This window comes from Pocillopora verrucosa, chromosome 1, assembly GCF_036669915.1.
Source record: "Pocillopora verrucosa isolate sample1 chromosome 1, ASM3666991v2, whole genome shotgun sequence".
NCBI classification, from domain to species: domain Eukaryota; kingdom Metazoa; phylum Cnidaria; class Anthozoa; order Scleractinia; family Pocilloporidae; genus Pocillopora; species Pocillopora verrucosa.
The window spans coordinates 2,012,150-2,145,300 of NC_089312.1; the positions used below are offsets into that span (position 1 = coordinate 2,012,150).

The 133,151-nt window shown below is 37.7% G+C and overlaps 16 protein-coding genes and 4 pseudogenes across 25 annotated transcripts; 12 read left to right on the plus strand and 8 right to left on the minus strand.

Moving 5' to 3' along the window:
* The first annotated feature begins 1,836 nt into the window (after positions 1-1,836).
* LOC131781909 (histamine H2 receptor-like) lies at positions 1,837-3,773 on the plus strand (annotated as a pseudogene).
* A 3,062-nt stretch (positions 3,774-6,835) lies between these two features.
* LOC131781814 (adenosine receptor A2b-like) lies at positions 6,836-9,021 on the plus strand. Its single transcript, XM_059098535.2, has one exon. The coding sequence runs from the start codon at positions 6,839-6,841 to the stop codon at positions 7,745-7,747; it is 909 nt and encodes a 302-aa protein (XP_058954518.1). The 5' UTR covers positions 6,836-6,838; the 3' UTR covers positions 7,748-9,021.
* A 3,273-nt stretch (positions 9,022-12,294) lies between these two features.
* LOC131781804 (histamine H2 receptor-like) lies at positions 12,295-15,175 on the plus strand. 2 transcript variants are annotated; one of them, XM_066168297.1, is made up of 2 exons: positions 12,295-12,614; positions 13,110-15,175. In XM_066168297.1, the coding sequence occupies exon 2, from the start codon at positions 13,164-13,166 to the stop codon at positions 14,169-14,171; it is 1,008 nt and encodes a 335-aa protein (XP_066024394.1). In that variant the 5' UTR covers positions 12,295-12,614; positions 13,110-13,163; the 3' UTR covers positions 14,172-15,175. The 2 variants fall into 2 exon arrangements, with proteins under 2 accessions (XP_066024394.1, XP_058954508.2); XM_059098525.2 differs by lacking the exon at positions 12,295-12,614 and adding an exon at positions 12,736-12,764.
* A 56-nt stretch (positions 15,176-15,231) lies between these two features.
* Positions 15,232-20,128, minus strand: LOC131781227 (uncharacterized). The gene is made up of 7 exons (XM_059097880.2): positions 19,924-20,128; positions 18,663-18,752; positions 17,927-18,016; positions 16,985-17,107; positions 16,312-16,443; positions 15,977-16,093; positions 15,232-15,559 (listed from the first exon to the last, which is right to left on the minus strand). Exons 1-7 carry the CDS (start codon positions 20,059-20,061, stop codon positions 15,446-15,448), a joined length of 804 nt encoding a protein of 267 aa, XP_058953863.2. The 5' UTR covers positions 20,062-20,128; the 3' UTR covers positions 15,232-15,445.
* A 1,962-nt stretch (positions 20,129-22,090) lies between these two features.
* Positions 22,091-26,650, minus strand: LOC131781247 (uncharacterized). Its single transcript, XM_059097898.2, has 7 exons — positions 26,398-26,650; positions 25,723-25,812; positions 25,337-25,426; positions 24,522-24,644; positions 24,048-24,179; positions 22,802-22,918; positions 22,091-22,417 (listed from the first exon to the last, which is right to left on the minus strand). The coding sequence occupies exons 1-7, from the start codon at positions 26,533-26,535 to the stop codon at positions 22,304-22,306; spliced, it is 804 nt and encodes a 267-aa protein (XP_058953881.2). The 5' UTR covers positions 26,536-26,650; the 3' UTR covers positions 22,091-22,303.
* A 26-nt stretch (positions 26,651-26,676) lies between these two features.
* LOC131781237 (kelch-like protein 20) lies at positions 26,677-29,865 on the plus strand. The gene is made up of 2 exons (XM_059097888.2): positions 26,677-28,181; positions 28,973-29,865. Exons 1-2 carry the CDS (start codon positions 26,816-26,818, stop codon positions 29,287-29,289), a joined length of 1,683 nt encoding a protein of 560 aa, XP_058953871.2. The 5' UTR covers positions 26,677-26,815; the 3' UTR covers positions 29,290-29,865.
* A 1,144-nt stretch (positions 29,866-31,009) lies between these two features.
* Positions 31,010-54,548, plus strand: LOC131781634 (histamine H2 receptor-like). 7 transcript variants are annotated; one of them, XM_059098360.2, is made up of 3 exons: positions 31,010-31,025; positions 41,265-41,384; positions 50,933-54,548. In XM_059098360.2, exon 3 carries the CDS (start codon positions 51,009-51,011, stop codon positions 52,512-52,514), a length of 1,506 nt encoding a protein of 501 aa, XP_058954343.2. In that variant the 5' UTR covers positions 31,010-31,025; positions 41,265-41,384; positions 50,933-51,008; the 3' UTR covers positions 52,515-54,548. The 7 variants fall into 7 exon arrangements, with proteins under 7 accessions (XP_058954343.2, XP_058954318.2, XP_058954325.2 ...); XM_059098335.2 differs by lacking the exon at positions 31,010-31,025 and adding an exon at positions 32,716-32,855; XM_059098342.2 differs by lacking the exon at positions 31,010-31,025 and adding an exon at positions 36,547-36,679.
* Positions 54,523-65,441, minus strand: LOC131781389 (glycerol-3-phosphate acyltransferase 3-like). Of its 2 annotated transcripts, none has more exons than XM_059098047.2 (15): positions 65,346-65,441; positions 64,703-64,748; positions 63,139-63,260; positions 62,472-62,514; positions 61,810-61,864; positions 60,828-60,893; positions 60,172-60,246; positions 59,585-59,674; positions 59,000-59,093; positions 58,358-58,473; positions 57,689-57,744; positions 57,030-57,115; positions 56,525-56,653; positions 56,303-56,382; positions 54,523-55,857 (listed from the first exon to the last, which is right to left on the minus strand). In XM_059098047.2, exons 3-15 carry the CDS (start codon positions 63,175-63,177, stop codon positions 55,770-55,772), a joined length of 1,017 nt encoding a protein of 338 aa, XP_058954030.1. In that variant the 5' UTR covers positions 63,178-63,260; positions 64,703-64,748; positions 65,346-65,441; the 3' UTR covers positions 54,523-55,769. The 2 variants fall into 2 exon arrangements, with proteins under 2 accessions (XP_058954030.1, XP_058954021.1); XM_059098038.2 differs by lacking the exon at positions 65,346-65,441 and adding an exon at positions 65,074-65,209.
* Positions 65,442-76,155: 10,714 nt separating this feature from the next.
* On the minus strand, positions 76,156-78,513 carry LOC131781577 (hematopoietically-expressed homeobox protein hhex-like). Its single transcript, XM_059098272.2, has 2 exons — positions 77,879-78,513; positions 76,156-77,203 (listed from the first exon to the last, which is right to left on the minus strand). Exons 1-2 carry the CDS (start codon positions 78,168-78,170, stop codon positions 76,914-76,916), a joined length of 582 nt encoding a protein of 193 aa, XP_058954255.1. The 5' UTR covers positions 78,171-78,513; the 3' UTR covers positions 76,156-76,913.
* A 9,877-nt stretch (positions 78,514-88,390) lies between these two features.
* LOC131786817 (uncharacterized) lies at positions 88,391-94,787 on the minus strand. Of its 2 annotated transcripts, none has more exons than XM_066167681.1 (9): positions 94,063-94,787; positions 93,750-93,899; positions 92,921-93,095; positions 92,062-92,219; positions 91,756-91,929; positions 91,169-91,538; positions 90,748-91,003; positions 89,830-90,023; positions 88,391-89,549 (listed from the first exon to the last, which is right to left on the minus strand). In XM_066167681.1, exons 1-9 carry the CDS (start codon positions 94,648-94,650, stop codon positions 89,128-89,130), a joined length of 2,487 nt encoding a protein of 828 aa, XP_066023778.1. In that variant the 5' UTR covers positions 94,651-94,787; the 3' UTR covers positions 88,391-89,127. The 2 variants fall into 2 exon arrangements, with proteins under 2 accessions (XP_066023778.1, XP_066023771.1); XM_066167674.1 differs by having other exon boundaries at positions 90,748-91,006.
* Positions 94,788-95,062: 275 nt separating this feature from the next.
* LOC131798302 (sterile alpha motif domain-containing protein 3-like) lies at positions 95,063-102,594 on the plus strand. Its single transcript, XM_066167685.1, has 8 exons — positions 95,063-95,200; positions 95,787-96,009; positions 97,736-97,954; positions 98,158-98,248; positions 99,044-99,403; positions 99,724-99,931; positions 100,537-100,631; positions 101,367-102,594. The coding sequence occupies exons 1-8, from the start codon at positions 95,116-95,118 to the stop codon at positions 101,688-101,690; spliced, it is 1,605 nt and encodes a 534-aa protein (XP_066023782.1). The 5' UTR covers positions 95,063-95,115; the 3' UTR covers positions 101,691-102,594.
* A 1,012-nt stretch (positions 102,595-103,606) lies between these two features.
* Positions 103,607-105,841, plus strand: LOC131773449 (uncharacterized). Its single transcript, XM_059089420.2, has one exon. It carries the CDS (start codon positions 103,760-103,762, stop codon positions 104,825-104,827), a length of 1,068 nt encoding a protein of 355 aa, XP_058945403.2. The 5' UTR covers positions 103,607-103,759; the 3' UTR covers positions 104,828-105,841.
* Positions 105,842-106,272: 431 nt separating this feature from the next.
* LOC131773450 (uncharacterized) lies at positions 106,273-107,689 on the minus strand (annotated as a pseudogene).
* An 8,764-nt stretch (positions 107,690-116,453) lies between these two features.
* LOC136277114 (uncharacterized) lies at positions 116,454-123,573 on the plus strand. Its single transcript, XM_066158797.1, has 2 exons — positions 116,454-117,341; positions 123,241-123,573. Exons 1-2 carry the CDS (start codon positions 117,228-117,230, stop codon positions 123,571-123,573), a joined length of 447 nt encoding a protein of 148 aa, XP_066014894.1. The 5' UTR covers positions 116,454-117,227.
* LOC131781103 (uncharacterized) lies at positions 117,475-119,332 on the plus strand. Its single transcript, XM_059097759.2, has 3 exons — positions 117,475-117,671; positions 117,782-118,047; positions 118,243-119,332. The coding sequence occupies exons 1-3, from the start codon at positions 117,497-117,499 to the stop codon at positions 119,317-119,319; spliced, it is 1,518 nt and encodes a 505-aa protein (XP_058953742.1). The 5' UTR covers positions 117,475-117,496; the 3' UTR covers positions 119,320-119,332.
* Positions 120,259-122,043, minus strand: LOC131773452 (uncharacterized). The gene is made up of 3 exons (XM_059089423.2): positions 121,828-122,043; positions 121,514-121,736; positions 120,259-121,436 (listed from the first exon to the last, which is right to left on the minus strand). Exons 1-3 carry the CDS (start codon positions 122,041-122,043, stop codon positions 120,259-120,261), a joined length of 1,617 nt encoding a protein of 538 aa, XP_058945406.2.
* A 683-nt stretch (positions 123,574-124,256) lies between the features above and the next one.
* Positions 124,257-127,189, plus strand: LOC136277557 (uncharacterized). The gene has a single exon (XM_066159936.1). It carries the CDS (start codon positions 124,534-124,536, stop codon positions 126,970-126,972), a length of 2,439 nt encoding a protein of 812 aa, XP_066016033.1. The 5' UTR covers positions 124,257-124,533; the 3' UTR covers positions 126,973-127,189.
* On the minus strand, positions 127,044-128,392 carry LOC131774381 (uncharacterized). The gene is made up of 3 exons (XM_059090393.2): positions 128,131-128,392; positions 127,955-128,040; positions 127,044-127,608 (listed from the first exon to the last, which is right to left on the minus strand). Exons 1-3 carry the CDS (start codon positions 128,281-128,283, stop codon positions 127,185-127,187), a joined length of 663 nt encoding a protein of 220 aa, XP_058946376.1. The 5' UTR covers positions 128,284-128,392; the 3' UTR covers positions 127,044-127,184.
* Positions 128,393-130,501: 2,109 nt separating this feature from the next.
* Positions 130,502-132,035, plus strand: LOC131773453 (uncharacterized; annotated as a pseudogene).
* A 121-nt stretch (positions 132,036-132,156) lies between these two features.
* LOC131773454 (uncharacterized) overlaps positions 132,157-133,151 on the plus strand; it is a 1,692-nt pseudogene continuing 697 nt past the window's right edge.

Here is a 133,151-nt window from a genome sequence, read left to right on the forward strand (position 1 = left end):
CTCAGAAAGTAGTACCTAGTGTCGAATAATTAGTGTTAGCCGCCCAAAAGTTAGCCGGAAAAGTCAGTTGGCTCTGCATCCGAAGGGTAAGGAATTTTTTCAAAACTTCGCCCGACGGTGAACCTTGGTATGCTGATAAAAATTCAGGTAATTTATTGTTAACAACTGAGTTGAAAACGTAAATTGGCCACCGTAAAGGGTGAAAAAAGCTAACGTTTTGAGCGTTAGCCCTTCGTCAGAGCGATTGGCGAAGGGCTAACGCTCGAAACGTCAGCTTTTTTTTAGTTTTCAACTCAGTTGTTAACACTAAATTACCTGCTATACTCTCCCACCGACGCTCTCTCTCTCTCTCTCTCTCTCTCTCTCTCTCTCTCTCTCTCTCTCTCTCTCCCACTAGGTCTTTGATACCAGGGCAGGAAGTAACTATGGATAAGACGAGTTCGGGATACACTGTGTTTGATTTAGCTTCTTATATTAGCGCTGAGATTGCATCCACGTTCATTTACAAAGCATTCGTTGATTCAAGCAGCGTTTACCTAACTCGTTTTCTGTGCGTTAGCACCTCAACGTTTTGTTACATAAAAATATATACGTAGGACTTCGCCAACATCCTTCGCGGTAAGACAAAGAAATTCATATAAGAATAGTTTTATTAATATCCTTTAAGATCTGATTTTACTAGAAAACTCCTTTATGCTAAGTTTTAATAAGATACATTTATGTTGAGTTCTTGTCATACATAATTCAGCCACAGGGCTGTAAAGTATTATCATAAAACACCTGTATCTATCTATCTATCTATCTATCTATCTAATCTGAGAAGGCCGAGGCGAAAATCCAAGATTACATTTAATTTAAAATGTCTCCTCTTTGGCATGTGACTCCACTATTTAACAAACGTTCTTCATCTCGCTCAGGGAAACAACACTCTCTTTGTTTCCTTTCACCGCTGGTCTTGCTTCACTGACTTTCAACAGTTAAGGAAATTTTAAGGAATCACAGCTGAGTTTAAGAAAACCCAATTGCTATCTTCAAATCCCAGAGAAAGTAAAAAATGGCAAAGTAACCTCTGTGAAAAACATATACAGCCTGGATCATCGCTTGTGGCACGTAACAGGCTATCAGTTTAATTTTTCATTACCCTCTCTAATACTGTCACTGTCTTTTTGCGTCACGCAATGTTGAAGGCCTTGCCTGAGGGAACTTGCTCTGACACGTGCATCTGCTTTTTTCTATGCTGGCGAAGTCTCTTGCAGATTTTCAGAAACAGAAAGTAGAAAAGGCAACACAGAGGAGTACAGTTGTAAAAATGCTCACTGATATTGGTCAGGATTTAGTTGTGGATGAGCATCGGTGCAATTATTATAGAGCTAACAAGGCGTACTCGTCTCGTAGTCACTTCCTGTAGGTATCTAAGCCGCAATAACAGAGACAAAAGTCTCTGGAGATACAAAAAAAATGGTTCTGGTGTCATATATTCTTCGAAGTTCCTGTAAATGCATAGGAGGCCAGCAATTGTTTAGTCCCAAGACTGGTATTTGAAAGGACTAGTCAAAATACATTTTATGAAGATAAAAGAAAGATTATACAACCTGGCCAAATTAGAAAAATAAGTTGGCGTTGATGTTTGAAACGTCACAGTGAACAGGTGCCATGAGAGTAAGAATTTCGCTTTTATTTATCTACCGATGAGAAATGTCAGAAATTTAAATAAAGCCATTTTCAGTTGCATAACTAAGCAGTTACAAAACTTCACAATTACCAGAATACGCTTTCAAAGTGACAACCCCACATTTCATAAGTGAGGAAAGTAATTGAAGAAAGCAAATGAAAAAAAAATTAAATCCACCCACAAACTAAGATAAGATCGAAATACGTCGAGACGCCTTGTCGACGTCAGCAACAGAACCGTGTCAGCTGGATCGTCAGGGCAGAAACAGTAAAATACTGTCTCATTCTCATTTTGCATCACCGGAGAACATCAAAAACTTGACAACTTCGTTCCTAAAACAAGGATATTTTGCAAACCATCTTACTATGTAAAGGAGACAAGGTAATGACTAGTTCTATTAATAGCGAATAGTCAAAGAAACTCCACAGCATCGCATACGTGGATATATTTCCCAATACATCCTTGTACATCCACCTAAAATAAAACAATCCGGGACGTATGGCTGTCTTGTGACTACTGGCTTTGAATTGTTATTGGTGGCTTCATGAAATGGAGGCAAGAAACACTCAAGTGGTGAAGCAGGGATAAGAATAGAATCTTACGTCTTATTAGGCGAAACTTTAAAAACTAAACTGAACGCTATCAGTCAGCTTGACGAAAAAAAGGATGGCAAACTCAACACCTGATAGGTACTACATGACGAAAGGTCTAGACGTGTTCTGCCCTATTCGTAAATATGGATTGCCGCTAAAATTTTTATTATGGTATTAAATATTCTTATGTCCATGTCTACAATTATGGGCAACAAAATTATAATTGCTGCGCTTCAAAGAGTATATTCCCTCCATCCCCCGTCCAAACTTCTCCTTCAATTTCTTATGGGCACAAATCTTTCTCTTGGTCTTCTTTCACAGCCTCTCTTTGTTAGCTTTCTTATGTCTCAGGAGCACTCAGTAACTTGTATTTATCTGAAGACCCTTTTTTATGGTACTGCTGCATTACTTGGGTCAGGGCTTATTTTGACACTGACAGCAATTAGTGTAGACCGACTTCTCTCTCTTCGGCTGGGTCTGAGATACCGGCAGGAAGTAACTATAAGACGAGTGAGGATTACATTGTGTTTCATTTGGCTTCTTAGCGCTGTGATGACATCAACATTCATTTACAATCCATTCGTTACTACGAGCATCGCTTACATAACTGGTTTCCTGTGCGTTATCACTTCGACGTTCTGTTACATAAAAATATACTTGAGCCTTCGCCAACATCACGCGCAGGTAAACGTGCTGGGCCAACTTCGTCAGGGTGATGTCTTCAACATCGTGCGCTTCAGAAAGATGGTGACAGGCGTAGTTTGGGTCCATATTTCACTTGCGGTTTGTTATTTACCACACACGATAGTTCAAGCCGTCTTTGCTTTCACTGGAATGTACACTGCTTCTTTCGACTTTATTTGGGATGTGACAACTTCTATGGCTTTCTTGACCTCAACTCTGAATCCTTTCCTTTACTGTAGGAAGGTTTGCGAAGTACGACAAGCAGTGAAAGACAGTATCAAGCCCTTCTTTTGTTGAAGTAAGATAAAGAACATTTTGGAACATTGTGGAATGAACAGTTTCCCAAAAATCATACACATGCATGAATTTGGCGATACAAAGCTTCGGCGTGGGAAGGAAATCGCGCAAGCGTAGTCCCCATACAGTATTTCACTCGAAATTTGAGGCAGCTTACCGTAAGGATATTGGACAAGAATATCTTAAGTTCTATAACTTCTTCATCAGCTATTCCCTTTGAACTTGCATTAATTAAAGGTCATCGGGGAAGTATCATGATCACCATCACAGCCTTTACTTTAATTCAGATTATTATACAGATTATTAGTATTAGCTAATATTGGATGAATATTCTCAGATTAAAAAGAGCCACCTTATATTATTGATAAAGGGAGTTGGGTCTACATCAACTTAACGGATTTTTTAAAAGCTTTTATGCGTCTTGGTGTTCGGATAAAATTCAGTGATAAATCATGGGAAACTTTTTCATCAGGCGTTCTTTGCATTGATAATTAGCAGGAAGCTTTCCTGCACTTAGGCCAAGTGATTTTTGTGCCATATTCGTTTCTGGGAAATATTTCACGGGTGTCGTTCCTCGAACGGACCGGTAAAGGCTCAGGAGGCCAGCAATGGCTTATTCTGGATGCTGGCCCATCAAAAGGACCTTTTAAAATAATTTCAAGCAGAAATGAAAGACTTTAAAACTTGGCTAATTTAGGAAAATAAACAAGGAAAAACTGAAATGAATTAACACGTTTGAGTCGATGTTTATCACATTACAACGAACAGCTGTTTTAAAAGTGAGTATTTCCATTCTACATGTCCGCCAATGAGTGACAGAAATTTGATAGAACCACGTTCGGTTTACACTGATTAGGAGTTTTCTGATGTCATAGAGACTAGAGGTAAAAAAAATTCAGTTGAACTAAAAGACTTCAATTTTATTAGATTTAGTTTTCCACTGAGAAGACGAAAGTGTTCACAGAACTATGTCAACAATACCATCAATGCAAAATGCAAAAAGAGAGGATTAAACAATAAAATAAAAATTTAACAAAATTAAAATTCTGTCACTGCCACGTTGTATAATGACCGTAGAGCGTCAACAACTTGACAACTCCGTTTCAAAAGCCTACTCAAGGCTTCATTTATCAAGATAAACAGATCTTATTCGTGGAATTAATCGCAATTGTGAAAGAAAAATAAAAAACCCGCTGATGTGTCTGTTATCGGCAGTAAGGCAGTAAGGCATAAATTTGCTTTTCCGTCGGGGTCTTCTGCGAAAGTGCCGCAGTTTTTTAATTTTACAAAAAAGTGAGTGTTTTTGTATCCCAGAGAACGGCCTTTGGTGAAATTCAGTGTTGTACAGAACATATATGCAAAATCGATTATTTCATATGAAGATTAATATCTGGAATCAAGTTAAGCGGGAACCCCAGGAAAGCGATTTCTGAAGTCTGGCTAAAAGATAACTCCTGCCTTATACTCCTGACCTCGACGTTACGCTTTCAGGTGTGGTTTCTTACTAATATGTTTTGCAAATCAGCTTATGTAAAGGGAATGCATAGCGAAAAGTAAATTAAAACTCTCAGTGTTACATATCAACAAGCGACCGCCATGTTTTTGTAAAACACGCGTTTTATTTGATGCCGTGCCTAAAAGTGGTCAGCGGTATACATAATAATCAGTGTCACTGCCCCTGGAGTAAACTATTAAATATAATTTATAGAGAATAATTCATGGGCGTACGTAGATATAGAATTTCCCTTGAGTGCGTTCAACACGATATCTCACGAAAAGGCGCAGCGAACGAGTGAGATAATGAGTTGAACACGAGCAACCATGTACTATTTTGTTTATTATATAAACACCTGACAAGAAAAATCAGCCTCCTTGGTAAATGAGGAAAAAGTGACATAGTGGCGCGAAAGACGAGTGACGTATCAGCATCAGATTGGCGATCTCAAACACAACGGCTACGGCTACGGCTTTTCTCAGGGCTGGATATCCTTGTAAAACACCGGATTTTATCTAATAAACTTCCCTATCATAAGTCCTTATTTAAAATCAATCCATTAGTATATTTGAAAAGTTTTGAAGGGGAAGTGGTATTCTCTGGTGGCCTTTTTTTGTTGCTGTAAATTTCAAAATGAAAAAAACAGCAGTCGGAGGGAATTATGTAGTGAAGCGAATATGTTGCGAGAAAATTAATGTTTGTAAACAGCAGAGTATTTACACAAGCCAGAGAGGTGGAAACTCGGAGTTACAAAGATCCCTTAACTTTAAAACTACAATCGGCCAAACTTTTTAACAGCAATATCAGGTCCTTTCATTTGTTTAGTTTTTTTTTCCATGTTATCAGCCAAGAAAGTATCATGTGATCTGTACGTGCTCATTTATCGTGCTCCGTGCTCATTTATCAAGCTGTCAAACTGTGTTTTGCTACAAATAATGTTCTCAAGAGGTCACATGGACTTGACTGACTTGACTTTACTCGGTTATCGCAAATTATAACCTATCCATTACTTTTAACGCAATTCTATTGGCTACTTTGAGTCACGTGGTTCAGAATAAGCGCAGAAACCCCTGTTCATGTTGACCGAAGTTTGTCCTCCGATTATTTCTGTTGAAAATAAACAAAACCAGCGTAAAAAAGCCAGCTCAAGAGTTACACATTTTCATCTTTATTACTTAATATGGAAGGAAATCGAATTCGTTTTGTTGAGCTTCCGAAAGCATAAAAAAGTCAACAAAATTATCTGTCAAAACACGACACGGAAATTAATGGGAGGTACACAAGATGAATAAATTCCCGACTGGTTTGGCCGATCAAGAGACTGCCCTCATTCATTTTCATATTCATGTTCATTTTTTAGGCAATATCTCAGACTTGAACATTATCAGCCGTCTTGTCAGTCGCCTGAAGGGGTTTATCAACTAAATAACATAGGTTTTCAATATCTCGAACATCAATTATTTACCTCAGCCTTCAGTTTCACCATAAAGGTGATATCCACGTCACTAACAAATTACGATAATTTGCTCATTCTTGTAAACTTATTGTTGACCTGTGGTATGAAGATAATGGCCTATTTCAGTACTTCTAAAGCGATTTTAAATTAATTTTCATTTGATAAATGCAGACAGATGAATAAAAATAGAATTAGCAAAGAACTCAGGGAAATCATTCTTCACTATTTGTTCAGCTAAGTAATCATTATATTAAGTGCGCACGTATTTCAGAGCATGAAGAAGAAAATGAAATGTGAAATTGACATGAGTTTTTAATTTTTATGTTCTATTTCAGGGAAGGGGATATCTGTTCGAGAGGAATATATCTTGGACAAGTCAGAAGGAATTATCTTCAATTCTGTTGCAATTGCAGAGAGCAGGTATTCTTCCATTGCGAGGTAATTTATTCGTATCTAGTCCTGATCTAAATCGAATCCGGATTTCGTGACTGCGGCTTTAATTTGTCATCGGTGGCTCTAATACTGAGGCAAAAAGAGATTCAAGTGACTATATGTATATATATACATATATTTAGATTATTTGGTCATTAGAGACTTTTAAAGAAAAGTGGAGCTTATACTATCAGCTGTAAAAAAAGCGGATGGCGAACTCAACACCAGATGGGAACCACACAGCGAAAGGTCAAGCCTTGTTTTGCTCGACTCGTCATTATGGATTGCCGCAAAAGATTTTCATTTTGACGTTAAATGTTCCTATGTCTATAACTACAATACTAGGGAACGTACTGATCATTGCTGCACTTCAGAGAGTACATTCTATCCATCCGCCGTCAAAAGTTCTCCTCCGATGGCTTATGGGTACTGATCTTGTCATGGGTCTTCTTTCACAGCCTCTCTTTGTTAGCTTTTTAACGTCTCAGGAGCACTCAGTAACTTGTAATCATCTGAAGACCCTTTTTTATACCACTGCTACATTACTTGGGTTAGGGTTGATTTTGACACTGACAGCAATAAGCGTGGACCGACTCTTTTCTCTTTTACTTGGTCTGAGATACCGGCAGCTGGTAACTAAGAAAAGAGTGCGGGTCACAATGAGTTTGCTTTGGCTTCTTAGCGCTGTGATTGCATCGACGTTCATTTATCAGCCATTCGTTACAACGAGCAGCGTTTACACGACTGGTTTCCTGTGCGTGATCGCCTCGACGTTTTGTTACTTAAAAATCTACTTGAGACTTCGCCAGCTTCAAACACAAGTAAACGTGCAAGGGCAATTTGGTCGGGGAGAAACCTTCAACATCGCACGCTACAAAAAGACGGTGACGGGCGTAGTCTGGGTGCAGATAACACTGGTGATTTGTTATGTACCACACGGGATAGCCCAAGCTATATTTGCTTTCACTGAATCGAATACGCCATCTTTCAACTTCGTTTGGGATGTAACAATTTCTATGGCTTTCTTGACCTCAACTCTGAATCCTTTCTTATATTGCTGGAAGGTTCGCGAGGTAACACGTGCATTGAAGGACACAGTCAGACCATTGTTTTGCTGATTAAGGGGAAAAATGTGTGACACATTGGAATGAGCGGTCCGCTGTAAGAAAAGTATGCATTTGGAAAAACAAAGCTTCAGGGCGTGAGGCGCGCAAGCACAGCCCTATACGTAAGAAATTATAGTACCCATCAAGTTTGGTTACTATGTAATAACAGAACAGGAAAATTTAAAAGTTTCATTTTATGACTTACACAATAACTTAAAGGGATACTCTGCCGAGAACGACCTCTATATAAGTTATACATCATGTACGTCGATATACATCATGTACGTCGATATTGCAGAATTGAAAATATCACCTGTTGAAGGCTATCATCAAACGCTGAGGAAAATGACCAGTCTAAGAGATTTACAACCCGATCTGTCAGTTGTATAGACATTTACACCCAAAAAAACCATCGCTATGACTTCAGCAATAATGATAAGACAATAAGAACGTCAATCAATCTATTTGAAGCGAAGAAAATCGTCCGATGCGGCTTGAGATTCAGAGACTCTCTGAAAATGATGGTCGTAAAAGACCACATGGAATTTGCTAATTGGTTCGGATATTGGGCCTTGGAGGCGTAAGGTGACTAATTGACTCCACCACTAGGGCACAATGGGGATGACGAGAACTTAGGGAACGTAAATCTCTTTGTTGTGGTCTGGCGTTGTTTCCCGGAAATTCCAAAATTTTGGGCATCTGCAAAAATTGTTTTTCAAAACTTAAACTGCTCAATGTAGTCAGGCCTCAGTCCCCCACAAAGTGTTTTAAAGTACATCACAGCATATCAATAAGGAGAATGTGCTATATAAATGGACCATTATCATCTTCGTATACTGTTTGCTTGTTAACTGCCGGTTTTTCTTTTCATTTTGTGTTATCTGACTTCAATATGATCATAAGCTAGATGTGAAGTAAGTGATTTTCCTTTTACCTTTGGTTCTGCCGGTGGCAATGTGCCATTTGTCACTTCAAAATATTTTCCTTAGAGGCGACAAACACACTCTTTAAAATTGAGATTTTTGCATCAATTTGAATGACACTGGATTAACACTGACACTGAAATGATCATGAATCTTAATTTTCGATATGACAAAGCCTCTTGAAAATTTTTGTCAGTAATGTACATTGATGACGTAGGCACTGAACTAATGAATAGAGAGGTCAAATCATGCAAACCAAAGACAAGACGTTAGGAAAAGCATCTGAAATTTTCTGAAATGTAACTGTTTTTATTCTCTTCACAAAAGAAACTTCCAAATCAAGACGCTTTTGGAAATAGTGTAGGTGAGAATTTTTTTTCAGAGAGTCATCCGATGTTATTGATCTGAAAGATATCACCTCTGATTGTTTTTATATCAGTAGTTTAATGACTTTTAATGGGAAAGTTTATGTTTGGGGTCCAGCTGATAAAACAAAACTAATTGCTAGTTGCTTAAAAAAAAAATTAACCGACTCCCTGAAGAAACGAAGCACTCTAGCATAAAAAAGACTTAATGATAAATAAATAAATAACGGCCATTTTATTTCTAGTAATTCACAGCAGATTAAAAAAACGAAATAAAAGGGGGTGAAGTATACTTTTAATTATGAGAAGGAAGAGTACCGCCATAGCATAAATCCAGTAAATACTATGAAAAGCTAGTAAAAGGATTTTATCACCCACGAGGCTTTTCTTAATGGGCTCAAAAGGGATATCCATTATTTAGTTTTTAACTCTAAGTCTTTGATGATTTGACGCATAAATAGCTTTTTGGGTGTTTCCAGATTGAAAATTACTGAAAAATTAAAAGCTCTTTTTTTGCTCGACAAGTTACGACCTAATTATTTTGTTGTTTCGCCTACAAATCGTTTTTTTTTATTTTATCATGACGTTTATGCGATCTCGAAATAATTCATAGAGTCATTTGACGTCAGTATCTTTTAACAGCTCCGGCTGCTAAAACGACACTGATCACCTGGTCAGCGTTTGTCGCTGAAGGTCGTCTTCTCAGTTTTGGTGCCGTATTAACGCGAGGAGTGACTTACCTTCAGGAAAAGGAATGAGGATTGTAAAATTTATGTCCATCTGGCGAACTGAGAAACTATTATTAAAAACATTATTAAAAATTCTCATTCCTCCCCGATATGGATTAATACCAGTTTCTTTTCCTACAATTTGCTCCAGGCTACATCTCTTCCATGAGATGAGTAGAAGGACTTTGTTGTTTTCGTATGTCTTTAAAATAGTATGATGAAAATACTGTGTATGCTGCAAATGTACTTCACACGTGCTGCACGTTATTGAATCGTAGAACACCATTTAAAACACAAAATTCTAAGGCCACTAGAATCTTGAGATTGCCAAAGAGCACCATTTCAAACACCCTGCGTGAGCCCCCTTTGGCTTCGCAGCTGTATAACCTAATGTGATTTGGTTTGAAGGCAACAAACAAAAGTGTTATAATTTTTGAAATCACAGCCCATTCGTCTTTGAAGATTTGACACCGATTTCCTCGCTTCGCAGAAAATTAGACAGGTATCTTGGCATGGATAATGCTCTCACCAATATCAAGCGTTAAGATTTAAGCTTATGCCGCTGTTGTATTTCTTGTCTAACTGTCATTTGCAATCATATCGATGACAAGTGAAGAAAAAACGTCAACGTCGATCTTAGAAAAAAAAGTGAGAAGAAGGGTAAGTGAAAATATGTTTTTTCTGATAGTTTTTATAATCTGGTGAAATCTAACGGCTCATAAATATAGCGAGGGAAATGTTGATTGAGAAATCATTTGCGCAATGTAGTTCTGTTAACCGCTTAATAGCACAATATATGACGCCATGAAGTAAAGGAAAAAATTGGATCAAAATCATTGATTTCCCTCGTTCTCAGCTGTAAAAACAATGCGAGAGAGGTGGTTATGAGCCTTCCTGTTTGCCGATTGATAGAAGCTGGTTTTGTTGAATCCATAATAACAGAGCGGAGAATTTCAAAGTGATTATTTCGTTCGAGGAAAACAGCAAAATGAACAAAAATTTCATTTATCACGAAAATAACAAATAAAGCGAAAAATTGTAACAAACATTTCCTCTGTCATCTTGTTCAATTCTTTTCAATTAGTTTTAATTTCCGCTTTAACCACAGTTATTATATTTTTGGTGTTTATTCGAAGGAACAGAAACTTGAGTGATAACCGTTAATATCTCTGAAGATGAAAAAGGTTCGCTTTCCACGTTATTATTGTTATTATTATCATTATTATTATTATTTTGGTATCACCATTGTTATTATTTAACAATACTAAAATCGGGACGATTAACAGTCTTTCCAATAATGACAATATACCTGATGGGTTTTTGTCAATCAAATATATAAAGTAAGATTGCAAAAACTGAAAATTTATTTCTTTTTTTTCATTTTTATTTTAAGAAGAGGTTGACTGAACAGTCATATAATCCTGAACTAGAAGAGGCCAATTATTTAGCAAGATTAATATTACAATAGGAAAATGAAACGAGGTAATCTACATTCATTCTCTCATGTTTTTAACTAAAAAAATATATGTTCTTGTTTCTAATGTAAATGTTGGTAGATTTTGGTGGGTTCTATCTTCAGTAGATACTATCCCATTTTGATTGATATAATGCCTGGGGGTCAGGGACTTTAAGTTGTCAGGACGGCAACGCCGGGCGCGAGGAAGAAGTCGATTAAAAAATATAAGGACCCACAACGGCGACGGCAAAAGAAAGTGGTAAAACCAAAAGATCATATTATCGGGAAAAAGCTCTGCAAACGCGTTATAAGCTTTGTACATTTCTGAGCCATTCTCTGCAAAACAGCAACGTAAAATTACCAAAATTTGTGTGGTCTGAGAACGGAAATCTCGACAGCAAATAATTTTAGTTTCCCTTTGGAACTTAAAGCTGCTCACGCACGTTATGTTGAAGTTAAGGTTTGGCTCCTGAAGAGACGGTAAACACATACAACCATTCGCGAAGTTCTAACTAAAAATATGAATTCACTTTTAAACAGCATCCTCGTCGGCGTTGCTTCCCCTGCTGCCCAAGGTCCCCTTTGAATTTTTTTTTTTAGTTAGAATTCTGCCAATTAGTTATCTAGTTGGCACTCGGCTCCTTGACAGGGATGATTAAAAAGAGGATAAATTAAAACTACGAAATGTATCACCTAAAATGAGAACAGGTGCTTCTGTAAATCGAACCAAATGATGAATATTTACACATTATTTGCTTGTTATCGCATGAAGAATTTGAAGGCACCAAAAGGCGCTAAGTACATGAATTCGTTTATTTGTCGCTTCATATGGCACGAAACTACCACAATCATTTCAAAACCGTTTGACGCGGCTCTGGATAAAGGAAACCTAACAAAAAAATTCCTTTTTTTTCTATATGGGTAATTTAAAATTCTGTTGCCTCAAGCAAAATACATATACGTCAGTACTTATTAGGAGGGAGAAATTGAAAATTAGAGACAAACCTGTTATTAAAATGCGTTAAAGTTTCTGGCAAGATATTGGTGAAGATCCAACATCACTTTGTGTGTGTACGTTAGCGTTAAAACTGGAAGCAATTTTAAGTCATCTTGCCCATAACATCCGACGTACAACTCATCGTGTTACCGTAAGGCAAACAAGCAAAGAGACGCCATCCTGTCTGGTTTGATAACTCAAACACCATCTGTTGACACAAACTGAACGTTCATAAACTTTTTTTTTGAACTTGATGATACTATCCTTGCCAATAGATTAAGAAACGGCTAGATTGATTCTTAAGTTTGAAGTTTTTCGAGCAACACATACCCGCCTAGTTTTACATCTTTTTTTCATTTCTTGCCAGTAATAACGTCGGAAATATAGGGACGTGGGTACATGCGCCTGAGGTTTGTATTCAAGTCTTGTTTCCTTTTTCATCATTATTCAGATTTTGATAGAACCCAAGTTTAATATAACCTTCACGGCAAGCGTCGAAAGGAAAGAACTGCACTTCTTACCGTTGATTAACGTGATTCAAGATCAGAGCTCGAGTTTAGGTCGTTTTTTGTTGTCGTTAACTTCCCGTCTTGAAACTAGCAATATCTTGATATCACCGAACGAACCATTAAGTTCGCTTTTAGTTCGGAAAAAGAATTCATTTGTAAAAGTTGATTCAGTGAAAGAGGAAAAACCAACAAAGTGACGAAAGTTAACAAGAATGGTTCTTCAGTTATCCGAAATAAGTGGCTAACCATTGAAATCACAGGATGGCATGTAGATATAAGATGTTGGTGAATCAGCTAATCATGCAAGTTGAAGATTTTCTGTGTTTTGCGAGAAAAAATTGCAGATCCACCATTAACTTAAATTAATGATGTATTTTTGCATGTTTAACTTGCCAGAAAAGACATTCAAACGACGTCGAAGAGACAACGCTCTTGGCTCCCTTTCAACTCATGAGAAAAGGAGAGAGAAGCTTAGAAACATACCTGTTGAACCTCAACCTTTGTTATGACCAGCAAGAAATAGGTCTACACGGAATCAATATAACAATGACGAACTCAACCAAAGGCGGGAACTACGAATTTTACTGCCCACTCAGTCTTTACGGATTGCATCTCAGGATAATCATGTCAACGCTAAATATACCATTATCATTCACCGCTGTAATGGGAAATATTTTGATCATTGCTGCCCTTCGAAAGATACCAACATCGTCCCTTCATCCACCATCGAAATTCCTCTTCAGCTGTCTCGCATGTACCGATCTGGGCGTAGGGTTAATCACTCAGCCTTTATTCCTCAGCTTTTCATGGTCTACCGAACACTCCAAGCCTTGTTATTACCTTGTTATCTTGCTGTACACAATAGGGGGGACATTTTGCGGCGTCTCATCTCTAACTGTGACTACTATAAGTGTGGACAGACTTCTCGCCATGTTATTAAGACTTCGATATCGACAAGTGGTTACGTTGAAACGAGTGCGGCTCGCCCTTCTTCTCTTTTGGCTTCTCAGCTCTGGTGTAGCGATGACAATGTTTCACGACTTGCGCCTCTGCACAACATTGATCAGCATCATACTATCTGTGTGTCTAATGATCTCCACTGTGTGTTATGTGATAATTTATCGGACTCTCCGTCAACATCAAAATCAAGTGCAAGACATCGGTTATCATCGAGAGCTTAACAAATGGGACAATCCGTCAAATATAGCACGATACAAGAAAACAGTTTCCAGTGCTTTGTGGGTGCAGTTAGCACTCCTGGCTTGTTATCTCCCATATGGTACGGTGGCAGCTGTATTTGCCATGACTAGATGGCGAACGGCGAGTCTTGATCTCGCTTTAGATGCAACACTAACTCTACTATTCTGCAACTCGGCAGTAAATCCGTTTTTGTACTGCTGGAAGAACAAGGAAATAAGAAACGCAGTGAAACAAAGAACCAGACAGTGCCTTTGTTAGCAAGTTTTCTGGTAAATTTTAACAAAGGTCAACTCGTTTTATTAACGGTCAACGGTCAACTCGTTTTAACAACGTCAGCTGAGAGTACAGGCGCCAGACCGAGGGGGACCGGGTAGGAATGAGTGCAACATCTCCAAAGTCCACAATCGTTTTTCCTTTTTCTTGATTAGCTTGAGAGTTCAAGGGTGTAAACTATGCTGGACAGCGATTCTATTGTTCAGCACTGGAGATATGGCTGGTCCACAGACTTCTAGCACATCACACTTTACTTCGGTTACATGACCAGGTGTTTTAACCTTCATACAATTCCATGACAACATGGTAATAAAGAGCGAAAACGAACGAGTGGTTTTCAGTTTAAGTTGTACAAAACTCTGTAGCGTATACTAAAATAGTGCAGGAATATGATGTTGGTCATGTTCAACTGATTGCGCTTATAGTCTGGCTTTACTTCTATAGCGCAACCTTTAAGAGGAAATTTAATACTTGCGGAACATGAAAATAGCGCGGAGCGTCATTTAGCGTGGTCTTCAATTTCTGAGCTGTGAGAAAATTGACACTGCATGAAGTTCCCCATCCATGTTAAGACGTATCACGGAAGTAAACATGGCGCACAATTTTCACTTTCACCCGCTTCGCATGATGGGAAACTTGCCTTACTTCGCTCTACAATACAAATCCTTCCATCTCGACCAATCAGACGCAAAACAGAAAACTAATTGCGACTTAGTCCCCCACGTTTTCACGCTTTTGATTTGGATATTCTGACTACTGTGATTTTGTTTAATTTTTCTGGTCCACGTCTTGAAACGTGCAGTCAAAATGAACTCTAGAATATTGCACATGGAAAATGGAGGGTCCTGTGCTCACGTCTGATATTTGCGTCTTCCTTACATTTTATTTCATTGCGTGCAAGGCGAACGAATAAGTCACGTGCTCTTCCTCTCTTCCGCATGTCTCAGTCTTCGCGAGCGTCTCGCAATTACCACTGACCGCCTAAACAATGCAAACAAATGGCGCGTGCATATGCCTTAAAGCGAAAGATGACTATAACCAAATGTTAAAAGCAACACCTGATTTATTAACCTTTCTTATTTAATTTTTGGAGGTACAAATAGTTCACGGACAGCGTGAACCTATGTGCTTATCTAATAAATAAAAATAAAGCACCTAAAAGATTTGATTCTTTGACGTTAAAAATTTTGATATGATTCCTACTGCACTTCCGAAAATTAGCTTACGCGCGATGTTCCTCTTTTTGAGCAAAAAGTGAGTTAAGAAGATTTCTTGGCATGGAATAGACCCCATTTTTGGTCTCCACGGCCACAGCGGTCAATCTTTGTCTCCCAGTCTTCAACAAGGTATTCAAAATCATCCTTTTTGAAATCCTGTTTTGAAAAAACAGAAAACAAATAAGCAAGAAGAAAAAAAAAAAGGGGGGGGGGCTTTTAACTCTGAAACCCTACGAGTGACCAGCATCTTATTTCTCCCAAGAGCATCACCCCTGAATCAAACATAAAGGCCATGATAATATAGGAAATGATCATTTAAGAAGCTCTTGATTGTTTAACTAATTCTCTGTGACAGCACAATAGAAAATGTATAGAGGAAGGTTTGGAGAATTTACATACTGATGTTGAGGTGTAAAGATTGAAATGAGAAGATAAGATCAGTTTATTCATGAACTGTGCCTAACCTCACAATTTGACCATTAGAACTTTCCTGTTGTCACTGATTTTTTAATTTACATTTATTAATGATAAAAATGATCTATCTAGTTAAAGTGTAGCTTTAAATATTTTCACCTTCAAGAAAATGTCCCTGTCTGTTTCAAATCTTTTCCTCTCTGACTGAAGAACTTCAACAAATCTCTTGGTGTTGTCTATTGCTTTTACATCAATAAAACCAACCCTCTCAAGAAGCTATTAACGCAAAGAAGAAGACATTTCACAAAACTTGAGAAAGGAGTTTGTTATAACTTTAAAATTCTTATATTTGTGTTTCAAATTTTAACTTGTTCTGACAACAGTCTGGATGTCTTAAATCAAAGCTACATGCCTTGGCAGAAATCTTAACTATCTAATTTTTTTTAAGAACGATGAAAAGCATCCCAGTTTTCCAACAGATTCTCAGTCCTTACCTTTCCATAATCAGCTGGAGTCAGGAGGTGATATTGTCGCTTAGCAACATATGCTTTCATCTGCTCAGACAATTCATTAGCACCACGGCAGTAGTCAGAAATAAGAAGCTCTCCTCCAGGCTTCAACCATTTCTAATCAAGATGAACAGAATTACAAGCAATCACTCAACTGGAACTTATGAAAATGCAATGTACATATACAAGGGGGCATGTACAGTGTAATGTGAGAAATGATTGAATGATGATTTTTTTTCTGGTTTTGACACTGAGCATGAGCCCGCATCTAGCAGAGTTTATTTTGGCAGATTGAAGTTTACATTGAATTAAAAATTCTACGTACTTGGAATAATGCCACAAACAGTTAAAAATTGAATGAACATTTAACATAGCTGAACCTTTCTACACATGAGTGAAAACACACTCTTTCAAGCCCACATGTAGTCCACCTCACACCCATCTTATTACAATCTGTTCAAGAGATTTACAGTCAACACCTCACATATTAACCAAAGATGTGTGTCCCCTTGGAGAGTTTGTATTAACCAACAAATGCACATAGTTTCTCAACAAAATGTTTGACATTCCCTTGGGAAACAGGGCAAAGCAAACATTGGGTCAATATTACATGGGTCTTTACTTTAAGCACTCATTCATTCCAAAAAAAATGGCATACCAAGAAGTTCTTAAACAAGGATTCCTTATCAGCAATGTGGAGAATTGTGTCTCTACTGTAAATAACATCAAATGATTCTGGGGCATAATCTGCTGTTGTTATGTCAGCAACCACAAATTCAACCTAAAAACACAAAGGACAACTTGAAAGTTTAGTGCTTGAGCTACAAAGTTCAGAAACACATTTATTTAACAATACATGTACCACTTTTGAGCCTTTTTCATCTGAAACATTCCCAGTTCACATCACAGTAGTTTCCATTTGGCATATGTTGAGCTTAGAAATTTCCAATGCTGCAAAATTGCAATGACATCTTCACGACAAAAAAACACTATGTTTACATAATATAAATTGTACCATCTCAAGATTACATAAACCCTTTAACTCCCATGAGTGACCAAGACAGAATTTCTCCTTACAATATCAATACAATGTCAACCAGATAAGTGATGAAAATAAAGAAAAATATCAACTCGGGGATGATTAGTTGATCCAATACTAAATTCTCTGAACTAACATTATAAGAATTGTATGGTTGACAGTAAGGAGAATGACAAATTTGATCTGGGAGTTAAAGGGTTAAGATATTTATATGAGCTACAGTAATTTCTAGATGCATGTGGTATAAAACCTGTAAGGGAATTTCTTCTTCATGTATTATCACAACAACTTACATTCATTTAGTTGTAACATTTATTTACTCATAATGTTTACATCATACTTTAAAGTTACTGACTTCTGATTGTTAATTCTCCCTTCTAGCTCCTAAATATTTCCTTAGGAATGAGTTATAAGAATTTGGTGTTCAATCAAGATAACAACTTCTACCTGATAAGTTTGAGTATTCATTATCTGTTTGCTGGATAATGTATGAATATTTTAGGGGGAAATTACATGTTAATCACTTCTTGAAGTTAAAGGTTACATGTAAGCACATTCTACCTTGTCATCCTTAAATTCCTTGGCTCTCTGTATTCCTGTATCAATCATATTTGTTGACAAGTCAACACCCAATACTTCCACTTTAAAATTCTAGGTGAGAAACAAGATAGTCCAATTTAACAAAATATTCCACAAAAGTTGTTAATTAAAAGCTAAAAAATTTTGTTAAAAACATGCTACCATATTGCTTTCATGAATAAAATGATGATATCTGAAAACTCTTTTAAAAAAAGTAATTGCAGTGCTATAAACAAGAAGTAGTCCTACATGTAGCTCTGAAATAGTCTAAAATCTAAAGATTTTTTATTCTTAAAAAGATCCCCAACACCCTCCCCAGCCCACCCCTCTGCATACCAGTATTGGCAAAGCCACATAATGACTCAGAGCATAGGAAAAATAAAGTTGCACCACAAAAGAAAACCAAGTTAAATTATTATAGTCTAATGATTTCCCTTAGCCCATGCCCCTGAATTTGTTGATTACCTCCTTTATCCAAGTCCCCTCACAAACTAAAATTTGATAAAATCGACTCAGTGCATGAGAAATTCAAAAAATAAAGTTGTAAGAAAACTAATTTCAATTAGAATAAAATTGATTTTCCTTATTTCTTTTGCAAAATATCAACATTTCCTTTTAACTAGGAGTTCAAGAGGTTTATCCAAGAGGCGACTGAATAAACCTGAAGAGTAGGCATATATACACTGTACAATAAAAAGGGATTTATCACAAGTCATACCTTCACCATGTAGAAAGCAGAACCTCCTATTCCACAACCAACATCAAGAACTGTTTGACCTGGTCTTAAACTCAGCATTGCTACAATTTCCTACATAAAAAAAGAAAAGAGAATGAAAAAAATGAAAAAATTGCTTTGTTCCCATATTTCACTTCAGGGAGGAAAGGCTTGAAAAATTTTTGGATAGACACTACAGAGAATGAAAGATGACAGGTGTTCTACATAATCCCTGGGATAAACAAAGATACCACATCCCCTTAACTAAATACAGTGATATAAACTTGTGTATCAGGTTAAAATCACAGGGAATGAAAGATCACAATATTACAAAATCCCTGGAACAAAGGAAACAAAGGCCTCATGAAATAACCTGTAGGGGGTTAACACCACAGGAATGGTAGGGGACCTTAGTGCACAATCCCTGAGGTAAGATCTTTGTTACATGTATGTGAAGGGACCTTTTTAAGGTTACTGTCAACAATATCATGTAAAACACCTTGCAAAACATTGAGAAATAATAGTCTTTATCACACCATAAAAAAAGAAAAGATGTAAGAGACCCGAAGCCAAAGAAATCGAAATTGAGTTTTCTTTTACCCTAGCTTACTTTTCCCACTTTTCCTTTTGCTTTTCCCGATTAATTTTGGATTTCCTTTCATTCATATTCCCCATTTAGCGAAATGACCATTACTGCAAAATTTAAAGTACTTTTTTGTCACAAGACTCGCCACAAATATGAGAGAAAAATAAAACACAAACAAAAAGTCACTCCTGAGAATTCCCAATGACAGGAGCAAAAGCTGGGTTTCAACAAGGGCTGCACCACAAATAAAAAATAGAAGTCATTGACGAAAGAAAAGTTTCTCCTTCGATTGCACAATACATGAGGGAGAATTTAGATTTTCATCTGCTGGCAAAAACTTACGAACATATCTAGGATTTACAGATTATAACTCTGTTTTATGGCACTGCATGATATTTTTTGGCTCACTTCAAGCTTAATGATCAAAACTGAATTGATTTCACCGAATTCTTCTAGAAATTATTTCATTAGGGGCTGATCGATTACGAAATATTCCACGTCCGCAGTATAAAAAAATAAAAAAGAAAACTTTATTCGGGAAAGTAAAATTAGCTACTGCAAAGGCTAACTTCGAATAAGCTAAAAATTACGTTTGCAAAATAACTCTAGATTGCAGGAAGAGAGAAAAAGAGATTTTACCTCCCAGTAAAATTACTTGGATCTCCTGATGTACCTTACCTCGGTTGTTTCAAGACCTCCAGTGCTTACAAAACCACGTCCGAAAATTTTCTCGTAACGCAAGATACTGTTGTTGGAATACTGATTCTGGTCCAGAAATTGTTGAAATTGATCGCTCTGTTGGCTTGTGGTCGGCATCTTCGAAAAATTAGGGTAGAACAGTACAGTGCTGGTGTTGCGTAGAGTGTGCAATCGTATTACCGGGAAAAACCCTTCAATTTATATAATCAGTGTCAGCGGTAAACATAATTGAGATAAGCGCAAAACCTTTGTTACTTCCGTTATTAATAGTATTAACTTGGAAAATAATTAACCATGCCCATCAAATATTGTAAAGTTGCAAAGATAAGGGAGGGTAAAATACGAGCAATGAATGGCTCAGTAACTCCTTTTGGAAACAAATCGGTGGACGATGTCTTTTTTCCGATATCTTTCGAGTAAAAATGCTGCTCTTGCTCTCAAAAGCCTGTGCTCGTTAAGAGCACAGGCAGAAAGAAACGAACTTGGAAATGCTGGTAGAAAACGCTCGTTTTCAGCGTAATGCGCAGCCATTTTTGGGCTTTTTGATTTTGCCACGTGTCTTTTGGTTTTTCCACGAGTCTTTTGGTTTTCCGTGAGCTATTTGGTTTTGCCGTGAGCTTTTTGGTTTTGCCGAGAGCTTTTTTGAGCTATTTGGTTTTGCCGTGAGCTATTTGGTTTTGCCGTGCGCTTTTTGATTTTGCCGTGAGCTATTTGGTTTTGTCGTTAGCTTTTTGGTTTTTCCGTGAGCTATTTGGTTCTGCCTTGAGCTTTTTTGTTTTTTTTTGTGAGCTATTTGGTTCTGCCTTGAGCTTTTTGGTTATTTTGTGAGCTATTTGGTTCTGCCTTGAGCTTTTTGGTTTTTTCGTGAGCTATTTGATTTCGCCGTGAGCTATTTGGTTTTGTCGTTAGCTTTTTGGTTTTTCCGTGAGCTTTTTGGTTTTTCCGTGAGCTTTTTGGTTTTTCCGTGAGCTATTTGATTTCGCCGTGAGCTATTTGGTTTTACCATAACAGTTGTGAGCCACCGTACTAATGGACCTCTGGTCATTATGGGCCATGTCACTTTTTTTTTTCAATTAAAAAAAAAACATTTATTTTACTTGTATTTTTCTTTTCTTTCCTTTTTGTTGTTGTTGTTGTTGTTTTTTCGAAATGGAAAAAAATTGAAAGAAAAGAAAACGAAAATATGAAAAAAATAAATAAAAACACAAAATAGTTAGGACAGATATCAAAAAAATCTATGGCCATACATAATGGGCCACCATACACCTGAAAGATTTGATTCTTTGTCATTCATGATACGATTCCTACTGCGCTTCTGAAAAGCAGCTTGAGCGCAAAGTTTTTGCTTGTGTGCAACAACTTTTTATTTCATTGCGTACAAAGCGAACGAAATAGTCAAGGACTCAAGTTCCTCTCGCGCGTGTCTCAGCTCGTATACTAAATTAGTGTAGCAGGAAACTGATCATGTTTGTCATGTTGAAGTGATTACACTTACAGTCTGGCTTTACTTCTATGGCGCAAACTTTAAGGGGAAATTCAATCCTTGCGGAACGTGAAAATAACTCTGAGCGTCATTTAGCGTGGCCCTCAGTTTCGGGACTGTGAGAAAATTGACACTGCATGAAGTTCCCCATCCTAAGACGTATCACGGAAGTAAACAGGACGCGCAATTTTGATTTAAACCCGCTTCGCATGATGGGAACCTTACCTCACTTCGCTCTATAATACTAACCCTTCCCTCTTGACCAATCAGATGCAAAACAGAATGCTAATTGTGACTTGGTCTCCCACGCTTTCACGCTTTTGATTTTAATTCTCATTGGCTCCTTCGGATATTCTGTTCTTTATTGGCCACTAAGATATTGTTTCATTTTTCTGGTCCACGTCTTAAAACGTGCAGCCAAAATGAACTTTAGAATGTTGCACATGGAAAATGGAGGGTCCTGTGCTCACGTCTGATGCTTGCGTCTTCCTTACTTTGTATTTCATTGGGTGCTAGGCGAACGAATTAGTCACGTGCTCTTCCTCTCGCGCATGTCTCAGCCTTCGCGGGCGTTCCGCAATTACTACTGATCGCCTAAACAATACAAACAAATGGCGCGTGTACCTTAGGCTAGGTCAAGCCTTATCCAATGATAACTATAACCAAATGTTAAAAGCACCACCTGATTTATTAACCTTTCTTAAATTAGTTTTTGGAGATACATGCATGTGCTTACAAAAATAGCTAATAAATAAAAATTGAGCACCTAAAAGATTTGATTCCTATAATAGCCGTTAAAAACTTTACATATGATTCCTACGGCGCTTTGGAAAATTCGCTTACACGCGAAGTTCTTCTTTTTGTGCAAAAAGTGATTTAAGAAGATTTCTTGGCATGGAATAGACCCCATTTTTGGTCTCCACGGCCACAGCGGTCAATCTTTGTCTCCCAGTCTTCAACAAGATATTCAAAATCATCCGATTTGAAATCCTGTTTTGAAAGACAGAAAACAAATAAACAAGAAAATCAATGAACTGTTAACTCTAAAACCCTACAAGTAATCAGCATCTCATTTCTTCTAAGAGCATCACCCCTGAATCAAACATTAAGGCCATGATAATATAGGGAAATGATCAAGTAAAGAAGCTCTCGATTGTTTTAACTAATTCTCCTTGTCAGAACCATAACAAATGTATAGAGAACAGTATGGAGAATATGCATACTGATATTAGGGTGTAAAGAATTTAGCGATAAGATCAGTTTTTCATCAAGTGTGCCTAACCTCAGATTTTGACTTCTAAAATGTTTCTTATATGAATTAATGATACAAATGATCCACAGCACAAGTGTAGCTTTTAGTTTAAATATTTTCACCTTCAAGAAGATGTCCCTGTCTGTTTCAAATCTTTTCCTCTCTGACTTAAGAACTTCAATAAATCTCTTGGTGTTGTCTACTGCTTTTACATCAACAAAACCAACCTTCTCAAGAAGCTATTTGAAAAGAAAGAAAAAAATGTTACAAAAGCTTTGAAAAAGGAGTTTCTTATAACTTTAAAATTCTTATATTTGTGTTTCAAATTTTAACTTGTTCTGACAACAGTCTGGACATCTTAAATTTGAGTCTACATGCCTTAGCAGGAATCATATCTAACTAAATGTTGCTGTTGATCTAGTTCCAATTAAATTTTATTGATAAAATTATTACTGAATTCTCTGGTCTTTTGAAGAAGTGAGATTAAATGATCTCTATTATGGGTTGGTCAGACCATTCCAAAGTTTCATGATCAATTTCCCCACACTGGATCAACACTCTGGGTTTTAAAATCATAAAGTAGAATGTGCTGCCTCTGTTATATCATCTACAAATATTGGGACATTCTAGTCTTGTGGAATAAGGAGGAAAACAGAAGGCACTGCCTCCTCCATCTTCTCTGCACAGATTAACAGAAAACATGGTCTGGCCTTGTTGTTGTTTAAACAGGCCCCCATTTTAACCCTTAAACTCCCAAGATTTCATTAGTAATTCTCCTCACTGCCTGCCATACAATTTATGTGATGTTAGTTTGGAGAATTTGGAATTGGATCAACCAATAATCCCCTAACTGATATTTTTCTTTATTCTTATTACTTGTCTGCTACATATCAAACTGATAATGTAAGGAGAAATTCTGTCTAGATCACTAATGGGACTTAAAGGGTTACCAAGCTTTAAAGATGACTGGGCCAGCCAGTCTAAATATCACAAATAATTAAATCAACATTAAATTTCAAAGAAAAGTTAAGAAAGTTACAAAAGAGTAAATTCCAGTTTATCATAATTCAAGGTTCTACATGTAGGCTCCATTTTCTTCAAATTAACTTTGAGGTCATCTAAATTCATAATCCAGTCACTGAAAAAAACTGTTTTCAATATTATATGAAATACTAAACCCCTGACCACATTTTAGAACTAGCTACAGAGTAACAAACACAGAGAAATAAAAATTACAGGTCACAAAATTGGTGACTGCCAATGCAAATGTAGTCCCTGCAATTGTTTATAATTTTTAAGTACTGGTCAATTGTATTTTCAAGAAAGATGAAAAGCAGCCCAGTTTTCCAACTGATTCTCAGTCCTTACCTTTCCATAATCAGCTGGAGTCAGGAGGTGATATTGTCGCTTAGCAACATATGCTTTCATCTGCTCAGACAATTCATTAGCACCACGGCAGTAGTCAGAAATAAGAAGCTCTCCCCCAGGCTTCAACCATTTCTAATCAAGACGAACAGAATTACAACCAATCACTCAACTGGAACTTATGAAAATGCAATGTACATATACAAGGGGGCATGTACAGTGTAATGTGAGAAATGATTGAATGATGAATTTTGTTGACAACAAGCACGAGTCTACATCTTGCAAAGCTTTTTATGGCATATTTAAGTTTGAAAAATTGTAAGAACTTGGTGTGTTCTAATAATCTACTACCCATAGCTTCTTTATAAATAATTTTACATTCTCTTCTGAAACAGAGGGTGAGACAACTGTTGTGTCACAATTCACTTGGATCTTCAATTTAAGCACTCATTCATTCCCAAAAAAAAAATGGCATACCAAGAAGTTCTTAAACAAGGATTCTTTGTCTGCAATGTGAAGAATTGTGTCTCTACTGTAAATAACATCAAATGATTCTGGGGCATAATCTGCTGTTGTTATGTCAGCAACCACAAATTCAACCTGAAAACACAAAGGACAACTTGAAAGTTTAGTGCTTGAGCTATAAAATTTACCGGCAAACACATGAATACTACATGTATTACTGTGTAACTTTTAAGCCATTTTCACCTGAAAATTTCAGTTCACATAACATTTGTTTCCATGCATTTAGCATATGTTGAAGTTACAAATTTCCAATGCAGCAAGATTGCAATGATATCTTCATGACAAGAAAAAAAGAGTTGCAAATTTTCAAGAACCTACCCACAACTAAAAAAAACCTCACTGACACCATGTTTACAGAAACCAACGGAGTGTACATAAATTGTACTATTACAAGATTACATTAAAATATACATTTGACCTAATTTCTAGATGCATGTGGTATGGGAACCCATTAGCAAATTTTTTTTGATTTCATGATCACAAAAACTTGCGTTTATTTAGTTGTAACAAGTATTTTCTAACTGTGTTACATCATGCCTTACACTTACTGACTTCTGATTGTTCATTCCCACCTCTAGCTCCTAAACCTTTCCTTTGTAATGAGTTACAAGAATTTGGTGTTAGATCAAGATAACAACATCTACCTGATAAGTTTGGGTATTCTCATCATCTATTGCTGGATAATGTACAGATATTTTGGGGAGAAATTACATGTTACCATGGTAATCACTTCATGCAGTTAAAGGTTACATGTAAGCACATTCTACCTTGTCATCCTTAAATTCCTTGGCTCGCTGTTTTCCTATGTCAATCATATTTGTTGACAAGTCAACACCCAATACTTCCACTTTAAAATTCTAAGTAAGAAACAGTACAGTCCAATGTAACACAAAATTTTGTTGCAGTAGTTGTTATGACAACATAACATATGGCACTTGGCATGTTCAAAAACCCTTGTTTGGTTCCTCTGTTGCTACTTGCCATCTCACTTGCTCTGAAATTTCACTTTCAATTCACAGAAAAAAGCTAGAGAGAAGTCCTAAAAAAAGGTTGCACACAGTACAATTTGGCAGCTTTGGCTTAGCTCTGTGCTCTGTACTCTGATAGAGCCAGCTTTCTCCACCAGTGACAGAAAAAAAGGGTCAAGTCATACCTTCACCATGTAGAAACCAGATCCTCCGATTCCACAACCAACATCAAGAACTTTTTGACCTGGTTTTAAACTAAGCATTGCTACAATTTCCTGTAGAATAAAATAAGGATGAAAACAATGAAATAATGCCTTGTGTTACTCGCGTTTGGCCACCCTGTAGCAACAAGTTGTAACATGTTGGACTGTGTTGGATCAAGTTTAAAAATGGCCAAAGTTTTGTTGCAACATTTTTTGATGTTATAAGATAATGCGCGCTTTTTGGTCAAAGAAAAGTTTCTCCTTCTATTGCAAGATATGTGAGGGAGAATATAGATTTCCATCTGCCGGCAAAAACTTGCGACACATATCTAGGATTTACAGATGAAAGCCCTGTGTTTTGGCACTGCATGATATTTTTTGGCTCAGTTCACGGCTAATGATCAAAACTGATTGATTTCACCGAATTCTTCTAGAAAAGATTCCATTAGGGGCTGATCGATTTCGAAATATTACACGTCCGAAGTATAAAAAAAAAAAAAAATTTATTCGAGTAAGTCAAATTAGCTTTTGCAAGAGTTAACTGCGACAGCGAATGAGCTAAAAATTACGTTTGTAAAATAACACTAGATTGCAGGAGGAGAGGAAAAGAGATTTTACCTCCCAGTAAAATTACTTGGATCTCCTGATGTACCTTACCTGGGTTGTTTCAAGACCTCCAGTGCTCACAAAACCACGTCCGAAAATTTTCTCATAACGTAAAATACTGTTGCTGGAATACTGATTCTGGTCCAGAAATTGTTGAAATTGATCGCTCTGTTGGTTTGTTGTAGGCATCTTTGAAAAACTGGGGTCGCGCACGATTTACGACGACGTACGATTTGCAAACTACTCGTGGAAAGTAAGATTCCGGGTGAACGCTTCAAGTCTTTATCATCAGTGTCAGCGGTAAACCTAATTGAGATAAGCCCACTAGTCATCTTTGCTGCTTCCTTTGTTATTCGTTACTAATTAACCGTGCTCATCATAATATTATATAACACTGGAAAAGTAAGGAAGAGTAACATACGAGCAACGAATAGCTCAGTAATTTATTTTGGGAACGAATTGGCGGACGATGTCTTCTTTCCGATATCTTTCGAGCAAAAATGCTGCTCTTGTTCTCAAAGGATTGGAATCTTTACTCGATCTGGAAGAGCTTTGTGATGTAATCCTTCGCACAGAAGATGGTTTCTCGATATCGGCACACCGCAATGTTCTCTCCGTCGGCAGCCCATACTTCAGGGCCATGTTCTTGGGACAACTGAAAGAGAGCAGAAGAGAAGAGATCACTTTAAAAGGGGTTACCGGTGAAGCTCTTCGATGTATTGTTCGGTTTGTGTACACCTCTTCAATAGACGTGAATGACGCAAATGTTGATGATGTTCTTAGCGCTTCGGACCTTTTCCAGATGAAAGAAATTACTACCGTTTGTTGCCAGTTTCTTAAAGAGCAACTTCGGCCGTCAAATTGCTTGGGAATAGCAGCTATTGCCGGTGGCTTTTCCTGCGAAGAACTTTGGAGTGAGGCGCGCAAGTTTGCGGTAAAACACTTCAATGAGGTAATAAAATGTGATGAGTTCAAGGATCTGTCGTTAGACGCAGTCAAAGATCTGCTTTCAGACGAAAATGTGTGCATTCGATCGGAGGAAGATGTTTATAATGCAGCTGTTGAATGGTTGACGTGTTTTGGCGATCGCCTGAGATACTCGTCGGAAATACTACGTTGTGTACGGCTACCTGTTTTGTCTCCTACATTTCTCCGTTCACAGGTGATGATTAATGAGTGGGTTATAAATGATCCTGAGTGTAAGCAGATGCTAGATGAAGCCCTTTCCTATGCTTCTTCCCCTTCATCTGAAAAGCGTAAGCACTCTTCAGCAGTAAGAATGAGGCCACGAGTCCACTCGGGGTTTGCTGATGTCATGGTTGCCATTGGTGGTCTCCACCTTGGTAGTCCTGTGGCATCAGGGGAACAATACAACATGTACACTGATGAATGGTCACCTATTGAAGACATGCCTACCCTGCGGTATGGTGTTGCTGTTACTCAGCTTCATGGACAGATATATTGTCTGGGAGGATTTGAAAGTGGGAAGTACTTGAGCACAGTTGAAGCTTATGACCCTGAGGAAAATTCATGGATGATACGCCCACCGATGCTTGTGTCTAGAAAATACTTTGGTGCAACCTCCCTCGGTGGTAAAATTTTTGCTTTTGGAGGCTCCAACAGCCATCATCGGCTCAAAAGTGTGGAATGCTTTGATCCATATGAGAATCAATGGACCTTTGTCTCACCTATGCTGCGTCCAAGAATGTACTTAGCTGTTGGAACACTGGGGGGATTGGTGTATGCTGTGGGAGGACATGATGGCTTATCACGCCTGAGTAGTGTGGAGTGCTATGACCCTCAGAGTGATGAATGGAGCTACGTGGCTCCCCTAGGTATGGCTGTTGATTCTAACTTTTTACAAAAGAGATGCACTGTTATATCATTTTGAATATTGTATATACCAGTGGTGTAAACCTGGGAGTAATATTTAATTGAGCAGTCTGTTGGTCCATATGAAAATAACTACTACAGATGACAGCCATCCTTAGCTCTTTTAGCTCAACAGTTAGACTATGCAATCAAATCTTTTGAATTTGGGTTGGCAGTTGATATATCTTAGGTATTTGTCATGGAGATCTAGCCTCTGCAACCTCCAGTTCTGGGGTCTGGGACTCTCTGGTATGCTGTTCTCTCCCCTCCCCTCAACAAACATTAGGAGTAATAATGCTATAATAATTCCACATGGATGTTCCATAATTATGCTAATAGGTCCCCCCTTAGTAGGGGTTCAATATTTGATAAATCCCCTTTCCTAATGAGCCCCCTCCTTTCTATGCCCCACCCCCCAGCTTTAAAAGAAAACGAATCAGTTTGTTTCAAAAGTTTTTGATCTTTAATTCAGCTTGAAAGCCACCCTCCACTAGACATATACTTAACCAACACTCCCAACCACAAAATTTGTTTATGTCTAAGGCTTGCAGTCAGGCTTTGTCCAAATGCAATAACACATTCTCATTATAGAAGTATTGAATCAATGTCAATACCTACCCCTTCACTAACCCAAAATTGATTCTGTTGTTGGGTCAGGAGAGGGGTATGTCTTCAATTGCTCCGATATTGACATTGATCAAAGTGTGATTATAATATTATCGTGTATAACAATTTCTTCTCCATTGTCTGATAGGTAAGCCAAGATCTGTTGCTGGTGTAGCAGCCCTTGGTGGCCTCTTGTATGTCATTGGTGGATTTGATGGGAACAATTATCTTCGTAATGTTGATGTCTATGATCCTGAGACAAATTCTTGGACTGCAGCATGTCCACTGAATGAACAGCGCTCTGCTACCAGTGTTGCCGTAATGAAAGGAAGGATTTTTGCCATTGGTGGCTTTAATGGACAGTTCTTGTCAAGTGTTGAGGTCTATGACCCTGAAATTAACCAGTGGAGTTACGTAAATAATATGTCAATTCCAAGAGTACATTTTGGTGCCACTGTTGTGTAGTACATGTGATTTATTTTTGTATAAGATAGTTTAAAATTCAGTCTTTGGGGATGTTTCCATCACTGGGAGGAAATGTCTTTAGGCAGTTGGAAGTGTTCTAACCCTTTCACTCTGAAGATCTCATGAGTGCTGGTAATTCTCCTTACTGTCTGTCATACAATTCTTGTGATGTTTGGTGGGAGAATTTGGTATCTCCTTAATTGCTTTTTTCTTCATTATCATCATTTTTCGGTTGATATTGTATTGATATAGTGAGGAGAAATTATTTCTTGGTCGCTCATTGGAGTGACAGGGTTGGATCCAAGGATTTCCTACAAGCAGCAGAGTTAATAAAAATTTAGGAGGAAATAGCCATTGTGATGTTTGAATGCCCCTCTAAGTTTTATTATGGATTATGTTATGCTATATGTTTAATATCAGCAAAAATTAGCTTTTTTGCTCCCATGTTACTAAAGAAATGGTATTGATAATGTTGGAGGAACCAAGAAGAATCTAATTGCCAAATAACTGATGTTTTTTTTTTTTTTCATAATTTTCACACACATCATGCTTACGGCTTCTCATTTTTGCACCAATTAGGCACAATGCTTTCACGCTTAGAACATACATGCGCAATGCTTGCATACTCGAAGATTATGCATTTCAGACAACTAACTCTGGTTCCTTTTTTTTAGGGGGTTAAATTGGGGCGTAAGATAATCCCGAAGTTTAAAACTTCAAGATTGGTTTGGATTTATTTGGTTGTGTTTTCAGTGATCAAAAGTCATAAATAAACACTACCGGGAGCAATTAATACCCTCACATGACAAACACGCAGTTCCCTATGTAGGAAGAGAGGGCAGCCTTCGTGTAGGCTTGTCACACAACGTGTGGCGAGAGAGCAATTGCGTGATCATATTGTGCAATGACTGCGTGACAAGAATCTGTTCTTTCTTCTTTCTGTTCGTCGATAGCGTGCAAACTAAGAAGGAGGAGAAGCCTTAAAACGAGGGCATCAATCATTTCAAAAAAATTTCTTTCGATAAAAGGAAACACACCCCCTTTTTTTTTCAAAACAAAAAAGAAAATGAGAGTTTGATTTTCGTGAAATCATACTTTTATTAAGGTTTCTAACATCATCCATGCTTCATGATTCTCTGAACGATCGAATTCACTGCAGATATACGATTCTTCTAAACTCTTCGAGGTTTTATATAAGCGACTGATATCATCACTCGCTCAATTCTCTCAAAATACAATTGGAAATGTTTGGTAAATTAATTAGGACAGCCGTATTGACCAATCACGTTCAAGTCAAGTCTACGTGTAAAATTTCATCTCCATTGATAGGATGCAGCACAGAAAGCAACTGTCGGAACACCCACGTCTTTCGAAGGGTGGCTGCTTAGACAGAAATCAATTTTCGCGGTTAACTGAAACGGGTCCTATCCAGCTGGCTGATGTAAGTGATCAAAATCTTCGAAAATCTGAAAAAAGCACGCAGTTATTTTGCTCCATGAGAATAAGAAATATTTCAAAGTTAATGTTGAAAATGCATACCTTACGCAGGTGATACTCTGCTCCTGACCTACATATGATGGCAAGAGAGTAGAAACGAGCATACATGCAAAATATCTGGCTGTAAGTTCATAATTCCGCAAGAACCGATGAATTTTGGCGAACGTGCCTGTGACCATCATTTTCGTAGTCTTCCGATATGAAGGGGAAATTTTTCCAAGAAGATCTTTATTCTAGAGGTAAACTCTTTCCAAACATGATAGTTTCTTGCTGCGCCTCCGTGGGGACGCTTCACGGGAGAGTTCAATTACTCTGTCGGCGTGACACACTCGGAACTTTCGAATTAAATTTTTAGCCTTCTCAATTTTAATTGCATTCATCCATAACAAGGCTCCGAAAATATAACTGACTTCCTCAATCCCCCTTTGATATTTTCAGCTACGATTTAACCTGAATATTAACATATCTTCCATTGTTAAAGGATGCTATGACTGAACTTGGAGGGCGTTTACCGAGCTATTTCGGAATCTTTCCCCTGCTGACGGAGACGAATGAACAACGTGATTCGCTAACTTTATTACCTAAAAATGCTGTTTGCCGTTTCCTCAATATTTGGTTAGTTGAACTGTTTTGCTTGTTGGAAGGTTTTTAAATTCGGGCTTCATTTGACTATCGTGTTAGTTTATGCAGGAAACTAAGTCTAAACATACTCCTCCTTGGGTGAGAAATGAAGGACTGGAAAACGGGTGAAATTTAATTTGCAACAGACAGAAACCTCACATTTTCAATAATATGTTCTTTTTTCTGACGCAATGGATATTGATTTCTTCCCAGTTGGGTTCTATTTTCGAAGAATGAGATCGAAAAATAAAACAAAAATTCACAAAGCGTAAATTGTAAAGCCTTTTACACGGAAACTAGTGACGTGGTTTCGGCCTAACAATTTGTTTGTGTGCCTGCTGTTACAACCACTGACAATGTAAATGATTAAAGCACAATTTAGCAGCGTAGACAATTAATTGATTTCAAAAAGTACAATTTACACAGGATGCTGCAGGCAAGAAAACTGGTTATATATCACTTTTTATTGAACGCTTTTTGTCTGTATTTTCCGTTTGCAGTTTGAATAAATAATTTTTCAATTCATCAGACTAAATGAGACATTCGTTCTCCATCACCTACTTTTCAATTTGAAATTTGTGAAATCGATATCAAGTTGTTAGAGAGGTGAAGCACTAATACAGAGCTAAAAGATCTCTAATTGTTGTCAGTCTTTAAACATGCTTAGTTTCTCTCACGAAAGCTACCAGGTTTAAGAAAAAAAACTGTTAATTGATTTCTTGGAATGAAATGACTGTTCGTGCAGATTGGTTGCACTGCAAATCGATTTCATGGCTGCAGTTACAAAAAAAACAAAAACTCCAGGGTCAACTGGTGCTGAACTTTCTAGAAGTCAGAATCTGCATTAATTCCTAAATTAACTTTTGACGTTTATCACTGCACGTCCAAAAAATGCGGAGATGGTTTTGATCTAACCGCTTTATAGAGATGTAATTTCGTTTAACAACTTGATAACTTGATTGTCAGCAAATGCTAATTCTGAAAAGTTTTCACAACGAAATAACTGACATCGACATGTGTCAAACAAATGGGTTCCGGCAATCGTTTTTGTTTATTCCAGACCAATCAAACCCAAAGCTTTTATTTTCATTCTTTCAATACAATAGAGCGTGTCAGAAAAGCACGATCGTTCCCAAACATTTTTGAAGTTCTAAAGTACTCTTAACAGATCATAAATGCAATTATTATATTGGGCAGCTTTGTGAGACGTGCCACTTCGATGGTTTTCCACGAGACAATCAGCGATTAGCAAGATTAAATGAAGAAATAATTGATATTTGTGTTTTATTCATGAGGGTCTTTCAATAACTTTGTTTGCCTCGCAGTTAACTAATTGCGTAGTTGTTGAGGCAGTTTAAGGTATTATATCGGAGCAAAGATTCTTTAATCCTAAAACCCCGACAGAGAAGGCGAGTTTGGACGTCCGGAGCGAATCCACAAATATATTGGTGAGTGCAAATTAAGGATTTTCAAACATCATAGCTGAGGGATGGATATTTTTTTGAGCGACAGTGTAAGTCGAAGATTATCTCAGTGGGGGAGATTTGAGGGACAGTAAAAGTTTGATGATAGTGAGTTCAAGCTTTTGCTTCGGTTTGTTAAACGAATATGTTTGTAAACTACAAAGCCTACTTGTAACTGTACATTTGGTTTCTCGATCTCAATATTGAATAGCCGACCGGTTGAAAAGTCTCTGTTGATGGTAATTTGTAAGTTCCTTTCTGTTGTTTCCCGGCTATTTCAAAAGCAATATCGACCATCCATAAAAGCAGAGCGAAAATTTTTTACAGTTACGTTTCCTAGCATTAAATCTATTGTTCAAATGAACGATATCTGGAACTTTCAGCCTGAGATCGTTTTAGCCAAGGTATTATTTTGCGCTAAATGATTTCCACCCAAGATTCAAATCTTAAGTCGCTTTGGTTTAAAGCGAAATCTTCTTGAATCTCTTGGAGACAAGCAGTTTTCTTTCTAGGTGACCATGGGTCAGCACATTGAATTAATCCCTAAATCTGCAGCGCAAAAAAAAAAAAATCGACTGCAATCAGATGTACTTCTGTACATGTAAAACTGGGATTGTATTTCAGTAAATGGGGAAGTGACTTCTTGAGAAGGAAACCTTGCATTTTTATTTTTGGAACTTGTTGACAAGAGAATCAAATAATCCTTGAATTTTCTTAGCAAAAAGTGCAGTTTATGTTGCTGTATTTTGGGTCCTTAATCATTACTGATGCATGCACTTTAAAGAAACATTAAATTTATTCATGAGGAATACCAACATTTCCGATGATTGTAAAACGCGTTGAAACAAACTCAACAACGTAAAGTAGCAGAATATGAATCTGCGCAAAGGAAGAAGGGTCTTTGTTTTTTAATTTGAAAATATGTATATGCCATGGTCAATACGGAAAGTATATAAGACCCTTATCACCCGGAAACGAAATAATTAGGTGCTTTTGACCCCAAACAAAGGCAAATATCGATAGCTATTCAACCACGACGAAATAGTTGTCTCATTTCACGCGCTACTATAACCACTGCATGATTAGGCAAAATGCCGGGCCTTTTTCCTCATTTCAAAATCAGACAAATCGAATATCTGTGGATATTTCACGAGTGAATGAAGGTAAGAAATTACTTGAAGAAATCATGTTTCGAAGGCCTCCGGTACGGATTTTTTAGCTTGGGTTGTGTCTTGTATTCAATTGCTGTATTTTACAACAAGGTCAATTTTTTGATCACCAGTTCACGGAGGAAAAAAGAAAAAAAAAAAGCCGTTCAAACAGTAAGAATTAAAGATTTTTCTTAATTCAATAACTCTCCATGTTTATAGTTTATTTTCGATTAATTGCACGGTGGAGAACATTCTGTTGAAGATACAAAACATAGAACAAAGTTGTAATCATGCTAAAAGTGAAATGACCTATTAGGTATGTGACAAACGATTTAGGCTTACTTTCGATGTACACTCTGGTCTGAACCAGCTGTGAAAGAAAATTTTCCCCGCTAACCATGGCGTCAAAGAATTCTAACAATAATTTTTGGTTGGCTACGACTTTTGCTATATTGAGACCAGTTTTAAATCAATTTCAAAACTGGGAATTCAAAGATTCTGGTTTTACGTGGGAGAGATTTCCTCGAGCCCAATATCTCATTATCACATCGGGCAAAGTCAGGTTCTCGGCTGAAAACCTCAATGCTTAGTACTTTCGCATGCATATGATTTTCTTAGATGAAATTTTTAGAAACTTAGCTACGACATTTATCTATCGTAATTGCCTTGGTATAAGGTCGGCAATGTTTCGGAAATTTACAATAGCATCATATAATTCAGTTTTTTTGCTATAAATTATAATGCGCATCAAAAAAAAAAAACCAAAAAAAAAAAAATGAAAAGGAACTCGTATTCAAAAAAATTTTTCAGCAGTTTCCAATCTTCCGGTCTGATAAGTCTGAACGGTAAAATTTCGTAGATATAAAATTAGACCGCGAATCTATGGGTTAAAATGGTTTCATTTGCGTCTCGCCAGCGCGAAAACTGACGAATTATATTACCTATCACGATTACAGAGGTAACGACACAAAATCCTTATTTTGGCCTAAAACATATAGGTGAATTATTTCTAAACATAAAAAACTGTACATGTCATTGCTCCCTGTCAGACAAGGAACGTATTCATTCATTTTAAAATCACGTTCATCCGTACCTTCGGAAAAAGAATGCGAGCTAACGAATATAGTGCAGTAAATCAGAATATTAATTTTTTATAGCCACAACTCCCACAAATAGACCTAAAAATAGAAGAATTTCTGCTGTATTCGTGATAAATTCTGCATTTGTTTTTCAAACAGCGGAAGAACTAATTTGGGATTTTGTTACCAAGATATCGGCATCTAAATCGTTATAAATAGATTTTTATTTCCGAGAATATTATATCTGCTGCATGAGATAAGTAATTTACTTGGGTTTCCGACCTCTCGGAAGAGAGCTGAGGCTGCTGATTGAGCGATCAATGATAAATAGGAAAACTCTCTTCGCCGGATTATTTTCTTGAGTTCTTCCTATACTTAGGTTTAAAAATTCGAGTCCTAACACGCTTTCCTTAGATTGGTGTTTTTGATGTCCTCAATAATGCAAAATGCATCGAGGTATATACTCTGACATACAATTTTACACGCAATCGAGACTTCTCTGCCCTCTGATTGGCTTGTACGATTTCCTGCAGGGTTCTTTAGCCAATCAGAACGCTGAGTCTTCTGCCCCAAACATTAACAAGTAACGATCAAAGGCGATTTAGTTAAATTACTTTCCCGAGCTTTTTACATGTCGTTATCTTACAATCCGCTTTAGTTAGGAGAATTCATAAGGCTTAGTTCAGTTTCTATTTGAAAACATGACTTAAAACTGAGTGGTATCTGTGGACTACAAAAATTACTCGGTAGAAATCTTTATCGCGATAATTTTTCTCGTATCCGACAGAAAACAACAAAAACAACGAATTTAGCGTTATGCAAATTTAAGACTCGTTTTTGTTGTTGTTGTTGTTGTTGTTGTTTTGTTTTCATTTCATTTTTCTATTTAAAAAAGCTTCAATTGGATTGTGCTGATAGGATTCCCTTGAAAAGAGAAAATTAACCGAAAGCCTACTTATCTAAGCAAATCTGATCTAAAATTTTAAAATGAAGGTATAAAAACAGTCTAAAAGATATCGCTTCAAAAACGATAAAAACTGGAAACAGATGAATTTCGCTATTCTAATGCATGAATATAATTTTTTCCCTTAATTTCTTCTTTTTCTCGGCTCAATTTACTCCAAGAATCGCCCTCTTAAAGTGCCCACAGGAATGGAATTTATGGCCAAAATATATTTCTGCTTGTTTCTCTGTAGGAATCGAATAACTCTTAGAAATAATTGCAATTATAAGGTCCCCATGAATTTTTTGTCTCAGCCTAGCTAATCTGGCCAAAACAGATACAATTGAGGCTCTCTAAACAGGATGGGAAAAGCCTGGGCTGTTTTCGGCGGCGCAGCAGTCTATCGGCAGGTGAAAACAACTGTCAGCTGGAGCTCTTTTGAAGGATAGAATACGGATTATAATTTCTTTACACTTTCAATACCTCGGACAATCCTTGGGGAGCTGTTACATTGAAAAAAACACTCTCGTTACAGTGGAAATGTTTCAAATTTAATGCACAAGGGGAAAGGTGCCATGGATTTTTCCTAACTCTAGATAATAATCCTTTCAGGTGATCTTACTGAAGAATCTAAAGGTATGATTTTGTTGGAAAACGAATGTCAAATTTTAAAGAGCTTCTTTACTGCGCTGTATTTTGTATAACCTAAGTACTTAGAAATATGTGTTAAATGTGGTACAGTGCCATACAACAGAGTAGATAAAAATTAACAAAATTGATTTATTTCTGAGGATAGATAAAACTTAACGTTTTAACTGGGAATTGTGTAGGTCAGTTCATATAATTACCTCGAAACTATCGGTCAATTCTAAATTTTATTCTCTCTTCTTCGGTCGCCAGTTTGAATTTATAAAAAGAGGAAAAGGACGCCATAAATTTAGATAATAAATCTTTCATTCAAAAACTACAAAACTTCTTAGATTAAAAATTATTTATTGTCGCTCAAAGTCGTCAGCTTCACTGAATAACTCTTACAACGAAACTCACACCTAGAAAAACTAAAAAAAATTGCGGACTTGCAGATGTTTTCAATCAGATGCGGAGCTAAATCAGACAAAAAAAAATTGTGACAAAGTCAAAGTTAGTCGAAATTAAGATTCGGAGGCACTTACCACAAAATAATTAGAAAAGCCGATTAAAATTTGCTTGCCTTGAGAAACACGCTTCGGTATAAGACGGTATAAGTTAAATGAAACACGTCTTTATTTATCTTTTCTTTTGCGCCTTTTCGGTAACTATTATTTACTCTTAAAAGATTTCTTTCTCTGGTGTATAGCAACGGAGGATAAACGAGAAGACGTTATAAGCAGTCAGTAGAGGAACAATTTAACTCAGTCGAGTTTATTTAACCAAATATATTTGATGGCACTCATCGCCTAAACTTACTTTACTATCGACCCTGTTGAATAGTGCGGTAGATGTTTCACTACTAAAATTGTTGGTAACGGGCTGGTTTGTTTGTTATTTTTTTTAGTCCAATTTTTGTTTTAATTGTGGTGTTGTTAGTTTATTATTCATCACGAAACTCTCCTAAGGACACAAGAGGTTGGTTAGCCACAGAAAAAAACAAACAAATTACTACATAGTTTGATTTCCATCGAGAATCGGCACCTGTGGTCGCAAAAATATCATAGATGGTGCCTTCCCATCAGGCAGGCTGGTCTATTTAAAGATTGTAACAGTTTCGGGAGTTAATTTTCATTCTTTCAGTTAAGCAATGCAAGGATTGGTTTTTTTTTCTTTGATATTTTGCCTCACAAACGAAGTAAAATTCTAAAAAAATTTCTTTGTCAGGCAATGCCCAGAAATTTTCTTGCTCTTGATCTCACTAATGAAATTTTTTACAGAACCAAATGAGTTTGAGTGTTTCTACACGCACGCATATCTCCCTAACCATGACAATAATAACAAGTACTTCCACATGAGTAAATAAATGACACAAATTTCCAAAATTAAAATCGCAAAAGGCTCTACGTATTTGGGGTCTTAAGGAAATGTTAATTGTTTTCGAGGTATATGAGGCATTTTCAACAAACGCGCTGTTGTTTTTTAATGAAATCAGTCTTATAAGTTATTTTATGAGACATTTTCCTCGCAACTTGTAGCAACAACAAAATAGCATGATAAACTTGGTGAAGAACAGCGATTTTGCCTTTGGCCAAATGAAAATAGAGGATAGCAAACAAAGAGATAAATTATAAACTATAAATGAGAGAGAACAGATCGTTAATTTCGAGGTGTTACTCTGTAATTTACGAATAATACTTTTAGATTCTTCTGCCTCTTTTGATTTTTAAAAGGAGGACCTTGAGTAAACCACGAGGAAGAGGCAAAACAAAAGATCTAATGAGCAGAACAACAGCTTAGCACGTGCATTTTGAAACTTTGTACGTTTCTTTGCCGTCCTCTGCGAAACAACAACGTGAAATCACTAAAATCTGCGTGGTCTGAGAACAGAACCCAAGTGTTACGGTATAATCTTACCGACAGAAAAACACTACAATCCCACAAACTCAACTTCTTTATTAAATAGCGAGTAATGTTCTTAACAAGAAGCGACTCCCAAAGGCAGTGCAATACTTATCGTTAATTAACTTATTTAAGCCCACCACAGTCTAAATCCTAGCTCACCACTAACACAATCTCACTGCTGTCTCCAAAGTTCCTTGAAATGAGCAATCTTCCGCAGTAATTCTCTCTCGGTATAGCTTTCAACACAGTCGTCGCTCCGACGATAACAACTACTTCTACTACTACATAAGTAAGTCTATACATATATATATATATATATATATATATATATATGTATATATAAATTCACAAAGTGTTCTGGAACATTTCAGGAGCTTACAAGAGAAATTTTTTACTTGTTGAAATGTTCTGGAAAGTTCTATGGTATGCAAGTCAGCATGACTCAGCAGTCTGGAGATTTCGAGAAGATTATATTTACAATAGTTACTCATAACAGAAGGCAAAATATTTAAGTATCCTTGTGAAGAGACGATGAACATGTCCAGCCATTTGAAAAATTCTATTTGAAATGGTAAATTCGTTTTTTATCGAAGTGCTCCGAACAATCCTAGCCAGTAACAAAGGCTTAAAATGAACTGCTGTGGTCAGGAATAATGAGCGGCGACGTTATTTCATACAAAAATACTTTGTTCAAGAATTTCGCAGCGAAGGAAAAACAAAAACTTTCCTCATAATCTTATTAATAAAATGCTCTCCTCCTGTTAAATCTGTTTACTTGTTCAAATTGCCACGAACTGATAAGAAGCGCCAAACCTCTTACTAAGCCGTAAGAGGTTTGGCGCTTAAAACGAAACTTCCCAATTCAGTTTACATAATGGTTATTCAATGAAAATTGTCAAAATTGCGATACATACGTGGGAAGTCGCAAGCTTCTCATTATTAAGCTGTTGTTGCTCATTATTCATTTAGTTTTTTCCCAGTTTACTTCGAATTTGTAAAGAATAACATCGATCAATTCGCTCGATTGCCCTTCGTGAAGGAATTCACATTTTGCTCCGCTTGAGCGGTCGCAAGGAGTATTCCTCAGTAAATCAAAGCAATTTTGAGTTTATTACAACTGAGCTACTCAATTCGGATCAGAGAGAACACACGCTTTACTAAGTAGGAGAAAAACAATCCGCAAGAGGATATAAACTATTTATAATCTCTTGCAAGCCGCTAATCCAAATAAAAAAATCTTTGCTTGGGTCACGTACAAAATAATTCAAATTGCGACGAGCTTACACGAGCTTAGCCCTATGACTCCCATGAGTGACCAAGACAGAATTTCTTCTAACAGCAACTGAATACATATACAATATCAAGCAGAAAAGTGATAGGAATGAAGAAAAACATCTCTTACGGGATTGTTAGTTAATCCAATACCAAATTCTCAAAACTAACATCATACGATTTGCATAGAAGACATTAAAGAGAACTACAAACGGGATCTTAGGAGTGATGAAAACTAATGAGGTTCAAAAAGTACGGACAGAGAGAGATTATGCTGTTTACGTCAAATTTCTTTTTGTCTCTGTCCCTTTGTTGTTCCATTTTAAAAGAAGCAAATCGTATTTAAAGAGTTCTTCCCTCAGATTTATGGCACTTGAAAGTGGTCCAACGGAAAAAAGCACCGCTCTAAAATCAGTTCAACTCATTAAAATTTATTAAGAACGCCGGCGTAATTATTTTAACCGGCTCATCAGAATCCAAAAAACTGATTGCTGTTTCGGTTCAAAGTTCTTAACATCTGCGTTTGAATTCCTTACTTGAAGAATACGTTTAATAATCTGAAAATTTTGTCCCATCCTGCGATACCGCAGAGATCATCTTTAGCCAATAATACAGTTTATAACGAAGGAAATGTACATTGAGTGTTTTATTATTATCATTATCATTATTATTACTATCATTACTGTTATTATTATTATTATTATTATTCAAGCTAAGGGAAACGTTAGTGAAGTCTTCTATCAAAAATAGCCAAAACAAAATGAGATTGCTCCATTTGTGGTAACGTTTTGGCCATGCAAACGAAACGGATAGTTCTGGTCTGTAAGGATTTAACACTTATGTATAGCATAATTCTTCGCTCCGATCTAACTCAGCGCTATCTTTATTTAAAAGGTAATTAGATGGTATGTGATTGTGAACGCCTCGCCAGGCGGCAATAGTTTAACTTATCTTCATTACTCCGCCATCACGGACAAAATGACATGCCAATTGCAGCGCTATCTCATCTCCTTTCCTTTTGATTGGTTGGTGAATGAGATAAACAACAGAACGCACTATCTAAACAGTGCAATCATCACAAGTAAATAATCACGCCAAGCATTTTGTGAACTCGAAAAATGATACCGTGCTCGGAAAATAACAAATCAACTAATCAGACAAGATGCAAAGATATTATTTACCAAGGTAGCATGCAGCTTGGACACATCATTTAAAGGGAGCGAACACGTTTTGTTCATTTTCTTGTGGGCAGGTTGATAATTTTCTATTTTTTATTGGGTCTGTAAGCACTGACAGCAATAATTCAACTGCATTCTGATCGTTAAGGTAGTTAGTCACGTTCTTGGCGAATTCCATTTGTGAGAGAGATCGTCAAGCTTGCCTACAACTACTCATAGTGTTTTGCTTTCTTGTTTAGAGATCAGAGGTAACTAAAACGGAGCTACTATTTTGAGTTCATCTCATCCCATTGAATGCAGCTCTCTTTGTTGCAAAAGAGACGTACTATTTGGTCAGGAATTGCACAAGCAAGTTTGAGGTAAGGAACCGAGTGTACCTTAACAAACCGAGTGTGGTGTATTTGACTTTGAAAGAGTTTTGCATTCATTTAACAGTGAGCAGGGTGTTCAGGAGGTTAGGATAACGTTTTTGGTTTCACTAACTGACTCAACAATGCTTACACGATTTTATGGTTCACATACTTCCACTTCGCATGACTACAGACACTGAAACAAAAGGTTAGAGCAACAGAAGAAACAAAGAAACAATTTAAGGTTAAACTAAGCGTTTACATAAAGAATCGAATTTAAATCTTTAAGAAAAACAATCCTTCGAAGCTGAAAACGAGCGTCACATTTTAGGAGCTGCGCTCGTTAGCGGTCTATTGCGTGGGGTATCCCATCCATCGTATCTCAGACTGGCGGTGTATTATCACTTTAACACCCCGTTCTATCGTAAAGTGAGGCTCTGAAAGTTATTACATGATGTCTCGCTCAGTTCACTGTTAATTTCTAGAGAATTTGAGTGTTGTTCTAACTATTTTCACTGCACTTAATTGTTTTTCCATACCATACATAAAAGCATTTAAGATTACATTGATATCATTGATGACTTGAGCGGGTTGGCGGTTGGTTTATTATGGTTTTCTATGACGGAACGTTCAGTAACGACAGAGAAGAGCAACAGCTGTTTGTGAATTAGTTGAAATTATTTACGATGCAGTTTCTTCGACAGACATTCCAGGCGTCGGATCGGATTAAACTTCGTTAGCTACTTCTCAAAAACCTCAAATTTTATCGTTCAATCTTTCAGGAAGCCGGGAATTTTTTTTTTAAAGTGGTTGAAGTCTAACAAATTAAGTAACTTCGGAAAACACTGTGCCATCGTAGAAACCGCAAGTAAGGAGCGCAATTGTTCGATATCGCATCCAATGCTTTAGCTGCTCCAATTTCAAAACAAGCAATCATAAAATTTTTCTTTCAAAAAATGGTGGAAGCAGTTTATTATATACACTTGTTGACTTTTAAACCGCTTACATCATTTCAAGAGGTTTCAAGTTTCCGCTTTGGATGAGCTCTAAGTTCCGTTCCGAGACGAAATGGTTGGCGACCATGTTCTGTTTGAGGAGATAGCCTTTGTCGAGCCCGCCAGCTGGTAAATCATAGAAACTCGTCTTTCGAGGCTTAAAAACTTAAGGTGGCAGTGACTGTAAAATCCTATTAAAATATTGAAACCGCAAAGAGGTGCTTAACTAATACACTTCACCCTAAATTCTCAATTGCTGTGTTTACCTCGCGCTTGAATGCAAATTATTCAGGCAGTTCAGGTTGACGATGATCTGAAATTCGTGATCTGAAGAGATAATTTGTACAAAACAAAACAAATACTTGATTACAGAATGTAGAATGATCATTTTGCCGGGGAGCAAATCAGTACACATTGAATCTAATCTCTTTATCACATGTGCTCCTTCCCAGACGTAGCCAAATGAAAGACAAGACCGAAATGACGAAGAAAGAAATTTGAAGCAAATCGCGACAGAATTCTATGCGGGTTAACCCAATGCTGACAGATTTATTACGACATTTTCAAAATAAGTATATGCTTTTAGCTGGTTTTTCTACGAGGGCGAAAGAGATCGATTCGAAAGGCTATAAAAATGATCAGAAACTGTCGACCCTAAGAGTGAAAAATTAATTTCAAACCCGGTCAAGATGTCGCTAAGATTAAACTCAGTGAATATACTGCTTTTCTGGTCATCTTCTCAGATCATTTAACCACCTGAAAAATTATTTTTTCGTTTATGCAAGTATTCAGACCTATTTTTGAGAACTGCTATTGACTAAGCGATGTGACGTTCTAGAGATTTCTTAAATTTTGCTGGCACTTGTATGATATATCGATGTTCTTTATCGTTTTGTCCAATCTATTGAAACATGAAAACCCCATAAGTATCCACACATCTGAGATGTAATGAGGAACGTTGACGTACAAACCCAATTAACGCATTTTTTGGAACTTTACATCTTCCAATCGCTACACCATTCTTCTCGTAAAGCACAAAAACTTGTACTTGACGCAACGTTTGCTACCACAACGTTTGATACCGCTGACCTGGATGCCTTCTTCAAACCAAATTATTCAGCTTCACTCAATGCTCTTTGTTACTTCTGCAAGTTTTCGGGTTTCGGTTTAGAGTCATTAATATGCCCCGCTTTCTTCAGATAGCGGAAGAATTTAATCGCAGATACTTACGGCACTCTAGTGTCTCATAAAAGAACATATGACACCCATATGCCAGGACTATAAGGCGGTATATTGGCCATATGAAAAGTTGCACATTAGCATCGTATCGTTCTTGCCGAAAGAGTAAGATGGATGATTTTGGTGAAAAAGTGCTAAAGATAAAAGTATGGATTCTCTTAACACTTTTTTTCTAATCTACAGTCATTAAAGAACAACGATTAAAAATTGGTCTGAAGTTCATGCAAAAGTTTGTTTTTTAAGAGTCAGATCATGAGCATGAACCACAGAAATTGTCCAGTTCCTGTGGTGTAATCTCTTAATAGCTAAACAAACGTCCAGAAAGAACAACAATAACAATAACAACAACAACAACAAGTATCATGGGAGCCTAGAATTTTTATCAGTTAAACTGAATACGCCTTGAGGAGAGGTGCCACAATTGAGATGCTTACCTTCAATTGTGTGTACAGTACGTGATTTAAATGTTGTTGTGTAAACATCTCAACTTAATTCAAAGAATAGTTCTCAAGCTCTTTGACCAAACGACAGATCAGAACCAAAATAAGCATTTGTTTCTAACCCACTGAAAGTTCATGTCGCCTACCTGCCTCAAATACCAGAGAATAATTTCGTTTTTCTAGAAAACCTCAAAAAGGTTATCAGGAAGAGAAGAAATGTCTCGTTGAGCGGATTTGATCTCTCGATTACTTTTGTATTGTGGATAAATCGAATGTTCGTTTCTTGGAATCTTATATTCACGCATTCTTACACGGAACGCACGGAGATACGCTGGGCTGAAAATTTACACGTTTTCATTCATCACACGGATACGTTCAGAACTCAAAATACTGCAAGTTCTAAATTGCTTTGCGGGATATGCACGTGAACGATGCCACGTGATATAAACATATTTCTTCTGAGCCAGGCCACAACCGGAACCCTCGTGAACAAAAATGTGCAATTAGCATACCTGTAAATTTAATTCTTTCGACCGCATTAACATTTCCTGTCTTCATTGTTTCGTTGACATCTATTTCCGAATTGAAGCGTAAGGTTTAAGTCATTTCGGTCTATAAATACCCTCTACGCACAGCATACTATTGTTTGTAACAGAGACTATCGGTCTTCCTTGATAGCCGATACGATTCCTTGAAAATTCGCTCACCGTGCTTTATAAACAACCCCCGCATTGATCGCCTGGTTTGCAATTAACTTTAGATTGTTTGATGGAATTATGGCATTCTTATCTTAACGTAGGCTTTTTCTCAATGGCTATAGCATCCTCCAGCCGACACGACTAAGTCCTCCGCAGCCGTTATGCGAACGGCAAGATTGAGACAAAATTCAAAAATTTTCTGTTCAAACTGAGAGCTGTTGGGCACTTTAAATCAAATTTCTTTACACGTTTGACTGAGCCAGCCTCCTTCTTGAATTACTTTTAGTACAGCACCTGATCTTTCTGGCTGCAAGCAAGCCGAAAGACATTTCCTCCTGTTCATTCGAGTCGAAGTCTTCTCTTTAATTAGGAAACCGTCCAAGCAAATCTTGCTGGCCGACCAAAATAGGCCGCACTGATTAGCCTCATCGAAATGTTTTTTCAACCACGCGTCTTAATTTAATAATTTTGGTATTTCCATCAACAGTGTCTAAATGCTTTGATTGCGCTCCTTGTGTAAGGTTGATTCGTGATAAATTGTGAAAGTGTTTTGTTGGTGACGCAAATTGATGAAATGACTCATGTTTCTGAAAGTCGATTTACCTAACAGCCGTAGCAAACCAGGGAGTGGAGAGGTCATCGTGTCCTCGAGGCTATTTCATTGTTTATCCTGTACAGATGACGTCCGAATTATGAATTTTTCGTTTGGTTATGCTTCTTTCGTCGTGTAACTTGCAGAGAGAGTGTGTTTCGCTGAGCGACTTAAGACAAAGAATAGCATCTTCAAGTAGATACTTGAGCCAATCGAAACGCTGTGAATCAACATGCTGCTGAAAGATATAAGTCAGTTTCTCTATTAAGAGAACAGAAGTGGGTGCAGAAGGGTTCAGACAACAGGACATTATCTCAGCTACCCGGTTTGTTCCCTCAAGTTAGGAGGATCTTTATTTGGTTTAGTTTATGCAATTGTAACTTTTGTCTTTGGAGCTCTTAGTCTGTGGAGCGTTTCACATAGCGACAACTTGGTAATACTTGAGCACGTAGTTCCAGCAAGGTAAGAATTTTCCTATCATTGAAATTCGTTCTCTAATCATCTTTGTTTATATTGCATACAGTGTATTTGTTTAGTATCAAGGAAAACACACATAGCGGTCATTATCTGTATTGAAATCCGCTTTAGGGATTAAGGATGTCTTTAAGCACTTAGGATCTGTGGTTGGTTAGGCGAAATGTTAACCTTCTCATTTAGGAGATCTGTGTCAAGAGACTGTTTATATTATCATAACTACCCACGTAAGCGACCCTAACTGCCCATTCCAAATTCCAACGGCCTTGAAAATAAAAACTCTAACAACTTGTATGAACTGGAGGTCAATCATGAAGAAAGGCTTAACTGGAAAACGTTTCAGTAAACTTGGAATATTAATTTATTTTTGCATAAATAAGGTTGAAGTCACGGTTCTTTGCAGCGTGGCAACACTGAACCATTTCTGGTATGCAACCTTCATGCATAGAATCATTTACTTTTCAAATTTTCCAGATGCGGCCACAATAAGTTCCATATGCAAACTGTTATTGTTCAGCACTGCCAGAATCTAGCGTTTAAAGAAATCGACATTCATATGGGCTGATTGAGCTAACATTGATCGCAAGCGCCCTAGGGGATAACACTCCATACGTACTACCTGCCTGACTTACTTCAGCTAAGTACTGTGTTAAATTGTAAGACGATCGACCCCTGAGTGCTTTATCAAGCTCTACAATCGAAACCTCTGATGTTAGACTCATGAAATGATCTTTGTACATTGTTAAAAAAACTTAAACAATTTTGCAATTTTAATTGCAACAAAAATGTTCGTTTTGGTTAAGTTTTGTTTGCGTCATGTCCCATGAAGACAAAATGCTTCTATTATGGTTTTGTAAATTGGTTACCGCTGTGAAATGGAGCATCGGCTAAAAATATACCGCGGCCTCCCTTTAATAACTTTGATTCACGTACCGTTAGGTGCGAAAAATATCGAACTTATAAATGCTGTTCCAAATAATATAGTTCTCCGTTAAACGCGTAAGTTTCAAATTTAAGAGTATCTTTTCGTAACGCTTCCTTCTTGTAAATCTCATTTGCCAGAAACTATTAAAGAGCTAAGTTTTGTTATCGATTAAGGTATTTTATTTATTCAGCTATAAAACGTGAGGCTGATTTGAAACAAAACATAAGTTTTGAGAGGCATAAACTTTGAAAACGTTTCCCTATTCCTGAGATGATCCTATAGACTTGACACAACTCTAATTTAATTAATTAAATGAAACACTTTCTCGCAGAAAGCGCAGTACATCTGTTGGATGGAGCGAAATGTAGATTGTTTACGTTAGATGAAAAAGATTACCGCTGGATTAAGCGCATCAATCATGATGACAAGAAAGAGGAAGATTTAGCCGAACCTCAAAGTAATAGCTGAAGCGAACTTCCGATTAGATAACCACACTGTATTAGGTCAAGTTGATTTTACAACTTAATGTATCGAAATGCATGTTTTTCGAAATTATTGGCATACTTTTTTATTCATTGCTTTATACTCCGTCACTGCCTGGAAAAATTGGGTACTCGGAAAGCTGCTCGTTTTAGTAAGTTTTGATTTAGTCCTGATAAAGTAATGTATATCTGATAGCTGTGCGGTTTGCTTATGCCTTCACAAACAATGGAGATTTATACTTGATAATGATTATTCTGTACCGTAAACACACAGTTATTGCATCCAATCAACTAAATCTTCCCAAGCAAAGGATTGTGCATGCACTTTAATGCAACTATGTGGCACTTCTTGCGGTGACCAATTACTTTTTCCAGTGACTCGTTGGAGATGTAAAATTTAATTTCCGTTTGATACCTCATTAAAGGGAAAAGTAATAATAGTAGCACAGTGTAGGGTTATCTCTCTGGGTTATCTTCAAGATACCATTCTAAGCAGAAATATCGCAAATCCCGGCTACAATTTCGCGAATGACATGAGCGCTAATTGTAAGTACAAGCCCACGCCTGTCTAAATATTTAACAGAGCTGCTGACCAATACTTGTATCATTTCATGAGTCCTACAGCAAGACTCATGAAAGGATTTTTGCGGTGAAAGAAAACATGGCTTAACCGTCAAAGAATATATATACTTGTTATCGAGATAAAGAAAGTTGAGAAAGGTTTTGTCGGTCGCTATTATCAATGAGCTTATCCTATAAATAGAGCATTAAGATAAAGGTCTGAAAACATCATCCTCGCATGTATGCCAGCTGGTCTTTGGACCACATTCATTCAGGCAAGTTTCTTTCACTTCAAATTTTAATGCTATAGAGAGGGGGTAAAAAAGATTGTCGAAAAACTGAGAAAGAACTTGGCAAAATGCGAAAAATGAAATTAAAGGAAATAACCATGTCTTAGTCAATCAAGAATTTTTCACATTTCGTGGTTTCTAAAGCTTCATTTATTATCTAAAAATTGAATTATAGATGTATCTTTTAATCTAACCAAGCTCTGTAATTATCAGCCTGGCGCGTGTTTTGGTTGATATGATAGTTGTTCGCATACCTTGCCGCTAGGTTAAGCCCATTCAGCACTTACTTCTGGGCCAATATGGATTTTAATTGACTATCACTTATAATCAGTGCCCAATTGTAAAAACACGCCATAAAAATTTTGAAAGCCATAACTTTTCCATCAAAGATTACGTTGAAAAATTTCAGTAATTGTTGAATTTTCTATCACAGGAAATTTACTTAGTGCGGGTAAACTCATTCATGGCCAGTCTGGTCGGAGACTAACGAAAAAAGATCGAAGTCGTTTCGAGCACTTTATCGTGGTAGTTCTTTTATCAATCTTTTTGTCAAAGGTAATTGTGATGTCATAAACTCATAGCGTTCGATTCCGGTAAACTGCGTCTGTGCCTTGCGCTTCATGCTGAGCGCAAACATACACTGACAGAGGACAGGACTGATGACATCCATTATCAGAGCCCCCGCTGTGTTCTTATGCCGTTAAAATGATAACCACAGATGTGAACAAAAAGCTCGGAACTAGGCGTTTACTGTCTATTGTAAGAATAGCAACGCAGGAATCCTGCTTAAGCAAAACCTTATAATACTCCTTAAAAGTGTATATATATATATATATATATATATATATATATATATATATATATATATGATAAGAATGTTTAATAGATTTTGGTTTGAGATAACGAGTGAGTGACACTAATAGGTCATAGAGAGAGAGAGAGAGAGGTACAACACGCCGGGGGAGGGGGAGGGGGGTGGCAAGTGTTTGTGTTGGTCATGTATAACGTGTGTCTGCTCTATATATTTTAATTGCATCAGTTGTTAGTTCTACTGAGTTAGAGGGACTCGTTTGACCGGGTTGAAGGGGGCTTGTTATATCGGGGTTTATAGGGGCCTGTTATATCGGGATATAAAGTCTTGTTTCACCGGGCTATAGGGGCTTTCTATACCGGAATATGAAAGCTAGTCATATCTAGGTACAGAGTTCGTTATATTTAGTGGTTGAGGTTGGTTTTGTTAGGGTACAGGTGTTTCTTAAATAAGGTTATCATGTGTAAAATTTCTTTAAATCATCATTCATAATAACCAGACGAAAACGAATAGAGATTTTTTAACCTTATTTTCCGATAATTTACGTATACAAGCCTTATAATGTTGAAGGTAGATCATTTAAAGCAAATATTCAGACTTTGCAGGTTTTTAACCGCGACTCAACATTTGGAAGAGGTTAAAATTACTTCAGAACTGATATCGAATATCTTTACACCTAACGGCAATAAACACAATTCAGGAATATATATTATACAATTTGAGTTGCAACACCATTTAGAAGTTCTCGGTTATTGTAAATTTTCAAGCATCATTTCGGTCTTCATTTGAGTGGCTTGCTTTCTTATTATCTTGAAATGTGAATATAACAAGCTATGTTTTGAAGTGCGATTGCATTAAGGTCATTAAGGTTCATTAAACATAATTAGGCAACGCTCCAAGCAATGGTCCTTTTTCAAAAACCACCCGGTGGGCTGTTTGAAAAAGCTGTAAACAGCGTTTTTCTTATCCAAAGAACGTCTTATAATAACTTGCAATTGTATCTTTGCATTCATGACACCGCATCAGTTTGCCCATCTCTGTGAAAAACCTATATTAGTTCTGACAAGAACTTAGCGTGTGCACTTATCAAATTATCTCCAAAAATAAAAGTGTCACAGCTCCTTAAACGCATCACTGGTTTGAATCGACAAAAGATAAGACGTTTTTGAATGCATGCTCTCATCTATCTTATCGCTCAGAAACGTAACTTTACAGTTAAAATAATTTGCGACAAATGAAATAAGCATTTCTTGGTAACAGCTGAGAAGATTAAGAGGCGACCTTTGCCATGCACATAAGCATGTATGGTTGAACGATTGCAATACTCCTATGCTAGTCATAACAAAGAGGATTGAATCGCCACTGTTTGACCGGATTCGAGCCCCAGGGATAAATTTTGATTGAATGTGCCGCTCTAAAATCACTGTCTCATAGAAAAAATGAAGGGATTATTCTCAGTGCGCGTTTCTTACTGAAATCGCGTTCCATCATTTTTTACTAAATGTCCCAGTGTTTCCCGTCAGCTAGGCTACACGAGCCACCCAAATTCTGTAGAGTCCCGTCAGAACTTGTCGGGTGGTGCGAAAATGCGACCAACTCACGTTCTCTCCTCAAGAAAAATTCATCCCACACTGAAGTACGTGACCATGTGCGAACTGAACGCAGCTTGAGACAGGTATTCGGCAGAAAATCGAAGTAATTGATAGTTCGGGAAATTGGACTCAGGTGAGGTCACGCAGATATACTATCGATCCACGCGATTGTGCGAAACCAAAAACATGTGAAGAAAACAGTGTTGAGAGACAGACGTCTAGATTAATCCGTATGAAGCCTAACTGTCACGCGCTTAAGCAGCTTAAACGCTCGTAAATCCTAGCAGAAGCATGACAATAGTTTATGCTTTCTTCACTACGATTGCCGAGTTGACCTCTATTGAAAGCCATACTGAAATTTTGTCAGAAATCACTAGGGCCAATTGCTTATTCCACGAAATCATCACGGCTAAAGTAATAGTGTTTGGTTGATCTTCTTTGTTTCTTTCAACTCGTAGACGCAGCAACACCAAACACCAACACCAGATTTGAGCAGGAAACGCCGAGCCTACAACAGGAAATATTTGGTCCATCATGAGCGCCAATAACAGCAGTGCGCCTGTACCCGTACAAGTTGGGTCCTCAGAGAATAGCGTTTCTCACAAAGTCATTTCTTCCATAGCAATTACAATTCTCATCATTCTGACACTCTTTGGCAATGGCCTCGTCATTTCCGCTTTTTATGTGTTCAAAAGGATTCGCAAGAGTGTCACGAACTGGTTTATACTCAGCCTGGCTATAAGTGACATGATGGTAGCATTTATCACCGAGCCTATTTGGTTGGCTGGCGAGATCCTCTCTTGGCAATATCCACCAGAAATCGATGTACCGACCTTCATCATGCTTTGGACCTTGATCGATATAATCTGTGCAATTTCATCAATCTCTAATTTGATGTTCATCTCCGTGGATCGGTTCTTTGCTATCAAACATCCTCTGATCCATCACACGAAGATGACTCCAGGCAAGTGCAAATGGATTATCCTGCTTTCCTGGGTGCATGCGGGAGGTACATCGTGTCTCTATCTAGTGGACCCTATTTGGAAGTACGTGGTGATCTTCCTATTTGGATTCATTATCCCTCTAATTGTCATACTGTTTTGTTACGGTGGGATCCTTCACGTGGTAATCTCAAGGTCTCGACTCACACATCGTCATGGGAAACGCCTTTCCACTGAATACAAAACGGCCAAAAGTCTAGGCGTCGTGACTGGCGCCTTTGTTGCATGCTGGCTTCCATTTTTCATCGCTTCTTTGGCGTTTTGGTATTGTGAATCTTGCAGAAGAGATATCGACACCATTCCAGCAATCACCTCCGCGGTGAAATGGCTGCATTACTTAAACAGCTGTTTAAATCCCATAATTTACGCGTTTTTAAATCCCACTTTCAAGATTGCATTCAGGAATCTAATTAGGAGGATGTGTGGCAAAGAGACTTTAAACTCTTTAGAAACTGAAACTTCGTTTGCATCATTTCGTCGACGAGACACTTATGCCTCCGTGAAGAGCAACGAGAATGGAAAGGAAAAATCAGGCAATGTTCCCAATGGAAATGCATCTTTTTACAAGAGTCCCCTTTTGAAACAAGAGGGTACCAAGATGAATGGCGCAGTTAAGCATAACTCTATCAGCGATGATGGCAGTGTAGAGCGCAGTATTGAAACACCCGAAGACAAATACTTCGGAGGTGACCCATTTTGTTCTAAACCGCCTCCACCATCTTATGAGGAATGGTATCAGTTAAAGAACTGCGAAAGCAATAATGTATCACAAACAAGTAGCAGCTACGTCCCTGTTGCAATAAATAGCGATTGGAAGGAAGCACCGAAGCAAACATATCCCATACAGTACGACAGAACTGTGTCCTTTTCGGATGACGTTAAGATATGTGGCGAAAACTCACCAGAGAAGACAGCAAGCGATATGCCTGCGTTGGAAGGTCACATCTCTACCTACCATGACGAGAAAAGCAATCAGACTTTCTTACTCGTCGATGGAGTACAGATTCCAGACGGTGAAATCCGAACAACCGATGTCTAAAAAAGGAGACATTAAAACTAGGACATGAGCAAGTATATTAGGTTATTTGAGATACAGTGGAACGTTTCTGTACGACGATCAGTTTATAATACAGATCTCTTCAGTATTACCTCAAAAAAGCTTGATAGGCGGTCAGTCTTAAGCCCCGTTCAAACGGTCATGATATTTGATCATAGTTTCAACTATCAAGCGCGTTTGAACACGAACTATCATGCACTTCCATCCTCTATTATCGACTGTACGTAGTTTGGACACGTTAAAATTCGACGTGATAGTTGACGATAGTTTTTGCCGTTTGAACGAGCGAATGATAATGAATGAAAGTTTTTCGTTAAACAGTTTTTCCAAAAACGGACTCAAACCGAAATGGCAAAGGGTGAAATGACTAAAGTAGCTGTCAAAACTTCGCAGAATGTCTCGTAATTCATTCTCATCATTTCCAGGTAGGCTTCAGTATCTTTAACTCGCAACTTTGTGACTAAAATTTCAAATGCCACCGAAATTGCTTAGATCGGCGCGCCTCATATTTATTTTCAATTACACGATCTCGTTGCGTTAATTTTTCAACGGTCATCAACTATCGTGAACCGTTTGATCTAAAACATGAAAATCAATGATGGTGAATGATAGTTGAAACTACCATCGACTGTCATCAACTATCATGACAGTTTGAACGGGGCTTTAGTTCTTCCGACCTATAGCTATTTTCACGCCCAAAAGATTCATAGCTCGAAGGTGGTCGTAAGAACGGGGTTCCATTGTTCTCCCAAAAATTGTAAAGGCTAAACCATTATGGTCTGCCATTCAAGGCAAACCAGCAATTTCCTTTTTGCCATATTCCTTTGTTCAGTGATAAAAACTTAGTTCTCTATGTTTGAGCTGGACAAGGAAACGATGCGAAATTATCTGGGATACTAGTGGTCACACATAGCCTGCCATGTATGTTCAAAATTACCCGCTGTCAGAAATTAACTAGTTTCCACATAATTATCTGATTCATTAACACAGAGAAATTTGAAAGGGCTGAATATTAATTAAATGAAGGGAACATCTCCATCTACGGGACACTAACGATAAATGGAAAAATTTTTCGGTTGTGTCGACAAAAGGGACAAATGCTCTTCAAGAGACGTTTGCCTCTTGGATCAGGAAGGTCGTAATGAAAACAATAAAAAGACAGGAATATCGATTATTTTGTAAAATAACTTCTTGAGAGCCTCTCTCTCTATGAGACGATAGCCTAAGCTAAGAGCGCAATTTAGATTAAAGACAGATTAATGAATTAGTCAAACATCCCCTTCATATGATAAAAATATATACTTTATAGACATTCATCTTCAAGCATTGAGTCATTTTTTATTGAGTGTCGAAAATAATCCTAGATTGCTTTAATTTTACTTTTATTCGCTCTAGAATTGGTCTAGAAAACTCACTCCACTATCTCAACCAATAAACCAATCCCAACTTGGTCACCCGCGTTTTCCCGCACTTCGACTAGATCACTTGTTTTTACTTTGCGTTCTCATTGGCTAATGATGATGTAACCTTTGTTCTGATTAGTAGTTGTAATTACTCTGGTTTTGATGTTCGACACTCAGTTGAAAACTGCTCTAAAGAAGCAAGAGAAGACCATAATCAAACACTGATGCCACTGTATAGGTCTCATAAATAAGTCAATTCAATTTTGAGGTATTATATTTTGATTCACGCCGGGCCTATCGTTCGGTTTGAGCTTGTCTTATCTGTAGGTAACCCAGAATAAAAAAGTCACAGATAAATAAAGGGGGTAAGTTTCTAAAGAAACTGTGGTGCTGCGTCAGTGGGGGGTATAAAGAGATCATTTGATTTTATCAAATGAGTTGACAATGTAAATTGGCCACCGTAAAGAGTGTTTAAAGCTGACGTAACGAGCTTTTGACCCTCGTCAAAGAAACGAATGGCGACACGTTTGAACTCGAGCCTCCGGGTTATTAGTTGTGTGTTATTACCAACTGAACACTTAAAATCCTGATGATTAAAATTCATTTTAATTTGTCTGTGCCGTTAATGTAGGATTTTATTTACATGCACGGCTTTATCAGCAACACCCACCCCCACAAAGTAGCTAAATGATACACAATTAGCAAATTTATGGGTACCATTTACACTACGGCTCGCCACACAACACTTCTCTCACTACAACCTTACATGACGGCCCAAGTAACCAAACATAAGTCTCCTAAGGAGTTTTAAATTCACATGTGCAAGTTCCTACATATTGGCCCTTCATATTACTGCGAGTCTTTCTCACAGTTGTTCCCTACTAATAATCAAAGCCATAAACTGTTCCATATTCAATAACTTAATATTTCTTGGAAAGACTTGGATTAACAAAACAATGGCGAACATAATAATTTTCTCCCTTTACGAATACCATATTTCACTTATTTTAGCGATTCTCCCATTCACATGTGCCAGTTCTTACATCGAGTCTTTCTCACAGTTGTCCCCTACTTATAATCAAAGCCACTGATAAACTGTTTCATATTCAATAACTTAATAATTTTTTGGAAAGATTTGGATCAACAAAACAACGGAAATCATAATAATTTTCTCCCTTTACAAATACCCTATTTACTTATTTAAGCGATTTTCCCTATTTATAATAAGAGAAAATCGCGAAACTTTAACCCTTACGCCAGGAAAACTAAGATCGTTTTCTTGCATAAACCCTCGTTACTCTCTTTACGAAGTATCAAACTGTATCAAAATATTGTTGAGTAAGTACCAGCAAAAATATCAAACGTGTTAAATATATATGCTCTCCTACGCAATAATTCTACCAAACAAAACTATTAACAAATGTTTATGTGACTATCCCTAACACTACCCAAATAAATCCTTTCTGATACGACCATCTGACTGCATTAAAAAAATAACAATTATTCATTAATCAACTTCATAGAGTGTATTTCGATTGGGTGTTGCAAACCAAAACCAAAGTAATCACAACAGCCAATCAGATGAAAGGAAAAGATTACAACAAGCCAATCACATGTCAAAGAAAAAAACAAGTGAACTGTCCAAAGCGCGGGAAAACGCGGGTGACCAAGTCGCGATTGGTTTTAGTTTTGAATCTGATTGGTTAAGAGAGTGACGCAAGTTTTCTGGAAGACAATTCACAAAGATAAACAGAATGGAGGGATTTTTGGATGTTCCGTGCATCTTGCATATCTATGGGACATTCTTCCTTTCTTAAGTAAACCTCTGGCATCTCTAATCAATCTTCAATGTGCTGGCGTAGTCTTCTTGTCTCTGTTGGCGGAATTCTGGCTTCACAGACGTTCGTTTCAGTTGTCCGTCCCTGAAAGTCAAAGGGAAGAAATAAAACTTTACGTCAAAGCTGCTTGAATTGGCAAAATTCATCGGCAAGAGCTACGACGCAAAGCTATGAGAGCCAGCTTTTCACAATTCATCTAACGTTCAGTTAATTTCGTTCAACTTAAACTTCACGCAACAAAAAGCTAAGCAATTCACCTGTCGTCTGATACAAGATACAGCTTCCTTAGTGTACAACTGCCGGGTTAATAGGTTTAGTTTAGCGGCAGCTGAGCGCAACTGGTGGCCGACGTGTTAGTCGGCTAACAGTCGGGCCACGTCGTTGACCAGCGCGTTGGTTGGAATTTAAAAGTTTCAAAACCTGACTGATTATGTACCGTTGATTTTCAACCGGGAAAATTCTGTAGCTCTTCAGAGCCGGAGAGAAAATTTTCATGAACAAAGTTGTCTGTGTCCGAACAAAAACGTACCAGATAAGGTCAACCAGCCCTCCCTGACGAGCAATCTCTGTCTTGACACGATTTGCAAATTGTGCAGCGCTCTCGTCCTCCTGTAGTTCAAGGAAAATTGTTAATTGTGAAACGCCATGAAGTAAGAAGTCTGAAATGGAGCACATCAAAGTTCGCATATAAGCCCGCCACTAAAAAAGCAATAGTAAGCGTATTAAAATTCATCGACACAATTCTTTGTACCTGACGAGTCATTTTCGGAAGATACCACACATCACAGACTAGTGCCCAGTTTGTCAGCAGAAGAAATAGGTACATAGCGAAACCTTCAGAACTGGAATTCCAGAATGCATTTCCAAAAGTAGGATCGTACTAAAGAAATAATATTTATCAAAAAATACAATAAACTCTCAATAACTTGTAGACAACAATATGACGTATAAAAGTTGACACAGTTTTATTCATCTGTCTTTTCGCCCGAAAAAGAAAAAACAGCTCTACCAGTTGGAAAACAAGCCAGTCAGAGCGTACATAAAAACTGTTGCCAGCCACCTTAAAAGGGAATTTTCCACAATCACACTCAACCAATGTTTCGTTTCACTTTGCTGAGATTTTGAAGTTGGCTTTGGCTTAACGACATTCAATTGAAATACACTCTAAGCGCAATTATTTCTGCATCTGATTTCCCCTTCTCACGGAAGGTTCAACAGCACGAACTAAAAACAAATGAACAGTTCCAGGACCTTACCTTTATTGCTACAGGATAAATATCTCCACCAATTTCAAAGCTGCCCTTCTTAAACATCATCACGGATGTGTTGTTGATGCATGTTCCTGTGAAGACAAAAAAATTTTACACCACACTTTACTACTTTTGAGGCAAGGCAAACAATAGGGTCAGCCGAAAAATTGTGGCGAAAGGTAATCGATGGCGAAATACAGAACGGCAATCGACGCCGAACAATAATCGATGCCAAAATACAGAACGGTAATCGACGCCGAACGATAATCCATGCCAAACGGTAATTGATGCTGAATGGTAATCGATACCGAACGGTAATCGATGCCTCCTCACTCCCTCCCTATCTCTCAACACGGTAACCGGTCGTTTCGCTAACAACCAGTTCGCTGACGTTTCAGGTCGTTTCGCCAACGTATTAGGGCAGTTAAATACTTCGAAGAAAACTAAACTAAAAGAAACTTTAGTGAAATGACCTAATACTTTGGCGAAACGACCTATGAGACTTTCGTGAGCTGGTCGACTCGCAGGCGAAACGACCACAATTCCCAACACAACTGACTCATAAAAAGTAAAAAGTATATGTGGGACTTTTTAAGAAAACCATGACGGTGAAGGAAAAAATTTCAAAGGATGACAGATGTGAACCAACAGAGGAATCTGCTCACCTTCAGGAAATATCAACATTGGGTTTTTAGTTGCATCTTGAACATGTTCTCTTAATCTGGGGATAAAGTACCATTCGTAGTTAGTGAATAACTGCACTGAACATTTTCGCGCCGATATTTCTTTCTGCAATCACAATTATATCGCTCTAATTAGAGCACTGCCCGTATTCTACGAGGTTTTTTCAGCGACTAAAATCTCTTGAATCGTACGCATTTGAGAGAAATTGAAATTCCTTGACTAATCACGTAAACTATGTTGTCTTTAACAGAATTTCAGCCTATTCCTGGCGTTCAGTTGGCAAAACGAAGCGCGATAGTAAACAACGCAATAGCTGCAGAGGAGTAAAAAACGAGGACGATTTGGATCGGTTCTCTCGCATTCGCTCCGCCGCTTCTATCGCGCCGTTAACTATTTAGCATTATGCTTTGTTTTAAAAACTGAAATGCCTGGAACAGCTTGGTTGAAATTTAAATTGCACAGGCGTAGTATCCTAGCATCACTCCAATTACTTAATTCGACCTTTTCTTAGCACAATAAGGGCCTTGTTGACGGGGTTCAAACGTAACTTGTGTCATTTAATTTAAAAAAAAATATCATGTAGAAATACTGGATAGGTTTAAGTAATGCTATCACGGAAAACTATCTTTTTACGCGTACATAAACAATACCTTTTTGTTACAATCAATCTGTCCTTCATTTCCGTTCTTTCAAACCAAATGTGATCTTGAGTTTTAGCAAGAGTTCTCTCGAAGAAACCAAACAACCCAGGCTGTCTCTGACCAACCTGCGCGTGCAAACAAGTTTACAGATGAATGGAGGGGGGGGGGGGGGGGGGGGAAGAATTATTTCGATGGAAAGAAAATTTACACCTACATCTGTTATCACTTTAAACAACGAAAACAACGTTTGGCAGGAAAGGCCCTCACGGTTCTGGCCTGTACATTAACTAAACCGAAAGTATAGAAGAGAGGGATAAGCATTGAGGTTCTACTCAACATTTTGCTTTGCTACAATGCTCGTATTAGAACCACGATTGCTTCATTCTTTTGATACGATAAAATACGATAACTTTATTTGTACACGGTATTTCCATAAGTCAATTAAGATACCACACTATCTACCTAACTAAAATAAAATAAATAAAAATATTTAAAACATGAAAAACTACTTTTCATAGAGGCCGTGTCTAAAAATTTACCTAAACTTAAAATATTTTTCAGTTTCAGTGCTTTTAAGCGCCAACCCTCCTCAATCTGCATTTCATCAGACATTGACAAATTCTCAGTTAAGTATTTGACCATTTATCTTACCAGAGAGTAGCACCGGTCACACATTAATATAAGCACATCGAGGGGAGTGGTGTGGTTTGCCACACATATTCCACCTCCATGGGCGATGTTCTCCCTGAAAGTGAAAGCCAAAACGTTTGCACAAACCCTTTGGATTGATGTAACCACTGCTGAAGTTTATCTGCATGTGTGTAATCTAAGAATATCATTAAACATTATACTTACTAAGAAAACTCTGATTGGCCAAGAGCATACAGTCAATATACAATAGTGTGTGAAGTTGACATGATAACCCAATACCAGCAGTGGATATTGCAGTTATCTTGAACAGTTCAAAGTCTGCCTAGTTTCCTAGTTTAATTTTGCAAATTCAGAGAGAGGAGTCTCCATTTGCAGATTATTTAAGAATTTATAATACAAAAATTATTGAAAGCAGGTTCCACACAATACCATAAATTATCAAACCTTGTGTCTATGATATTAATTTTGCCTCAGCCTTCCACTTTGGCAGATAACTCAGACCTTGGCATTGAAAATTCATGATATCATGCTAAAACTAATTCAACAATTGCTTTTAAAACATAAAAAAAAATTCAAAAATCTTACTTGTTGTGAAATGTGATCACAGCCGAAACAGACCTTGCAAAAATTCTAAATGCAACCAGCATGCATTTCGTGTCCAGCCAGTTTCTGAAACTAACGAAAAAAAACCATTGACAATTAGTAAAGGACAGTGTTAAGTAAGAGTTTGATCTTTTGCTGCAAGATACAAGTCAATAAACACCTCCACAGTTGGAACAAATTGTTCTGATATCTCAATTAAATCTTTAAAGCTTAAACTTCTTTGTTTAAATGAAAGGGAAGTAATCAGTTGGAGGGAAAATTTAAACAGATGATAGCTATTTTTAACCTGGTATTTTGCATGCACATTTTGTTGGAAAGACTGAAATTTCGCAGTTTCCAATACTATCAACATAAACCCCTAAGGTGGGGGGGGGGGGGTTCCTAGTCGGCAGCTTGACTTACAGCATCTCCTGTGAGTAGTGTGGTCAAAAGTACAGGGTTGGGGAGGGGGTTAAATTGACAATTAATGATTCTAAGCTGCATTAGGTGATGTTGCGGGTATAGTAAATGTATGATTTTCATATGCAGTTATAAGAAAAACCCATTAATTAGGGAACTTAGCAAATTACCTGGATTTTGGGAGCTGAACAATAAAGATTCTTGATGAAATCAGCAAAGCCATACCAAGAAGAAATAACGTGAATCTACAAATACAACAGGGATCTTATTATCTTACATCATGCTACTGATACAAATTCATAGCTAAATCCTTCAAATTATGCTCCATATAAGGTGGAAGTTGATTGGATGTGAATATATTATATTGCCTAAGAATGAGTCAAAATAGTGGAGTGTACTCAAGGTTTTTTTGACCAAATCACAGGACATGCAGTTCTCAAGTCGTCACTCTTGTCCATAGGAACAGGACTCCCTTCTCTACAACAGGAGTTTCCTCTTCAGATAGGGAGATAATTTACTTTAAATGCTGATGGATGTAATCTAATTTTGTTAACTTAGTTCTCAGTTAATGATGAATGAATCATCTTAAAAAAGAGTAATTTGAGTGTTCCAAACAGGCATCAAATGTAAGACCTTCTGAACGCAAGTTCAGGCTCTCTGTAGCTCAGCTACATTGTATTTGACTTCTTCATGCGAGAAACATGCTACATGCTGATAGGATTTACACTGCCTTGTTGCCTTAAAATGTCTCATTGCTTTGGAACAACTTTTTACCAGCAAAAAAAGACAATGAAGGAGAAGCCATCAATTCCATGTTTTAACTTACCGCATGGGAAATAAGATAACATATCTCACAAAACAGCCCAGCACCCACATGATGGTTAACTTGACACTGGAAAAGGAACAGAGTTAACATGATCATGATCATTATCTACTTAATACTCCTAAATAGTACCATACACTTCACACCAAAGTGGTCTGAGAAAATGAATATCAATCATAGTTGCCATGCATTTTTTCCTTGATTGGTTTTTACCTTGTTCCATGTTATTACTTTAAATACATCAAGGGGCAAATAACCAATACCCTAACAATATTAAAACCTCAAGCCTAATTCCACCCCCTCCTTCCAAACCCAGCTGGAAAGAACTCTATGGTGGTGGAAAATGGGAATTTAGCAATGGACATTCCACTAGGTGGCTCTTCTTATCCACTGTTTCCGGGTCCATTTGGAATTTGGAATATTGGTTTTTGTGGAGGGAGGAAAACTGGAGGATCTGGAGCAAGGAACAAGGATGAACCAACAACAAACTCAACCCATATGCTATGCAAGCTCTAAAAATGGAACCTGGGCCAGAGCAGTGGAATATGAGCCCTCTCACCACTGCGCCATCCCTACTACTCTTTAAAGAGAAACTGACACACACCAGATACTAAGCCATTTATTACATTAATATGAGAGGATTGTCCTGAATATTGCCAGGATCTACAACACTGAAAGATTTAGAAAAGATAAATTAACAAAGGTATCAAAGTGAAGTGAACTTCTTCAACATTTCATTTGCTTGTAGACAACAACACTGACCATGGTATTTTTTTCATGGTATATGGAATTTTTTCCATGTAGCAACATGGAAAAAGGTAAAACAGCAGAAAAAATAAAAAATGTATCAACTAATCTAGGTTGATCCACATGGGAAAATACTTTGCCCTTGGTCTTGAAACTGTGTCCTTTGTTCCTTGGGAAAGGTATGAATTTGGGACATTATATAATGACTGATTTAAAACAAAAAACTACAGCATCTTACCTAATATAGTGATAATTCTCATTTGTCCTGGTGAGGAGATTCCAAGATTCCAACTCTGTAATAAAAAGGAAGAAGAGTAAGAACTGTTCAACAAAGAAGAACCTTAACACTTTAACCCCCTGAAGTGATAAACTTGTAACTTCTCCCTATAATATATTATATAAATTATCCAGCCATCAGGTAATGAGAATACTCCAACTTATCAGGAAGAAGTTGTTATCTTGATCTAACACCAACTTCTCATAACTTATTAACAAGGAATTGTAAGCCAGTTAGAGGAGTGAAATAACAATCAGACCTTGGGAGTGAAAGGGTTAATGTTAGACTCAACATTAAGTTTTAAAACATCTCACTAACTTTAAAGTATTCTTCATTAGTATGCTAGACTTCTCCCCATGAAGTCTATGAGTCACTTTTGCAAATACAACACATTTTTTTATTGTCAACAGGGAAACAAAATGAAACAACTTTGTATGAACCCTAAAAGAAAACCTTCACTTAGATTCTCCCCCAGTACAAAACTGCCATCTCCTATGAAACCTTCTTATAAATCAACTAAATTCATAGCACAATTCTTTTTTTTTTATTTCAGTAATTTAGCTGAGTTGTCAGTCTTCCATTTCTACGTGCTTCAACACTTCCAGATCAATTTTGATACAGACCTTCTGCAGAAAATCGCTTCGTTACTTCATCATCTATAATGGCCTGCATCAAACACAACAAAAATTTCACTTTCAGATTTGATTTTAATCATCTAGCAGGTAAGATTGAGAGGAATGTCTCACACAGAAACTTTAACACACCAAGTACAGGAAGCCAGTGAAATCTGAACAGAATGGTTATATGTTTTATAGACCTTTCCTTTCAGTAGGAAAATGGTTCCTATATTTTCTAAAGTACAATTAGTATGACAGGGAGTAGAGAGCAAAAAAAACTATCCTGCAAATAAAATAACCTTTTTTTTTCTCGTGTCAATGATTACATGAAGCTATTGATTGAGACAAAAGGCCTTGTAAATCAATCCCTAATATTTTCAAAGTGCAGGTCACTGAGTATCAAATGAATAAAGGGGGCAAGTTTCTAAAGAAACTGTGGTGCTGTGTCTGTGGGAGAGTATAACAGGTAATTTAGAGTTAACAACTGAATTGAAAACATAAATTAGCCACTGTAAAGAGTTTAAAGGCTGAGTATAAAGACAATGTGGCAAGTAATCAAAATTTGGTTCTGCTTTAAATTAGAACATTTTTAAAACATCCCTCATCCCCACAATAAATATGATGCACAAATAAATAATCAAAGAGTGCATATAAAATAAACTTCTCTACCCACCTCAACTCCATTAACACAAAACTCTATTGCATCACCCATATGGAATTCTCTTTGAAAGGTGCCAAATGAACGGTTTCTGGGTAAGTTAGCTTTTGTGGGTTTTGCTGGTGTTTTTTCAATAACTAAGACAACAATGAGGAAGCAAAGCATTAGGAATGTACTGTACATGTTCCTGTGCAACCTTATGGTTAGTTAAGCCTTTACACCCTCACATCAGTATCCACATTCTCTATACTGTTCTCAATACATTCCCTATGTTGCTGACAAGGAGAATTTGTTTAACAATCAAGAGTTTTTATTGTCGGTGATCATTCCCTTTTTTTTGGTGACCTTCATGTGTGATCTGGGGGTGATATTGTATGAATGAATTAGATGCTAGTCACTCTCAAGAGTTAACCCTTTAACTCCCATGAGTGACCAAGACAGAATTTCTCCTTACAATATAAATACAATGGCAAGCAGACAAGTGATGAGAATAAAGAAAAAATCTTAATTTGAGGATTATAAGTTGATCCAATATCAAATTCTCCAAACTAACATCACAAGAACTATATTGTAGACAGTAAGGAGAATTACTCATGAGATCTTGGGAGCTAAAGGTTATTGGAATATTTAGAAGCACCAGACATAACATAAATATTGTACACATTCAATGCAGTTGAAGTGTGATGACTGCAGGTGACTGAAAGGGTGAAAAACCGTGTGAAAGCCCTCAACACCAATTGGCTTTCAATCCTTTGACCCCTAAGAGTGACCAGCATCTAATTTCTCCTTACAACACCACTCCTGAATCACAAATTAAGGTCATGAGAATAAAGAAATTAAATGCCAACCAAAGAAGCTCTTGATCATCAAACAAATTCTCCTTGTCAACACCATGGATTTGTATATAGTACAGTATAGAGAATATGTTATAAATGTTTGGGTGTAAAGGGAGGATAACAACGAATGCAAATAAAATTTAAACTTGACCAGAATAACATCACAACTGATACATATTTTCCTCTCCATACCTCTTCATGTGATTATTCAAGGCTTAAGGAACAACATATCTATAGGTAATAGTGTAGTTTGATCGTCCAGGTGAGTGTAGTCCTGAGAAGGACTGTTGTCGGTAGTGATGACTGATGTTTCGACCAAACACGACTGACCTACACCACTTGAGTCTTACAGCCAATAACATCTCCGCAAAACTAACCAATCAGTGTACACAAACCGGACTAAGTACATTCAACTGACAACTACCTTTCACTTGACTCTGATGACTTCTGTTCAGGTTGTCGAAACCTCAGTCACCACTACCAACAACAGTCCTTCTCAGGACTACAATCACCTGGACGATCAAACTACACTATTGCATGTTACCTCCAGGTTCAAACCATTTACTGAATAACATATCTATAGATTTGAGTATTTTTAATCTGTTTTCAATCTGGTCAATTTTCAATCTGTTGCATGAACGTCATATACCAAAGAGGTGATGTCTGGTTCTTTTACAGCCTCACTATACTGGGCATGTGGTGCAAAAGAAATATTTGTCTGCTGGCAGCTACATATACTTTACCATTTGATTTTATTCCATGCTTTGACTGAATAGTTCTCCTACCAATCTATAAAACGAAAAAAAAGAAACAACAATGAAAACTGCTGTTTTGTTTTCACACGTTAACAAACGAGCAGCGCTTTCGAAGCAGCTAAAAGGAACGAAGATACAAAAAAAAAAATTAAAATACTGCGATTGATGTCCGCTCCAACAATAGAAACGTGCAGATTAACATAGCCTCTATTTAAAAATCCTTCGATTTCGAGAAGAAAGGAAGCTTGTGAGTATTCTTTGAATAAAATTTAACAGGTCCTTACAACTCTTTCATATCTGCGCTGTCTGAGATACCGACAACATAACAAGCCATTTACTACAGCACCAGTAGGGCATACCTCAAAAATTTTGAGCAGAGTGCCTAAATATAAATTTCTAATTCCAAAAGAAAATCCCAAAGACGCTGGGATGGCCATAAAAATGACAATGAAAGCCAAATAGCAGAGCAAAATTATCAGCCATGTGTCCGCCATTTTGAATTTCTGCAGGTTTGAATATCCGCTGACAAGCTTCCTTACGTGTGTGTGTGTTCGATTACCCACGATTCTTCTGGCTCTGGGTCAGAGTACGTTCAAGGAGCAAAGGTACTCGGTTACATCAGCTGACTTACATTTGTTAAAACACCGCTATGTAGGGAAACTGTTTGACCCTGTCAACGAGGTGGACACCCTGCAAAAGTCTTATAATTTCATTGCTTCACGCGGAAATATGAGAAGTCCGAGACGCCGGCTGGTTTAATCGTCTTGTAACCTCAACCCTTACGTCGTTTTCAAACTAAGCCACGAGTCAGACGGCATGCATAAAAAGGGTTCCCTTATTTCTAGTCACGAGTCATAACAATGTCCTATGCTTTTTGCATGACCAAACCTGCTGACATGATGTAGTAAAAAATGGAAATAAACCCTGAAACTGAAAAACCTTATAAAGATTGCTCTTCACAGAAGGGTTTATATTCGAAAAATGTATGCTAACAGATGGAAACGTTATTGGAAAAAGAAAAGAAAAAAAAAAGAAGGAGATAGAGAGAACGAAGAAACTTTGCACAAAAGGGGCGTATAAAATTCGTAATTTCTACGCAAAGAGTAAAATTCATGAATTCACTCTACCAAGGAAACACAAGCTCATAGTCTCTTGACGGTTAACCAGCCTGACGGTAAATCAAAATTATTTTGGCCATATAATGAAATTCTTTATTAAGCAAGGTTCTTGAGTCAAGATGCAGTTTTATACTGTATAGTGCAGAAGCATGCCAGGATTCCACCTTGGACCAAGGGATAAGGCCGAGATTACGAGTGCAGTAGAAACAGTGAAAAAACAATTTTGCTCGGATAACAAAACAGGTCTGTGAACAATTTCAACAACGAGGGCCAGTGATAATTGGGAGCTCAGTAACAAAATTACACAAAAAGTCGAAACTGTTCAATCACCAAAATAAATTCTAACACATGCAATTCACCAAAACACGAATTGACTTTATACCAGAAGATCTTAATTATTCAAGGAAACAAGACCAAAGAAATTCACACACATTTGAAAACGAATTGACAACCGATCACTCGGTAAGAATAAGCCTCGAATTCACTTGCTAATTGCCGATGAGGAGGAGATCATGCATAAGAATATTACATAAGAATTATTATTATTATTTATCCGACCCCCTTGCGATAAATAATGAACGGTCCTTAAGCGTGAGGGGAACGTGAAGTTCGCTTCTACTCGCCTGAAAAACGAAAAAAAAAAACAAAAAACTGAAATTAACGCTTGTCTCTCGAGTTTCGTTACAATGAGGTATTTCTCTAAACGCCCACTAATGGAATTTGCTCGTATTGTGATGTTTGCATACTGCAGCGCCGTTGCAGGAGATGTAGATTTTACCTGACTTCCGTAAAAAGTGCATATTTCGAATAATTGAGCGACGAAGTAAGTATTCTTGAATACCTCAACCCCAGAATTTCCTCAGACGTTTACATGTTTTATTTCAAAGAAACCACCAGGGAACTATTTTGGACGACAAAGTGATAACCCAATTATACTGAGCAAATCTAGGTGTGGTTGCCTGTGCGTACCTCAAACAAAACAAAGGGATGCGCTTTAAAATTTAATGTGAAGATTTTTTAGAACTTGAGGAAAAGTGTGAAACAGAAATTGAACTCAACATCCCGGAAAACCCCCCCTGGCACATGATGTTAGAAAATCCAGTTGTGTAAATATTTGTGAAAATCATTTTGACATCGTAATAAATAGTAGATTCGCGTGTCGGCTTTCAACAAAAAAATTAAAGCAATTTATCATTTCTGTCGAAGATTACCGCACCCAAGAATTAGAAGTTTGATAAATAGCAGTCACAGAGCATCACTCCTTCAACAAATAATAAATTACACCGCGGTAATGTAAAATCACAGCGTGATTTCAGCACATCATTACATGATCCGAAAATAAAAACCCAAGCCAGTTATGACGTAACTATGACGCAAATTCACTTCCTGAACGGAAATTGAAAACGATCAATTTAATCAGCGGTGAGCGCGAGCATATTTTAGAGATTGCTTTTAATAGTTATCTGCTTGTAGTTTTATAAATCATTTTTCTGCGCGAAAAGACAATAAAAACACAGGAAATTGTAAAGGATGCTCGTATTTTCTTAAAAACCAATTCTAAAACCTTGCCTGGGTCTTACGAAATATAAGATCTCAATGGGTTAACCGTTAGCCCTAAGGCGTAAAAACTGATAAATTTTAACCGTAAGTCGTAAAAAAAGTTGACCGAAAAAAAAATTTCATGTGGCAACAATAGAAAGATAGTAATCGTTAGCCGTAAGCTGGCCAAAAGTTTAACCGTTGGCAGTAAAATCCATCACCCCATTGAGACCTCCCGGATACATGCGCTGCATCAACTTCTTTCGTTTGCCGGCTCTTCATGTAGATCAAATATTTTAGTCCCAACCAGTTTCATCAAGAGAAGATGCATTGTCTCCAAGCTGTCATTCTGGAATTTTCTTGATGTTTGCGAATACGTGTACAACTTCTGTGTACTAACTTGGCCAAGATAAGTTGTCAGACTTCAAAATGCACATGATCAAGTGCCTCTTCCAACTGCACCGCTTTACAAACAAAGTTTGATAACGATTGAATGTTTTACGAGGCTATGGAACTCTCTGGTTCAGCTCCGGAAAAAACACTGTTAGGGGCTGTTTGTTCATATTTGGAATTTCTTTTGATAACAAAAGTTAGCTAATTTTTTTTTCCGATTGTATCAAAGAATAACTAAAACACACGCACTGATAAAACATACTTTGTTGATATGGTCATATCCATTGATTCAACGAGCGTATTTCCCGAGAAAAATATAACAGCGTCTTTAGTAATAAAATTATCCCCGGATGAACATGATTTTCAGCAGATTAAGATGTTATGATTGATTTCCGCAAATCAAAGGAGCCAACAACTCCTCTGTGAGAGTATATCATCTCTGTCAATTTACTAACATCTTCTATATGGCAAATCCCTTACTTGGTTTATTCGCCTTCACGACTTCAATTAATTTCAAGCAAAACAGCTTTTACTAGAACAAGTTTTTTGACTACTTTGATTTTACTGTTCTGTTTACTGCAAGAAGTTGCACGAAACTGGTCACTTAAGGGAGGACTTACAAGTGACTATGTTGACAATAACGTGGCAAACAAAGAAAAAAAATGCGAGTAGTTTGTATGACCCATTACAGGAATGCTCTTGGGCTGAAAAATACGTCTTTCAGTACCTATATTGTTGCGAAATTTAACACCCTTTGCGTCAAAAATATCTCCAGCTATCGAACTGAAAATCAAATAATCCGCTTAAACGCATTTCCAGAAAAAGCTGTTTGAGTTTCCAGTGCTTCAAAGGCGCAAAAACAAATGGCAAACACGTAGAATTCTGATAGATTCCTTGTTTTGTCTGCTCGCCGACAAGAGGCGTACCCAAAAGATCCATTAAAGCAATTGAATACCGTAGATCCCCCTATCAACTGGCACCAGACGGCAGGAAATAACTCACTGGGCAATATTCCCAAGGTGTTAATTGCTTTCGTAATCTTGCTCAGCGTTGAGATTTTTACTGGTATCGAATGATACGTCTCGAAACAGCCACATGTTCGTTTTAATCAAGAACACCAACCAAGCTGCTGTGAAATAAAAGACGCATTGCACTCAATTTTCCGCGATAAACTGCTTAGATTATTTCGTTCTTGGTAATCAATCGCTAGTATTATTGTGTTGATAGTTATCGAAAGCAAAATACTTATAGCGGGCATAAAGTACATTTGCGGACAGCTCACTAATTGCGGTGTCTAATTGTTTTCATAATTGCTCTGTTACATTCAGAAAGGAGCACTCCCTTCAGCAATGAGACCCCAAGGTTAAGTTATGAAGGCACATCACCAAATAAATACGATGAATTGTCAACCGTGAATAATTTTCCTAACTTTTCCAAAACGTTATTTTTGCTCTTGAAATAAAACAATTAAAGTTGTGATTCTAGGAATGAAGATTGAATTTTTGACCAGATTTCAACAGGAACTGTCGTTTGACCTTGTCTCCCACCAAAAGACAAAACAAAAACTTCCATCTACAAAAAAGGTTGTGCACTTAGGTCTCTTTGCAGACTTTTTCCCCCGAATCAACTACACCTTTCCAGAAAATACTCACTATAAAACCACCAAAAATATATTTACTTCGCTATGATTGTTTAAGAAGTGATGTGTAAACTACCATTATTAAGAAAAAATCTTTGTCTTTCTTTTTTAGCCATCGGCTGATGAAAAAGAACACCTTGAAAGTGGAAATGTTAAATGGACACTCAGTAACAACGAGATTGACATCACATCTTTCCTACAAAAAATGTAGGCAATTAAATACTGCCGCGGATGCTGAACTTTAGTTGACATCTGTGGGTTCCCGTGGAATGAGTTCTGTAAAATTTCGTTTCGAGCAACAATTGGGAGCAATGGGTGATAGCAGTGATTGAGCATCTGCAGGTCACATCTGCGTTCAATCGACTCCTTTACTTTTTATAACGAAGAAATTCTCTCCTTTGTTATTTATAAATATCATATTAAAAAATCTCCCAACCCTTTAATTAAGAGGCAGGCCAAAAGCTCACACAATATCTTTATTTTAGGATGTTTTTGATAAAACCTCGAGGCTCAGAATATCCTTGTCCTCCTGCCTCCGGCAAACGGGTGTAAGTACAAACCAATGCACATCAGTCTTTACCCTACTAGAGAAGATTGATCTGATGTCTGTCAAAGTGCTCCAGTCTTATCACAAGGACGAAACCGCCGATGTTTGAGAGTGGACTTTTTACCAAGTTACTTCTTTCGTTCTCGCACACGGCTTTCAGACCTCATTGGACGACTTTGCAACATGATCTATTAGAGATAATCGTTAGTCTACACATAATATAATAATAATATCTGGTAACAGTAAACTTAAAGACTGTGTCGTAAAACGAAACTAACGGAGGAAAACCATTTTTCGTACCGTAGCAATAATTAAATTGAATGAAAACACAGCGATACACTCTCCGGTTATAAAGAAACACATTTTCCCAGGGATCTGGCACATCGTAAGATAGGAGTTCTACTCTGTACCTCGAACGAGGGTACCAGTCACCGTTTAAACCAACGACCGGAACCAAAAAGGTATTCATCTGAAACGCTACACACAGAGTTTCACCATGGCTCATTGGTGTCTATGCGTTGGCCAATTCATGTGGTTTCGATGAATCCCACGCCCGTGTTTCGAATCTAGCGACAGTGTGTAACTGGATCCATTACTACAATTTGTCAAATTCACAAGTGTCAATTATTATTTCATTTCATTAAAAAATCTCAGCGAACTGTGTTGTTCCCTGTATCACTAACAATAGATATTGACCCACTCGACTTTATTATACAGAAGGTCTCCTAAAATTTTAAACTGAAACACCACATACTTTGCCTCAGTTGCAAAATACTTTTAAACAGGATACACGAAAAACCTTAAATTGCGTAACCTGTTTTATGCATGATCTAAGTGAATGGACTGAATGACTTCTTAACAATTCTCGATAAGGAAGTGAATAAAATACCTCCGTTGTTTGAGCAATTACTGAGCACGCTTATCTATGCTGATCATGCAGATACGACAAAGAACGAATGAATCAAATGCTAAAATTTCCGGTTCTTACTCTACTCCTTTAACAAAAGCGTGTCTACAAGTTCATTTAAACTCTTACTAGCTATGCGCTCCGGAAAAGCGACTCAAGTGGCCGACGAATAGCTAAGTTTCTGTATTGATAATGGACCACCATAGTGTTTCGCGCCCTCGCCTCCACGGCACCTGAGGTAAACACACTAATTGTAAAAATGACATAGTGTGTTTACTAACGCATAGAATAGGCATTTTGGATGATTTAGTGGGCGTGTGATTAAATCAGTGTCAGCCAGTGGATTGTCGTGAATGCTTCGCTTTTCAGGAAAGTTTCACAGGGAGGGTTTGGAATGACGAATGCAATTTTGCTTCCTCTGCTGGGTGTGTCTAAAGGTATGAAGCATGAAAGAGCTCGAGCAGACATATTTCCAACATTTCAGCGAAGGAGAAAAGTTAGCCATCAATTAAAGGAGAAACACTTGTTGCTCGTTACTTTGTTGCAAGTGAGATCAAGCATACCTAGCGGTCTTCATTTAGAGTCACTGTGTGTACCTAGGTCAAGGACTTTACGGCTGCCTTTTGCACGCAATATGTTATGAGCATGTATTCGAAGCCGCTATGTTTTGATCAATAGAATTTTACAAAGAAATGAACGTGAATACTTCCAAGGGATCTATGTGATACTCTTTAAGTAGGACACATTAAAGTAGAACATTACGATGCGTTTTGTCTCAAAAGTGAAATCCAACAGAATACTGAATCTTTTATACAAGTGTTACTTGGTTCGAGACTTTCTGGTCAAACAGTGGGAATCAGCGTTGTTCATTCAATGGTCTGATGTATTTGAATTGCTCGTGATTAGGAATTTAGATTTATGTCTGTTCTGTAATCATGTACAAAATCGATGGTTAAGTACGAGCAACTAGGGGGTAAGGTCCAAAATTCTAAACTGAATTTTGCACGAAGCTTCCTTCATTCCCTTTTTGTACTGATTGTATCTTAATTCATGGCAGCCACGTTATTCATGGCAGCCACACGTCGAGTGACCTACGTATCTTGTTTTTAATCAATTGGCTTAATTTTGTGCTAAATTGACGAGAAGATGTCTCGCCGGTTTCTTGCGCTGAAAGCAAGTTACATTTTGCCAATCCTGATTTCATGAAGCTCAATTCTAATGAACGTGAACATCATTCAGCGAAAGTTGGTGATGTTAATGGTGTTTTGCCCTCATCTGAAATGGGGAAAAGATCATCTTGATTGAATTAATTTACAGATATAATACAAATCCTTAAAACGGAGGAATATGGGAATGGCGGTGTGTTATATTCTTCACTTACGACAGATTGTTTGAAACAATGCTACCAAAACGCAAACAATTACTGAACACAGATGAATTAAATGGATTTTAATTCGAAATTCTATAAATATAGTGCGGTTTTTTATGCTATGAATAGAGTCGGTCAAATTGACATAATATTGTATTTTGTTCCGATTCATAGAAACATAAGTTTGGAATTTTTATATGCTGCCTTTTTCATCATTTAGGAGGCACAATTGATAAAAGCTTTGCGGTTTTATCAGAAACCAAAAAAACCACTGAATTAGACTTAACCACTTCATTTTAAAAATACTCTGATCACTAGACTGACTATGTCAAAGGTTGTCGCCTCTTGCTTTAGTCTCCCATTCCAAGTTCATGCTATGATATCTAAAACTGTGGTAGGAAATAATCCTTACATTGCGTATAGCACAATTGTAACTACTTTTATACGAAAAAATTTAGATAATAGCCGTGCAGTAAATGGAATATGTACTACATTAACTTTTCGTTCTCTGTTTCAGCTTTTTAAGTGTCGATGCTAGCTGACAGCAGTTACCTAATGTGGATATTGACTTCTTTTTGTTATGGCCAACCATCTTTAACCATACACTATAATTAGTAGTAAATTGTCTTCACCGCATTTCAGAGAGCTAAAGTTAAAGCGCCTTAGTTTAATAGGATATGGTCGATGTGGTCTTGAGAAGACCCTCTTTCGTAATGGCTTCATTCAGTGTTCTGTGCAGTCGATTTGCGGGAACTGCTTCAATTTACTGTAACTAAATCAAACAGAGAGACAAGGGATTGAAAGCTGTTGGAAAACATTATATATGTAATTCTACAATAAGAATAACTTTGTAAGTCGATACAAGACTTATAAAGAGGAACAGATTTAATGAACCATTTTCCTTATTAAATTGCGTAGAAAGTATTGTAAATGGTTTTGAGGAAAGTTTCTTTTCCTACGCTATTTAATAAACCTTTAAAATTGATGCCTGTCTTCTAGATAGTTACTCTGCTGAAGAAAAAATCAGCTTAGCTTCGTTTAAAAGACAAATCTTCCGCCCTTGAGTGGCAAAGTAAGTTCCTTTCAACTCCCAATGACTGCGTTGATGAGTTTAACATTGGTTTTTGACTTTCAAAGAACTGAAGCACAGACGTAAAGGCGTTCTGTTCCGTCCATTTTACAACGCTAACTTAGTTGAATTCCTCAACTCAAAATGTACAGTTTCTCGCACAACTACGGGACATAAAAACGTGGGGCATCATGAATGATGCAATCCAAAAAAATGAATTAGGGTTAACTGCTAGAAATCGCCTCGCTTATTCGGATAAACGACTTTCGTGCGTAATACAGTGTTATCAGGAGCTTTCGATATGCGTTTGGTGAGCAAAAGGAAGCGATTAATGTTAGTGGCCTATTTCGGCAATTTGCTGTTTTAGTAATATTGGCGTGTTTGAGGTCTGCCTATCGATTCGAATCAGCGTTCTGTAAGTCTGCAAAAAAAGATTTTTAATAGCTTTTATAGAGGCGGGAAAACTCATTTTTCCTTTGATTACCTTCAAGGCGGGAAACTGCTTAAAACAGTATGATATTTTTCTAACAAAATCGTGATAATTTAAATTAGGTATTTCACAACAAAATATCGAAGGAATGATTTGTTAAGGCTGGAGAAAGATTAAAATCATACCATCCATTTAATGAATATTATCTAAAATTCGTTCTATTCTTTTACGACGGAGATAAGCTCGTGTTTATCACAAAAATTGATCATTTTAAGAACACGCTCGCCTAAATTCCTTTGAATTAGCTTTAAATATGACTTAATGGCTAAAGTGGCTCTGCATTTGGTCAAACCATTTACGAAATTTTTTTGATTGATTTTCTAAATTAGTTTGAGGAACTTGAAAAGCCATTTAAAGTTGAGTATCAAATGAAACTTAGGAGTGAAACATACACTTTCCTTGCTTCTGTTAGACAAAAAAAGCTTCTTAATTAGGTTTTTAGACAATAATTATCCTAACTGGCTTTTAATTCTACCCTTCCTTTGAAGCACCATTAATACTGAATATACTCGATAGTGTTTTCCGCCCATGAAGTAATTCCTTAGTCAAACAAGGCTGGGTATGTATGCGAACAAAAGTGAGTGAGATAATTTTTTGTTACCCTTAATCGTTGTATTCTTAAAAATAAACTCATATTGAACTTAGCGTGTATTAAAATCGTAAAATCTCGCTATCCAAAGTTTTCGTTGAAAGAAAAGACGCTTCGAATAATAAGCTATAGGTTTTATTCGAAGCATATAAACTTGTCTAATGGGGGCACATAATGAATTCTAAGAAAGAGGAGTAGTTGGGTACTTTCAAAGAAGACACACGCCAAACTTCTGTGTATTCTAGCTTTGTTTGATGCTAGTTTATTTCGGCTCGGTATAGGAAACAGATGGCGTTTAATTGGCGAAAAAATACAATGCGTCAAAACACCGGAAAATCGATCAAAAAAGGCGAGAATACTCACGCGTCAAATCTTTTAATGCACAATGAAGACCTAAAACTTCCCGGCTGAAAACAATCTACAAACACGAATTAGATACAAGTTAATCTGTGGACAATCTGCATTTGTGTCCTTTATTACGAGAAAACACGCTCTAGTGTTAAGTTACAGACTCTGAGAGAGCCTAATGGCTTAAACGTACATCTTGATTAGCGTTATTTTCAATCAGGATTACAAGCAGTGAATGAAAAGTGTGACAAGGGTTATCTATACGGCTCGCAAAATGGCAAGGCCACACACGCAACCAACTTTGTCGCGTCGCTGTAAAAATAATTCTTTAAGTATAATTTTCATAGCCAGACCCTTTCCGAATGAAACCTTTTTGGGAGTACTTCTCCTTAGTTTCGCAAACGTGCTAAGAGAACAAACAGAGGACATCGCAGAATCGTTTACAATAGAAGTGATATGTTTAATAGTCTTTTAGGTCCATTGTTGTGAATACAGGGTGGGCAAAGCAGCGAATTGATAACTAATTCAGTACTGATTACAATAGAATCGAAACCCTCCTCAATTAGGGAAAAAGCGACCTCGTCGAACATAAAGGAACTCAATGGGTTTTCGCAATCGAACTCTAAAACAGGCTTTGTCTCTTTTACAAACAGTACAGCCCATGGTAATTATTTTATCACATCGGATTTCACACCTTTGTATTGAAAAAGAAAGCTTCTTCAATTAATTTCATACGTGCAGTCGTAGCGTATGAAAACAATTCACTGTTTTTTTAAAAGCATCGCGTAAAAAGCGTGTAGATCGTGGAGAACGGGAACATTTCACTCAAGGCGAGGAAAGGCATCAGATAGCATTTATAGATTGAATCCACTTTATCGCAAAGGCGAGAGCTCCTTGTCGCCATAATATAAACAAATAATTTTCTATCCTCTGACACAGTACCAATTAGGAATCGTTAATGGTCGGGAAAATCGCTATGTTCACCGACATCGCTGCAGATCTGAAAAAAAGTTTTGGGTCAAAAGATTGGGGAAAATGGCTTTATAGCACTCTCTTGTTATCGGTAGCCAAAGGAATAGCGTTGGTCTTCTCGTACAGAGAGGAAGAAATTGTTCAGAAACACACATCCTGTCGATAGAGCAATTAAACCACCAATAATAGGAATGAGAGCGCAATTCGCTAAAAGACTGTGTCAATCTTATCATAGGAAATGTCAAATATCAAAGCTAGCAATTATACCATGTCATGAAACTCTTAAAATTGCTTTCTTAGTATCCGAAGAATCCGCTTCGCGTACCAAGAACATACCCTCAGCTGTTAAAATAAACGCACAATGAATTTTTTGCGGGAAAATTCCGCCCTTTGTACGGTTGTTATTTAATCTCTAGCTAAGTTATTGAGTAAAAGAACAAGCCTTCATTAAACACACGACATTGTCGTTTCAGTGAGTTTATTCTTAGTAAAACTGACTAATTGCAAATCAAATCTATTACATGCTATTCAATTCATTGTTTACCTCTTTTTACACTCTATTTCTTCTATTGAAAAAGCTACCGGATTCAAAAGAAACTACTAAAAAAAACCTCCGAATTTGCGAGAACTTTCTTTTTATATACAAAACGTGTTTTGCGTATGGCAATTTCCTATCGCTCGTGGATTACTTGGCAAAAGCTCGGCAGATGATTCTTCTTTAACGTGTTATTTGCTATCATTCAGGGAACTAGTTTAAAATACTTTTGTTACTGATTACATTTACCAAACCGACTTTAGAATCAATTCTTTGCCTCACTACTGCTTTACATATAATTTCTTCTCTAACTCAAATCAAATATTTTTGTAACGAAAGGAGGAACAGTCCAATAGGTAGAGAGCGTTGACCAAATAAACGCGAACCAAATTTTGCATGGTGATTGTCTTTTACTCTGCCATTACGTAAACTCACACTCAACGTCCAGCGCGAGTCACCTTGAATCCTCAACGGTTCAGTTGCTTACGGTACAAAGTGTTTGATCTTAGAACGCTGTAAAACCAGCGTTTTCAACCTTCTTTTAAGTTTCTGTTCCAAAACATTTAGTTTAGCTAATTGTTCGAAAGAAATCGAACTTTGCGTCAGACATCTTTGAAGACGGGGACTGTCTATCCTGAATTGAATGTGTTAATGTGTGTACGAGTCCCAAATAGCACCCAAAACTTACGAAGAAGTCTTCTCTATGGCCTTTGTTTCTTCAGCTTCTAATCTTTCCGATTTCTCGCCCTGTGATTCCTGCTTAAAGCGCCTCCATTTTGCTCTGCGGTTTTGGAACCATGTTTTTACTTGACGCTCTGTTAACCCTAGGACCTTAGACAACTGTTTGCGCTCAGGTGGCGAGAGGTACTTTTGATTCTCGAAAATCTTCTCCAGTTCCATGGTTTGCTCGTTGGAGAAACGAACCTGGCCACCCTTCTTTTTCTGCGGCTTCGGTAGAAACAGATTCCAGGCACCTTAAAGTGAACAACGGACGGAAATGATTAGAGATGCAAGAAAGTAAGTAAATTTTTGCGGGTTAACTTGAGGTCGCTGTTGGGTGCGAATGAATGCTGCTAGTAATTTCCGTTAAGATTTACTCCCAAATTTTCACTTCTCTAAGCTCCTGGTGTAATCAAAAGACGAGGAATTTTAGATGCGATAAATTCTCAGTTTGGGGCAAATACAAGTTGCCTTCAGGAAGTACAGATAATATGGAATTCATACAAATCGATGCGGCTGTGCATCTGTGCACGAGTTTTCAGCACTGAATAGATGGCAACAAATTTAAACGTCTTTCAGCGTAAACTGCGAAATGGTAGAGTACGGTTTAGACCAAGTGAAAAGCGAAAAGAATCAGTTAATAACCTAATGCTCTTATCACTTACTTCGCGGCCAAAAGAAAGAACTGTGGTTATCGAAACCCCAGCCGGGACGCCAGCTAAAACGCTAATCTTGTCAATGTTTCCCCTGCTAAGAGCAAACGCGCCAGAGAAATCAACTTTATCGACAGTGCTATGAATGCAATCTTGTCAATCGGCAATTTTGATATCTTGGTAAACGAAATAGATCACTCCACGCATACGACCTAGCCGCAGAGGTTTACCTTTTTAGATACCGCGGGACAATTCGGCAATCAACACTGTACTTACTGTGATCGTTGTACGCTTCGTAGACACTGGGTATTGTCGGCGCGTGGAAACCGAAACTCCTCGGGGAATGGTAAGGCGTGAATGGACTGCTCAAGTTGGTGTAAGTTCGCGGCGGAGCCAGATGAAACGCTGGGGTGAGACAGGGTGGTTTTGGTACCTCGCACATTGTTGAAGTGCAGATAGACGCTTGAGGTCGCTGCGATCCCGTGCTCAGAATGTCATCAATGTAGAACGACGATGAATTGTACGGAGGAAAAACATTGAGACTTCTATTCCACTCGCAGTGTTGCATTTTCAACGACTCCTTCGCTGTTTACAGACAGACGGTTTGCGTTATCGACCTTCTCGCTACAGATTGTGAATACTATCTATCCCTGCTGGCCTCTGTGCACCGCTATATATCTCGTCTCCAGTGCGCGTACGAACTGAAAGGACTGTGTTATGTTGAAATTAGCAACTAATGACCGCAATTTAGATGCACCCTCGTGATTGGCTGTTTGACTTATTAATAGATGTTCCGTTTGATAAGCGGTTGAGTGACAAAGCCAAGAAGTTGACCCACTTTGGTTCGCCTGTCACAGGAGACGACAGAATTCGCTTCCGTACTGTATCACTTGATAACAAAAAACATATACTTCGAGTTTACATAGTACTTTCCCTTTTTTAATGGGCCACGAAACGCGGTGATTCTCACACCAGCCGCGGCGCTTCACTAAGAGGATTCACACCGGAAGATTCGTTGGTCGACGCAGAGAAGTCCTCGTTGGCTATTAGATTGGTTCGTTTACGAGGTTTACAAGAGTGCGTTTGATAATGGATTGAACAGCTCCCTTGGGCGCCCAGTAGACTTGGGCTGACAATAGAGGGTGTTATCAATTAGTGATAATTAATTAGCAGACATTTTACAACATTCCTCGCTTTTATTTTTGTAATCAACATTCACAAAATTGCTTTGTTCGACCAGTGAGAAGACAGGTGCCGAGCATCGAATTCGAATTCAAAACCCAAACAAGAAATTATACCATGGGTTGGGTTTTAGTGAGGTAGAGTCGTACAGGAAATTTAAGCCGATCGAATTTTCTGAATGTGATTGCAGCAAATCTTAACCGCACTGCGAAATAGGAATACGCTTATAATCCACTCTGATATCTCTATGTTGGCGAGCTTGATATGCTAACTTAGTGAATCTGATCGACAACATGATACCCTCAATCCATCAATAATTTGCTGAACGTTTCTGATCAGCTGAGGTTAGTCTCTTGAAAGGCTCTGAATTGTCGGTTAAGTGATGATAGCAAAGAAACGAAGTGATGTGAAACTCGAAAATAACCTTGAATGCAACGATCAAACTTCCCAAAAAATTCGCGACAAAAAGTTTGTTAAAAACCTCGAATCGAAAGTCAACAAATACAATGCAAGTTCTGCTCAGCCTAAATGAACCATTGAAAAGGAATCGCACATTAGTGCTAAAAGTTACACCCTTTCAAAAGTCATTTATATCTTTCAATGCCACCGCGAAACACGCTTGAAATCACAGTTGAAACACAATAAGCCTATTAAGAGAACCTTAAAACCCAGGTGTCCCAAAGCTATTATCTTCGCCACAGAGATCAGTAGCGTTTACGTGCTTACTGAGAGAGAAAAGATGCTATGGAAAAACTTTATCCATTTTCTTCGTTTCTTAACTTTATTACACAAGACTCGCGCTCAAATATGTTAAGTACCTGATGGCAAAAATTGGTGGCGATTGAAAATTTGATATGCAAAACTTATCTTAAAAAAAGCTGGACTTATAAAGAGCAATTAATTTGCCCAACATTGGCATTTTGAGGCATCGAGAAATGAGGCTACAGAAAGAATCAGGTATTCTCTGGCGTGTGTCGAGATCGTGGCCTGTGGTATAATTTGAGGTAACACAAGAAGCTGAAAGCGTGTGATCAAGACGAGCGAAGCTATTTTTTCTCTTAGCTGTCTCCTTAACACGAGGTTAGATGAAATCCCTGATAACTTAGCCCATTAAACATGGCAATTTCACAGCTCTCTCGAGAGTGAGTGTCTTATTTCAAAAATAAAGTAAACAGCCAATCTGGGCCTTTTATTAGAGGGTGTTTCACGCCACCTGCTAGCGTTGACGTCATTAAACGACGCCCAGAAAATTAAATCTCTACATGACAACCTCCATCGAAGCAAGCAAGGGTTCTGTTCGGGATTATGTGTAAGCGTGTTAATGTTGGTATTTTCTTGCTGTGATCATATCCTCTTGGGATCTGATCATCTGTACATTGTAAATATGCCTTTGTTACTGCTAAGAACCCAAGTTTTCGCTGATAAAGAAAGCAAATTGCAAAGTAGTTCATGAGATGCGTGCATTCATTTAGCTTAATGTTACGTGTTTCTCTCATAGGGGAGTTCGTTTGCTGTAATAACCAATTTTCTTGCTAGTATTGGCATGTCAGTTCAATAGACCTTAGGGATATTTTTATATCATGCCTTGTGTCAGGAACGCATTACTTGTGCCCCTGCTTGTGTACAATTTCTTAATATAATTTGAATTGTTTCCCGAAGGGCGGGTGGTGATGCTATTCAAAGAATGAGAATAAGTCAACTTTACTAATTCAAAAAGCTGAGGCACTTCGCGCAAGAATGCTTTAGTACGTTCCTCTATCGCACTATGTTAAATATATTATATTTTAAAAACTGAACGACATGCCTACCCGAATAACTCAAAAAACTGAATTACTTTTGGAGATATGGCCTTCATTGAATTGTAGCTGTTGCAGAAAAAACTAGGAGTGGATGTAATAATGATGTGATGTTATTTCCTGCGAGGAATTAACAGCAAGACAGACAGCTGTGTGGTATAATTATCATTTGATCTAAATCGCAAACTTTACACTAAGCAGAGAGCACGGTGTATAGGTTACAAATTATGAAATCTGCTCCTGAGATTCCTTATTGAATGAATTGGATTACGCTGTTCAAATTGTAAGGAAGGAATGGGGAGTCAAAAGACAACTTTGCAATCGAAATCTTTGCGGCATTCGTGTGCAGCCATCACCTTACCGCACGAATATTATTAAATCTAATAGAAAAAAGATGTACGAAGTCCCTGAATTTGTCAACCTTCAGCATATAATTACAATATTATGTTTTTCGTAGGGGATCACTTGTCATCGAAATGAAGGAGTGAAACAGAAGTTGAACTCTTCACAACAGAGATTAGACAGAGCTAGTCAAGAGTTATCTCTTGATCCGGAGGCCAACTGCACAGGGTTGCAGCGATTTTAAGTTTAGGGAAAATCTGTGCCTTGAGTCAAAGTTCAGTCAACATATGGCTGATGAACATACCTAAATTGCAGTCAAAAACATTTCCTCGCTGAAACGTTCACCGACAGATGGGAGTACTCGCTGTAAACTTCACCAGTTGAGGATGATCTATCCCAAATTGCAGATTTTCATCAGACTTCCCCTTGAAACCTCCAACAACGAGAAGAAATACCACTCTGTCGATAGTTGTGTCTGTTATCGTATTGCGTTTCTGATAAGATACTCGTTTGGCTGTTTATCTACAGTCAACGCTGCTTGTAGAATAAAATTTCAATTTTCTCTGCTAGCAATATAGCCGAGGTCAAGTGCTATCCACACTTTTATCATCGGCAGCCTTTGGCGGATGTTATTAACCAGCTTGGGCAATTCTTGGCAAATTTTTTGGTCGGAGTTTAAAGAATACACGTTAAGATAAACGCACGAAAATAGTGTGTCAGTAGTCGATCTTCACCCATTCAATGGTACCTTCTAGAAAACCACTGTATCTTCATAAATTAACTCCCTTAAGCTGCCTTCTTCCTTTAGTTAAGCTTCTATACCTTCACTAAGGATGGTTCAAAACGGCTTAGAACGCATCAATATTCTTATAATCCCTAATTCGCTAACGCTTCTTTCCCGTTATTTCTCAGGGATTATCCTGATTAACAATAATTCTGAAAATATTTTCGCTAAGTGCATGCAAGCCACTCCTTTAACTACCTACCAATTTGGCTTTGACCTAAACCCCAAAGATTGCTTTTCTTAAATAGTTTAAGGTGGCAATTTTGATTTCCAATGATTTCATATCATCTGAACGGTCAATCACTTGAAAAGGAATTGATTTCTGAAAGAAGGAAAGTCAAATCTTGTAAACTCAAGGAATTTTAATCCAGGTTACCTAAGATTTTGAATTTGTAGACTCGAGAATTGACACAGTTTGGACAAAAAAATTACGATCATTTATCATACCGTGAACAAATTTTGTTGTCAAGAAGTTCTGCGTTCTAAGAGGAAGGTGTTTTTGTTCAAAGGGAGATCAACTGTGCTGCCGCACTCATCGAATTGTTACAGCGTATTTCAACTGTACTGTTTGGTGGAATGCAATTCTAGTTACTTGTCGAAAGCTTTCGTCATATCAGTGAATGGACTATTGCAGTTACACTAACACTGTATCAATGTGATGGACTTTTAATGGCGATGGACCCAGTGATAAAAAAGACATTCTAAAAATGTTTAAACATTGTTTACTGCAATTCACTTTTTGTGATAAAAAGTGCGTCAAAATCACATATTTGCAGCAAAGATTTTAAACGAGATAGTAAGTAATTTAGAGAGACAACCTTAATGTTCTACGTTTTGAACGAAAACTCGTCTTGAAGGAGGGGAAAACTGTCGAAGGCTTGCCTTTTGTTGAGGAGGGCACCTTTTGACCAAAGATTTTCGGTTCACGATTGTGCTGAAACCTCAACAAGAGAACAGTTTCCTGTGCAAGTCAAGTAGATCTGGAGTTTATCAGCCCCGGGGTTGATCAATAACACAGAAATTGAGCTTGTTGTTAAGACACCACTCCACCTATAATTGCTCATTCAAAACTCATTTAGATGCGGAGGTAACACTAGTCGTGAAAAGAAGCTGGTGAAGTTGTTCAAAATAGGCTAAGCCATCCTCGTAGCTGGCAAACACACACACACACACAAGATCCATAACATTAAGGAGCAGTAGTTTGTCACGCTTCCGGCCTTGACAAAGGCTGAAAGATATCCTCCTATCTGTTTGTCTGGTTACAATATACTGATAAGCAAAACTGAGCTACAAGCACGTTATCGCCTTGTAGAGACGCGTGGATTCCACAGGAAGCTAGTCTTGTTAAGGTGCACCAATGCAAGAATATTGAAACCAGATTCCACTAAATAATACAGCTAACACAATCGTTTCCGTTGGAAAGTCCTCTTTATCGGCTAAATTTGCTTTTCCTCCATGTGTTTATCCTGATTTGAACTGATCGGGATTACCATCACCAAATCCTCTTTGGCCAGCTGCTTGTGATTGTGTTCCTGTGTCAAAATTCAAAATAAAAAAAATCAATAGATGGAAAAATGCTGACAACAGTTCAAAGGTGACATCCCTTAAAAGCCAAGCAACAGTTTTAGATCTCGGCCATTAATCACGGCTAAATAACCGCAGCTAATCCGCGGTACCTCAGCGCACCACAAAAATCATTGCTTCACAAAAAGAGACAGGTGGGGCTGAACAGCCCACCGGTCCTGATAAATGTATTGGGACCTCCTTTTAGAAAACCTCTCTTTATTTATAAGTAGACACAAACTTTGTTTTCGTCTGATAACATCCTCCTTTAACTTTTGTATCTGTTTTGGCCGGCTCTCGCGAACATCCGAGTCGCAGTCGGAGTGTGAATCAGGTAAAAATCAAACAAATGGAATCGGTGATTGTGGCTTTGAGTGTTCCTGAACAAGAATTTGGCGAACAGTGACAAAAACATTTACTGAATCTGATATTGTGGAGCTCTTTGAAAACTAAAGATATCCCCTGTAAATTATCATTAACTATTTTTTAAGTAAATACGAAAATATTTAACATTATAATTCTGGAGAAATGATTAGCACCTACCTCTTTTTGATCAAAAAGAAAAGGGTATTTACCCTTGATCTCAAGTAGTGGAACTGGTTGTTTAGTCAGGTATAATACGTGAGGTCCATCTTTCGAGTCAACAAGGGATACCTCTTTTCTCTGCTTCTGATTGCATCCAGCTGACGTTTCTCATGGGATGTATTATCCTCTCCCTCAATGTGTTGGAGCCCTCAATATCCCCTTTCGCAGTCCTTTGGCTGGTTCCGCTTTTTTGAGGCTCCCATCTGAATTATTGCGTTTGCGAGACATCACCACTGGATCAGGGACATCACCTCGGCATTCTTGCTCTTCTCAGTTAATATTCTATTTCAACTTTCCTGTTTTTGAAGGAGAATGATTACACCAATGGATTTATTTTTATTCCCTTTTTAAAATATTGAATTAATTAATTTTAACCCTAACCCTAAGCTTATGGTCTAACTCCAAATCAACTTTTCTCTCAAACTTTTATTTCTTGTCTCTTTCTCGAACGAATCGGTTTAAAGTCAAAAGCTTGTGACCGAGACCGAGAGACCGAGCAATGGCTGGGGTGCACGGTTATTCTCCGGAAAGCCAACTCAGACTTATCACCAGTCCCCCTGATCCCTACACTGTGCCATGGGATGAGTTAAAGAATACTTCAAGGACTGTTTTACCCCCAAATACGGATCCCAAATGAAGTTTTAGAGTTCAGACAGAGAGAGATCCAGCCTAACACAGTTGTTATTAATGAGCTAAACAAAATGTGTCAAATTGATCCACTACATGCCAAGTTTAAGGGGGCCAAAGTAAACATATGAAAGTCACGCTTAACAAAAGACTCTATCGGATATTGCGTAACACCCGCTGTGACCCGACTGACTAAAGAATCTGCGAATTTTAGAGGATTTCGCTCTCTCTCTTTCGTTTAAAGAACGTTATCGTTCTGTTACCTCCAGATTATAAAAGTAAAATCTTTAGGCTTTACGTAGAGGTGAAAATTATACCGGTAAACAATAATCTTGTACTGGCAAATAAATATTTCGTGTTGCTGACTTGCGATATTTTACGAAGCTTTGACTTCATTTTTCGAGATTGGGGAAAGACTCTGGGCCGAGTTTTGTACAACGCATGCTCTTATCTGCGCGTTACCGCCAAATTCGAAAAGAATAATAAATTCCGCGTATTTTGACGTATAATTTATTAGGATACGGTTAAGTTTCGGCCTGGCAAATGGGACTTAGGGAAGGTACGTTTTTTCTTGGGGGGGGGGGGGGAGGGAGGGCTGGGGAATTTTGGTATTTTTTCCAAAAGAAAGTGTTGGCCCTCCCTCATGTTTTGATTAAAAAACTCCTGACCCCCCCACTTTTAGGTGACTGACAAAAGTGTGACCCTCCCCTCACTACCACATGGTATGCTCCATGCCACAGAAACCTCAGAACATTTTTCGACATTTTGCTTGTATTTTGCTTTGGAGCTACTACAAAAGGCTAAAAAACGAGTTGAAAGAATTTTCCCCCGCCGAGGAAATGCTCTCAAAAGAAAGTCGAGAAAGCAGAAGCAGTATCGCCGTAAAGCCGATAAACGCAAATGCCAACGCTACGCAGAAAATGAAAAGTCAATTAAAACAAGAATTTTTAAACGTTGATGAAGAAACTCTGAATGACGAAGACTATGTCATAGATCATGGAGATTTGGAGATGAGGGTTGTGAAGGCTCATATTGGCAGAAAGATTTTGATTTCAATTGTGCAGGAAAAACAGACAAACATTCCGCTAGCCTCCGACTCAAATCCAGAGTCTGACAGTGACAGTGACAGCGACAGGGTAGAGGGCATTGTTGGATCTTCTAGTAACTCTTCAAAGCTTAATGACTCAGGAGATCAGGCAGCGGATAGACAACAGCTGGAACAAGAAACCATACCCGAGTCAAGTACGTCACGATACGGACGGAAAAGGACACGAGTACTCCGAGAAAATTATGTGCCATGGAATAATATACATGTAGACACCCAGTAACCTTGTAAAACTAGTACCTACACCGAATTAAAAGAAACAAGTTGAAAAGAAAAAAACTTAGTCTGTTAAAGAAAAATGGAAAATAACATCACAAAAATCCCCATTAAAAATTCTGGAAAAGGTGTGACCCTCCCCTTGAATAGCTGAAAAAGAGGGTATAGCCCTCCCCCTTTGGTGCTCACTTTCACTGATGACCCTACCCTCTGAGGCCCCAGCCCTCCCCCCCTAAGAAAAAACGTACCTTCCCTTAAAGTCAACGCTTTGGTTCTGTTTCTGCTACTGACCTTTGTAAACAGCTTGAGTGCGATAGATAAGGAATTCGAGCGAGCAGAACCCGGAGATGTCCCTTCATTTACGTACGAAATAAACAAGAAAGTATCCATTCAAGCTTCGTTAATTTATTCAAAGATTCATTGTGTTAAAGAGCCTTTCCGTCTTGTTTTGTAGCTACCTCATCTATACAGTCTGTAAGGAACTAGAACTAGAAGGGAAAATCGACGACTTAAGTACCGAGTCCGCTTGAAGAGTCTGCGCTAAGAGGTGTAATCATCAACAGTCGTATTATTAATGTCTTCAAGATAATTTCGCTTTTTCTCTCGGCATTGAAGAGAGCTGGTCAAAAAGGCGGTCGCCATGTTAAGAAGCCTGAAGAAAAATGGCAGAAAGAAACGTACTCATTCAAGGTATTTTATAATGAAATTGAAGCATGTCAGCTACACTAGGAGAACAGGGCTTTGCGTGGACAAAAGAGAAAGCTGGAAGCATCCCTTGCAGATGAACAGACGAAAAGGCTAAAGGTAGAAGAGAAACTCAAACAGGTACTTAAGAAGACAGAGAAGAAGGAAAAAAACTACAAAAAGGAATTTAAGATTCTAGCGCGTAAAATTGCAAAACTGCAGAGAGATGGAAAGAGAGGGCCCGACAAAAAGAAAAAATTCACCGATTATACGAAACCGTATCAGTCACGTCTTCGACAACAGATGAAGGAAAACTGTCAGGCAACACTATCCTTCCTTGGATTGTATGATTTTATTGCCACAAAAGTAGAAGTTTTCAATGGCGAAACTCAACAGTACGAGACATTTTCCTTGATTGATCAAAACGAGCTTCCACTAAAAGGACAATGACTCAACGGAGCTGACAGATGAAAATTTGGATGACGGTAATATGTGGATCTATATTAAAGATAGATTCAACATTTCAAATGAGGCTTGGCGTGAGTTGGCCACGAAAACAAAACAGATGCCAAACAATTATAGAATACCTTATTACATGAAATTTTCGCGACATGTTAATTTCGCGATTTGGAGAGTCGCATATTTCGCGACTCCTTATTTTCGCGATTTTGCGAAAATTTTGCATTTTGACTCACTTTAATTTCGCGTTTTTGAGTGAGACACAATTTATTTCTTTGTCAATGTTATTTTACATGTCCTTAAAAATTTGATCAAACAACTTAATCAACAATGTCCAAATAAACAGAAACGCAGCTGATTATGTAAACAGTAACAAGAAAGATGTTCTCACAGCGTCTAGAAGGCACGGTATGTACCTGCCCATGCTTGAATGCAAGTCACGTTATTACTGGTCAATTGACCTTAATATCCATTACATTAAATATTCCTTTCTGCTAACTCCGAGGAAAAAAATGTTGCCGTTTAGTTGCACGACTGATGCCGTTTAATCGTTTGCGTAAATGTCTTGATACGGATCAACAGGGGGTAGCACTTCTTTTCCATTTAAAACATCCTTTATTCCGGCTTTTTCCCATCCTTTCAAAACATAAACCTTTCCTTCAGTGCTGGTGAAAAAGTTATACAACTCTACCAACCAAGTGGCATGGATTGGTTTAAGGACCGATAGTTTGAGATCAACATCGACATCTTCAAAATTGATTCCACTATCCACTTGTTTCTGGACTTCTGCGGAATACCACGTCGCGAACTTGTTCTTGCAAAACTTCTTGGCCTGTCCATTGACCGTTAGATCCAAGGGTTGAAAAAAATGTGTCATGTTAGCTGGGACAGAAATGACTTCTATATTCAGCGAGGAGAGCTTCGAGCAAACCTTCTGCGTTTTCTGACCTCTGAAGACATCCCAGATAAGAAGCGCTTTTTGAGATCGTGGAAGGCCAAGTTCCTTGCGTTTCTTTACCACGTAGGGATTGATTAAAGAATCAATAAGGCCTATTGTTTCTGCCTCGTTTGAATAGTGCTTTGGGTTTTGACACAAAAGCTCTTGGGAAAACTAAAGTTCCGAGGAAGGCTAGCCTTAGTTTTACCCTGGTATATAATTTGCAACGGGAGAAATTCGCCAGACAAAGAAATCACAAATGTTAGAGTGATGTTACGCTTATCTGTCAAACCCTTGATTGGTACAGACTGAGAGTATGTTGCTGCCATGGTCATTCGACCCACTGATACGTAAGAACTCGGTGTTTGATCAGCATTAAGAATAAGTTCTGGTGGAATATTGCGTTGCTTGATGCAATTGTCAATGTCCGACAGGTAAGTGAGCTTGCATTCGTCGTAAACTCCTCTTGGAACTGGTGGCTTGGTTGTTGTGCCTGCACCGCAAAAAAAGCATTTTTTTAAATGAGTTAGATTAATTCAAAATGAGTTAGATTAACTCAAAATTTGAGTTAACTCAGGAATTAACTCAATATATTGAGTTAAGTTACTCAAATATTTCTACTAAAATTTGTCAAGTAATATAACTCACAATATGTGAGTTTATTTACTAGGTATTGAGTAAATTAACTAAAAGTTGAGTCTGTCATAAGGAATACAGGGATGAGGGATGATTTTGAGATGGGCTTTACCAGCAAAGGATGCTTTCTGCTGGGATATTTTTGCTATATTTGCTACACATTATGTAACAGTATAAAGTAACACGTGCACTATGACAAGACATAGTACACAAGCAATTGACACAAATTCGAACAATATTAAACAACCTTTACAAATCGATCCATCCCTAAAATGGCCAAAGTACATGAATAAAACACCCATAAATCATTGAAATACCCAATAACTCTTTGATAATTCAGAGAATCTAACTCAAATGTTGAGTTAAATTACTCAATCGCATTATGATATCCAAGTTGGTTTCTGAGTAATTCTACTCAGAAAAAATGGAGCATGAATAGCACCACAACATAGTTGAAACAAAAGTAATTATTTTTTTTAATAATTTTTCTTTATATTTTTGCAGCCATTTTAAGAAACTTTACTTTCTATTCTGCAATATACTATTTATCATGATTTTTTCTGTATTATTTACATGCATCAATATAGCAAAATGTAACCAAAAATATCATTACTGCATAAGATCCAATCTGTATTTCAATGTCACGAAGACTTGGTTGGCATAGCAACCAAATCCCTTAACGAGACCAAGGGGGTAATAATCTAGAAGCTCAGATTGCTTAATATATCTTATTTCGTTCAGTTGCTGAACTTTAAAAGCATTTAAATGACAGACAAATTCAGTAACATTTATTTTAAGGTACTGAAACCAAACTATGTGTCTCTCAACAACCAAAACCTTTTGGATCTTTCCCAAAATTGGAAAGCCATGGTGGTAGTCAATTACAATAACATCGCCCTTTACGTATTTGGTTCCATAAACTTTAACCCAGGATGTGCGTGTCAGTGAACTGTCGCCTTTAGTTTGGGGGTCTGCCTCTTGCAGCTCATCTTCTACTCCTGCTTCTTGAACAGTTGTTACCCTTCCAACAGCTAAAAAGTTATATAAAATATATATATATTAAAGGAAACTCTCATGATTTAGCCAATGACATTGAACATGGGGTTAAATTAATTTAATGCTTAGGTCATTAATTACTGGGGGAGGGCTGGTAAGTTTAGGGGGCTTTGATTTGGGAAGGGCCAAAAAATTTTGGACCAGCATTTAGGGAGAGGGACAAGGCTTTGATTTGGGGAGGACAAGATTTCTTGGGATGAAGGTTTAGAAATTTTACTGGCCCTCCCCCCCAGTAATTAATGATGGCTCCCTTACCAGGTCCAATTTCCAAAGACACTCTCAAATAGTTGCCTTGTGAACTTTGCATTCGATAAGTCTGAAGGGCTTGATGCCTCATAGCCAAGGAATAGGTGATATTTTTGAAATTGTTGATGTTGTCTACCAGCTTTTTAAAGTAGTTATGTTTGGCCTCGAACCTCATGGCCCAGTTTCTTACTAGGGGACCATTTCTGTAAATGGAAGATTACTAGATATTATTAAAAAACTCATTAATAATTCATAAGCCTTTGGGCCAACTGGATACACCATACATATTACATGCATGGACCTTTATACTCGATAATGTCCCCCTTTAAGTCCATCTTTTAGATGAACCTTTATATAAAAAAAATTACCTTCATTAGTATTCTTTATATAAAGAACACTAAGACAGATGACTTTATCTGAGAGGAAGTATATGTCCATGTTTAGATGAAGACTTAGAGCCTCATCAAGGTCTCATCACACCCTAAAATTCCAGATTGCCATGTATAGAATATTGAGCATGTGGGAGTTTCTTTTAGAGCTACTCGCACATGCCTGTGACGTCAAATATCTATTGAAGTATGAAAGTCCATGTATGGTGGCTCCAGTGGAACCAAAATCTTATAATTATGAGGTCTAAAAACACTCGGCTGCACCTCATGCTTCTAAACCTGATAAGACATTATTGCTCATTCATTAAACATCACATAAAACTATAAGTAATACTGCATTATATACCCATGTATAAGCTGCACTGCAAGTTTCAGAAAACTTAAATAATCAGCATGATGAAGTCTGAGTGGGCTAATAATACATATATTGAAAGGGTATGTAAAGTTATGAAAGGTGGATAAAGTGGTAATACCCTTCCCCTAACCCCCAGTAGTACAAAATGTACAATGCTTACAATTTCAATATAAAAAGACATACTTGATAATTTGATTTGGGTAATGCACCATGTAATGCTGTTTTGGGATTGGAAGCCGGTCATTGAGGTTGACATAGTCCTCTAGGTACTCCTCTATGAGAACTCCAAGATATGCAGCCAGCTGTGGTGTTGCTTTAGGAGCAAAAACAATTTCTTCAATTTTCAGTAGTCGCAAAAAGTTTTCCCAGTGCTCATCATTTTGTGGAATCAAGTCTCCTATAAGTATAGGAAACATTCTTGCCAGGCACCACATCCGAGCTGCTGGTGAAAGAAAGAAAAAGAATATGAAATTATCATGTACTTTTAGTATACAACAAAGCCTTTTATATATATTTTTTGTATATTTCTTTTTCTTTTTAAAATATAACATAATATATAATAGTAATATGTAACTCAACCATTGCAAAACATCATTCTCCTAACCTGACTGTGAAATCCTCATTGAATTGTTTGCCAATGACTGCGGCTTTATAGGACTTGGTTTATTGCTAGCATCAGATTGAGGATACCACAATCTTTCTAATCTGTCATTCACAATTTCAAGTGTGAAATAATTTTCCTCTTGAATGTACTTCTGTAACAGAATCTTGACTTCTAGGGGCAGCACTCCCTCAAGTTGGTCATGCATGACATCAAGAACAAGTCCATCAGTAATGTGGAAGTAACGGGACTGGTTGAGAACACTTCTTGTTTTTACCCCATAAGTTGCTTCTAGATTTGCATCATTTTCTACAAGCCGGCAATGTCTGTCATGGATTGCTCTTGTTCTAATTTGAAAATCTGCTTCTGTAAACTAATATCAATGTGACATTCACAATATGAGTTGTATAATAGTATATTCATCTCAAGTCCATGAACTTTGAAGTGTAGACTCATATTAACACTATTGACACAGGGTCTGATCAAAAGTCTAAACTTATTTGTAACAAAATTTAGAATGCCGGTAAATAATCTTTTACACTTGACACATTGAATAATGACCAAAAATGCATGCACACTACTACTACTACCTTTGTGTTAGTGTCTTCTCTAGTTGCCATACAAATTCTACAAATCCTTAGACCAGAAAAGCTCTCCTGAAAACCACCAAGAGAATGTGCCCCAAGATTGTCACTTGAATAAGGTCCAATGGAACCACTGAATGTTCTTTCTTGTTCATCTATCCAAAATGTTACACCTCTATCCTAGGAAGAAAACAAATACATATTTTTTAATTAAATTATAAATTAATATTAATGACAATGTGCACTTAATTATTTTTATATGGTTGAACTTACATTTAGGTGACAGTTAAGTGTATGCTACAATATACTTACTGCCTCTAGTTGATGCAGGTCTTGCATGAATGGCTGCAGTATCCTATTCATTCCATACTTTTTTATGAGCGGTACTCGGCACAAAGCAATTAGCTGAATTGAGTTGATAACAGAACGGTATTCTGGACTAAGATTTCCCAGATTGAAGTAAAAGGCTCCTGATGTTCATAAAAAAATCAATTTCAATGGCAATAGTCATAACATGTTGTGCCAAACCAAATGCATACCTCAAACAATGTTTTCCTTTGATATTTTTCAATTCTGCTTTAATTCTGCTGACTGTTTTTACCACCTATTTATGTTTAAGGTATTTGGCTCAACATACTAGGTATGACGTATGAATCAAGGCTGAACCTTCTTTAGTTTGGGTCAACACAAATGTGCTATTGTGCAGCACAACAGAAGCACGTCGTATGAACCAGACCTTACATTTGCACTTATTTTACACTGCACATTTGAGGGAACTTACTCTCATTGCATGTACGCATTCAATATTTTGATATTGAACAGGATTGAAATTTAGGATGGTGGATGTTGCATGTCAAACCTCATAAACATTCATAAGTGAATAGGATATCCCCAAAAGATCAGTTTTTAGAGATTTCTCAAAATTTCCCTGCCAGATATTGTTTAAACATGACAAACATGCAATTAATATCTTGTGGATAGTTTGGTTGTAGTTTGTTTTTTCATCATCTGCAAACACACCATCAACAAGCACACACACACACACACACACAAAAACAGGAGATTGTCAGTCAATAAATAATAATGTTCATGATAATTATTAATGCTAACAGCAACCTAACAAAACACGTAATAGTTTACATGCCTGTAAATACATGATTGAAAAGCATACCTATTTTATGTTTTTTTGTCTTTGATCCAAGCGGGTTTGTTACTTGAAAATCATCATAGTAACAATGAAGAAGTAGTGCATTACCAGGTTGTCCAAAAAGAGCATGCATTTTGTACTGTTCACTATCACAATAGTCTCTTAGAATTCCATCATTTGAGGAATGACCATTCATAACCTACAAAAGTACCCAAATTATTGAAATGTGCCACAAGTAATTTGTTATTAGAGGGACTGTCATGTAAAATAATGGTATTGATTCAATATTGTCAACTTCAAAATGATATCTAAATTGTCACAAAAACTAAGAGTTTTCCAAATCACCACACCCAAGTTCCTCCATAAAAACATGTAACCCATACACTGAAGTGTTTCAATATAACTATTAGTGCAGTTTTCGTATGACTGTGAAACGTTCACGGCATGAACAATGTCATGGGAAGGAGTCAGCCAATTAAAAATCTAGAAAACATCACGGTCACTGCAAGACACGCACTCCTCGTCCAATCAAATGCAAGAAACATGGCACGAAACACTGCACGGACACTGTCACTACGCGGACACGGCACTGCTTAGCCAATCACATCGCGCAAAAAGAAAATCCAGCCAATTAAAATCCTACGTTACGACACGACACGTTCACGGCACTGAACTTTTCACAGTCATACGAAAGCTGCTCTATACAGGGACTGCACAGCATCCTAACAAGTGTGTGTGTGTGTGGGGGGGGGGAAGGGGGGGCGCTAACATCAGAAAATGCAAACCTAACCCTACCCATCTCTGCAGTTCCTGTTATATTCCCTGTTCTACATACATCAAATAGGATGCTTACCTCACATAAAACATCTGCCTGATTGAGCAAAGATTGTAGGGTTTTCAGTATCGAGATGTAATGAAATGTTTCCTTGACCAGGCAGAGTTTTTGCTTGCCTTGCAGATAGCGATATTCAGCATATTGATTGAGGATGACTTCCTGTGGCTCCTATATATATTAAAACTCATATCAGCATAATAATCAATATATTTATATTATTTTGGTAATGCATGTGTTTATAAGAAGGCTAACACAAGTGATAAAATACATTAATTTGTCCCATATCTTCTAATCACATCTATTAAAGCCTGGACATAAGCTAAGGACTTACCACAAAGTTAAAATTCTCAACAAAGTACTTCATCTGTTGGTATTCATTCTGCAAACGTTGTTTTGCTTGGGAGTAGATACTTGGCTCATCAAGTACTCCAGATAGGCCCTCAACATCAGCAATTTCTATTCCACTGCTTTGAAGGCATGCCACCACTTTGTTTTTCATTTCCACTAAGCTACTGTCCACTAGGTCTCCTGTATTGTCAAGAATAGCATTGATTGTCTGTTGGCTTAGTTGATTTTCTTCTTTGGTTTTTAAAATAAACAGTGCCAAGAATCTTGTCACATCGTCGACGTAGTTTGTGTCTTCATTTGAATCGTTGTCTTCTCCACCTTCTTCATCAGAGTTTTCATCTTCTACGTCTTCATCGCCTTGCTCACTTACGTTCGCAAAATTTAACAGTGCATTCTTCTTCTCTTCTCTCTGGATATGGGATTTGAACGAATTGAATTTTCGAAATGACTGGCCGCATTGTCTGCATGTGATGCTAAAGTTTGGTTCATGACTGTGAATAAATTTGATATGATGTAATAACTTTTTGAAGCTTCTACCAAGAAAACTAGTACAGTATGGACAACTATGCATTTGGATATACGGAAAACCTTCGATAAACAACGACGCGCTGATGAAGGAGAACACAGAAAGACCCTAATTCAATGGCTCTTAAACGAATGTCTGGGTGCTGACCAGTAGAAACGCAGGCTCTGGGAACGAGATTGGAATGGTAGTAGGACAAAGTTTGAGACAAATCAACTCTTTTCTTATAAAAATATTTATAATATATTTCATTACAACGTAGATATTATTTTAGCCGTCTTTATTTAGGATATATTGTATGAATGAATATTTTCCAATTTGAGTTTCCTGTTGTTTTGGCGCTAAAATTTAACCTCGATGTGATGAACATGACCATGTGATAGTGGCTACCAATCAAAAAAAAGGGCGCGAATGTACGAGATAAAACTCTTGTTCTCCATGAATGCTTTCTCTCACGTAGTCCAACTCTTTGCATTGCAATAGTCAAGTGAGCTCTTTAGCGTTTTCAAAAAGATGGCAAGTTTCCCGAAGTCTGTGGACGAGGTTAAGCAGTGGATGATACAAAATGGGTTTTCGTCCCACGCTTCTACCTTTGAAGGTAAGCTATAACTAGAGAATTTGTACAATATTAGGTTAACCTGAATTTCAAGTTTATTCGTACAAAGCTCATTTGTTGTCCTTCAGTACATGCTTAGATCTGAATTTTAGGTAGAGATATAATACAACGATAAATCATGTATTATTTTAGTTTATTTTTGTGAGGATTTCTTTATTTTCCAAGGTTATTTTCCTTGAACTTCGCGCTATCTGTACCATGTACGACCATGTACACACTCTGGTAGGATCTAGAGAGCATTACCCGTTGTATTGCAAATCGGTGCCATTTTGAATAAAAAAAAACTAATTCATAAGGAATCCAGATGAACAGTAAAACCAAAAATCAAACTCGGGTTTTGGTGATTAAATATTACGAGGAGATTTGGTTGATCTCTTTCCAATGGAAAGATTCTTGGTTTTGTTCCAATGCAAAGATTCTTGGTTTTGGCGGGAACTTCGGTACCATTCATGCTATGCCGTGCTAAGCACACATAGATAGGTCTTGCCTAATACCTAAGTACAAAACTATCAAGCTTTACCCCACATTCTTTCATATTGATTCCAATTGCTCTCTTTTCTTTCATAAGAGAACGAAATCGATGGCGAAGCAATGCAATGCTTAACGGAGAATGCGTTAGTGCAACTGATACCTGTGGTCGGCCCTAGAATGAAGTTTATCAAGCAACTTGAATCTTTGAAAAAAACCTCCAGGCCCGAGAGTATTGATGTAGTTGAAGAGGGTACCCCAATTGCCAATGAAGAAATGGAAGTACAAGACAGAATTCCAGCTGATACAGAAGTAAAAGCAAGGTTTGAATCTTAAGTTATGGTATAATATTGTGCTACATTATAATACTGGATCATTATTTCTATGACTTGCTTCAACAACCTTGATAACTTTGTTTTTATAACTATTTTTGCAAAACAATAGTTTAAAAAAATAAAAGGTGCGGTCGGTTTATAGCCTTAGATCTTACAATCAGTGCTGAGCCTCTGCTTTTGTGTAAGGTAGTTTAACTGCCTTTTACCATTACTTTACTCAATTGAGTATACATTCGCTTGTAAGTAGAGACTGTTTTGTACGATACATAAGGACAGTATAAATTTGTTTTGTGCCAACATGGTTGCTGTGTAAGGTGTTTTGTAAGCACCTTTTACCAGTATCTCTTTTGAGTGCTATATTTAATAGCGCTCATCAAAGAGGACAGAAATGAATTTATACTTATTAAAATTTCAGAAAAAGGAAAAGAACTCATTCCTTGACGGCTAAGAGAAGACAAAGGCTTGCTCGCAACAAAAGGAAAAGGGAAGAAAGACAAAAGTCAAAAACGGGACTTGAATTGCTGATGAGTGATCTAAAACAGAAAAATCAGAATCTGCATGAAGCAATAGGAGTAGAAAAGAAAATGAAAGAAAAGTACTTCGAGATGTGGAGAGCTTCAGAAAGGAAAAAGAGAAACTAAAAACAACTAAATGTGTATTCCAGGGATGTGCAAGGAATAATATGAAAAATAATACTTCTAGGGAGCTTTTGCAAATCCAACCAACAATGCTAGAAGATCTTGGACCAGATGATAACCTAAGTAGTGGCAGATTTGGAACTGTGTGCTTAAAAAAATTTAGATCCACACCAGTTGCAGTCAAGTATTTAGAGTCATCTAGTGTTAAGGAAGTTCAAAGGGAAGCTTCATTTTTGGACAAATGTTGTCACATAAATCTCCCCATTATATTTGGGGTAAACACAATGCAGAAGCCTTATTTCATAGTCGCAGAATTTTATGGTAATGGATCGTTTAAGGCCTTGACACTAAGAGAACTTTTACATAAGGATGAAGAACATATTAAATCTTATGTAAATGGTCCAGAGTATTGGCTTCATTTAAGTTTCCAGATTACTGATAGTATTTGCTATTTACATACTATGGGAGTGCTCCACAATGATATAAAACTGACAACATTGTTGTTTCTGTATCACCTGTAAATGTTATCACACCTATCTTAATAGATTTTAGTAAGGCCACACTGATAAGTGAAGGGAAGATTAAAGTTCTTACTGCTGCGGAGAAGGATCGCTACCGCAAAGAGCACATGCAAATTGCCCCTGAACTCATTGAGGGAACTCATCCCCAATCTGTTAAGAGTGACATATATTCTCTGGGAATTGTTTTTGCCAGTATATATAAATTTACTAAATACAAACCCATAAAAGAATTAGCAAAAAAAAGTTTAATGCCCTTTCAAACCAGATGTACATCATCAGAGATTTTAGCAATTCTAATGGATCTTATGAAAGTCTGATTTACTTTTTTAGATGACTTCAATCTGATTTGTTTGAATTTGTTTCCATCTTACTTGGAGTAATGTTTTATGCCATTATACATATCAGCCATTGATAAGGTGTTCAGGTGTCATTGAAATGATATAATTGTTTTGCTTCAAGATGTCATGTTTGTTAAATAAAAAGTCTATTTTGATCCATTCCTTTCTGTCTTTAGGGACATCCATTATCTACAGCTATATTTTACTATTCATACAGAAAGAGGCTGGAATTTGATAACAAAGTTAGCAGTCCCTGCCCTGATGACAATATAGTGCTAAATGCAAAAATGCTTTGGCCAAGAGTGTTAACACTTCCAACCAGTTTCCGACTGGATGTTACTAGAACACTGGCAAGCAAGGAGAAGCAGAACATCAATAAGAAGTTTAGAAGAGAGTTCATAGGCTCAATATACGATCATTTTGCCCGCTACACTTTGTAAGTATACTTGTTTGATATATGTTTACCACTTTTTGATTGATGAAAAGCCATCAGGAATACATTTTATTGTGGAGTAGGGAAATGCTAAAATTGGCTTATTGTATTTTCATCAATGAGATCTTATGTTGAAGAAGAAGGTACTGGTATTAGGTTACTAATTATTGTACATTTCATTTTATTTTTTGGTTTGTGAATTGTAGGTATCCCACCAAACATCAACTCACATCTATTTGTGAACTAATAGTCCAGAAATATCCCTTCCTGAAAGATACCTCAATTGGTACTGGATATGTAAGTACCGAATAAGTACTCTAAGGTTTTGAAACAAATGATATGTTGATATCTGATGCTGTTATATGAAAACATGAAAAAGTTTGCTACATATCCCTCAAAAAAGTTTTCATATCGAGGCCTTAAAGGTTGATCATGTTCACTAGTAAAAAATGCAAACCATATGTGACCTTGCATTTTAGCTTATTACATGTTTTTTCATGACCTATCCAGAGTTTTCCAAATTGCTGACTGATTCAATGATCTAATAAAAAGGTAATTTGAACATTGACTCCCACAGTCAGAGAAAAGTCAGAGAATTTGGCATTTTTTTCAAGGTCGGGGAATTTTGATTTTGGTCAGGGAAATTTGCAATTCATCAAAATAGGGAATTTTTCTTTCATCTTTGCAACATCTTCTTGGTGATTATGTTTCCAAATGAAATTTCCCAAATATTCCTGGTGTCCTTCATAACAATGACTAACTAGAAGTGTGCCATTGGGTGATGGAAAAATTGGTTTTGGTTTTGGTCTTGGTCAGGGAATTTAACTTTTTCATAAGAGTGGGAACCCTGTTGAATTATGGCATGAAAATAATACTACAGCTACTAGAATGCTGGCACATAGTTTTTTTATTTTGATTTATTACTCCTTGAGTAGCTTTTGCGAATACTAGGAGATCAAAAAAGGAGATACAAAAGAGATTCAAAATCTGAAAAAGAAAAAATATATGTGCAGAGGATTCTAGTACTGAAATGTCATATAAATGCAAATCATCTATTACATCAGAGATAATTGATTTCAATACTATTTCCAGGATTCCTGGTACGCTAGTCTATACGAAAAGTTCCGTAATGAGAGAAAGTCTATTAAAGATGACCCGGAAGTAATCCTCAGGAAAAGAAAGCCCAAAGAGAGTTCCAAAGAGTGTGTGAAAGCTAAGCTTCGCAGAGGAGCCATAAACTGGGAGCCACCCTTTCCAGAGGGTGAGGATGAGGTGTCTCTACAACGACATAAAGATTTTATGAAGAGTGAATTTGAAAAAAGGTCTCCAGATTGGGCAAAGATAAGCAAACGAATGGCACTGACTTTCCCCAGCAGACGGAGACTAATGAATGACAATATGAGCATCAAGGAAATAAAAGAACACTACCCTACTCTATTTAAGTTTGAACAGGTATGTTAAGCTATATATTGTTGTCCTTGTGAACTATGAGTATGAGCAATCTAATTGTGTTTTCTCTGTGTCTTTCAACAAGAAAGTTGTGTAGAAGAAGGATGAGTTTAATAAAACTACCCCCACATTAGGGTGATTGGCAGTCTGGTTGTTCTGTCAGGTCAGCACAATTTGCTGCCTTGAGTAACTGGGCAATTCTGGGTGTGTTGGGTGATATGCAGACATCCTATGCTTGCAAGATGTGAATGTCCTCTCTTACTTCATATGTTAACAGAAATATAGGAATTATTATTGATGCTATTCAAACCTTTGTTCCTTAGATACTGGCTGAATTTGAAAGAATTTTGGGTCTAAATTCAAGTGTGGTGGATTCATTCAGGTCTAATTTTCAGCAAGTCACTGACCCGATTGTAAAACTAGGAAAGACAAAAAATAAGAGTAAATCAAAAGAAGAAATCCAAACGTTCCTGCACCTCCTGGAGGATGATGATAATGACATGAACGAAGATGAATCAGAACCAACAATTGGTAAGAAATATAAAAGAAAACAATATCTTATCATGCGAGCTCGTGCTTTTCCCGTGTATAGACCTAATCAGAATCAAATGCAAATTGCCCATTTCAGACAATGTGATGTTTACAATATCGTCTCTGGAGAATAGTTTCTTTGTTTTTCATCACATGGTCTGAAATGGGCAATTTGTATAGTCAAGTAGGTCTATTACAACCCATTTTCAAGTGCAGCAACAGCACATGCTCGAAAGGTCTGTCCTTTCAAACGTTTTAATATTTTTTTCAAATTTTTGGGTATCTGATGTCTTCATATCATATTATAAACAATTTACTACACTGCTAGTTTGTGTGTTACCCTGGACAATCTTACTCCTGAGCTGTATTTTTTCTTGCACCGGAAGGCTTAAAAAATACCGTCGCTTTACTAAAATTTATTCAGTGTTAACACAGAGCAGTGCAGTAAACCTCTATATTACTTTGGATCACAAATATTAAAGGGCATCATACAATTAAGTAAAAAACAGTGCAAAGATTAAAACTAAGCCAGTTTTGATGAACCTGGTCCAGTGTAAATACCCTAATTGTAGTGAAATCAATCTAAATCTTTCAATTATTTCTAGAGGAACAAGCTGAAGTGGCCATGGCAGTACTGCCATACCTTCTTCTGCCAAAGTCTGGCCTTATTTCAACAGATGACTTTGTCCATTTCGTATTTGTAAGTATCATCAAATTATATTTATTTCTGAAAGAATAGTTAAAATTAATGGTTCTAGCATCTCTATTTGATTGACAAGATTACATTATTTTAGGATTTGGGTGCCACTCAATTCCAACAATTTCATTATTGAACATATCGGTACATACAGCTTGTTAAGGTGACTGGCTACTTTTGGAAATAATGTTAAACTTTTTTTGAAACTACAATTTTCCGAAGTAAAATTTAATGCTTTATTTCAAATCTGAAAAGAAAAAATTGGTGTCCAGAACTCTTTTTGAGATAATCAGCATTTAATGGTAGCCCTACGTACGAGTTTTTGGCAAAAAAAATTGCACCACACAAAGTGACAAGAAAAAAAAGTCATAGTAGATAACATAACAGATTTTACAGCTAAATTATTATTCATATGATAGCTAGCAGTCTAATATAATTCGAACATTAATTATGACCTATCATATTGTCAGTCAAAAAGGAGGTGCCAGAAATCACATTGGTTATAGTGGTTCCCGAAATTCTGCGAACTCATTAGTTGCACATTTGGAAATAATTTGGTTTTTCATTGCAGCTAGTCAAAAATATAAAAGGCACCGGACTGATTATCATTGATTGACAGAAGCAATAGATTCAAGAAATTCTCGTCAATAAATTTGACAAGCTGTATTTTTTTTAAAAAAACAAATATTGTTTTCAAACACAATAATTATTGACTCTGGAGTTTTACTTTTTTTGTAGGAAGATGAAGATATTGATGAGATCGTGAAGATTTCCAACAAGCCTTTTCCAAGAATTGTATTTAAAGGGCAGCTAAGTTCCCCCGACGCTATCTATATAATAGCAGATCAGCAAGTGCTATGCAGCTCAACAAACACCACTCTGTTGGAGGCCACAGTCTGTTTGATGGCATGTTACTATGTGTTCCTTTATGACTATCCAAGTGGCCTCAATAACTTCTATTTGTACTTGCAAAAGTGCATATTGCAACTTCAGGATGGGAAGAAGCTACCATCCACAGTAATTAATTTTGTAAATGACATTGATGCTATGTCAAAGATCTGAAAATGTGATTTTATAATTACTTCAATTGAATGATAACTTAATTATACTTCATGTGTGGTTGATATTCAACCAATTGCATATACCTGTACACAATATATTGATTTATTTCGTAAATTATTGGGCAAATGAAATCTAGGGAGTGAATTACAATAAATGGTCCAAAGCTATTTGAAAAAGTACTGTTCCCTTGTAGGGCATATTGTTCAGATGGATTAGGGGTATTAATGAAATGGTATACCTGCATCAAAGGAATTGCACTTATTTAAAGATGGCTCTAGACTATGTATGGTAATTTACTCTGTAGATTTCAATTGCTTGATAGTGATTTGTAAAATATATTAAAATATTGCTTACAGTGTATTTTGCCCTTGTTTGAATGCCTGCATCATGTGATCAATGTTTAGATTATCATTCAATCTTTTTTTTCAAAACCTATTACAGCTTATCCAAAATTAAAGATTATTTATGATTATTTGAGTGCTCACACTAAATTCGTGTGATTCAGTATTCCCTTAAATACATTTCATTGCATGCACTCTTTAAATTAAGGATTTCTTAAAAATTGTTACTATTTATTGCTAAATAATGTTAGACCATTTTACATTCATGGAAGAGTGGACAATTTTTATAATTTTACATTTTACATGCATATCTTCAGAATTTTAGCAAACAAAAAATTATTCGTTTTGCAAATTTAATATAGCTTCATGATTTCTAGTGACACATGCTTTTATTTATTTAGCTTGATATACCTCTTCTAATAACATTGATGATAACCAATCTGAACAGTTTTATGCCATGGAGGTAACTCATTGTGAGAGTAAGCTAACTCATTTTCTGTAGTAACTTAACTCATTTTTTTGAGTGAAGTGAAGTTTAACTCAAAATAAAGAGTCAATCTGGATGCATTTCGTATGAGTTTACTGAACACATTATCAGAGTTGTCTGTACTCATTTTTGAGAAAAACCCACTCATGTTTTGAGTAGAGTTAACTCATTATTTGAGTACTTCTAACTCTTTTTGAGTTGTCCTAACTTACTCCAATGAGTTAGTTTTACTCAATATAGATAGTTAATCCAACTCAATATAAAGAGTTATTCTGGATGCAAGTTGAACTCGTTATATTGAGTTGGAATCACTCAACTTTTTTAGCGGTGTGCTCGAGAAGGAACGGTGGTCGCCCACGTTTCTGCGTTTCAAGGGACGTAACCAGTTGAACGTTTCCTTGTCTTGTTTGCGCAGAAAGTTCCTCTCGAAATGCCTTTTTAAAGGCACGCACTGTGCTTTCTTTTAAGCCTGGAAATTCTTCAATAAAGCGTTCTAGGGTTTTTTGTTTCCATTTTCACTTGCGAACTTCCCAATATTTACGCGATCCTCGCCGCTGTATTGAAAATATTTTCCCCTATTTCTCTTAGGATGTTGATTTGGTTGCGAAATCTCGGCGGGTCTTGAAAGGTTTACAACTGCGGCCGCGGTTTCCCTGTGTTCAACCACTCCTAAATTTGTATCCTCCTGCCTCGGTATATGTGATTCAAGTATTTCTACCTCCACCGAATCTTCAGGCGAAGGTTCTTCTCTACTGAGAGAGAAGCCGAACTGAAACAAAGACATGTAATGGTAGTAGACGAACGCTCATGTGTAATTTCTACAGAAAACACGTGTAGTTGTAGAATACTGTAAATGCACAATGATTTCACGTGGTCGGCAGGGATATGTGCTCGTCAGCTGTCAAAAAACCGGAAATACCTTAGATGTTTAAACCTTGAACCCTGCTAGAGTAATGGCCTCTTCATATGAGCCCGGTTGACCGGGCTAGCCCGGTTACCGAGATCTCGCCTCACTCCTATTTCCTTTGTAAAAATTTCGATGTGTTCATATGAGAAGGCGGGCCAGCCCGGTTACCGAGATCTCGGTTGTAGAAACCGAGATCTCGGTAACCGGGATGAAATATTTTCCCATATGAACACTCCAGCCCGGTTACCGGGATGAAAATTTTTCAACTACGCATGCCTTGTAAGGACGCTGACTAAACGGAACGCAGCTCACGCGACCTACAACGCGTGCAAACATGGCGGATGGCGAAGTGTCTTCCACCTTGACTTCGAAGAGATTCCGTTGGGAAACAGACACGGTAAGGCAGTTGATCGACTGTTTACTTGAATACAAATCAAAAATGGCCTATAGAAACCTTGATTTCGACGCCGATAAACAAATTCAGTACCAAGAACTGCGAGTGGACATGGCGAAGCTTCATGAGGACGATGAATCTATATTTGGTCCTGTGGCTGCTTTCAAGTTACCGGATGATTTCAAAACCCGTTCAAAGGAAGAGCAGGCCAAAGCAAAGCATCGTGTAAAAGAGTCAAAAGATATGATAACGAAAGGACAGAAGAGAGTGATGGAAAAGGTGAAGGAAATCAGACAGAGTTTCTCTAAAGCTGTAGTTTCTGGAAGTAGGAGTGGCAGTGGAAAACTTGTTTACGAATTTTACGACAAACTGATAACATTGTGGGGTGGTTCTGCCGGAACAGAGCCCCTTTCTTATGGTGTAGGAGGAGATGATTTTCTGGAAGACAATGAAGTTGTCCAATGTCACAATCCAGAAGATGACAGCTTAAGTTTGGATTTGGAAACTGCAGGTACTTCAGCTGGTTCAAGTGATCTAGGCCCTGGAGATGATGGGGGTAGTGCAAGTGGCGATGTGGCACCTGGTAACAAACGCAAAGCTAACTGTGTACCAAAGCTAATCGACAACAAAAGAAAGCATTTGGAAAAAAAGCTTTCTGCTGCCCAGAGGGATGGGTTGCTTATTAAAGAAGCTAAGGAAGATGCCCAATTTCGAAAGGACCTTGCTGAGGCAATGCGGGAGTCTACAGCAAGTTTTTCTCATAGTATTGAAAGTGTTAGTAAAGCTATGACTGATCTAGGTGCAGGAGTTTGTCGATCAATCGAGATGCTATCACAAGCATTGCAACAACCTTATGCAGTACGTGCACCTGTAAATCAGAATTTGTTCTATCAAAACCCAATGCAAGTTGCACCTCAGGCTGCTGAGGGTGTTTATGCCCAGCTGTTTAGCCAACATGGTAGCCAGCAAGATCCAGGAAGCAGTGGAAGCTTTTATTATCAACCATAGAGTTATGACATTATGACATTGTCTAATAGATCTATATTGTATATAGATATACAAACACAACTTGATGCTATGGAAATAACTGACAGAGTTTTCTATTCTATGGGCAAATAAGTTGACCTGCCAATTTCCATTTTTCTGCCAACATTTGCATTTTGTTGATATTTAATTCAATTTTAATACTCAGAGAAGGCCCTGCCTTGTTTTGATTTAATCTGTTATCAGTGGGGAATTTTTGATAATTATTTTTAAAAGTATTTTTTATTCATTGTTTTTCAAATGTAAACAGCCTTGTTTGGCATAATTTGGCCCACAGAAAATGTTTCAAACAGCATTCTAGTGTATCCAACAAAATTTCAGACTTCCTCAGTACGTGTTGTTGTTAAAGTTTTCATACTGAGTTTGACAAATTCAGGCCATAATCCACAGTTGGATTGCTCACTATAGTATTCATAGTTGCCTGATTGCACAAATCTGAGGATGTTTCAGAAAAGGATTTCTTATTACATCTCTACTTGGTTATTTTCCCAACTATATTTTTTCTACTGGTACTGAGTGCTGTTTAAGACAAACATTTTAAGTTAAAATTTTTCTTTGTAATTAACTGAAACCAATACACTAGTTCAAAAAATGGAAATTTATAGTTACAATTAAATTTGAAAAGTGCCACCTACAGTACCTACACTGTAATATGAATCGGTTTTGGCCGATCATATAGGGGCTGGTCAATGAACACTACCAACATTCAAGTGGCCTTAGTTTGTGTTCAAGAATATCAAGTTGTTGTTATATGCTAGGATCTTTCATGTCTTGACAATGTTCAGCTAGCAAATTAAGGGGGAGACCTTTAACTACAAAATGGTAGCTATGGATGACTTCTAACCATCATATCTTGGGCTCCCTTAGTATCCTTGCTTTAGTTTTTGGCCATATTTGTTCTGTTAGAGGTTGCCTTCAGTTTTGGTAGTCATGACCATATTTGGCAAGTCACGTGACCAGAACACAAAAACCGTATAAACTCACACAGCTTACATCCTTCTCCAATGGAACAAAAGCCAACAGGTAGAGTGCATTCAAATGCAAAATTTGTAGAATGGATTTGCTAAAATTCGCATTACTGAAAAAGCTATGACGTCATGAAGTTTTTGTGGTGTCATAGCTTCTTCAATAACATACATTTTAACAAATCCATTCTACAAATTTTGCACCTGAATGCACTCTACCCGTTGGCTTTTGTTTCATTGGGGAAAGATGTAAGCTGTGTGAGTTTATACGGTTTTTGTGTTATGGTTACGTGACTTACCAAATATGATCATGACTACCGAAAGTGAAGGCGACCTCCAAGAGAACAAATATGGCCAAAAACTAAATCAAGGATACTAAGGGAGCTCAAGATATGACAGTTAGAAGTCATCCATAGCATGCATTTTGTGTTTAAGGGTCTCCCCCCTTAAGTTAATTAAACTAAGTACAGCAATACATGTAAATAGGGTAAAGTTTAAGTACTACGTTAAAGATTCTTCAGTACTAATTGTGTGAGTGTTGTCCTCACAACACTCCCTTCTCCCACATCACAAGAGTAAATTGGATCAGGAGTGTTTTTAAACTGATCTTCATTTTCCTTCATAAGTTGAATTTGCGAGTCAACCAAGTCCTGATCAACATACATGTTATGCTTCTCACAATAATTATGTAATACAAAACATGCATAAATAATTGTTGGTATTGCCTCAAGTTTGAAGTCCACTTTTGTAGTGAATATGGACCATCTTGCTTTAAGCCGGCCAAAAGCACATTCAATTTGGTTCCTGGCAGAACGCAGCATGTTGTTGAAAACAACTTGTTCATTACTGGTACATGAATCATACTCTTTCATGCAGAAAGGAAGCAATGGATAAGCTGGATCACCAATGAGGTAATTAGGTATTTTGACACCACCTGGAATTGGAGTCTGAAATGTACAGGGCAATTTATTACTTCTTAATTTGGCACTGATGGAAGAATTTGCAAAAACCTTTGCATCGTGGACACTTCCAGGCCACTTACATTCAACATCCATGAAGGAGCCTTCATAGTCACACACAGCCTGCACACTTAATGAAAAAAACTGCTTATAGCAGAAAAAATCTTGTGAGTTCTCTGATGGGCACTGAATTGGAATGTGTGTCCCATCAATGCAACCAAAAGCTTGTGTCATGCCAAATTTGGCTTCAAATTCTGCTACCTTCTCCCTCATGCTTTCTTCATCTTCAGGAAGATGGAGATATTTCGGGCCAAGATAGTTTGAAATAGCTTGACAAACCTCATTTACAACAGCTGATGCAGTGTTGAGTGCTATTCCAAAACTATTGGCTGTCATTCTCAGGGAACCAGTGTCTTTTAAAAATACAATGCAACTGCAACCTTTTTTTCTGCACTCAATGCCCTGTGGTTAGGTGACTTTGGGTTTGGTGAAATGTATGGCCTTAGCTCCGATACCAGGTTCACAAAAGCAGCCCTTGACATCCGAAAGTTCTCTTTCCAACATTCTTCAGGTGCTACTCCCGTCCAGATGTTTTTCCACCACAAGTCAGTTCGACCGGGTTTATGCCAACAGCTTCGTTTTTTTCTGTACAAATCTCTCTGCTTCAGCTGCTTTACATTTCGGAAGAAATAACTTTTCTTCCGCAACAAGCCGATCCGGATTGCATCAATCTGCCTGGTTTGATGTATTTTCCATAGCAAAAGGACCCCGTGAAGTTGTAGCACTAGAGCTACGAGCGTTGATAACGCTACGATGGGAGCGAACGATATAACTGTTGAACGTGGCGCCATCTTTGTTTACTTTCTTGAATTTCGCGCTCAAACTCGTTCCCAGGGCCTCAGTCCACGTTTCGCGCCCTTTTCGACTCTTTTTCATCCCGGTAACCGGGCTGAAATTTCCCATATGAACAGACGACAAAATTCGTCCCGGTAACCGGGCCAGCCCGGTTACCGGGCTCATATGAAGAGGCCCCGAAGGACCTAAAGATCAAACAAGCCGATTTCCCGCCTCAAAGCAGGTCATATCTTGGCCTTAAAATAACAATTTTTTGTTTTTCTTCTGTCGTCAACGTCAATCAAATCTGAAATACGGGCAAAAATTGGAGTTTTGCAATTCTGCAAAGACAACACGTGTGCACTGCTAGCTACAGCTATCGGGTTAAAATTTTAGTCACCGGTTTTCTCTTCAAACGTTTTATTATGGCGAATTTCAACCCATACCAGTTTACGAATTTACGTTATTCACCTGGTTATTCGCAGTATGGGGATGGATTGTTCGCACCCTTTGGCTCGCAGATTTTTCCCCAAGACTCGCAGCCATCGACTTCGACCTCGAGCTCGCAGCCGTCTTTTGACCGGGCTTTTGAACATCGCCAGCCAATCCAGCCATCACCAGTCCCTTCAGCTGCCTCAGGTGAAGCAAAGAAGTCCAATCAAAGGGAGAGATGGAGTTTCGCCGACGAAAAAGTTCTATTGCAGCTTTGGGCTGACAATATTGAAAAAGTGGAAAGCAAAGATAGCCGCAAAGCCTGGGAGGAAATTTGCAAGGCGCTGAACGAAAGACAAGGCCTAAAGAAAAACGTCGACCAGTGCCAGCGCAAAGTTAAGCATTTGAAGAACCAGTACAAAGAAAAGAAGGACTGGAATCGTCGGCAAAGTGGGGGAAATTTGCGCTAAAGTCCTCATTACGACATAATTGATTCTGTCCTTGGCTGCCGTGATATCATCACGTGTAACAACGTGGAGCAAGCTGGCACGCAGGCTGCAGAAAACAGTGGAAGCTCGGCAAATAGTCCAGAAACAAGTGCTGCTGAAGCGTCGAGCAGTTCCAGTTCGGCTGGTCGCACCACCCCTACAACCGCTGGTAGTTCAGTGGCAAGAAGACGCGAAAGAAAAAAAGTAAAGGGTCAAAAGCGGCCTGCTCGCGTGCACGACAGCGACAGCGAAGATGATACAATTGGCGAGGCCATCAAAAAGCTTGCCACTAAAGGGGAACAAATGGCTAGTTTTATGGAGCGGATGCAAGATTCGCAAGGACAGCAAATTCAGCTCATGTCCCAACTTGTTGGCTGTTTTAATAAGTATATGGAAAATAATAAAAAGGAATGAACTGAATGAACTGTCTGAATAATGAATTGAACACACAAACTATTATTTTGTTACTGTTAAAATGCGATTTAATGCAGCGATTTCTTGTCATTACACATTGATACGTTATATGATCATTATTATTTTAAAGTACAGTGAGTTTTATTTTCAAATATCAGATGATTCCATGAAACGATTCAAAATAAACTGATTATAGCGACATGTTTGAATGATTGGGCACATTTTAGCATAATGGAATATCAAAGTTTCGTGTTATTAAGCATCAGAAATCACGAGACAAGTGGCGATCGAGTTTGAAAAAATAGACAGAAGTACAATCATACTTAACTTTTTAATTTTGTAAATCAAATAAAAAATAAACTGTTTTTGAGCGGTCTATACGTTTCCGCAGACAAAGTCCTTTAGTGCACCCCTTATTTCATCGGCATCTCCAGCAACTACATTATTGTTTCCATCGTTGTTGGGTGGGCCGTCGTCGTCGTCATCATCCCAGTAATCGTTAGCTTCTATACAAAAATTATGAAGAACAATGCATGCAATAGTAATCTTGATGGCAAAATTGAGGGAGCTGTCTAGGCGTTTTTGTAGCACTCTCCAACGTCCCTTTAAAATTCCAAAGGCACGCTCTACAACAACTCTTGCCCTGGTTAGCTCTTTGTTGAAGGTTTTTTCATCGGGATCATTTGTTCCCTCTGGAAATGGCTTTATGAGCCAGGGTGTTGGCGGATAAGCACTATCTCCAACTAGGTATGGACCTATATCATTCCCATCAATATCTTGTCGGAAATCGTGTGTTTACGTAATCAAAACATTTTAATGCGTATAGAATTGTTTACATGACCGGAAAGGGATAGGCATTGAATCTGTCATCGCTAGTAACTTAAGCCAATCAAAGAACACATTGTACAATTTGCTGTATCCTTTGTTCTAGAAATCGAAGAGTGTGTTGTAATCGCAATCGGGACATCGTGAGACACAAATATATGTTTAAAATTCTATCGTGAGTGAGTGATTCTAGCGCGAGTTTATCGGGAAAAACATTGTGTTGTCAGGCAATTATCTAATTCCCAACACAAAGTGGCACCTCCGACGGGACTGAGCGAGAAACAACGAAACAAAACAAGAGAATCAGCCAAGAAGCTCAAACACTGCAAAAAATAGGACTCTCGATTTGAGAAGGAACATTTCCTTACTCACTTATAAAGAGGAATATTACCTTGAAATAAGGTTTAGAACAATTAAAGTAAGGGTTTCAAGACTTGTGGAAAGGTATGTAACCTTATTATCAACAGAGCATTATCTAATTCAACTTAGAAAAAGTGTTAGGCTGTTTAAATTACACTTAAATTAAGAAAATGCAAAAATTAGGACTCTTGATTTAAGAAGCAACAGTTCCTTAATCACTTGTAGAAAGGGATATTACTTTGAAATAAGGTTAAGAATAATTGAAGTAAGGGTTTGAATACTTGTGGCAAGGTGTGTAACCTTGTTATAAACAGAGCATAATCTAATTTGCCTTAGAAAAAGTGTTAGGCTGTTTAAATTATACTTAAATTAAGAGAATATCATATATGTGTTACTCGAATAAAGGTACATTTTTCATTATGACCCTTAAAGCAATTGTTACTCCCTTAGAAAGAGAATATAGAAATAAAAGGTCCTCAAAAAGGGTGATGATATATTCATAGCCTTAAATTGAGTGATTACTATTAAACCTGTTTTTAATTGTAGTAAGTAATTCCCTTAATGTAAGGTAAATCAAGTTTTTCAAAGTGTAATATTCAGAGTAACCCTTCAAAATTTAAATCTTTAATGACATTCATTTCAACTCCACAACCCAACAATGACCTTCAAGAGAAGTTTTGCTTGAGAAATTCAGTGTTGTTACCAAGGCCGCCCAATAAAATGTTCCACAGATTTAGCAAATAAAAATGGTGGAGTTTAACAATAGTTTTCCAACCAATTATCCTTGTAATCAAGTTGTACATTACAAATTAAAGGCAACAGATTTGTGGTCATTTTGGATAGTTTGTTAGAAAACTATTGTAAACCTCCACAATTCGCAGAAACTATTGTCTGGTGGCCTTGGTTAGAGTAACAAACACTGTGAAACCATACATTAACAACAAAGTCATTCCAACTCAAATAACAAACTACATGTAGGTAACAGTTACAGTGAATCACATAAGTCAGTCACATCATACTTAGTGTTAATGTACATTTTTTGATCAAGTTCCCACTTGTGCAGTACTTCATGGTTTAGAAGGCTGTCAAATAAGCGTGATGACGATTTTTGACATGCCGATAAAAACTATCATACTTCTTGTACGACTTTTCAAAGTTTGAAATACCGCAGGTAATTTCAAACTCTTTATCACCAGAGTGAACTTGACGAATATGGGCCAACATTTGGCTCAAAAGCAACGCCGCAAAACCCACACACAAACCACATGTCCACATCGCCATTTTCGAGCTTTTCTGTGTCCAAAGTGTTTGTGGTCAGCGTAATTCTATTTTGTACAGCTGCTGTAAGTCACATGCTACAAATCACGGCTTTTCATTGGTCTTTTGGGGTAAAAGAATGACGTCAACGAAGAAGGCACATTTGCAGCGCTCGTCATTTGGCGCGGGTCAGGGAGTTGTTATTTCCAATGACACAACCTTGCCTGAGGAGCTTGTGGAAGTCTTACCAAGTGAATGGAATCTTGAGGATGATGAGCTACCAGTTGTACCACATTTAAAGAAATACTTCACAGAGAGTGCATGGCTTATAGTGGAAGATGGCCTTAAACATTTAAAACAGAAAGCCAATAACTCTGGTAAGCAGAAGTTCATAAAGGTCAGCTGTCAGTGTTTTAGATTTAAAGCATTCAACAATTTTTAAATGCCAGAAGCTGATCATGAAAATTCATTCTTCTATATAGCAAAACAGCTGAACTTCCAGCCATCACCTCTCTATTATGGTCACTTTACTTGACACCAGATTGACCAAAAGTGAAAATCAATTGACAGCTCTGCAGTTAAAGAATCAGGTTATTTCAAGTCAGTGCAAAACCTTTTGCTAAGTGCAACTGAATATATAAAAGATCATATATTTGAACTGCAGAGAAAGATATGATGACATGATTGATCATCGCAGTTATACGCAAATTAAGCAGCTGTAAAATTAAAGCCTAAAAAAAAAGAGGGCTAAATGGGACTCAGACCCATGACCGCTCAGGCCTGAATTTTTTCCAGGCTTTAATTTCACAACTGCGTAAGTTTTGTATAACTGCGATGATCAATCATGTCTTCACATTTTGCTTCGAGAACGAGTTACAGCTGTAATCATTTTGTTTTAGTGGCTAGTAATTTTTTTTTTAAAGTTGTGAATTTCATTTGTTAACAGGTAAAGAGATTAATGCGCTGCTCTCACTCACCAAGCTATTTCCTGGTTTAAGAAAACTGAAGAATACAGGATCTGATTTTGTGGTTAATGTTGCAGAGGTGAGCCATTACACAGCCTTTATGCATGTCAGTACTTTTATGTTATCGGTGAAAAGATCACAGTTATGTTATAGCTGTTCAAATTTCTATTGAGGTCCCAGGGAGACATAGTACATCCAGAAGTAAATTAATACTACTGACAGCACAAGTCCCAAGAGTGATCTACATTTGTTTTTTCCTTTATATACAAATAGGATATCAAGCGTACAAGTTACAAGAAAGAATAATCATAAGCCAGGAGAAATTTGCTTTATTTAACATTAAATTCTCAGATCTAGATCTTTAAACACTCTGAAAATAAAGTGGCAGTCAGTAAGGATAATTTTTGTATTTATATTGGGGCTTGGAGGGTAAAGTCTAAAAATGTACAAATCATTCAGTTCACTGACATAAAAAATAGCTCTTGTTTTTGCTAGTGAGTGTTCTTTCATATGTACACATAAACAACAGTAGAAATTGTCTGCTTTATACAAATGTGTACTAAAAGTTTGGGACAATGAGAATGTTATGTTAACACAAATTTATTATTGACATTTGGCCCTTTCTTTTAAATTTCAGAATGGCAAGTCTGTCACAGAGTTTCTCAAGAAACCCCCATCAACATCACCTTACATCATAATCAGTAAAAGAGGAAATGGCTGGCAAACATTCCTTGCTTGTGGTGGAAACTCAATACTGGAGACAACTACCATCAGCACTGGAGTTGCAGCTCTAATAGGATCATACTTTCTATTCAATTTTGAATATCCGCCTGAAGCCAAAGGTGCATTTTTATTTTTACAAGAGTACCTGCTGAATGATTTCGTCAATCAGAGGCACTCTAAGTATGCAGCTGCCCTGGTTCGGTACCAGACTGCAGCCATGAAAAACTCTAGTTCACCAATGGCCAGTAAGTCTGCAGAGAATGACAGTGCCTAGATGGACATGTGATCATGCTAAGAACATGAGACTTTGATGTTGTTGTTTACCGGTAACTACTTTCACCGAGTGTGAGGCCTTTTATGGTTGAGACTATCAAGTTAATATGAAGTGAAAAAATGTATGTGCACAGCAAATGTACTATTCATGCATATGAGGATTAAAAAGAGAGCCAGTGCTTGATATTGATCTTGAGTTATAGCCGTCCTCTCTACCTAATAAATGTTTAACTACATGTTGGCAGAAGTATTAGTCTTGCCTGAAATGAGGAACCACAAGGCCAAGTTGCTACAGAGTAACTTGAAACCTTACTAGAAGCACATAAATTAAGAAAATCCCTTGATTTCAGCTCAATGTACCCTTAAAGTGATAACCTTCATTGCACCTACAGTTAGTTCTGTGTTACTTAATGTGATGACTGTGTGCCTCGGAACAAGAAATAATTTACACTACAAACTCTTGATTTGAGGCCAATATACATTTTGTACCCTTGCAATAAGAAAGTTGATTGCACCAATATCAGAGGAATATTCCCTTACTTTGATGCTTATACCCCCTTGTAACAAGGAATGTATAAGACTTAACATGAGATGTAAAAACTCTTGATTTGAGACCAATATACCCTTGCAGTAAGAAACTTAATTGCACTAATATCGGGGGAACATTCTCTTGCTTTGATGCTTATACCCCTTCTAACGAGAAATATATAGGGCTTAATATGAGATTTTAAAACTCTCGATTTAAAAGCACTATGCCCTTAAACTGAACATATATGTTTTTAAAACAAGAACTACAATGCTATTAATATAAGTTTGAATTGCCTTCTTTAAAGAATTACAATCCCTTAAATCAAGGCTTCCATTAACCTTATACTAAGTTTGTTGTGCATCTCATTTTGAGTGTACAAAACCCAGATAAGGCCCTTGGTTTAAGAAAGAAGCTCCCTTACCTGAGGGACCTAACTATGAGGTGCCATTGCTCTTAATGCGAGTTAATTTTTTCACTTAAAGTAAGAACTTAGTTTTTGCAGTGAACAACACAACGATGGAGGCGTTGACCTCGGAGTTGGATGTCCAACTAAAGCTACTCAAGTTTACCCAAGGGAAGACCAAAGCAATCGTCGAGAAAGCGAACAGGGAAGGAATAGAACGGCATCGGGATGCTCTGCGAGCAGTCGTGAAAAAGGTCGAAAGTGTAAAAACAAAAATCGAGCAAGCGAAACTGGAAAGTGGCGTTCAGGTCGACGAGCTAACAAAATGGAGCGCCGCAGTTGAAGCACAACAAGAAACTGCTGACGAGGAGATCACGCATTTATCGGAAAGACACGTTCAAATGAATTATAAGACAAGGATGCAAGCGAAGGAAAGCGAAGAGGAGCTGGCAGAGCGAGATCGACAAAAGCAGCTTGCGTTTGAACGTACACAACTGGAGATGAGGTTAACATATCACTACGAAATTACTGCCCACTGACCTTAGAAAATTTCATATTGCTCGGTCCAGGCTTTTTATTGCGCGGCCGGTCTACTGCGCAAGCGCTGTGGTGTGAAATTTTTGAAACAAGATGGCGGACCCAGAGGGAAGGTCGAGTGTAGACTTAGAAGATTTCAAATTTATTTCTTTACTCGAGTATTCGGCGGATAACAGAAAAGTTAGTCGGAAAAAGCACTTACTGAATGCCCGTCAGGAACAATTTTTCTTACCCGAAGGACACTGTTCGTGTATTTTATGGGAAAAAAATCCGAAGGAATCCGAAGAGAAACATGTGGGGATATTGTTTCTTGGAGGAGCTAGATACAATGAGCCGTCCACATGGGAGTTAGGGAATTCCCTTACTCTAATGGAATTCATTTTATCCAGTAGTGATGTTGAAATTAATTCTTGCAATGTGTTTGGACCCGATAAATTGAGAGGATCATCTTCGTTTCCCTTGCAAGGGAGTACGCTCATCGACGCACGGTCAAAGTTACCGCCTGATCCTGAGGAGTATGTTTTGCTTTTGTGGGGAGGGATAGATACGAGAACCATGACATGTACGAATGAGCTGATGAAAATAAATGTTACTGCTAAAGACAAGCAAAATAAAAGGACAGCAAGTGGTTCTAAAAAGATGCCTGAGTCTTTGAATTTTGAAATAGACTTGACTGCTTTAACTGGGAACAAAACACCTTCAACTGAAGGTTCAGCTTTTGAAATGGGAACAGTTCCTTCCCCAAGAACAGGGCATAGTTTTACTACAATTTCAAGTAAAAGAGCCATTCTGTTTGGTGGGGTCACCTTAGAAAACCGCCTTTAGGGTGTGGACAATATCTTTAGGCAATCATGTAAGGATGGAAGGCTATATGCCTTCAACATTATGGAGAATTCTTGGACATGCTTGTCTGAGGAAATCCCTCCAAGAGCTTATCATGCTGCAGTGTTTCGGTCAGCAACAAGCACTCTTTACATTGCCGGGGGTATTCAACTGGCTGATGACCATGCAGTTGAGTATTGCAGTATTCATGAAGTTACAGCAGTAGAATTTAACTTTGCCACAAATACAATTTTGTCCTCTTCTCACCCATTCCACAAAAAGTGGGCCCAATAGCCATTTTCAATGTCTTTGTTTTGCGGAGGCCACAAGAAAAGTTATAGCCGTACATTTTTAGTGCCCAGGTAGAGTAGACATGGTAAGTTCAAAGCCCCAAATGCAAAGTCGTATGTATCTTATACCATTTTTTTGCATTTGGAGCTCAAAACCCCCTAAAAGTACTTTTTTTCAGTGTCCACGATGGAACGGTAGAACAAACATCTTGATTATAAACCTCTGAATGATCCCCGGGTAAACATTCGATATGTGTAAACCGTCCAATAGTAAATGAACTTAAAATAAATTTTGATGTTTCATAGTGCACTGCATTAGTCCGATTTTAGTAGTCACAGAATTGATGTCCACAAATTCTTTGTAACTTCCGTTACCGAAATAAGAAAAGTAATTTAACTGCGTTAGAAATCCCTGTATAATCTCTTCTTACCGTCAATTACTTATTGTTTCATCGCAGTTTCAATATTTTAAGTCATCACCTCCTTTTCTACAAGTGGCAATGATAGACTTCCCTTTGAATGAGGCCGAAGAGCACCGTATGGTTAAGAATGTAACTTCCGTTACCAGTGTTTAGCGAAAACAAAAGTTCCTTTGCTTCAAAATGTTCTGTGCAAGTACGAAGGTACCTACAATCAGTAAGCTCACAGACTTATATTAACTGGCTTGTGTCTTGGAAAGAAGTGGAGGCACAAAAGATCTCAAACTGTAACTTCCGTTACCATTTATTTTGGAATATCTTAAATACGCGTCCTTTGGTTGAGTTGCACTTTGGAACATCATCTGGCTGTCTAAAGTCGCGGCAAAATAAACATGACTGACATTATTGACATTCCAGTGTTACGCAACAACCCCTCCGTTGCCGTATTGCGACACATTCGCCAAGACCGAAGCGTTTGTTACAAATTTCTCAATTTTTCATTGTCAGTCGTTCATCGAAATTGACAAAATCCAAAGGTGAGTAGTATCAATATGATGTACATACAAAATTTATTTGCATTGACGTTTTCTTTTGGCTAAAAGCCTCGTTTTCTGTCAGACAGTAAAAATGTAACGGAAGTTACAAAAACTGGAAGTGGCTTGTTAGGGCCTTAAAACGGGTTTTGGAGTCACAAGAATGAAAATTTTGAACATCAGAGTAGAATATATCGTAAAAATAATCATATCTAAATGTTTAAGCTGTAGGCGTTTAGAGATATTTATGAATAAACCAATTTTAAACGGCGTATTTAAATAATAAAACTGAATCGTTGCGTGACATAATTGGACCTACTCTTCACACGATCGCAGATGCCAAAAAGTCGTGCAGAGATTCAAAAGGCTTACCGTGAAAGGCAAAAACAGAAAGAAGGGAGAGATTACGTGGAAAGAGAGAGGACAAGAAAAAGAAAAGCCTACATACCTGCTGCAAATTTGGATGACAATGCCCTTAAGAAGCGAAGACTGGACCAAAAAGCCCGGGTGGAAAAATTCGCCTTTGTCACGGCCCGCCATCTTGGATTACGTCATTGAATATTGTACATGAGGTCGAGGCCACGCGTGGTAAGTTCACAAACAAAATGGCGACTAGTAGCGATAGCGTTGAACTCGAATTTTGGCACAAAAATATAACAAAAATACCCAAAGTTACAAACTCTTTTGTTGAGGATTTTGCTGAGAAGAACCTACCGATCAAAGCCACTGTAACAAGAGGATATAAATTCTTTCACGAAGAATATATTCACGATATTGAAGGTGAGCCTCGTTGACCTCGTGGTAGCTTTCTTTGTTTGACTGTCTTTCCAATATTTTGTTTCTGTGCTCAGTGTTTTGAGTTTTAACTCTTTTTTCTCGGTTTTTAACAGTAAAACTTTGCAAGGAAGAGGATTCAGGAGTAGTGGCTCGGGCTAAATGCTTCAGAAGTATGAAAAAGAACGAAGATCCTCACAAGTTGTCTGTTGTGTTCGAGAGCTCCTCTATTGAGGCTAGCATCAACAAGTATATGTGTAGTTGTGCTGCTGGACAAGGTCTTTGCCATCATGTTCTTGGATTGCTCTATACTCTTGCCCATTTCCAGCTATTAGGCTTAAAAAGTGTCCCGCCAATGGTTTCTAAAACATCAAAGGCACAGGTAAAATTTAATAATAATAATAATAGATTTGATGATAAACAATAAGAAAAAACAGTCATTAATGTATAGAGATTTGACTGTATCTTACCAATATTTTTCCTTAAAAACTCCTTTTAATCACACTGCTGTTTTTAAACATAACACAATAAGCAATTTTGAATTCATATAGTATATTTGTATATTATTTTTTTGCAGAGATGGCATATCCCCAGTCGTAAAGAGGGCATTAAAGCAAGGCCAGTGACAGATTTGATTATACAAAAGTCAAAGCCAAAAGATAAATTGCATGAACCTAAAAAGAAGAGAAAGGTGTGTGGTGTGGCAAGCACGATCTACAAACCCTTCCAGCAATCATTAAGTAGCCTTGACTTGACTAGTGTGCTGTCGCCACAGTTTGAAAATCTCAACAATCAACCTGGATTTATGAGAATATGGGAAGATGAACAAAGTGAGCCTCCAATTTTAGTAGACTCGGCCTTTGGAAAGGTGCCAAAAGGCTGTGTCATAAGCTATCAACAGCCATTGAAAGTTAAGAGCAATATTAACATACAGCTACCTGCATTCAACTTTCCATCTTTAAGCTATCCAGATACAGTGCTCAATGAAAAACAAGACCTTTTCTTCAGCTCCCTTGCAATATCAGGTCAACAGTCTATTGACTTTGAAATGGAGACAAGGGAACAGTCAACTACAACAGCATGGCATGAACTAAGGAAGTTTAGGCTTACAGCTTCAAATTTCAAAGATATATGCTCAAGAAGAAAAGACCATGAAATCCTTTCTACGCGTTTACTAAAGGGAAAAGTAATCCAAACTGCAGCCATGAAATATGGGATACAAAATGAGGGGGTAGCTGCTGATATGTACAAAACACAGTTTGGCAGAGACACTCACCTAGTAGGTTTTCTTATAAACCCATGTCTCCCACACCTAGGCTGTAGCCCAGACAGAAGAGTGTTTGACGACACTGAACAACATCCATGGGGCCTGATAGAAATAAAGTGCTCTCCAGCAAGTCATCTGGATAACCTTCAGTATTTAAAGTTTAATGAACGAAATGGGTCATATTCATTGAAGAAGACACACAAGTATTATTATCAAGTTATGGGATGCCTTGGTTTAACAGGAAGTCAGTGGTGCGATTTCTTTGTTTACTGCAAGGACGAATTTCACTGTGAACGAGTATATTTTGATGAACTTCTCTTTTCTGAAATGCTGGACAAACTGAATTTATTTTTTTTTGATTATCACCTGAATACATGTGTTCAATAATTTATTGTATGTCTCTTATACAAAATAACTTCGTGCCTAAGTAACAAGCTAATTGTGTGTGACAAAGTTTGGTGGGAAGTGGAGTAAAGACATTTGAATCAGCATTCTTAAAATGTTAAAATGTAACAAGTCAAACCTAATTAGACTCAGAACTTGTTCTAGTAATTATCATTACACAGCTGTTTGCAGAAATTATTGCCACAACTTTAAAAACATTGGGTTCATGATTGGTAATTTAATAGTTTTTGTATTTTTTCCAAAAATACAATACTTATGATAATTCAGTTTCATTTAAGCCTATATGTCTGTAATATATTGTAAGCGCCATAATTTTTACAAACAGCTGTACATATTTCATTGTTTATCATGCATTCAAATACTGTGACTAAGTTGGGTGTATTTCAAGCCATTTAATAGTTTTTTACTGTTATTAAACAGAACATTCTGTACAAACATGATAAATAAAAATACATGAATGACTTCAACAGGTTTTGTATTTAAACCCCAAAAGGGCATTTTTATAATATTTGGCAATAATGAAATTTGTGAATAAATGTAAAGTTATTAAATTCATAATTTTTTTTTCCAAAAAGCTAGTTTGAAAGCTTGCATTGAATCTGTAAAACAAAAATAGTACTAACAATATAATTTTTACTGATTTTACTGTTTATTTTAATGCCTAACCAATATGCCATGTACATACGAAAAGGGTGCCCCTAGGGGATAGGGCCACCCTACTATTCACCCTTCCACATCACATGTTAACAGATGGCATAGTTCTTACCTAGGTTGGACCTAATACGTAGTGTACCCTCACTCAATGTCAACTAACTCTTAGTTGTTAAAAGTTGTTAGTACTATTTGTATTACAGATCCTTACATACTTTACTTTAAATGATGCTTACTCTTCCATCTATTTTACAACAATTGTATACATATTTAGATATATTGCTTTTCATGCAACAAAGGCCCCTGGAAATTGGTAATAAGACATGCCACTGTCCATATTTGATTAATGCTGCCAGCTACTGTAAGAGGTATAACTTTATCAAAATAGTGAAACTCTTTCACCCTTCTTATGGCCCTTTCCACATGGACTCTTAAATTATGTATCTGTTTACTGGTTGAAAGTTCTTTCTTTGAAAATTGACCCTTACTTGACAAAAAGGCAGGCATTGCTACTCCACAACCTATTGGCTTTAATAGATCCTCTATAGTAAATCCTTTATCAGCCATTATTTGATCACCTGGCTCAAGTAAATTCAACAAACCTGATTGCTTAACAAGCTCCTTGTCAGAAATACTTCCTTCAAAAAGAGAACTTACATGAATAATTTCCCCAGATGGAGATATTACAACATTGCCTTTGTAAGTTGTGTGGCTCTTATATGATGAATAGCAATTGCTATTCAAAACCATACTAGATGGTGCTTGTACCTTGATCTCTGAGGCATCAATAATACCACGGCATTTAGGATATAACAATTTAAAACACTTAGGCATATGTTTGTCAATTTTTGCCCGAGAGGGCCATATAGGAATGGTTCCCAAAACAAAATAGAGAAAGTTAACCCAAGAAATAAAAACTCTACTCACAGTTGAAATAGAAATATCAAATTCACTGGCTAGTTTCTCATTAAAAGTACCCAGCCTCAGCTTAGTAATGCATAAATAAAACTGATCAAATAAGCTAAGTTTGCATGTCTTGAGAGTGTCTCTCATGTTACTTATATCTTTCCCACTTTTTGCTCGTGCTCTCTGTACTTGGGACCATGAAAACATACTTTCAGCTGTGGGTCTAAGGGCATTGAAGGTACTCACAAAAATAGCAAATGACGAAAAGCCAGTATGGAATCTAACGCGTTTGTCTGACATCCCTTTCAGTTGTCTGTAAAAAGATTGTTTTGAAAGCAGCTGTTCTAATTGTTCGATACGAGCTTGCGCTGCCTCAAGTAGCTCTTCTACAAGCTTTTCGGGTTCAGTAAATAAATAATCATGTAGGTTGACAGTAGGTGTTATGATTGTGGTGTCAGTAGTTACGGTGGAGTCCTCCATGTGGCTGCTAGTATCGATGACATTTTCGTCTACGCTTGAATCTTCGATGGGCCCAATTTCGACTGTGGGAATGTAGAAAATAACATGTTTAGAAATATTTAGGGCGGGCCTAAAGTACGATTTCATAAAAAATAAATACCTGTAGAGGAGATTGGCTGTATATTATCCACGACATCAATCTCGGTTGTGTTAGTACGTGTTGTGCATTCGCGTTTCGTTGGTGACTTTCGTTTCTTTGATAAAGTTGTCCATTCAAAAACGGATGGTACAGCACCATTAACGAGTACACTTTTTCCTGTTAGCGTTTTTTTTATATCTGTGGGTTTAAAATGATCAGAGCAAACTCTTGTACTGTTGGTTATCTGAAAGATATCGGAAAAAATATAAGGTTTGCTATATAAACAACGCTGAAACGACGCTAAACTGAACTATGATATATAAAAGGCCATTTACCTTGAAGGACCGGCCGACATCACGCTTAATTTTTATAATCCACTGTCTTCTTAAGTCTTTGTCTTTCGGGAATTGATGAAAGGTTATATTAGACTGCACTTTTGATCTATTGTTATTGCACTTAGGAACACAACAGTGATCTTTGTTCCGCATGATCGCTCGAGTGTTCAGTGTGTCAAGAACCACGCGTGACCTCGTTTTCATGCCAAAAAGCATTACGTCATTTTCAAGATGGCGATACCGTGACAAAGGCGAATACCGGAAAGAACAGAAAGAAAAACAGTGTGCCATCGAAAGAGCAGCAGAAGCTTCATCCACTCAAAAACGTCAAACCCGGAGTGCCTCTAAAGAAGCTGAAAAAGTGCCCCATTTGATGGTAAAGTTCAACTTTAATAAAGCAAAAAAAGCAAGCGCTACACGAAAAAGAGTTAGCAGAGCACTGTCTAAGGCACACAGGGAGATTGAAAAGCTTGAAGAAAGAAACAAAAAATTGAAAAACAAAACGTGGAAACTACAGAAGAGAATTCAGCGATCTGGGTCATCAAAAGGTAAAGAGAAAGACAAGCCAAGTGCAAACACTCCTAGAAGCAGGTCAAGGGCTGAACTGCGAGAAGCAGGACTTAGCCCAAGATCCGTGCCACAAGTCATCAAACGGAAACTTGTGTTTGCGAACGCCTTGATGCAAGAGGTCAGGCAGTCCACCTCTGAAGACAAAGCAAAGAGGAAAGCCGCACCAACTATCTTGGCTGGTTCGAAAATCTTGCAGAGGTATCGTCTTCTCAGACAACTCAAAAAAGAAACTGGCCTTTCAAAACGATCCCTCCAAAATAAGGCCAAGGCTCAGGAGAATAGGGTCACAACTATTCGCAGGCAAATCACAGAAAAAGTGGTTGAATTTCTCTCAAGAGATGACAACTCTCAATGATGCCAGGGAAAGCTGATTATAAGAAGCACGAAGGCGTCAAGATCCAAAAGAGGTATCTCAACGACTACCTTGACAATCTTTATGCCAAATTCAAAGCCGAGAATCCGGAAATAAAAATTTCGCGCTCACTCTTTTGCAAGGTACGCCCTAGCTACATACTGACGACATCTTTTACATCCCGCAACACGTGCCTGTGCCAGCGTCACCAAAATGTAGCACTTAAGCTTCGTTGTCTGAAAGCAATGGGGATAAAGGTTCACACTAGTCCCGATGCTTTTATGAAACATGACGAAAACAATTCCATTGATGACGAACTTCAAAGCAAATGTGAGCCGAAAGTAAAGTACAGCCAATGGAAGCGAGTTGATGTGGAAGGGAAGAAAAAAATGAGAATCGTGCAAATTGAAGTAGATAAAGCTGATTTTATTAAGATCTTTAAGAAAGAAATTACAGAATTTGAAGCCCACGCCGAACGCGTTAAAGCCCAGTACGGCCAGTTAAAAGAACTTAAGAGCAATCTTCCTGAAGGCCATATGATTGTGCAAATGGACTTTGCAGAGAACTATACCTGCCAGTCCGTCGAGGAAGTCCAATCTGCTTGGTGGAACGGCACAATGGTCACACTCCATCCAGCTGTTGCCTACTTCAATGATGAGAACGGCTCCTTAATCCATCAGAGCACCGTCTTTATATCAGGTGGCCAACTAGCCCAGATGAAATATGGGTGGACTTTGACAAGATTCTGGGAGTCATTGAAGAGCCCTCGTCTCGTGGAAGGTCAAATCGCCACTTCCATTTTAATGATCAGACAATCCAAATGATCACAGATCTATTTGATGGCTGGCTATCAACCAATCAGTAATTTGTAACTACCGTTACTGGTAGTCAATCAATTAAACAGATAGCTTTTTAAGTATTAGTCATGTTTTTCTTTTAAAACTATTTTGATTCATGTATTCATATCTTCAATGAAAGGTTTTTTTTAACAAGAAAGGGTTTTACGTACTGTGTTGACATAAAATATTTGTTTCATGGCCAGAAATCGAGGACAACATGGCCCCTAAGCATGCGCACTCCTAGCAATTTGTGGACTTTAAATATGGCAGCTTCATAAAAGCTTTGTATGAGAGAAGTAAGAAATCCATTTGTAATTAAATCGTACATGTGAAAAGTCAAGTTCCACACATCTAAAACATGATAAAACACCCTAAACATACCTCACGCAAAGTCGCTCGCAGTAACGACGTGCCAAAATTCGGCAGCAGTGGACCATCTTTTGGGCTTTTCGTGGCGACTTAGCGGTCTTAAATTGGTAATTGATTACATACTTTCATTCCCAACAAGTTTGCCGTACGTGTCCATGAACCAACTCCACACATCTTAACTTCCTCTACGAAGGTTGCTCCTCAATTCCACAGCTATTTGAAAGCTCGTAAGTTCTCCAACATTCGGCGAAATAGATCTGAATAATGCGGAAATTCAAGTTTCGAATGAGAGCATCTCGCTGAGAAAATTTGGCTGCAGAGCGGTGCAAACATGTGTCTTAATCATGACAAGAAAACCTCCGAAATCGGTGTCAACAAACCGCCATTTTGTGAAGCTTTAATAGGCAATTACCGCTGTTTAAGAGCCACTGAAGGCTCCAGAAACGTGATAAAATGCAAATTTTTTGCTGTTTATGGCCTTCGCACAATTCCTGTAGTGTGAAATTAAGTCTCAGAACATTGATTTGGCTTGGAACTAATTCGTTTATTAGTAGACGTAAAATTTAAAATTATAGAATGTCTGACAGACCTCCACTGGAATCCTTTTTAAAATGGAAATTGAGCATCGAAAGCCCCTCTTTAAATTATGCTGCAAAGGCAGTCACAAAAAATGTCATTGTGGCAGTGGATATTCCCTATCCATTGATAAAGGCTTGGCATGAATTCCTAGGGTTGCAGAAGAAGGTTAGAAAGACAGCTGCTGTGGCAAGTCAGCCTAATCAGTCAGCATCAACTAGCAGTGATCTAAGTCCTGCAGCAGTCCAGGAATACACCTATGTTGACCTTTTTGAGTATTGTATTCCTCATCATACCTTTGCCATAACTGCTGATGAGCAAATACGAAAAGAAGTAAACAATACCCTTGCAAAAATTGCTGGAATGGTCCAGAATTTATATGCAAAGGCCAAAGGAGGTAGCAAGAGAGAGGAACTTAACTCAAAAGTGAGAAGATTCCACATTTTTGAAGGACAAACACTTTCAGTAACTTGCTTGAGGGAAGAAACTGAGGCTATTAGAGATGAACTGGAGGAGTGGAAGCAGAATTACCAGCATCTTGAAGCAGAGAGTAAACAGCTATTTGCAGAAATGTATTTAGCCATTCAAGAGAAGGAACAAAGTTTGTCTAACCTTCAGTCAAAGAATGAAGAACTCCAACATTACTTCGAGAAAATTGAAAATTCAGACAAAACTTATGTGGGGAAAGATATATCAGAGGTGAAGAAGAAGTCTCGCACTTTAAAGGAATTTATGTGTAGAGCCAAAACTGCTTTGTGGTTTGCAAAGTCATTTGGACTGGAACTAGAGTCAATGACTATGAATGAGCAAAAGACTGGCATCAGTCACACAGTAATGGCTGAAGACCAGATGTCAAATTACAATGGGAACTCAAATGCATTTGACTCACTGTCTGAAGAGGAGAAGTCCAAAGTAGAAAAGGTGCTATTTTTATTAGATAAATTTTGTGTTGGAGACAACTTTTATCATGAGCTTACAATGGTAGTTGATGGCTTGCCAAAGTCATACCTTGTAAAGCAAAGGAGAAGTCAGCTGAATGACATCTGTCATATCACCTCCACCCCCGGTGAGACGGAAGGGGCACAGACATCATTCACTGACCTTCTGAGAGACAGGGTTCAAGACTATGTGGCAAGCCATCCACATGTGGATCATGTACAAATCAAAATTTCAGGGGATGGGGCGAGAATGACCAGAAATTCTAGTTTCATACTTATGAGTTTTGCCCTACTCCATTCAGATGATGAAGTTATGGCAGCAAAAGGTAACCACACCATAGCTGTTGTGAAGGGTAAAGAACACTACAATACCTTAAGGCAGTCATTTGAAGATGTCTTCAAGGACATCAATTCTCTTATAAGTAAGAAGAAAATAGAAGTGGGTGGCAAATCAATTAATTTGGAATTTTTCCTAGGGGGCGATTACAAATTCATTTTACTTGTGATGGGTTTGAAGGGTGCTACCTCACACTATGCATGTGTATGGTGCAAAATACACAAAGACATGAGGTGGGACACAAGCTTCAATTTAGACCATTATCAATCTCCAGATCTAAGGAGAACTCTTACAGAGATGTTTGAACTAGTAAAGAAAAAGAAACAAAATGACAAATATTGCTGTGAACATGAGCCTCTACTTCATATAGAGCTCGATCATGTAGTGTTGGATGAACTGCACCTTCTATTAAGGATTTCAGATGTTCTCATAGAAAATTTGGTTCGGGATGCCTTAGACTGGGACAGAAGCAAAAACTGGGACAAGAGGAAATGTCAACAAAAAAATGAACACCTACAAAATTTGCAGGCAGCAATTCGATCATGTGGGGTCTCCTTTGACATATGGGAAAAAACAAATGCTGATGGGAAAGGGTCTGGGCAATACGATTTTACTAGCCTCTTGGGGTCAGACAAGAAAAAATTGCTTAATGAACTTCCAACCAAACTCAATGGGATTATTCAGCCAGATACAGTTGAAGTAGTAAAAACTGTATGGGAAAAGTTTAGGGAAATATATAGCACTGTAACCTGCAGGAATCCCTCCACAGAAATGATAAATGACTACTTCTGGAAAGCAAAGGAATGGGTGAATCTGTTTACATCACTAGGAGAAAAAAGGCATGGCTATAAAAGAGCTAATGTAACCCCATACATGCATGCTATGGTCTACCACATTCCCATATTTCTGCAAAACTATAGAACTATCAAACTGTTTACAGGGCAAGGAGTTGAAAAAAACAATGATATGGCCAGGGCTATAGTTCACAAAAAATCTAACAAATGGGATGCTCCTGCTGACATTCTTAAGCTTGAGTCCAGACAATGGAATCTACGCGACAGTGAGCGTGCAAAGAGAACCTACAGTAAAAGGAAAAGTTCCTATTGGGAACATGATCTCAGGGAAAACAGGAAGAGCAAAAGACTACGAGAGAAGAAAAATTAATAATGCCACCTGTGAATTGTAGTAGCATATCTTGTATATAGGTCAGAGATTTATTAATGGTAGGATTGACATGATAGTAAAACATTGTCATTTATTCTTAAGGTACAGGTATTTACAATTATATTGAGACAGAAAGAGTATAAAAACTGATTTGTATCAGAATTATATATACTGATATTGTACACAAAACCATTTACACATATATAAATAAACTAATTTGCAGAAACACGCAATGGCTTTTTCTTACAATTAATGCTTAGTTTTTCAATAAAATACCTAGGCGATGATATTATTGCTTTTTCCTTGCTCACAGTATGGTTTTTAGGGCTTCTTGACATAAATAGCCGCACTTTTATAGGAAATTCAACTAGTGTTCCATCCCCCAAGCTATCTAAAAGTCTGTCCCAATCAATTGGAAGGGAGCAGTTGGAAAAATCCTGTTTTTCCAACAGTACATTTCCAAAGTCTTGGCTTTTTTTCCCCTTTCCCCTGAAAAGATACTGGAAAACATCATGCCTGAATGGAATGATTGTTGGAGATAAACTCTTTGAGGCAAGGTTTTCCAAAATTGCAGCATGCAAGGCATCCACACTTGAACTAATTAACTCCTGGGTAGGCTTTGGGTTTAAATATGCTCTAAAAAGGGAAAAAATCAATAAAGACAATTTATTTTTGGTCAGATAGAGATAGATACCTGTACAGTTGAAAAATGTACTTGAATTTTATATACAAAAATGCCAAAGATTAACCATCAAACAGGGAAATTGAATCACTAAATATTGCCTATGACAATAAGACAACAATCGGTTTATTTAAAAAATTAGAATTTTCAAAATATTTGCTTTCACGGGTTTTAAGATTGTAACATCGGAACTTGTGACTAAATTATTTGATCAAATCGTAGAATCTCAGAAATGCTACTGTCAAGTTCCATATTAATGCCCAATGAGAGAACTTATCTTAATCAAAACACCGTTCTCACTTCAGTGCCAACGAATTAAGGTTTTCTTCTGGTTCCCAAGTGTTGGAGAGGGAGCCGTAGCCCTTCCACTTCACAAGATATTCAACCTAAGGCGTAATTGAGATATATTTTAGCCTGATTATTGACTGACTCCATTTGAGTACATCAGATCGGACAAACAAAACGAAGCAACTTACCTTGCCTTTGCGGTTTCTCTTTGAAATCACACGTTCCACCTCATAATATGGTCCCTTGGCTGATGATTTCAGCCTCTTTTGATCATTAAAAAAATCGGCAGTGCTCAAATTATTCAATTCGCGGTAAAAGGAACACGTCTTCTTAGCCGCCATTTTTAGATCGAGGCAACCTTAGCAGCTATTCAACATTCGCATAAAATGAGCCTACGGTCGGAACCGCTGGCTGTCCTTGATTTCTGGCCATGGATATGCAAATGTCGTAATTTAGAAGATTTAATGATGTAATTTTTTTTAGAAGATTGTTTAATTGTAACGTTTATTGAAAGGAAGGCGATTAGTTTTATGTTTTCCTTCGTGAAAATTCGTGCCATATGGCAGCTAAGGTATTAAACAAGTTTCAGGTCATAGCTTACTCATTTGTAACTTCCGTTACTTTTTTTGTAACTTCCGTTACCAAGCTTATGATTAAAATTTCAAGAAAAGGTCTATACGTACGTCCTAACAGACTTGAAGAATATAATGGCATGGTCTTAGCTTCTGTAAAAGAACGTAGTTGTTCTTTCTTCTTCCTCTGAAGAAGAATATAGTATAATTATAAAAAAACTTTTTTTAAAAAGAAACAATTTCAGACGGTTTAAATTATTTTTAGATCTCTATATTTTCTTCTTTGTAGGAGCAGAGCACTTTAATAGTATGATTTTTATTTACATGTTGCCCTGTATTAAGTATATACTACGTTGACTTTGAATAACTTAAAAACGAGAACTTAAAAAAGTGGAAAATTATTTTAAAGATCGGTGATTTTTTTGCCTAAAGTGATTTTCAAGTAAGTACAATAAAATGTTTCATAACTACGGAAATATATGACCTTTGGTGCTAATTTTTGAGGTATTTACTCTTCGATATTTGCGCTTTAAATTGAATGATTCGCCACGTACTTTCTGTGAAACTGATTTTTTTCGATTTTCCAAGTGACATTGGGCCCACTTTTTGTGGAATGGGTGTTCTGTACAATTTCCCATGGTTGCACCACTATATTTGTCCTCGCAGGCTGCCACAATTTGTGATAATATCATCCATATTTTTGGTGGCTATCAAGCTAATGCTAGAACAATTTCTACTAAACCAAATCAAAGTTCATGTTTGTTTTTTTGTCATAGGGGTTTCACTAGTGCTGGTGCTGCTTGCCATTCCTGATGTTGAACTTTCAGCTGAACTGGTAAAGACCTGTCTAACAAAAGGAGGTTTCTTTTTACCCCCAGCTGCAGCTCCCTCTGAATTCTCACTGGCATTTCCACTTGCAGAGGGGCTGTTGTCAGGTTCATGGGGCCTTTTTTTCCTTCGGCTTTGTCTTAAATTAAAACAGCAAATTGGGCAACTTCCCTCTTTCACATAGGAATCATGAGTCAAAAACACACAACATTTACCTTTGTCACCTGGAAACTTTAATTGACGATCGTTTCTGTTTCTCGATTTCTTGAAACGTTCAAGCTTTAAAATACAGCATCGACACAGAGACGGTGGATGCATTTCTTCACTGTCGTTGCTAACATCTAACCCATCAACTGCTTGGAGCTCCTTAGAAAAAGTTACAGCAAGCTTCGGTTTATGTCTACCTGTTGCTGGATTTGTATCAAAAAAGTTCCGACAAAACGAAGCCAACTTTTCCTTGTGACACTTGACGTCCATCTTGGACGGAACACTCTTAAACCACCAACCTTTTTCGTGAAATTAAACTATGTTCACGCGTGTGCACAAAGTAAAGAAACCACTTACTTTCCTCCAAAGAAGTCCAAAAGCAATGTAAAAGCTCGAAACCTAACCGCCATGGACCGGCAAGGTCGTTAAAACACAGATAATTTTACCGTTTACAATCTTTCGATCTAGCTTCAGCTGAAAATTTGACGAAAGCTTAAAAAATCTTAAAAAACAAACCGCGAACAACACCGATCAACACTCGAAGGAACTTTTTACACGAAAACAGCCACGCTGAATCGATTGGAAACAACTGCGCACGCTTATAAGGCTCCATTTCGCTTCCAGTCTCTTCGCGCATGAATGACTCGCAAGCCACGCAGCGAAAAGGAAATTCGGCCGCGCGTCAAATAACAACAATGGAAGACTGAAACGAGCTAATTTGCATAAATGAATATTTATAAGGACTTTTCATAGTGCACTGGGGACATTGTCCTGGTGAAGAAAACCCAGCGGATATCGGTTCGCGCGGAGCCCTTGGATCAAAACTCAGAGACGACAAACTGTGGTGGTGTGGACCGCAGTGGTTAACACCGGGAGAAGAGAAGTGGCCAGCAACTGTAGAAGACATCCGCACTCCCGAAAGCGAAGAAGAATTGAAAAGACGACCAATGTTATGGTTGTGCAAGTTCTGAGACCGCCTACAGTTGCGAACCTTGTAGACATCAATCGTCATGGATCGTTAGGGAAACTGCTCAGAGTGACCGCATGGGTGTTGCGTTTCATCAACAATGCACGTCCAGGTCAAGACCAGACAGTCAAAAGAAAGGGAAGACTGAAAAGAGAAGAATTGGTTCAGGCCGAAGGCGAATGGTTGAAAGCGGCGCAAGCAGATTTGAGAAGACAAGGAAACTTTCAGCATCTGGTGAGTGAGTTAGGGTTAGTAGAAAACGATAGAATTCTTAGATGTGTTGGAAGATTGGTTAATTCCGATTTAGAAGTCGACGCGCGCAGACCAATTATTCTCCCAAGAGACCACGCTTACACGACATTGGTGATACGGGACTGTCACGAAAGGGTCTTGCACAGTGGTGTGAGAACTACGCTTGCAGACATGCGCTCTAGGTATTGGGTTCCGAAGGGTAGACAATGTGAGAAAAAAGTGTTGAGCAAATGCGTGACCTGCAAGAAACAAGAAGGAAGGGCATTTAGCGCACCCCAGACTGCAGCACTGCCAGAGTTCAGAGTGAAACAAGTGCCAGCGTTTTCGAAAGTAGGCGTAGATTTTGCGGGACCATTGTATGTTAAGGCAGCAACAGGGGGCGTGCGAAAAGTTTACATTGCTTTGTTTTCATGCTGCGTAACCAGAGCAATTCATTTAGAATTAGTCGAAGATTTGTCAGCCGAGGCATTCAGGAACGCCGACCTTGATTGTATCCGACAACGCGAAAACTTTTCAGGCGACCGAAAAAGCGCTCAATGATTTGTTTAATCATCCAGAGGTAGCGAGCGAACTAGACAGAAAGAAAATCGAGTGGCGATTTAACTTAGAGAGAGCACCCTGGTGGGGAGGGTTTTTCGAGAGAATGGTTGGGAGCGTGAAAGCGTGCCTTAGAAAGGTGTTGGGTAACGCAAGACTAACGTTTGACGAGTTGCTAACCGTGTTAGTAGAGGTAGAGGGAACTCTAAATTCCCGTCCACTTACGTACGATTATAACGAGGTAGAGCATGAAGTTCTAACACCTTCACACTTAATCTTTGGTAGAAGAATTCAGTCTATGCCAGATGAGATAGCTGAAGAACCAGAAGAAAACGAGAGTAGTTCTTCAGAAAGGTTTCGTTATTTGACGGTGAAGTTAGCACATTTTTGGAAGAGATGGAGAAACGAGTATTTAGTCAATTTACGTGAGTTTCACAGAGCAAAGGCAGGACGTGTAGTCAGAGAAGTTCAGACAGGTGATGTAGTGACAGTTTATGAGGAGAACAAAAAGAGAGGAGAGTGGAAAATGGCAGTAGTAGAGAGTCTTATTAGAGGAAAAGACAATGTTGTAAGGGGAGCGAATGTAAGAGTCATTGCCAAGGGTAAACCTGTGCGCATTTCTAGACCGGTTCAAAAATTGTACCCCATCGAAGTAAAAAGTGTCACTCATGGGAATGACCAAATAGCTCTTATCGGAGTTGAGCACGCGAAATCAGCGGTCTCCGGATGAGCTTACGCTTAAACGAGGCTATTGGGTCTAGCTCGCTCTAAAGTACAAGGAAGCAGAGAGGGAAATTAGTAGTAGCTTGGTATTTATATAATATTTTCTCGAGTTTTTAGTTTCTTTATCCATGGTGAAATATTGCATAGCTTTTGGGTGTCAAAACCGAAGTTCCAAAGCGGAATGCAAGGACTTCTCATGGCATTCGCCGCCGCTGTCAAACAAGAATTTGCTGGCACAATGGCTCGTGAAACTGCGTTGAGAGAACACTCCGGTAAACAAAAACTCCTATGTCTGTAGTCAGCATTTTGAAGCTAATTGCTTGATAAAACCAATGGGAGGACAAAGAATTCGCTTGAAGCCAGATTCCGTACCGACAAAGTTTATATTTACTGTTGAAAAACTAAAGAGGAAAGAGCCCGCTGATCGAGCAACGTTGAACACAAAGAAAACAAAAATAGAGAAATCGCAGCAGCATTCAGCCCCCGAACCGATAAACATTGAAAACACCAATTTTAAATCTGTTTCAGATGGTATGGAAACTGAACATCTCAAAAGTGAAGGTTTATTTCAAATTGTAGATGAAAACTGGGAACATCAACTTCAGTTAAAGAATGACGAAATCTCATGTTTACTTGAGAAATGGCAAACTAAGGAGCGCGAACTGAACAAAAAAATACAAGAGCTGGAGAATCAACTTGAAGAAGAAAGAAGTGCCAGAAAGGAGCTGGAATTATTAATCGAGAAGAAAGCCCTCAGCATCGAAACTGTAAAGGAAAATGATAAATTATTAAGATTTTACACTGGATTTGAAAACTATGAAGTGTTTTCAATGGTTCTTGACTTTCTGGGGAGGGAGACAGCTGATCACTTGGACTACCAAAACACGGAAAATTTAAGAGAAATCAAGCACAAATATAAACCTAGGCCAAGTAGGGCTTTGAATATCAAAAATGAATTTTTTCTGGTACTTTGTCGTTTGAAAGTGGGGTTGCTTGAAGAAGACTTATCACTCAGATTTGGAGTTTCCCAGAGTGTGGTTTCCCAAATTATTAATACCTGGATCAAGTTTATTTATTTCAGATTCAAAGAACTTGATGTATTTCCTTCCAAAGAGATTGTTAA

Bases quoted from the DNA above. Each gene is read 5' to 3' on its own strand.
- LOC131781814 (XM_059098535.2), top strand. From the start codon at position 6,839: ATGGCGAACTCAACACCAGATGGGAACCACACAGCGAAAGGTCAAGCC.
- LOC131781247 (XM_059097898.2), bottom strand. From the start codon at position 26,535: ATGCCTACAACAAACCAACAGAGCGATCAATTTCAACAATTTCTGGAC. The intron at 25,427-25,722 runs GTATGACTTGAC...TTTCTTACTTAG, and splicing joins CTGGTTTCTACATGGTGAAG to AATTTTAAAGTGGAAGTATT. The intron at 22,919-24,047 runs GTAAGGACTGAG...CTTTTCAAATAG, and splicing joins CTCCAGCTGATTATGGAAAG to CTTCTTGAGAAGGTTGGTTT.
- LOC131774381 (XM_059090393.2), bottom strand. From the start codon at position 128,283: ATGGCGGCTAAGAAGACGTGTTCCTTTTACCGCGAATTGAATAATTTG. The intron at 128,041-128,130 runs GTAAGTTGCTTC...ATTACGCCTTAG, and splicing joins AGAGAAACCGCAAAGGCAAG to GTTGAATATCTTGTGAAGTG. The intron at 127,609-127,954 runs GTGAGAACGGTG...TTCCCTTTTTAG, and splicing joins CTTAATTCGTTGGCACTGAA to AGCATATTTAAACCCAAAGC.
- LOC136277557 (XM_066159936.1), top strand. From the start codon at position 124,534: ATGTCTGACAGACCTCCACTGGAATCCTTTTTAAAATGGAAATTGAGC.
- LOC131786817 (XM_066167674.1), bottom strand. From the start codon at position 94,650: ATGCATAGTTGTCCATACTGTACTAGTTTTCTTGGTAGAAGCTTCAAA. The intron at 93,096-93,749 runs GTAAGCATCCTA...GTACTTTTGTAG, and splicing joins AGGCAGATGTTTTATGTGAG to GTTATGAATGGTCATTCCTC. The intron at 92,220-92,920 runs GTATGCTTTTCA...TATGAACATCAG, and splicing joins GACAAAAAAACATAAAATAG to GAGCCTTTTACTTCAATCTG.
- LOC131781227 (XM_059097880.2), bottom strand. From the start codon at position 20,061: ATGCCGACCACAAGCCAACAGAGCGATCAATTTCAACAATTTCTGGAC. The intron at 17,108-17,926 runs GTAGAATGTGCT...TTGTGTTTTTAG, and splicing joins AGGAATTTAAGGATGACAAG to GTTGAATTTGTGGTTGCTGA. The intron at 15,560-15,976 runs GTGAAAATATTT...TTTTCAAAACAG, and splicing joins ACAGGGACATTTTCTTGAAG to GATTTCAAAAAGGATGATTT.
- LOC131773449 (XM_059089420.2), top strand. From the start codon at position 103,760: ATGGCGGATGGCGAAGTGTCTTCCACCTTGACTTCGAAGAGATTCCGT.
- LOC131798302 (XM_066167685.1), top strand. From the start codon at position 95,116: ATGGCAAGTTTCCCGAAGTCTGTGGACGAGGTTAAGCAGTGGATGATA. The intron at 97,955-98,157 runs GTAAGTATACTT...TGTGAATTGTAG, and splicing joins CATTTTGCCCGCTACACTTT to GTATCCCACCAAACATCAAC. The intron at 98,249-99,043 runs GTAAGTACCGAA...TACTATTTCCAG, and splicing joins CCTCAATTGGTACTGGATAT to GATTCCTGGTACGCTAGTCT.
- LOC136277114 (XM_066158797.1), top strand. From the start codon at position 117,228: ATGCCAAAAAGTCGTGCAGAGATTCAAAAGGCTTACCGTGAAAGGCAA. The intron at 117,342-123,240 runs GCTGCAAATTTG...GTTAAAGCCCAG, and splicing joins AAAGAAAAGCCTACATACCT to TACGGCCAGTTAAAAGAACT.
- LOC131781804 (XM_066168297.1), top strand. From the start codon at position 13,164: ATGAGAAAAGGAGAGAGAAGCTTAGAAACATACCTGTTGAACCTCAAC.
- LOC131781103 (XM_059097759.2), top strand. From the start codon at position 117,497: ATGGCGACTAGTAGCGATAGCGTTGAACTCGAATTTTGGCACAAAAAT. The intron at 117,672-117,781 runs GTGAGCCTCGTT...GGTTTTTAACAG, and splicing joins ATATATTCACGATATTGAAG to TAAAACTTTGCAAGGAAGAG. The intron at 118,048-118,242 runs GTAAAATTTAAT...ATTTTTTTGCAG, and splicing joins CTAAAACATCAAAGGCACAG to AGATGGCATATCCCCAGTCG.
- LOC131773452 (XM_059089423.2), bottom strand. From the start codon at position 122,043: ATGCTTTTTGGCATGAAAACGAGGTCACGCGTGGTTCTTGACACACTG. The intron at 121,737-121,827 runs GTAAATGGCCTT...GATATCTTTCAG, and splicing joins ATGTCGGCCGGTCCTTCAAG to ATAACCAACAGTACAAGAGT. The intron at 121,437-121,513 runs GTATTTATTTTT...ACATTCCCACAG, and splicing joins ACAGCCAATCTCCTCTACAG to TCGAAATTGGGCCCATCGAA.
- LOC131781577 (XM_059098272.2), bottom strand. From the start codon at position 78,170: ATGCAACACTGCGAGTGGAATAGAAGTCTCAATGTTTTTCCTCCGTAC. The intron at 77,204-77,878 runs GTAAGTACAGTG...GTTCACTTTAAG, and splicing joins CGAAGCGTACAACGATCACA to GTGCCTGGAATCTGTTTCTA.
- LOC131781389 (XM_059098038.2), bottom strand. From the start codon at position 65,208: ATGGCGGACACATGGCTGATAATTTTGCTCTGCTATTTGGCTTTCATT. The intron at 59,094-59,584 runs GTAAGATTTTTG...TTTCACTTTCAG, and splicing joins GTGATCACATTTCACAACAA to GGAGAACATCGCCCATGGAG. The intron at 56,654-57,029 runs GTAAGGTCCTGG...TTATTTCTTTAG, and splicing joins TTTATCCTGTAGCAATAAAG to TACGATCCTACTTTTGGAAA.
- LOC131781634 (XM_059098360.2), top strand. From the start codon at position 51,009: ATGAGCGCCAATAACAGCAGTGCGCCTGTACCCGTACAAGTTGGGTCC.
- LOC131781237 (XM_059097888.2), top strand. From the start codon at position 26,816: ATGTCTTCTTTCCGATATCTTTCGAGCAAAAATGCTGCTCTTGTTCTC. The intron at 28,182-28,972 runs GTATGGCTGTTG...ATTGTCTGATAG, and splicing joins GAGCTACGTGGCTCCCCTAG to GTAAGCCAAGATCTGTTGCT.